Genomic DNA, 104,366 nt, shown 5'->3' with positions numbered 1-104,366 from the left:
TCCTTTTAATTTGCATTACTGAAATAAATGGACTTTTGCACGATATTCTAATTTTTCAAGTTTCACCTGTATAATGTCCGCCTGTTTAATAGCGAAAACTGTGGTGACAGAAACCACATCCTCTGGCAGTGTAGGGGGGGTGTCATAGATCCTTCATAAAACTCTGGTCTATGATGAATTTCCCCCCTTTAAGTTCTTAAGGCTCCATATCGGCTTCATTAACGGCACGGCGCCGCTCAGGAGCTGTAAGGAGTCAGGATACAACTTTGTGCATGAGCGCTGCGCTGATCTGCTTATGTTATTACAGGAAAGCTACTAGATTATACCGAGGATCAGGCGAAAGCCTTTTTCACACTTGCATTGTGACTTTCCAGTTTTGACATCCGGCAGAGGATCTCAAAACCGGAATTAAACGGATCCGTGCCGTTTAATACATCCGGATGCACCAGTTTCGGCTAGATCCGGTTGTATTTAATCTAAACTGAACAAACCGGATCTCAAAACCGGAAAGCCACGACACAAGTGTGAAACAGGCCTCAGATGGTGCATTTTGGGGACTGTCAAAAAGGGATAGGCAGCACTGTGGGTCAGACGCTGCTTATAGAAATAACATGGCTCTAAAGGGGTATTCCAGATGTTTGATATTGATGACCTATCCTCAGAATAGGTGATCGGTTTCAGATCGGTGGGTGATCAGCTGGTATGGGCAGGCAGTGAAAACTAAACCGTGGATGGAGCTGGAAGCAGACGGCTCCTTTCATTGTGCGGAGAGGCTGTGCCAGTGTACTGCGCCGCTCCCAATCACTTGAATAGGAGCGGAGCTGCAGTCCGCCAGCGCGGCCGTGACACAGTGGATGGTACCTTCTGCTTCCTCTGATATTGATTAAAGGGGTTCTCCGGGCTCTCCTATATTGATGACCTATCCTCAGTGCTGCTGTCTATAGCAAAGCGGTGGTGAGCAGGAAGAGAGACAGGAGACGACACGTGCGCACTGCGCGTGCAGTTTCCCCCCACCGATCCTGAGAATGATGTGGCTGCAGTGAAGGCATGGTGCTGCAACGCCTTGTAGTGTAATGAATAGGACTGTTCAGCAGTTCCCTGCACAGCGGGTGGCTGAAGCGTTGTTGTGAAGGGGCCACGGCTTTGCGGTATTTTCTTTCCCGGATCACCAAGGGTCCATAGGTCAGACCTCCACGATCAAAAACCAGCACTGATCAATGATAAAGCATGTCAGTCGGTGGTCGCTTAGCATATTTACAGGGGTTGTCCGGAGCTGAACCCGGACATATCCCCGTTTTTCACCCAGGCAGCCCCCCTGATATGAGCATTTCGTCTTCCAATGCTCTCCATTGCCCCAAGGGCTTTTTCTGGAATTCCGGTGACGTACTGGGCTCTCCATAGGGTTAAGCTAGGTGAAGGCTTCTGTCCAGCAGTGAGCCCGGTGACGTCACCGGCGCTTATGGGCATGCTTTAGCGGTGCCCTAGCTTGTAAAACGGTTAAGGCAACACCGCTAGGCGGAAGCAGCCCTTACCTTGTGCGATCTCACGCTCTAGGGGCCCGAGGGGTGAAAATGGGGACCGGTCAGGGTTCAGCTCTGAACCCGGAAAACCCCTTTTAAATGGCGAGATCATTGTACTCTGTATGGGAACGAACAATCATCAGTACGATCGTTCATCCCCCATATAGTTTGCATATTGTCAGCAGCACATCCCAGGTTTAACTGAGGGGATGTGGTGGCAAAAAAACAATGGTTTTAATTGCCCTCATAACAGGCGAATCAACAGTAAAAGAGCGCTCATTTGTCGGCACGTTGCTGGGCATGTGTACATGTGGCAGTGATCAGGCATCATTTGTACAACTGGCCTGTGTGAATGCGCCTCCAGCTAAAAAATTAAAGGGGATGTCCATGTCAGATATACATTTGATTAAATCTTCAGTCAGTTTAACCAGATCAAGTGAAGATCATGTCGCCCTGGATTATTTATATCACTAAATTTCTGGATGAAATATAAAACAAGCAGTTGGGCTACTTTCACACTTGCGTTTTTTCTTTTCCGGCATAGAGTTCCGTCCTAGGGGCTCTATACCAGAAAATAACTGATCAGGCATATCCCCATGCATTCTGAATGGAGAGTAATCTGTTCAGGATGCATCAGGATGTCTTCAGTTCTGTCTTTTTGACTGATCAGGATGGAGATAACTACTTTCACACTAGCGTTGTTTGAATCTGGCGTTCAATTCCGTCACCGGAACTGCCCGCCGGATCTAGAAAAACGTGTGAAAACTGATTACATTTGAATCCAGAGCAGGATTTTGATCACAATGAAAAAATGCATTGGAAAAAACGGATCCGCCATTTATGGACTTTAACTTTATTTTCATATTTTTCGGGTTTAACATGCAAAAGCCGGATCCGTTTTGATGGAACCCACGGCGCCGGATCCGGTATTCATGCAAGTCAATGGGAAAAAGGCCGGATCCGGCGTTCAGTCAAAGTGTAAAAATACAACATGTTACTCTTTTCTGAAAAGCCTAATCGGTTAAAAAGACTGAACTGAAGACATCCTGATGCATCCTGAACGGATTGCTCTCCATACAGAATGCATGGGGATAAAACCGATCAGTTCTTTTCCAGTATAGAGCCCCTAGGACGGAACTCTGCGCCGGAAAAGAAAAACGCTAGTGTGAAAGTACCCTTATACCGCAGCATGCTACAGTTTTATCTCCGGTCAAAAAAACTGAAGACTTGCCTGAATGCCGGATCTGGCATTTTTTTTCCATTGGAATGTATTAGCTGCCGGATCCATCCGTCATTCAAAGTACCGCAATGCCGGATCCGCATGCACAGACCGGTAAAAATGTATAAAAGATCAGTTTCTACGGATGACAAACAGGGAGACGGATCCGTCTACAAATGCTCTCTGTTTGCATGCAGATTGCCGGATCACTCTGCCGCAAGTGTGAAAGTAGTCTAAACGATGGGGATCAGTTATTAATTCATTGTTATCACTAAAAATATTGGCAGGAAATAAAATACAATAAATAATCCAGGGGGACATGATCTTCACTTGATCCCGCCTTAATTGGTAATTAGTAGTACTACCAATATGTGTGTATATACAAAAAATAAAATTATATTATATATAGAGATATAGTTAGATAGATATATGTATATCCGTGCAGATAATATATTATCAGTCTGCACGGATGTTAGGCTCCGGGGCTCCTAACGATCGTTCGCTCCCATACAGAGTACAATGATTGCCGATCGCCGTGCGTTACCGCTGCCCGCCGCTGGCTCTGGTAGTGGGGGCTGGGGCTCCTCCAGCTGCGGTTATTGTCTCGGGCGGAAGTGTCCCTGTCCCCCAGTATAGGGGATGGTTGGGGGAGGGACATCTGAGCGTCCCCTGATTGGTCGCTTCTACTCGTGCGGCTGCCCGCTGATTGGCTCACGGTCTCCGCACAGTTGAGATATATCCCAGGAGTCGTGTATACATCGCCAGTGCAGAGACCCCCGGACAAAGCCGGACCCCGCACCTCCCGCAAAAGCCGCACTGATAACGGAGGATCCCGGTGTCTCCTGCCGAGACGCGACAGCGCTGTACAGCCGGAAGCTTCGAAGGGGTCCCGGGCAGGATGAAGGGGCTATGGCCGCTCTGTCGGGGGCTCCGGCTGCTGAGGACACGTGGATCCACCCGGAGGCTCCACCAGAGCGGGATGTGCATGGCCGCCGACGAGCCGCAGGTAACGCCCGGGTGCGGGAGCTCCATTCAGCCGCTACATACCTCAGGTGTGCGAGGAGGGGGAGGTGTGCGCCTTCCGGCCACCGCATAGAAAGCGCTCTGTCTCATGCGATTTTTATTGACTTGTGCGGCTTTCACTTTACAGAAGTTTTTGGGGGTTGTCAGAGCTACACACCTGGTATCATAGACTGTCCTGTCAGAATGGGGGTCTATATGGAGGTCGCAGGGGGCCTTTTACAGAGCTGTCCATAGACAGAAGTATGTGGTCAGGTCCAGTCTAGCCCCCATCTATATACATTGTATCCCCTAGTTGTCAGGCAGACACTGGTTTGGTTGTCGGTAATCTCTCCACCCGGGACTGTTTGGCAGAGTGTGCAGGTTTCATGCTGGGTGGGCACAAATCTGCCATGGGGGTCTGTCATTATGTCCTAGGCCAGTGGTGGCAAACCTATGGCACTGGTGCCAGAGGTGGCACTCGGAGCCCTCTCTGTGGGCACCCACACTCTGGAAAAAGTCTATGGTGTACCAGGCTTTTCCTACCATTCATCAGCACAGGACACTATGAACGGCACAGGCAGCGCACTGAATGTAGGCAGGATATTATAGATAAATGATAAAGTACATGGAAGATATACTGTATTGGTATTCAGGTTAAATTGCCGTGTTGGCACTTTGCGACAAATAAGTGGCTTTTGGGTTGCAGTTTCGGCACTCAGTCTGTAAAAGGTTCACCATCACTGTCCTAGGCGGTGTGCTCCCCTCGCAGACCATCTAAGGCTCCGTTCACATTGGCATTATTCATTTCCCCCTGTTCTGTCACAGAAGCAGGACAATGAAAAATGACAGCGGTGGCAGATGTCGCTATACGGGCACCGCAGACCCATTGGCTATAATGAGAGGCGTCATGTCGCTGGATGGGATAGCGCTGCGCTATTTGCCCAGCATTACATGGCGGAATCTGCGACCGAGGCTGTGTTGACATTCCGAGCCTACGTCTGAGGTATGCACTGGGAGGGTCTCCCAGCCCGTGTCTCCACAGGCACACAGCGGGGTAGGTCACCTGTGCACTGGGAGGGTCTCCCAGCCCGTGTCTCCACAGGCACACAGCGGGGTAGGTCGCCCTTGGGCTCCCATGTCGCATACGCTTTTTTAACTGTGTCCCTCTGCATGGGGAAGGATAGCAGGCTATAGCATGAAAAGGAAAAAATAAGGAACTCCAACACATGCTGACCCAGTGTACATCAGGGAATACTCCCACCGTATACAAACAAGGTGTGAACGGAGCCTTAGATGCCCAGGTGTGCTGCTGATAATGTGGGCATTACCAGTGGTGTGTTGGATTTTAGTGTGTCCAGTTTTATAATGGATATATACTGTGTGTGTGTGTGTGTGTGTGTGTGTGTGTGTATCTATCCTTGATAAATTAGGCTACGTGCACATCTGCGGTGGAGGATCCGTTCAAAGCCTCTATCGCAGATTGCGGCACAAATATAAGGAGCATGCAGCGGTATTTCATCCGGTCAAATGCTGGTACCCGACAGACCCCATTATAGGGAATGGGATCCGGCGGTGTATGGTATATACTAGATCCAGCGTTTTCAAAAATTACTTAAAAAGATACAAAACATATAACAATAGTAACATAGTACATAAGGCCGAAAAAAGACATTTGTCCATCCAGTTCGGCCCGAATCAATGAATATGTGGCTGTGCATGGCTACATATATAAAAGAAAAATCAATGAAAATAATGCACAATAGATGCAAACATTATATATGATCTAAGCTGTCACTCGGATATAATAAAATCTGGGACTCTCGGCCAATATATTTTGATCAAAACACATCTGTGCCCGCCTACTAGCGCCAAGGTGATCTCAGTCAGACTGGGTAGTGACTAGGAGCAGTACACTACATGTGCAGGGTCTGCTCTCCTGAAAGTAGATGCCCAACGGCATAGGTAGGTTTAGAGTAGGACCTGCCTGATGAGACCACCTTGGTGCTGGCAGGCGGGCACAGATGTGTTTTGATCAAAATATATTGGCTAAGAGTCTCAGATTTTATCAGTGATGGCTTAGTCTATATATCATGTTTGCATCTATGCATTATTATCTGTGATGGATCCAGCATTTTCTTTCTAGGCTGGAACAGAATATCGGAATCTAGGGGCCAGGGTGCATCCAACCTAAGCCGCTGTCTGACCGATTCTGCCTTGAGCATTTGTAAACCATAGTAATCGATCACATGACTGAGACTGACGGCCGCTCCATAGGTCCTAGCTTTCCACTTCCTGCGCACATAGTATCCTAATGCACAAGGACCGAGATCCTTTTTACATTTGAATGAGCTATGATGTTTCTTAGCTGAGCTCTCTTCCTCGGGGGGTCGTCACCCCCGCAGAACTCGGCTCATGTAACCCATGCAACCCAGACAGCCTATCGCCTCTGCTCACTTTCATATTCTGTGCATGTTTGAGGTACCCGTGGGTGCCACCCCCCCCCCCTTCCATGTGGGTACTAGTGCCCCCTCTCAGTTCCTATATTTGTGCAGCACATAGATCACCTACTGAGTATGAGGAGAAGAGCTGAATTTTCATGAGCTGTATGTAAATCATAAGTCCTGCGTCTGTCTAGCTAATTCATGAACTGGGGACTACTTGATTTATAATGGCAGAGATCTGACAAGTGCATTAACATAGCTTAAAGGGGGTTCTCCAGGGTTAGAAGAAACTGGCTGCTTTTTTCCCAGCCCCCAACGAATCGCATAGTTCAGTGGGACACAGAGATGACGCAGATGTTGCCTTTGTTTAGTTTTTCAAATCCTCCAAATCGCCCAAAAAGTAGTTTTTATGATATGCTAATGAGCCATCACAAGTGCCCAGGGGTGGAGAGTTTGCTGCAGGTGCCCAGGTCAGGTTGGTGACAGACTCCCTTTAAAGTGTAACTGTCGGTCTTTTTTTATTTTTTTATTTCTGTAATGAATAGGTGCAGTGATACTGACCATTTTTGTAATATACTTCAATTACTGAAATTGTGCATTTCTATCAGAATTTTTGAGCCTTAGCAACGCTCCTCTCTTGTTTACATAACAGTGGAGACTTGCTAACACTGACTGTTATGTAAACAGAAGACAGAGGAGCGTCGCTAAGGTTCAAAATGAGCCACTTTACAGATATTTTTCTGATAGAAATGCACAATTTCAGTAATTGAAGTATATTACAAAAAATGGTCATTATCACTGCCCCTATTCATTACAGAAATATAAAAAGCCTGACAGTTACACTTTAAGCTCAGCAGATTCACATCAATGGATGATGGTGTGGGGCTGTTTTTTTTGAATAAAGCAGCCATGTTTTTCCAATCCTGGACAACCCTTTTAATTGTCTCCTCAGTGCAGATCTAACCTCCATGACCCCGAATTAGGCCGAATGCACACGGCCGTGAGCGGTCCGTGGTAACACGGCCTGGATTCCGGCTGCGAGCAGGAGCGCACGGCGTCACTGGTTGCTATGACGCCGTGCGCTTCATGCCGCCGCTGTACAACAGTAATACACTAGTACGAGTGTATTACTGTTGTACAGAGGCGTCATAGCAACCAGTGACGCCGTGCGCTCCTGCTCGCAGCCGGAATCCAGGCCGTGTTACCACGGACCGCTCACGGCCGTGTGCATTCGGCCTAATTCGGAGAGCCTGCCCTGTATTTTGTGTCTGGTGGAGACTTGGTCATAAAAGGCCAGGCTCCGGTGAACTATACAGGACGGCCTTAGTACTTTGCTGTTCTTTCTTTTGGGGGATCTCAGGGAATTGTCATTGTCCTCCTGAAACTGGACAGTCCCTTTAGGGTCCATTCACATGTCCGTAGCTCCGGGTCCGCATCCGTTCTGCAATTTTGTGAAACGGGTGTGACCATTCATTCAAATGGGGCCGCAAAAGATGCGGACAGTACACTGCGTGCTGTCCGCGTCCGTAGTTCCGTTCCGCGGCCATGCAAAAAATATAGAGCATGTCCTATTCTAGTCCACAATCGCAGACAAGAATAGGCATTTCTATCATAGGGCTGGCCATGTGCGCTATGATAGACACTTGCGGACGTGTGAAAGGACCCTTAACTATACGAGTGTATTAGACATTCTGATCGCCTATGCCATCGCTCGTCCCCATGCTGTACAGTGGTTTGCCGGCGGCAGATCCTGATCTTTCAGCATTCTGAAGGATCTGGATTGCCTGATGAACTAGTGTTTGCTTGTTGGTCGTGCAGTGGGCGGCAATATTACACTGCAAAATGACCGCTAATGAGCGTTACTAGGAACGTTCGTTAGCGATCATTGGGCAGAAATCTGCCCCTCTAATATACCCTTTACACCCACTGACTCTCTCCTGGGTGTGTCATGGTTCTCTTCTCTGCTGTCCTGTCATTACCTGGGATTCTACTAATCACCATGTGATCCTCTTCTGTAATTGGGTTCCAGTAAGTCGTCTCATTGTCCTGATGATCCTTCCTGTAGTGATTAAGAGATCACAGCAGATCAGGGATTGTAACTGCTCCCGAGCAAATGTCTGCTGCTAACGGGGCGTGCAAATGAAAAGATGAATCGCCCCCTCTTAGTTATGTAATTCTTTACCATATCCCAACAAGAGTGATGCCCGGTGTGCCCGTCTGCCTGTGTGGGAAACGTTGGGAAGGATGATGGGGGTGCTTTGGTTCTAGTTGGAAGGTGGATTTCAGCAGCAGAAAAAAAAAAACCAGGTCTGTTCTCCGCTGGTCAGACACATGTGGAAGCTGTTGGACATAAACATGGAGGGTCTCTCTCCAGGGGATTGTGCATGTTGCAATCCCAACATGTTGATCTGTTTCCACTGGTGTTTATGTCCCCAAACACATTGAGCTGTGTCTGGATCTTGGTGATATGTGCGTGATTGGATGACTTCTATGTAAGTCCTCATGCCCATGACTATCAGTTTTGCAGTTTGCAAATTATGGATCGCAAAACAAATGCTGGCCACGTGCATCCTGCTTTATTACGTTCAAAATGCCTGTTCTTGTCTGCAAAGGACGAGAATAGGACATGTTCTATCTTTTTTTGCCGAACAGGCAAACTGTGTGCCATCCGCTTTTTTTCGTGGCCCCATCGAAAAAAAATGGGTCAGAAATTACCAAAAATACGGTCTTGTGCATGGCGCCTAATGGGGTGTTCTGTGTTTAATTCACAGGTTTAGGGCTCATACACACGACCGTTGTTGTTTTGAGGTCTGTTTTTCACGGATCCTTTTTGTTTGTATCTGAGTTTTTTTTTCTCTCAGTTTTAAGTCCTCTTCCGTTCTGTTATTCCACAAAACATATCCGTATGGTTTCCGTATTTGATCAGTTTTTTTGCGGATCGGAAACGGTAACTTATTAATCATCGCACACATGAGCGATATGGGCTGGGCATAGCATTTCTACAGTGTGGTTCTGCGAAATACGGATGGCATACGGATATGTTCCGTGTGCGTTTTGTATTTTTTTTGCAGACCCATTGACTTGAATGGGGCCTCGGACCGTGATTTGCGGACAATAATAGGACATTCGCTACTTTTTTGCGGAACGGCCATGCGGACAAACCGAAGCACACGGAGTAACTTCTGTATTTTCTACAGCCTCATTGAAGTGAATGGTACCGCATATGGTCCGCAAAAAGAACGGAAGCGGAACGAAAATACATTTGTGTGCATGAGCCCTTAGGCTCATATCATATGAGAATGTTCAGGCCGTGAAACAATCTCTGCCTGACGGGCTGCCTTTCTCACACCGAACGCTGCTCCTCTGATACGAACTCTCAGCCTGACCGCAGATCTACTGGACTGTACTCGCATAGTGCCATGGGTTTATTACAGCAGGAGCTCACAGCATCCTAAGTCATGATGGTGCGGAGGGAAATGCAGCCATGGAGCATGTTTCCTGGACTGAACACGCTTGTGCAAGAAAAGCCGTAGTGTCTCTTTACGTGTCCCTAGACGCAGATTTCACCATGGTCTGACGTGCTGATGCTGAACGACATCTGATACGATTAGGCTCTTTCCCCACTGTTGCATAGTAATCATCCTGGATGTGTGCTTTTCGACCCGTAGGCATCTGGGTAAAAGAAAAAAGCATTCCATGAGGTATATGTTCTTCGCATGGAATAGTGCAATCTGCTGTGCCATTCCATACAGTGAAAAAAATGTGATCCCTAATGGATACCAGCTCCAGGAGGGGAGTGGGGACCTATGGGTCTGTTTTATATTACTATAGTTTTCGGACTAGAAGACACACCTAGGATTTGGAGGAGGAAAATTAGAAAAAAAATATATTTTTTTTTCCATCAGACCGAACCCCTGTCAGTCTCAAATCAGAAGTAAAAAAAAATGATAATAAACTTGCGTCACTTGCTCGGGACGGCACTGATGCTCACCGCTCCCTGGTCGTCTTCTGGCCTGCGCTGCACTATGACCTGACGTCATATTGTGTCCCTAAAACAGTACACAGTGCAGAGCGATTCCCTCACCGCTCTCTGTGCCTCCCGCGTGCTGATGAAGCATACGCGAAAGTCACGCTACAACCCTATTCTTTTCTACCGCTACAATGTGTTCCTTGGGCACCGCAACCAAGATCGCAGTGTAGCCGGACCCCTATGGTGTTGCTGGATCTGCTGTGCAACGGATTCCACCTGCATCCAGTGGACCCCAGTAACTTTACAGTGGGGTCTGTAGGGTTTAAACTTTTAGAAAGGAAGGCTACCGCTACATGGAGCCTCATTGTTCCTGTCAGATCTGCCGGCAAGTCTCTGATGGCGGTGTAAACCATCGATGTACTGTCTCTTTATCATCTTCTACAGCTCGATCCTCAGCCTTTGCGTCTCACAGGAGCACGACTTGTTTCCCATCTATTTATACCCTCTGTCTCTATATATACATACTGGATATAAACCCTCCAAGGCTGCGACCTCCTCCCATGACCTTTGCCTCAGAGCTGTTTTAGGGCCTGAGGGCCTGCTCTGGATACTGAGCATGGAGAACATGTGTGACCTTGGGGGCCACAAGCTTGTTTCCAGCCCCCTGTCCTGCCACAGACCTTCCTTGTTCCCACAAAGTCATGGTTCACAGGTGGAAGCGTTGCCATAATGTGGCTGTCTACAAATTACGTGACAAGCTAACTGCGCCTATTTCCTCTCAGACGCGTCCTGGTTCTTTCCATAGGACAAAAGTGCATGGCGTTTGTGGGTGTTGTCCCTGTCTATGCACATAGGCAGCATGTAGTAAAACTCCTTTGGTCCAGAAATTCTGCTAACTCAGCACTTGTGTTAAAGGGGTTGTCAGAAATCGGAAAAAACATTCCCCCACCCGCCTCCCAGAGAAACTGCGCCACACTTCTTTGTGGACTGTGTCTGGTATTACAGCTCCACCTGATGCACTTGAATGGGGTTGAACTGTAATACCCGGCACAACCTATGGACAGCGGAAGCACTGTGTGTTTCCTTTAACTCTTAAATGGCCAGGCCTGTTTGGGCCTTTAAAGGGCTTGTGTCAAGATAGAAACTCCTTCTCTATCCACTGGATAGGGGGATAACGATCTGATCACTGGAACACATACATGCCTGTCATGAAAAGAGATAGATATATATTTTTTTTTTATTATTTTTTTTTTTCCAGCTATGGAGCCATTAGAAATTACAACTTGTCCCATAAATAAAAAGCACTCATACAGCTATGTGAATGGAAAACTAAAAATGTCATGGCTCTGGGAAGCCAGAGAGTAAAAAAAACAGAAAATCGTTGCGGCAGGATTGGGGTTAAGGAAGATCATGGCTTCAGGGGTAATTTTTTTTTCGTGCATGAGCTCTTGCGTCAGGAACATTGGGAAGTACTGGTACACGAGATGTTGCGTTACAACTTCAGGTTCAGTCTGGTTTAAATTATAAGGGGAGAGGCAAATCTTATCACAAGGTATAGCTACGATACTTGTAGCCTATCTGATATATTACACCACCGTGAACGTGTCCTGTATAGATCGGTGGACATTATGTAATATTACTAGAACATGAAATACTGGAAAATCTACAGATAATTAAAGGACTATGGAAATCTTCTGTTCCTGGGACGTGTACATCAGCCAGTGCATATGCTGAAGGATTTCACAGTATAGAATATCGATTCAGAGGAACCTTGAAGCTTTCTTCTCAGTGAATGAGATCCTGCAGTTTAATGACGTGCGGAGAGTTGTGAATAATCTAGTGACGCAGGGACCATTTGATGTGAGGTTGTCTGCTGGATCCATCAACATTAAAGGAAACCAGTCATCAAGATAATCCACAGTGCACATTGCCGTATCTTTTCGTGGAGCCCTAGATACTGCCATTGTTCAAGTTTATTCCCCGCTCCTGCCAGATGCCAGTGGGGGCTTTCGAGTTAAGGAGGCTGGCTCTTGCATTCTCCAAGTCTTGGCCACTGCACCCAAATATTCTGGCCCTTAACATTTCAGAGAAATGGCAGTGTCCTCCTCTTACCTCTCCACATCTCATGCAGGTGCAGTCTATCTCCTCCAGGACATCTGCGCAGTGAAGCTTGGGTGTACAGCTCCTGGCTTCTGCACTTCTTCTTTGCACATGCGCCGGACAAGGGGGACAGTGCTTGGCTGGAAGGGTCGCACACATCCAGGATGAACAGGGGATTGGGAGTGCACTGCCCCCCTTGTCTGGCGGATGAGCAAAGAAGCCAAGACCTGTACACCCTGCTTCACTGTGCAGGCGCCCTAGAGGATGTAGGGTGCACCTGCCTGAGATGTGGAGATTCGAATGGATGATGATGTCTCAGCTCTGAAATGTCAAACAAGGGGCAGGAGGCAGGATTTGGGCATGGTGACCGTGACAGGAGGATGCAAGAGCCAGCTCCCTTGACTTGAAAGTGCTTCTGAGCGGGGAATAAGTCCAAACCCAGAACAATGGCACAATCTGGGACACCCTGATAATGTACATAGTAATTGTGGTATCTCTTGATGACGGGTTCCCTTAAAGTTACATGGAGAATACCTCTACGGTAATTATCTGTGTGGGAGCAGCAGATGGCGAACTATTCTTTTTGAGGAAATCAATCACAAAATGTCAATATTTGTCGATCCCAAGTTCTGTCTGCCAAAAATGTGAGGTTTCAGGTAGGAAAATCTTGTCCTTGTGTTCTCTATAACTGAATCACTGGTTGACAAGTTTTTTTCTGTCCAGCTTCTAGTGGGATCGTACATACCAATTTAGATGACTGACTGACCACATTGGTGCTGACCAATATCCTGTGTTTGGCCGACTTTAGAGACACACTACCTGGCTACCCCATACTAGTTGTTAGGCAGTGTATCACACTGAGTTTTAGGTTAAAGGCTATGGACATCTTTGCCAGGAAAAAAGACATTTCCGCATAATGTTAATGGTTACCATGTATAAAAAGTTTGACTGCAGTCTTCATTCATTTTTGGACTCGTATTCAGTTCCTACTCCTAGTTTCAGACTTTTCTCATGTGGATGTGTGCCTCCCAGTAAAACATGCTGAATGTAAGGTCTGTGTGTTCAGGATGATTTTCTTTCTATATATGGCCTGTGTGAGCTGCCCTCCTTGGATTCTTACTCCCCTCTCCACAATCTGATCTGTCCAGTACAACCTGCTGCTAGAAGGAAGGGAGAATGAAAAGAAACCTGACAGAAACAGGAACAGTCCTCTGATTTATGTTCTGTGTAATCAAGGGGACTTTGTGCAACCAACAGTGTCCCAGACCACCCCTTGATTGGTATTGAATTGACGGAAAAGGAGAAACGCAGGCTATATTTTTTTTCAAGGGGTTGTCTCGACCATAATTGCCTATTTGTGTTTTGACCAGTCAGGTCGTAGAGGGACAACTCTCAATTTACTAGAGCAGATAACTACTGCCAAAGAGATTCTTGTAAATCTGGTGGAGCTGACCTAGCATAATGCTGGATTTGAGTGGCTGGCGTCTAGTACGACATTTTAGTTTGGCCAGAAACAGCTTTCCCCAGCAGTGACCATAAATCTGACATTTTTTATTTAGATGGGCATCCTCTTCAGTATGTAATTTTGTTGTTTCTTTTTCAGTCAAGCTTCCAGCCATCGTTTGGCCTGCTCTTCGACATTGATGGAGTACTTGTCCGAGGAAAGACCCCGATCCCTGCTGCTAAAAAAGCTTTTCAGAAGTTGGTGAACAGCCAAGGCCAATTCTTGGTGCCCGTCGTATTTGTCACCAATGCTGGAAACTGCCTCCGTCAGACCAAAGCTGATCAGCTGTCAGACATACTGGGCGTGCCGGTAAGTGTGTTGTATTTCCTTCATTTGTGTCCCCGTCCCGTCCCCAGCATACGCGGCGACCAAAGCTCAGACGTATGCAGCTGTATACCATACTGCTGCATATGTCGTCCATAGGTTTGCAAAAATGTATGCTGTGCAACAGGGGCAAACTGGGAAGTTAAAGTGGCCCTGGGGAAAAAATAAATAAAACTAGTGGACCCCATATTGCAGACAGGTCTAAATTGACAGAATGCAGGGGGCAACACAAGTAGGTGAGGTCAGCAATACCAAGTTTTCAGCACTGCCCACCAATGCAAACATTGTAGAAACATTCCCGGCACCAGACCTCTGACAGGGAGCTGCAGCCCGCGCAATTAACCCCTCAGGTGCCGCGGATGGCAGCGCCCTGTCAGAGGTGCGTTCCCATCACCATGGAAACGCCTTGGGTTTAGAATATACCATCTGATCAGAGTTTTCTCCAATCCGATGGTATAGTTTAACTTCAAGCGTCCCCATCACCATGGGGAACGCCTCTGTTAGAATATACCATCGGATCTGAGTTTTCATGATTGTGAAAACTCAGATCTGAAAAAGCTAATAGTATTAAGTTTGGGTCCCCATTGAACTTCACCGTGTTCGCTCAACACTAGCGGTGACCAAGCAGTGGGCGTAGAGCAGTGACACAGCCACGGTGACAGAGCGGGGGGGGTGGTATAGTGACAGCGTGGGGAAGAAGAAATGACAGAGGTGGAGCAGTGAAAGGTTCTGTCACGTCTCCGGCTCGGGGGAGGAGCAGTGACAGAGCCGTTACAGAGCCAGGGGCATTGATGAACTCTCAACTCTGCCAGCATCCCTCAGAGGACCCCTTTCTGCAGGTGTTGTCAAACTGGGAAGGTGAGGGGTGTCCTTTCCATGCCACATCAGCAGCTAATTTGCATAAACCACCTAGAGGTACGGGTAGTAATGTGCTAAGAGCAAGAGTGTGCACTAAACTAATTGCTCTGATCACATTAAGGCCTCGTTCACACCAGGCAGTGCGTTCCGGCCTGATTCTGTTCAGAATGCACTGCACCGCATTGCAGCCGGCTAACTATATTGTGGGGCGGGGGGGGGGGGGCGTAGTGGTCTGTTGAAGTGATTGGCACCATAACCATGCCCAACGGCTGCAATGCAATCTGCTGCACAGGATCGCAAGGCACATTATGCCTGCGGTCCAGTCCAAACAAAATGCTGCAAGCCTGCGGCTGTGGCTATGGTGCCATTCACTTCAATGGATCGTCACGCCCCTCCTGCCCCACAACATGGTGAGCCGGCCGCGATGTGCATTCTAGACGGAATCCTCTGTGAACGAGGACTAAATTTGGAGTCATTTCACACCACAAAGATTGGAACCCACGCCAGCCACCTCCCTGCCTAAGGAAGCGTGACGGTGCATTGAAATATGGTTTTGATTTAAAATTATTTTTTGTATCGGGACAAGTAGATCGAGCCCCTGCTTTAGTCCTTCGACAAGTAGTTTATTTCCACACCCCTGTAATAAAATCTACAGACCACCAAACCCGAACTTCTGTGAAGAAGTTCGGGTCTGGGTACCAAACATGCCGATTTTTCTCACGCGCGTGCAAAACGTATTAAAACGTTTTGCACTCGCGCGGAAAAATCACACATTTTCCCGTGACACACCCGCATCCTATCCGGCCCTCACACGCGACGCCCGTGTGAAAGAGGCCTAAGGGTTACATAGCATCATAAATCAATACTATGCGCCCACCAGCAGTGTTGGGAGGACAGGACAGGAGAGTAGTCTAACCCTGGGTTCACACCTGAGCGTTTTACAGCGCGTTCAAACGCGCTGTAAAACGCTCAAGACATGAAATCCAATGCTTCCCTATGGGAATGGTTCACACCTGGGCGTTTTACAGCGCGTACGAACGCGCTGTAAAACGCCCGACGCTCAAACAAGTACTTGAGCTTCTTTGGGGCGTTTTGACGCGCGTTTGTGGCCATAGGACACTGCAGTCAATGACACAAACGCGCGTCAAACGCGCGTTTACTATTACAAAAAACGCGCATAAGAACGCGCGACAAAAACGCTCAGGTGTGAACCCAGGGTTATACTCGCGCTGCAAGTCTGCAGTGTGCAACTCGCTCGTCTGAAAGGGGTCTTGCGATTAAATTCGGAGGACTCCTGTAGCCCGCAGCCAGATGTAAAAGTACTGATGCTCCCAGCATTAATTACCACTGAGGGCATCAGATCATTATGCACCTGGCTAGTGGCAGTGAGAAGAGCTCAGGCGGCCCCCAGGGCACCAGCCCACCAGGAATTTTCCCTGTAGGGTCTATGGCCAGTCCTATGGCCTCTGCTGTGCAATATGATTTTTTAAGTTGACCACCATGTAGGAAAGTGCAATGTTTGCCTGTTAGATGCCGAAAGGAGTGTCTGGTGTTTCTGGAGCACGTGCCAAAGGTACAAGACAAATGCCAGACAGTCACATTCTGAATGGATTATTAAAGTGTAATGTAATCCGAATTTTTGACAACTATTGCATGGACTAGAGAGGAGCAAATTGATTGTATGCTGGATCTAATTGGAGAAACTGGAACCATGCAGATGGTGTATTCTTGGTCACAGTCCATCGGTTGGGTCCCTTCTGCTTTATATTCTGCATCATTCTAAATATGATAAAGTTGTATTCCTGATATCATTTATAATAAAGCTTTCCCTTTCTCTCCCATTTGACAGATTTCTCAGGATCAAGTGATGATGTCGCACAGTCCTCTGCGCATTTTCAGGCAGTATCACAATAAGTGTGTCTTGGTGTCTGGACAAGGACCTACTCTCGATATTGCAAAATAGTATCCTTTCTACATGAGAAGATGGTCTTAAGCTGGCCGTGTACATGCATATGAAACACATTGGCCAAACATGTCAATTTTTGCAGGACCGGCCGACCATCTGATGTGTATGGGGGAGCTCCCAACTCTCTTTCAACAGGAGACGTCGGGGAGAGAAGGGTCGGATTTCAACCTGTCCGATCCTTTTGTTCTCGTGCAGATAATCCGCCAGCCACAGATGTCTGGTAGCCACTTTCACCCCTCTCTCATTTAAAATGGATGAATGCTCTGCCGAACCAATTGTGCGTGTATGGGGTGGGATTGTATTGGGTTACAATAAAGTGTTAAAGCAAGGAGATTTTACAATTTTGATGCCCCCCACTTCCCACTAAAGTTTGTCTTGGGGTACGTTCACAGTTGCAGTTCAGATCTGGCAGGCTGTTCCAGGGGGATACGCTGAGTTTGTGCACTTTTGGAGAGCTGACGGCTATTGTTTGATGTGTCTTCTGGTAGTCTGTTCCGGCATAAATTCCAGCTTTTGGGCGGACAAATCCCATGCATGCAACGGTATTTGTCTCTCCTAATCCTAGCATTCATGCCGTAAAGTGGCCAGATCCCATTATAGTCAATAGGGATCCAGCGGTGTATGGTAGAATATGTCCGATCCAGTAAGCTCTGGTAGGCTGATTCCTTGCGGAACAGCCTGCTCTATTTGGCATCCGCTACTGTGAATGTACCCTTATCTGAGAAATGCCAATCCAGAGAAGCCTAAAACCTGTGTTCCCCAGCGGTCCGAAGCATTGACGTCATGAGCCGATGGATAGCATGTATGGGTAATACGCCCCCTCCTGGTTAGCCTGCAGAGTTTGTATGCTGTGATATAGTAGTGACATTGACATTTTGTACTGATGGTACAATGGGCCTCAGTTACGGGTTGGGACCCATGATGCTTTTAAAACTTATAGGGGTTGTTCAGCCACATACATTTTTAATGTAAGAAGTCCTACCTTACCAATCCCCTGCCGCTCCTGTTCCAGAGCTTCCCAGTTACCCTGTCGGTTTCTTTTCTTCCTGTTCCAGCAAAGATGTGTCGACGGGAACATTTGATAGTGGTAGAAGTGAAGTGTCAAGAGGTTTACCACTGTGGTCAGTGCTTGGCTGCAGCGGTCACAAATTCATGTTGGCATATCATAGCTGTAAAAGGAAAGACAGAGGCTCTGTGGGGACCCAGGAGGCATGGGAATGGGAATTGTGAGTTTAATATTCCCACTTTACAGCTTTCATCTGTGTACAGCCACCTCTGTGGACTTTAAAATGTCTGGTGCGTCCACTAGCCCAGCATCCTACCAGTTCAGAGTGTGTGTGCCTGGTTAATTGGAGTGAAAAAGCAGGAGGAGAGAGAAACTATGAGAGAAGATGGTAGAGATATAGTCTAAGTGAACCATAACCGAGCTGATGACCGTGTCCTGCTTCCCAAGGAGATCTGCTCTCACTGGCGTGCGGCCCAGGAGTGGTTCTTGACACTGGAAGTAGTCGCCCTCGTCAGTACTGCCAGCAGAAAGTCATCTTTATTGGAATGCAAGGACATCTGCAAGTCAGAGCTGGCAGGCAGCAGTTGTATGGAGCCGCGGCTTCGGCCAGGTCTGTGCGGAGAGCTTCCGATGCAGGAGAAGTGTGCCGTTAGTTAATTCAGATGTGAAGTCAGTGGAGAAGGATTTTCTCTGTGGTTCAGCGGAGCATTTTGTTAACCGCAGTGATTTTCCAGGCAAACACTACTTAGTAGTAGCTTCCCATTATTTTTAGCACCATACTACAGGAAATTGTGCCAGCAGGAAAACCCATAAGGCCCCCTGCACACGAATGTGTGCACCCCATGGTGGTGCTGCGGGCCACAATGCTACGAACACAGTCCGTGGGGCAGCCGCAGCGGATCGCAGACTCATTCACTTTAATGGGTCCGCGATCCGGCCGTTCCGCAAAAAGATAGAACAGAAGTTACGGGACGAAACTCCTCGGAAGCACTCCGTAGTGCTTCTGTAGGGTTCCATTCCGCATCTCAACTGAATGGGTTTGCATCCGTGATGCGGAATGCCCACGGAACGGCACCTGTGTATTGCGGATCCGCAAATGTGGTCCGCAATACGGCAACGGGAAGCACACGTTTGTGTGCAGGGGGCCTAACAGGGAAGGTATTGAGGCTAGCTACCGCCCGCTTGTTTAAAGGGGTTGGCCAGTATCTATTACATGTGTGCTGGGAACAGTACGTGTGCAGCTAGATATAAACCTGTTTAAACTATTCTCACTGGCATCTGATAGTTTTACTATGAATAATTCATCTTCACATGCAGGTCCGACACCTGCTTGCCAGTGCTGCACTCTGAAAGTGGCTGCTGGTGGAGGGTCCCAGCCATCAGCAGCCTCCATGCATTTACACTGCGCATGGACAGTACACTTGGGCGCCCCCCATCCCATGCCAATTTCTTAACCTAACCTCTTTACCACAATGAAAGCGCTCATTCCCCATGGCCCTTCCACTGCCCCCCCTCTTGCCCCTACCTGGTGCTGCTCGAGGCGATCGCCTCACCTGGTCTCCTTGGTGGTGCACCCCTGAGTATACTGCCACTGTAAATGAATGGAGGCTGCTGATGGACGGGACCATTTTTGGAGCCCAGCGCCAGAGAAGCAGGTGAGCGGACCTGCATGTAAACATGAATTATTCATATTAAACTATCAGATGTTGGTTCCAATAGTTTAAACATGTTTATCACTAGCCGCATGCATGTATTGTTCCCAGCACATGTGCCGCTAGTAATAGATACTGGCCAGCCCCTGCAACTCTCTCACCTGCAACTTGAAACACTGAGCCCGTACCTGTGAATAATCGGACACAGATGACCTGTCCGCTCTCCTGACCTGCCAGTTTTAATTAATACACCAGCATGAAATAGCCTTTTTGGAGCATCTTTTCTTAGAAATCTGCATTGTGCTGTTCCTTAGTTATTCCTACTGGACGTGTATACATAATTTGGCCAATCATTGCTGACTGTGTCCGACTGTAGAGGTCATACCCTACAAATGGGGAGTGGTAATGACCATTTGTCAATATATTTTACATTGCCGGGAGGAATAATAAGAGGCATGGCACAATGCAGACTTATAAAAACAGATGTTCCAGAATTATTTCATTAGGGATACAAGTATTTACTAGGATAGATGTTTCAGGACTTAGAGGCCTTAACTAAAATTCTCATGATGCCTGGTCTTCCCAGCCTAATGGAGAACAAATATATGTCATGTTCTGTTTTCCCTCCATCAGTTTTCCTTAATTGATCATTCAGTTTAGGATTTTCGAATCCTATCACAATAGACTCTGTGCTGGAGTCATACCCTTTCCTGGATATGGTGGATCATAGTAAAAGACCTAAAATTCTGGTGAGTGTTGTATATTTATTTTTTTGGGCCATTTTCATATAGTATATTTAGGGATGAGTGAATCAACTTCGGATGAAACATCCGAAGTAGATTTGCATAATACTTTGTTTAAATACTGGGGAGCGATTGCTCTGTACAGTATTTGCTCCGATGAGCCAAAGTTATTACTTCGAAGTCTTGCGAGACTTCGCATAATAACTTCATAAATTAATTTCTACTATAAAAAAACATTTCACGAACTTGTGTTTGGTTCCAAGGTACCACTTGGAACTGAACCAGAGTTCAGGAAAAACATTTTTTTATAGTAGAAATTTATTTATGAAGTTATTATACGAAGTCTCGCAAGACTTCGAAGTAATAACTTTGGCTCATCGGAGCAAATACTAATACTGTACAGAGCGCTTGCTCCCCAGTATTTAAACAAAGTATTATGCAAATCTACTTCGGATGTTTCATCCGTAGTCGATCCGTTCATCCCTAAGTATAATGATTAGGGCCCAGGGATGGAAACTTAATTGATTAGAAGCTCCCCAACATATGTCTGTCTATATAATATCTACTGTAGATGTGTTTTGGGGAAGGGATCCTCCTTATCTTAGCCCTGTGTTTATGTATTGACGCTCTTACAATGCCATTTTGTTCCCTGTGTCACTGTGACCTACTGATCGTGCCAGCTGGCGTCTCAGTCCTGTACATAATTTCAGTCTTCGTCAGGCTATCACCTTTACTTTAGCTGTGAAACCGGTTTTGTTTAATGTGCGGAAAAGTTTAAGAACTTGAATAAAATGGGATTTCTTTTCTTTTGTCATTGACAGCCATCTGCAGCCGTGAATCTTCCCAAAATAGAAGGTACACTGTTTTCTTCATTTTTATTTCCCTCCACATTAGCTGATCGTTCTTCCAGGGGTTATTCAGTGGTCTTCTGTTCAGGACCCTCATCTCTTGGCCTCGGTGGAAAGCAGTTCTAGAGAGCTAGTCAGCCAGTCCTGACCTGCATGTCACAAAATGTAATGCTTAATTTCCTCTGTGGTGGTGCCCACCACAGGAGAATACTGCTGGACACCTCTGAGAGCACTTTTCTCCTGGGCGAACAAGACATCGGCAAGAAGTCCACTTAAAGGGCATCTGTCAGCAGCTTTGTACCTATGACACTGGCTGACCTGTTACATGTGCGCTTGGCAGCTGAAGGCATCTGTGTTGGTCCCATGTTCATATGTGCCCGTTCCGCTACGAAAAATGATGTTTTAATATATGCAAAGAGCATCTAGGAGCAACGGGGGCGTTACCATTACACCTAGAGGCTCTGCTCTCTCTGCAGCTGCAGCGTCCTCCACTTTGATTGGCAGGGCCAGGCAATATAAACGTGATCATGCCTGTGTCTGTCAGTTAAAGTGGGGCGGGCTCGGCAGTTGGAGAGAGCTGAGCCTCTAGGTGTAACGGCAACACCCCTGTTGCTCCTAGATGCTAATTTGCATATATCAAAACATAATTTTTCTCAGCCATGCAGGCCCATATGTACATGGGACCAACAGCTTCAGCTGCGAAGCGCACATGCAACAGGTCGGCTAGTTTCATAGATACAAATCTGCTGACGGTGCCCTTTAATGTCTATGGTCGTCCTCTGGGCCTATGCTGTACAGGGCATCAGATCCTGTCTGGTGCAATCCGTGTTTGAAACCAGATCTACATAATACTCTTGTGTGTGCCGCTTGAGGTGAGCCCCATCTGTTAAGGCCCCTTTAAACTGGACAATGTAGCAGGCGATTGGAGGGAAGCGTTCCTTCCCAACAATTGCCTGCTCGTCAGTGAAGGAGACTTCAGCAATTACGTGCAGCGATCTCCACAGTATGGGGAGGAGTGATCACTATTGCCTTCGCTCCTCTCCATACAGAATCATTGTTTGCCGGCAGCAGAGTGTGATTAGATGGCACGATCTGCTGCTAGCATACAATTTTGGTGTCCGCATAAATTATCATATTACCCGTTTCGCTTGTTCATCGGATAATCGGCGGCACCTTTACATGGGCAGATAACTAGCATTCTTACAAACGCTTGTTAGTGATTATCTGGCCCGTTCTTGGTCGGTGTAAAGGGGCCTTTAGTTGCTGCCCTTTAATTGACTTTGCTAAAAGCCCTATTACACCGACAGATTGTTAACATGATCGCTAATGAGCGTTCCGACGAACACTTGTTAGTGAGCATCTGGCAGTGTAAGGCTATACGAGTGTATTACTGTAGTGCAGCGGTGGAATGAGGCGCACGGCGTCATAGCAACCAATGACACCGTGCGCTCCTGCTCTGAACAGGAATCCAGCCCGGCATACCACGGACCACTCTTGGCCGTGGAACACTGCCGTGTGCATTCGGCCTAATACTGCTGCCGATTACTCGTTCATCAGGTAATCTGGATCTTTGAACCCCTTAGTGACAAGCCTGTTTGGGCCTTACTGACCAAGCGTTTTTCTTCTTTTTTTTTTTTTTTTTTTTTTTTTTTTTTTTTTCCTTCATTGTTTTGTTCCAAGAGCTATAACTTTTTTTTTTTATTATACTGTCTATATAACTCCATTTTGGGGTACATATAACGTTATGATTAACTTTTAATAACTCTTTCTGGGATGGAGATGAGGAAAAAAAGCAATACTGCCACTGCATTTTTACATTAAATTTTACGGCGTTCATTGGTATAAATAACATAATATCTTTATTCTCTGGGTCATTACAATTAGTGAAATATATATATATATTAGTCCTTCTAAAAAAAAAATTGTTCATTATAAGTTCATTATTTTCTGTAATGTACTGATAAACATTAGACTTTCATATATTTTAGATTCATTACACACAACTGAAGTAGTTCAAGCCTTTTATTGTTTTAATATTGATGATTTTGGCATACAGCTCATGAAAACCCAAAATTCCTATCTCAAAAAATTAGCATATTTCATCCGACCAATAAAAGAAAAGTGTTTTTAATACAAAAAAAGTCAACCTTCGAATAATTATGTTCAGTTCTGCACTCAATACTTGGTCCGGAATCCTTTTGCAAAAATGACGGCTTCAATGCGGCGTGGCATGGAGGCAATCAGCCTGTGGCACTGCTGAGGTGTTATGGAGGCCCAGGATGCTTCCATAGCGGCCTTAAGCTCATCCAGAGTGTTGGGTCTTGCGTCTCTCAACTTTATCTTCCCAATATCCCACAGATTCTCTATGGGGTTCAGGTCAGGAGAGTTGGCAGGCCAATTGAGCACAGTAATACCATGGTCCGTAAACCATTTACCAGTGGTTTTGGCACTGTGAGCAGGTGCCAGGTCGTGCTGAAAAATGAAATCTTCATCTCCATAAAGCTTTTCAGCAGATGGAAGCATGAAGTGCTCCAAAATCTCCTGCTAGCTAGCTGCATTGACCCTGCCCTTGATAAAACACAGTGGACCAACACCAGCAGCTGACATGGCACCCCAGACCATCACTGACTGTGGGTACTTGACACTGGACTTCAGGCATTTTGGCATTTCCCTCTCCCCAGTCTTCCTCCAGACTCTGGCACCTTGATTTCCGAATGACATGCAACAGTCCAGTGCTGCTTCTCTGTAGCCCAGGTCAGGCGCTTCTGCCGCTGTTTCTGGTTCAAAAGTGGCTTGACCTGGGGAATGCGGCACCTGTAGCCCATTTCCTGCACACGCCTGTACACGGTGGCTCTGGATGTTTCTACTCCAGACTCAGTCCACTGCTTCCGCAGGTCCCCCAAGGTCTGGAATCGGTCCTTCTCCACAATCTTCCTCAGGGTCCGGTCACCTCTTCTCGTTGTGCAGCGTTTTCTGCCACACTTTTTCCTTCCCACAGACTTCCCACTGAGGTGCCTTGATACAGCACTCTGGGAACAGCCTATTCGTTCAGACATTTCTTTCTGTGTCTTACCCTCTTGCTTGAGGGTGTCAATGATGGCCTTCTGGACAGCAGTCAGGTCGGCAGTCTTACCCATGATTGCGGTTTTGAGTAATGAACCAGGCTGGGAGTTTGTAAAAGCCTCAGGAATCTTTTGCAGGTGTTTAGAGTTAATTAGTTGATTCAGATGATTAGGTTAATAGCTCGTTTAGAGAACCTTTTCATGATATGCTAATTTTTTTAGATAGGAATTTTGGGTTTTCATGAGCTGTATGCCAAAATCATCAATATTAAAACAATAAAAGGCTTGAACTACTTCAGTTGGTGTGTAATGAATCTAAAATATATGAAAGTCTAATGTTTATCAGTACATTACAGAAAATAATGAACTTTATCACAATATGCTAATTTTTTTAGAAGTTTGTGTGTGTGTATATATATATATATACATACAAGTGAACCTTTATTCACCCAGGTGCAACGTTTCGGCTCTGCTCTTGAGCCTTTTTCAAGTATGTATGTGTATATACAGACGTGGACAAAATTGTTGGTACCCTTTGGTCAATGAAAGAAAAAGTCACAATGGTCACAGAAATAACTTTAATCTGACAAAAGTAATAATAAATTAAAATTCTATAAATGTTAACCAATGAAAGTCAGACATTGTTTTTCAACCATGCTTCAACAGAATTATGTAAAAAAATAAACTCATGAAACAGGCATGGACAAAAATGATGGTACCCCTAGAAAACACAGAACATAATGTGACCAAAGGGACATGTTAATTCAAGGTGTGTCCACTAATTAGCATCACAGGTGTCTACAACCTTGTAATCAGCCATTGGGCCTATATATATGGCTCCAGGTAATCACTGTGTTGTTTGGTGATATGGTGTGTACCACACTCGACATGGACCAGAGGAAGCAAAGGAAAGAGCTGTCTCAAGAGATCAGAAAGAAAATTATAGACAAGCATGTTAAAGGTAAAGGCTATAAGACCATCTCCAAGCAACTAGATGTTCCTGTGAGTACAGTTGCACATATTATTCATAAGTTTAAGATCCATGGGACTGTAGCCAACCTCCCTGGACGTGGCCGCAGGAGGAAAATTGATGACAAATCTAAGAGACGGATAATCCGAATGGTAACAAAAGAGCCTAGAAAGACTTCTAAAGAGATTCAAGGTGAACTTCATGCTCAAGGAACATCAGTGTCAGATCGCACCATCCGTCGTTGTTTGAGCCAAAGTGGACTACATGGGAGACGACCAAGGAGGACACCATTGTTGAAAACGAATCATAAAAAAGCAAGACTGGAATATGCCAAACTACATGTTGACAAGCCACAAAGCTTCTGGGAGAATGTCCTGTGGACAGATGAGACAAAAATCGAAGTTTTTGCCAAGGCACATCAGCTGTATGTTCACAGACGAAAAAATGAAGCATATCAAGAAAAGAACACTGTCCCTACTGTGAAACATGGAGGAGGCTCTGTTATGTTCTGGGGCTGCTTTGCTGCGTCTGGCACAGGGTGTCTTGAATCTGTGCAGGGTACAATGAAATCTCAAGACTATCAAGGAATTCTAGAGAGAAATGTACTAGCCAGTGTCAGAAAGCTTGGTCTCAGTCGCAGGTCATGGGTCTTGCAACAGGACAATGACCCAAAACACACCGCTAAAAACACCCAAGAATGGCTAAGAGGAAAAAATTGGACTATTCTAAAGTGGCCTTCTATGAGCCCTGACCTCAATCCTATTGAGCATCTTTGGAAGGAGCTGAAACATGCAGTCTGGAAAAGGCACCCTTCAAACCGGACACAACTGGAGCAGTTTGCTCATGAGGAGTGGGCCAAAATACCTGCTGAGAGGTGCAGATGTCTCATTGACAGTTACAGGAAGCGTTTGATTGCAGTGATTGCCTCAAAAGGTTGCGCAACAAAATATTAAGTTAGGGGTACCATCATTTTTGTCCATGCCTGTTTCATGAGTTTATTTTTTTACATAATTCTGTTGAAGCATGGTTGAAAAACAATGTCTGACTTTCATTGGTTAACATTTATAGAATTTTAATTTATTATTACTTTTGTCAGATTAAAGTTATTTCTGTGACCATTGTGACTTTTTCTTTCATTGACCAAAGGGTACCAACAATTTTGTCCACGTCTGTGTATATATATATATATATATATATATATATATATATATATATATATATATATATATATATATATATATATATATATTTTTTTGCAATAAACCCTTTTTAAGAATAAATATTTTTGCATTGCCACTCCCCAGGACCCATAACTTTTTTTTTTTTTTTTTTTTTTTGAGTTGTGAGGTCTTGATTTTTTTTGTGGGACGTATTTTTTTTGTTGGTATAGTTTGAGTAAATGCCGCTTTTTGATCGCTTGTTAAGTTTTTTTTTTTTTTTTTTTTTTTTTTTTTCATGGAAACTAAGAATAAATTTGTAATTATGTACGGCGTTCACCGTAGTGGATAATTTATGTAGTTCGGGTCGTTAAGGACGCGGCAATACCAAACATATGGGGGAGAATTTTTATTTATTTTTTTGATTTTTTTTTTTTTTCCATTGAAAAGCGTATTTTCAATGGGGAAAAAAACGTTTATTTTATTTTTATGGAATTTTATAAATGTTTCTTTTTTTACCACTTAATAGTCCCACAAGGGGACTATAACAGACAATATTTTGATTGCTTTTAAAATGCAATGCATTATCCCTCTATAGTGCATTGCATTTTAATGGCAATGCTACTCTAACATTGACCAGCAGGCTGCGCCATAGAGGCGCAGCCTGCTGGAAATTACTACAGACGGGACCCGAGCCCACAACAGATGCCAGGCAGCCTTTAAACACATCAGCACCCCATCGATTGCATTTGCGGGGTGCCTATGATGTGAGAGCTGGGTCCCCGCTGCACGCGGGGCCCGTGCAGGGCTTAGACTGGAACGCCGTAAAGAAACGGTGGCCCAGCCTAAGGCCCCTTAGTGACGGACGTAAAAACACCTATGGGTGGTCACTAAGGGGTTAACATGTTACAAAAACCTGGTTTGCCGGCGACAGATCAAGCCATGTAATAGGCGCTCTGCTACCTGCAAACAATGAGACGGTATAGGAACAAGCAATGTTAGCGATCACTCATCCCTATACTGAGGAGGAGACTGCTGCATGTAATAGCAGATGTCTCCTCCTCTAGTGAGCAGACTATTGCCGGAAGGGAACGCTTCCCTCCCGACAATCGTCTACCCGTGTAATAGGGCCTTAAGACAACAATGGGGGAAAAAAAGGAGGGGGACTCCCAGACTCCCTTCCATTTGTTTTTTTAACATAACATTTTTTTTTTCATGTGCAATCACAAACTTTTATACTCTTTCCACCTTCAGGCTTTCTTTTGTAGACCACCTTTTTATTCATAAATCCTTCTTGTAATAAACTGTCTTCTACTTTTAGCTGTGATCCTCTTTGGAGAACCTGTTCGATGGGAAACCAACCTTCAGATCATCATGGATGTTCTGCTGACTGACGGTCACCCTGCGAATCCCCATCAGCCTGCCAATTATCCACATATCCCAATTCTGGCCTGTAACATGGACCTGATGTGGATGGCTGAGGCCCACTCGCCCAGGTAAGTGCTGTGCAATCGCTTGTTAGGAATATTGCATCCAAGGTGTCAATTTAAAAAGGGTTCCTTCGTCCACACCTCCCCCACTTTTTTTTTCTCTAGTTATGATGTAAATAACCTGACTCATATGGTGTTAAGATTTTGGAACTTTCTAATATAGCGGGGCAAATTTACTACTCCTATAGATGGCTTACTACTTAGACAAGTAGTCTGGCTGCGCCGAATTTATCACAGTGCACAGCTAGAGACTTTGGGAGAGATTTACCATTCGGATTGCACAAGAAAAAAGGCGTTAAACTTCCAAACGTCTGTTCGTGACCTTTTTATAGGAGACTTTAAAAAATGGTCTCAATTGGCTTTTTTACGCCATCCTCTCCACATTTCCAAGAGGGTGTGACCCACCACCGCCACAAGAAATGTATCTTAATTGACACCAGATTTCTGTTTAGTCGCACAGACTGCCGGAGGACGCTCCAAATTTATGACGAGGCCTCTAGCAGCAGAAGGGTTATCAAGACATTCACCGTTGATTGTGATTGAGAGAGTTGTGAACATGCAGTGCTGTTTACTCCCTGCTTGTGTTCTACCACCCATTGGGGGTTGCAGGACCTCAAAAAATTGGGGGCCCCCACTTATTGGACAGTTATGGAATATTAAGTCAGTTTGCAATTAATGTCGTTGTTGCAAACTGCGCAGACCTGCGCAGACTGACTCTAACCAATCAGTGCTGCCATGTTCAGACTGTGCAGGTACACCCCCCCCCCCCCCCCCATCTGGTTACCTCCCCTCTGTACCCTTACTGCAGACTGCTAGCAATTCATTCATAACTTCTAGTACAAATAATAAAGGAATGGCACAACATACAGACATAAGAATAGATGCTCCAGAATAGTTATTACATGGGGAATGCATGAAGCTATTAAACCAGGAATGTCCGGAGTGGTGACAGGTCCTTATTAACATACCAGTAAAAATGAAGACTTTGTATCAGTGGAGTGTTTTTTATAGAGGAACTAAGTGATGCCGATACAAAGTCTTCCTTTTCATTGATATTTAGTAACTTTTTGTAAGGTGGGGGAAGGGGGGTTGGATTTCCATTCAGGGCTGAGCTCTTCCCTCTTGTGTTAAAGGGGACTTGTCCGCACTCTGTCTTAGAATATCCCTGTTTTCTCTTGTTCTGGAGCATCTTTTCTAATACCTCTCGGTTGTTCCGTTTCTCCTAGTAATGTATTAATAAATTGATAACTGGGTGTTACCAGTAGGGGGTGTACCCCTGCACAGTCTGACATTGTCCAGTCAGCGCTGCCAGTATCGGGCTGTGTAGGGACGCACTCCTTTGACAAGGGGTATGGGTAACAATGGTGGCAATTTCTTAGTTAACAGAGAAACGGCAGTATACAGAGCTATGAGAAGGGCTGCTTCAGAGTTCCGCCACGAGGACGCATAGATTTACTAAAACGGACATGGCAGGGAGGTGACGGGTGCTCTGTTGACTATGAACATAAAAAATGTACTCTGCAACCTATGCCGATCGGTCACTATTCTGTTCATTTTCTCCAGCTTTTATTTTGATGCTGACTTTCCACACGGTTTCTTGCAGGTTCGGCCATGGCATCTTCATGGTTTGTTTAGAGAACATCTATAAGAAGATTACAGGGAAGGAGCTGAAATACGAAGCCTTGATGGGAAAACCCAGTGAGGTGACCTATCACTATGCAGAATACCTCATCCGGACCAAAGCAGCGGAGATGCAGTGGAAGAACCCCGTCCAAACGCTTTATGCAATAGGGTAATTGACTATTGAAATGGTATCGTGCCTCAGAACATCACCGTTTAGTCTATACCATGGGTGGGCAAATAGTCAATCGCCATTTACCGGTCTGTCACCGTGACCAGTAGATCGTGATAACTGACCGCTTTACTAGTCGTGATTTCTTATAGCCGCCACTGCTTTCTGCAAGATGCCACTGGCCTTTTTATGGGGACCTGGAGTGAATGGAGCTGCAGGAGATTTGTACTAGAAGGACAACCATTCATGTTCCCCAGTTCATTGGAGCGGCGGTCGATGCCAGACATGGCAAAGTGCTGTCCTTGGCAGAAGTCCCATGGGCTTTGAATAGTGTGGGGATGTGCATGCTTTCAAACGGGATCGCCATTGTAATGAATGGTGAGGTCCCAGCAGTCAGAACCCCATCAGTTAGATGCTTGGGAGGTTGTGGGGTCACCTTAGTGGGGGCTTGCTTGGTATACTGTTGCGGTGGGCACAGTGTGTGTGTTTTTTTTTATTTATTTTTTTTACTTGTGACACGATGAATTGTTTTGAGAACAGCCTATAATTTCCCTGTTTTCCATCCCGCAGGGACAATTTAATGACTGATATTTATGGTGGTAACCTCTACAACCGCTACCTTCAGAATAGGAACTCCAGAAAAGGCTCCAAGGCATTGGTGCAAGCTGGCTCTGGAGCGCGAGTAACCACGGTGTCTCAGGAGGAGGAAGCGGCGTGGGAAAGTGAGCTCTCCTATCCCAGCGCGACTCAGTGCAAGTCCGTTCTCGTGTGCACTGGGATCTACAATCCTCATGCCGAAGTGCCTGCCGACCCTTCACAGTCTGTTACTGAAACCGTATTTCACGGCCATCGGGATTTCAGGATCGATCCAGCCTTGATTGAACCTGGGCACATTGTTCCTGATGTGAATGCCGCCGTCGACCTGATCTTCCAACTAGAAACCTTTGTGCCAAACAGTGATAAGAGGACTTTATAAAGATTTCTATATAGTTTTAAATAGATATATATACACTTACTATCAGGATATAACCCAGTTAACCTCAAAGTTCTGATGTTTGTCATTGTTGCTGCACTTTACCATTTCTCTGACTCTCGACTCTCGTACTTTTAAATCTATTATCCCTAAATCTTTTTAAAATAATATATAGACACATTTTAAGTATTTATATTGTTTTATGTAATAGGAATATTGCACAAAACAAGCAAATTACCAGGTAGCTACATGAAAAACAAAAGTGACCCCTTCATTTGTGTCATGTAAATGATTAGTGTTGTTTTATCTCCTATATACTCTGACTTAGGGCTGGTTACATGGAAGAAATATCCGCTTGGCTCGTTGGCTGTGCTGGTTGTTCCTGGCATGTATTGCCTGCCCGTGTGTGTATCTCTGCTTTGGAGGTACCTGGGGTAAAATTTTGGAATTGTATCCTGTCTCTCCCTAAATCCCTGCTTCTGTAAGGAGGGCAGATTAGGAATATGACTTACAACATCTTGCTGTAAATTTTCACCCCTTTTTATTCGGTTACCAATGGGGAATTTCAGAAAATAGAATTCTGTAATACGGTGTAGGTATATATGCCAAAGGTGGTTTATTGTTTTATTGCCCTTATACATCGAACAAATAAATGGAGCAACATTGTAGTCTTGATTTGAAATACTGTACGATGGAGTATACAGCTTCTATGCGGAACTGTGTCTCTCCTTTTATCGACTACACTCTTTGCTGGAGTCTGAATCCTGCATGTCCTTTTACACAGGGCAATTATCAGGAACGAACCAAGCGTTCTTGATAATTGCCTAATTGCCAGTGGGGATGAAGCTGTGTTTTCATGCAGCAGTCATCTCTCCGTGATTGCTTGATCCCATCCAGAGGAGATGACTCAAGGCTTCTGGGCAGCAGATCCCTGTTTGCACAGGGCAATCTGCTGTCCAGGAGCCGTGATTTTTGGGAGCCAGAGAAAATATAGAACATGTCCTATTCTTGTCTGTTTTGCAGACGAGAACAGGCATTTCTATCAAATATCTGATCACCCAAGAATTTACTCATTCATCAGGTGATTGGAGGCACCTTCAGGGGCCATTCACAGGCAGTGGCGTACATACAGGGGTCGCAGTTGCGACCGGGTCTGGCACTACAGGGGGCTCGGCCACCCCCCCCCCTGTCCCCTGCAGTCAGTGTTCCCTCTAAGCTGCGCAGGTGGGCGGCCAGCAAATATTGTGGCCCTGCTCACAATTTTATGATCCCCGCTCAGCCACATTGTGCCACTCAAGCTTCTGGCAGTCAGTGCAGTGTCAGAAACGTGGCATGCAGACTCGTGGCCGCGCCGGCAGCTTGAGCTTAACTTCTCTCCCTCCGTCATGCGCCTCCTGCCCCGTCTGCCGGCTCCTCCCACTTTATGAATGAAGCCGGAAGGAGGCGCATGACGGAGGGAGAGATGTTAAGCTCAAGCTGCCGGCGCGGCGGCGAGTTTGCATGCCACCCTAGTTAGTAAGTACAGCAGAGCTTGGGCTACTTTTAAAAAGATTAAGCTTTACATAAATATACTTTACAGCTGTGTGCGGGGCCGGAGTATTAGAGTAGAGCCACTGCACCGGCGCCGCCTCTAGGGTCCCCGCCTCCTCCCTCCCCACTGATACATTACTAGACGGCACTTATGGGGGATCTGTGGATGACACATATATAGCATAATATGCTATATGTGTCATCCACAGATATCCCATAACTGTGTCCTCCACAGATGGCAGTACAGCAGGATTGCCATCCAAAATTGGCCTGTCCCGCACAAAGTGGTACTGTTGGGAGGCATGTTGGGTGAATGGTAGGGGAGTGGTGGAGGCATGGATTGTGTGTACGCCACTGTTCACAGGACCTTATCTATTTTGCAGTCCGTGGCTGGTATCGGTCCTTTGCAGATCCGCCATTTGCAGGCCACAAAATGGATACGGTTGTGTGAATGCCCCTTTAAGGTGCCACTCATCACCTGATGAATGAGAAAACTCTCGGGTGATCAGATATTTGGTAGAAATTCCTGTTCTTGTCTGCAAAATTGAAATATACTGGTTTGCATTTTTTGCTAAAAATACGGTCCTGTGAATGCCCCCCCCCCCCTTACATAGGCCATTATTATCCTAGAATTCTCCTCTCGATAATTGCCCCATCAGAGGTCCATATAAAAGATCTTAACTCGCCCCTACCGCCTGCTATTTGGCAGATGGAATGAAGTATTGTATGGCTGCATCATCAGACTACATGGAGATTCATAAACCTGCCTATGAGCGGTCTACACAAGACCTGTATGATTCTGTAATGGACTATTTGCAAGTTGCTTCATTTTTAGTGTTGGATGCATTGGTAAAGTAGCAAAAAAGGCACAAGGCAGACATACCCTCAGGAGCGCTAGGAACAACGTAGCACATGGACTCGCCGCTTACTTGTACAAATATTTCAAGCCTATATACTCTGCATAGTAAGTATGCCAGGCGGGATAGTCCGACACGCAACTGAGGCCTAAGGATGTTTTATGCACAAACACCAGTTGCCTACAAATACTACAGTCCATAGTCACCTGTGTAGAATAAACCAAGGTGCTGAATGTTTTTACGGTTTAGAAACGGCTGCTTCTGCTTGACAGCAGAATTTTAGGACTTGTCTTTGCAGCTAATGTTTCAGTGCAATATATAAAAGATCTGTTTTTCTAGGGCATTTCCACTATTTTTAAATGGGGCATTTTAAAGGATACTGAAACTCTTGTAATTTTTCTACGGTATTTTAACAGCGTAATGGGCGACACGTGCCCCAGGTTGTGACTTGAATTTGTTTTGTTGCCAGCCTTTGTTTTCTGCATGGATTTTGCATCTTATTCTTAATTTATGAGCCTGTTACACATTATTCTTTCCATACGGTTGTAATAAAATGGTCTGTCTGACAACACAATTAGTATGTGTATATTTTATTTTGTGTCCCAAGCCTGGAGACAGATCCTCTGTCAGGGCTGTGCAGTACTTAACACTGTAATTATCCATTGTGCAATCACGGTAGATCACCCTGCTTTATTGGGGGGGGGGACTATCCAAAATTGCAGGTAAATGAACGTGGATTTAGAACAGTCATTTTCATGTATTCCCCTGTTAATATTACCATCAATGTAATACAATTGTACAGTGCTATAATTGTGGTGTGTAATAAAACTCAGACGGCTAAAGCTACATGATAGAAACCCGCTGTTGAATAAATGGCCAATTTTTTTATCCTATGATATTGTTGGCTGTCAGCATTATAAACTTATCATGCATAAAAATCATCAGATTTTTGCGGCTCAGATGCGGACCCAATCACTTCAATAGGGCCACAAAAGATGCGGACCGCACTCAGTGTGCTGTCCGCATCTGTTGCTCCGTTCCGTGGCCCCGCAAAAAAAAAAAATATAACCTGTCCTATTCTTGTCCGCGCTTTGCGGGCAAGAATAGGCAGTTATATTAAAGGCTGTCCATGCCGTTCCGCAAATTGCGCCATCCGTGTTTTGCGGACCGCAAAACACACCACTGTCATGTGCATGTAGCCTATGTCATACAAACATTTAAAAGGATTGTCTTGGGGTGTTCCTCACCATATATGTACTGTACAGACATATGGATGCCATAAAGGGTTTCCTTTACTCAAGACCAGTGTTCCTCAACTCCAGTCCTCGGGGCCCACCTACGGGTCATGTTTTTAGGATTTCCTTATTATTGAGCAGGTGAGCTATTCTCAAATCCTGACTGGTAGGTGGGCCCCGAGGACTGGAGTTGGGGAACTTTGCTCAAGACCACCCCTCTCCCCATAGGTCTGGCGGCCCATGCCTTCCCCGTCTCAGTTACACTTGGTGCACCCCAGCCTTGCAATGCAAGTTTTGGGTACTGGAGCAGAGTCTAATTGTCTGTGGCATCAGGATGCTGCTTCATCAAAAGGGTTTTACGAGATTTTCTTCCTGATGGCATATCCTCAGGATACGTCATCAGTATCTGGTCTGACACCCAGAACCCCCACCAATCAGCTGTTTAAGAAGGCACCAGCGCTCTGCGCTTCTAGGTAGAAATGGTCTAATTTTTTTTTTTCTATTATTTAGCTATCACGTATACTGCTATGCTGGAAAGTGAAGTCCGAATATGTGAGATAATGTTATATTTTCTTGCTGTATTAGATGGTTTCATCTTAGACAGTTTGTCCTTGTTAGGGGTTGGGGATTTGGGGAGAAGGGAAATTTTTGGTGCCCGCTTCAAGCCCACGGGTATATACAACAAAATCAATCATCTACCCCCCAATGGCTAACCCGTTGAAAATGGTATCCTGGAATATAAAAGGGTTGAGATCCCCGGGTAAACGCATGATGATTTTAAGACGTCTTAAAAGATTAGGGGCAGATATAGCTTTATTACAGGAGACACATTTGACATCTCAGGATTTCCACCGCATGAAAAAGCTGTGGGTAGGGGAAGTTTCTGGTTCAGAGGCAATGGGGAAGAAAGCAGGAGTCCTCACCTTGCTGAAGAGGGGCCTGCCATATAAGGTACTAATGCATGACCAGGATGACAGGGGTCGAATATCTCATCTCCATCTTACCTCGGTGAAGGGGGACTTAAAGTATAATCTTTTTTTTTTTTGGGAGTATTGGATTGTGGTGATTAATACGGTATCTCCTTGGTGGCCCTATTTCAACCTTCCACTGTGTATTCAATTACCCCTTAATTCCACAGTTTTGTTCCCTGTACTGCCTACTTTTACCTGTGCTTAAAATCAGGTTGCTATGCAGGGTCCCTCTGTGTTGGAGGACGCAGAAGCACAGCGTGCAAGGTCATATTCCTGACAGCCAGGGACTGTAGGTAAATGATTAAAGCCAGGTCCTCCCCAGCAGCTGATAACAGTGCCTGGGCTGTGTGCACTTCTCCCTGTCCCTGCACTTGGCAGACGCTCCCTCACTCAGCAGAGTTGGAGCAGCGCAGACCAGGGAAGGGAGATCTGCCATCTGCTCAGTGTATAAATGAAAGCAACATGTGGTAAGAGGACCCCTTTGTGCTGCAGGAGATTAACCCTTTAGGGGGGAGGGCTCTGGTTACTGACACTTTTGGGGGGCTATTGTTACTGGCTAGTGAGGGCAGGCGGGATTAGCCTCAGGGTGAGGGCAGTGGCGGCCATCTGAACTGAATAGTGAGATTGCAGTTTTATGCAGACTGGTTGCTAAGGGCTGAATCTTATTAAATATGGGGTAAGTCGGTCTAATAGTAACTGATTCTGGAATATCATTCTATTAGTAACTACATATATGAAAATTGAGGTCAGTTATCCTTTAAGTGTTTACAATGTATTTGGGCCGAATGAAACTGATGCCTTGAGGCAACGTATAACTAGGGATCCTGTGGCGCTACAAATAGTGGGGGGGAGATATGAACACTGTTAGTCAAGTGGAGGAAAGAAAGAGGGAACCAAACCCACCAGGCAAGAACCTAAACCTAGCGCGACTATTAATGGATGCTAACCTTGTAGATATTTGGCGTCTGATTCATCCCAGGGGAAAAGTCATGGCATATATGTATAACAAAAAGCGTACAACCAAAGTAAAACTCACATAATTGAGCGATGAGTTGAGGTTACCATATTCAACCTTTCAAAGTAATCCTGACACAATGGCATCAAGCAGAATTATGACACATGGCTTCCCCACTGGGAACAGCTGATGCAATCTAAATGGGAGGCCCACATGTTTAAATTTGGGAATAAGGCTGGCTAGATTGGCTGCAGGGCAAAGAGGTCAGACACATATCCATGGTCTCTTAGATAGCACAGGCAGAACTTGTACGCACCCCAAGGAGATAAATGGGATTCTACAGGACTTTTATACCAAACTATACGGCACTTCGAGTTGCCAGACTAGAGGAGTCCAGGAGTGGTTGGGAGATCCATTCTCAATTCCTACTGAGGAAGTCCTGCATACGGTCAAAAACCTCACTATGAGGAAAGTGCCGGGCCCGGATGGGTTCACAGGGGAGTTTTACCGTATTCTAGCACAAGACATAGCCCCTATTCTCTCATGCATTTTCACTAGTTATATGCAAGGGAAGAGTATCCCTACATATATGAACACAGCCCATATCATGGTATTACCAAAGCCAGGCAAGGACCCCACTTTAGCCTCCTTATATCGTCCGATATCACTAATAAGTGTTGACCTGAAAATAGCATCCAAGATCCTGGCAGACAGATTGGCAGCTGTTTTGCCTAAACTAATCTCCCCCAGCCAGGTGGTGTTTGTTCAGGGCAGAGCGGGGGTTACCAATATTCGTGAAGTGTTGGGAGTTCTGGAGGAGATAAAAAAAAACTGTAATATCTGTGATGTACAACATTCATGTGTTGGCTTCTCTAGAAGAAATTCATTAAGTGTCATGTGTACAGATCTTATGTATAAATCTTGTATATGACTTTTACAATAATCCTGTATTTTGCCTATTGGATAATAATTGATATATGCATGAATTATGTGTACAACTTTTATACATGACCGCATACTATTGCATATGATTACTCAATAAAAATTTATATTTTAAAATAAAAATGTCCTGGAAAACCCTTTTAACGCTTCATTCACACGTCCGCAATTTCGTTCCGCATTTTGCAGAACAGAATTGCGGGCCCATTCATTTCTATGGGGCCGCACAATGTGTGGCCCGGATCTGGAAATGCAGACCCGCACCTCCGGGTCCGCATTTCCGGTCCCCAAAAAAATAGAACATGTCCTATTCTTGTCCGCAATTGCGGACAAGAATAGGCATATTCTATTAGTGCCGGCAATGTACGGTCCGCAAAATGCGGAACGCACATTGCCAGTGTTTTGTGGATCCGCAAAACACACTACGGATGTGTGAATGGACCCGGAAAGGGTTTTCCAAGACTTTCATAGTGATTATCTATCCTCTGGATAGGTAATCAGTATCTGACTGGTGGGGGTCCAAAACCCAGGACCCCTGCCGATCAGCTGTTCAAAAAGGCACAAACACGCAGATTACCAAGCACAACACTCTACATTGTACAGTACCTGTGCTTGGTATCGCACTCGGCCCCATTCACTCCTGAGCTGCACCTAGGCCACGTGACACATGAACGAGCGCTTCTGCCTTCTCAAACAGCTGATCGGCGGGGCTCCGGAGTGTCGGATCCCCATCGATCAGATACAGATGACCAATCCAGAGGAAAGGTCATTAGTATCAAAGTCTCAGAAAACCCCTTTAAAGTTCATGGAGTTCTGCTTTCCGAGAGAGAGCAGCCCTCCATGGAGTTCCCAAGAGATCAGCTGTTCCAGGAAGTCTCCCCCTTTTTCCAGTAGTGTCCTGGACATTTCAGAAGAGTTGGGCTACTGTGGTTTTTTCTGTGATAAGTTCTTTAAACACAATGGAAATGTCACCTGTAATATCCATACATTATACACAGGGATCTCCTATAGCAGTGTTTCTCAGCCTTTTCAGGACAAGCACCCACTAGTGACAACTGGGTACCCCCAAGGAAGTGATAAATGTTATGACAAAATAAGGCTATTCTCACACCTCTAAGCAGTTCCTTCAGATTTGATGGAAAGAATAGTGCAGCATGCAGAAGCACAGCGCTGCTACTGTCGGCCCTTGCGCCATCAAGCATGCCCTAACACATGGGTGCAGGGCAACCCTTCACCCATGTGCTGTGCAGACCTGTCAGCGGAGCAAGAACAGACAGGAGCAGTGCTGTGTGCCAGTCCTGTGCTCACTGCAGCAGATCTTGTAGCACACACAATCCATACGCCTCATATATGGCTATTGTGTGCGGATTCTGTATGCGCTGCAGTGAGAAGCAATACAGAGGGTCCTGAACATGAGACCTGCTTTTTACAATTTTTTTGTAATATTTTATTTTGTAGCAAAACAAAAAGTAAACAGTTTAGGTAAACTTTTAAGGGGCTATCCAATAGCAGGCTGCGATGGGAACTAGCATCGTGGGTGACACTCAGGAGGCTTCTTCCCGTCGCGGCCCGCTAATGGCTGAAGCAATCCCCTCCCCCCCCCCATCGCTGGATGTTTTTGATCCGCACGACGGGGAGATGCAGGTGCCGGGAAGTGGGGCAAGTATAACCTGCTGTGTGAGGGGCCTAATAGGAATTGCCCTTTAAGTATAGAAAGAGTAGAGATTTAAAAGTGTAAATTATACAGGTGAAACTCGAAAAATTTGAATATACAGTCTAGTCAGCTAATTAATCCATACCCCCTGAGCAAAGGGGACCTCAAAATTGTGACTTTGGGGTTTCATAAGCTGTAAGCCATTATCATCCAAATTATAACAAATAAAGGCTTGAAATATCTCGCTTTGCATGTAATGAGTCTCTCTCATATGTTAGTTTCACCTTTTAAGTTTCATTACTGAAATTAATGAATAACTTTGCGCGATATTCTCATTTTTAGGCTACATGCACACTAACGTTGTTTGTTTCTGTGTCCGTTCCATTTTTTTTGCGGATAGGATGTGGACCCATTGAAATTAATGTGCTGTCCGCATCAGTGTGTCTGTTCCGTAGCCCCGCAAAAAAAAAAAATAGAACATGTCCTATTCTTGTCTGTTTTAGACATTGTTACAATGGATCCGAAAAAAAAAAAAAACGGATGTCATGGATTCTCCGAAGCACTGTGCTACACGACATCTTTAACATCAGAATCAAACACGCACACGTTTAAAATTATTTATTTCAAATTCATTTGCTGGTGATAAATATATTTATATCTATTTAAGAAAAGAAAAGTAAAAAAAAAAATCATTTGAAATGTTATTTCGTGTTTAAGGATTTGAAACATTGCACATTATTCCCAGTCTTGAAATGTTCTAAGGGTCAAACAACCAAAGATTATAAAAATTCTGGAATGACTAAGTAATAATTAGGCCAGTTTTCTGTCCAGCTAGAAAGAATAAAATATCAATAAAATAGATTGCTTTTTCTTTTTTTTTCAAGTTTTAAAAAGTTTAGAAAAACATCTGCAAAAAATGCAGGTGGTGCTACATGTAGATTGTGTGGCCATCTGCCAAGCTGTAGAGTTAGAGAATCATCTAGGGTTCTTCTGACCTTTCAGAGCAGCCCATAGACTACAAGGCATCTGATGTGATTACTATACAAGGTTACAGTGTACTGGTCTTTGGACCCACAGATTCTGTATAATTCACCATCGTGGAATCCAGTTCCACAACATTTTCCGCGGTTGCTCCTCTCATTGTCATCTGCATAAATTAAAAGGTAGTAGAACGTTCAAGAAAAAAAAAAGGAAGTTAAATAAATTTTTTGAAGAATTGAATCTATGGCAGAGTTATGCAGCCAGTGGTGCCAGTCTAATGCTGAACTTGTGCCCCCATAATGCAACAGGAGGTGGCACTCCCTAACAACTGGCATACCCACACGCTGCTGATGTATGGTCATACTAATTGCAGGCAATTTCACTGAATTAACTACCTAATAGATATCAGAAGAAAAAATAAAACTGTCATCAACAAGCACAATTCCAGGAGTCTCCAGCCAAGTCTTTGCTGTCAAGTTTTATGCTGTCCGTGGACTTTTCGCTGAATACTGGCCCGCCATGCATCATCATCAGTTCGGTGGCCATCTTCACAAAAGCTTCTTCCACGTTACTGGAATCCTTGGCGGAGGTTTCAAAAGTGGTGATGATGTCATAATGTTTGGCCAGAGTTTCGGCTTCTTCAAGCTGGACTTCTCGAGAAGCGTGCATGTCCGACTTGTTGCCTATGGGGAGAGGGGCAGACAGATAATGAGTGTTTTATACCATGTCCAATGATGTATTTATTAGTCATACAGTGCCTTGAAAAAGTATTCATACCCCTCAAACTTTTCTACATTTTTTTTTTTTTTCACATTACACCCACAAACTTAAATGTATTTTTATTGGGATTACATGTGATAGGCCAGGGATGCCCAACCTGCGGCCTTCCAGCTGTTGCAAAACTACAACTCCCAACATTCCCCTGATAACTGTAGGCTGTCCAGGCATGCTGGGAGTTGTAGTTTTGCAACCGTGGAGGGCTACAGGTTGGGCATCAGTGTTACAGACCAACACAAAGTAGCAAATATGTGTGAAGTGAGAAGAAAAGACGATGACTACTCTTTACCGGTAATTGGATTTTCCTTTAGCCTCCACAACGGCATTACCTGGAGGGTACCCAGCCTTCTTAGGGACAGGAAACAACTGTGAGATCAGCCAATAAAAGGCTCCCTATTACCTTCTCTAGGCCTCAGAAGTAGATGCCATAATTTAATAAGGTTCACACATAACATAAGAAAAAAATAACTTGATCCAGTTACATGAAACAGAAAATAAACTGTATAAGGAATAACTGGGTGGGAATGCCTCATGCCATTGTGGAGGCTAAAGGAAAATCTAATTACCGGTAAGAGTAATTATCTTTTCCCTAAGCCTCCACTACGGCACCACCTGGAGGAATAACAGAGTAACAATCAGGGGGGGGGGGGACAACCGCAGACAAAACCTTCCTGCCAAATGATAAAAGTCTTTGCTGGCTAAGGCTACTTTCACACTCTGGTTTTGGCTTTCCGTTTGTGAGATCCGTCATGGGCTCTCACAAGCGGTCCAAAACGGATCAGTTTTGCCCTAATGCATTCTGAATGGAAAAGGATCCGCTCAGAATGCATCAGTTTGCCTCCATTCAAGTCACCATTCCGCTCTGGAGGCGGACACCTGTCCACCATGTGCTGCGGAGCAAGACTGATCTGTCCTGGCACACAATGTAAGTCAATGGGGATGGATCAGTTTTCTCTGACACAATAGAAAACGGATCCGCCCCCCCATTGACTTTTAGTGGTGTTCATGACAGATCTGTCATGGCTATAGAAGACATAATACAACCAGATCCGTTCATGACGGATGCATGAGGTTGTATTATTGTAACGTAAGCGTTTTTGCAGATCCATGACGGATTAGCAAAAAACGCTAATGTAAGAGTAGCCTAAGACATCTAACTTATAGTGTCTAAAGAAAGTACAGGGGCTCTACCAGGTGGCCGCCTGACAAATGTCCTCAAGAGAAGCAGAGGCGCTTTCTAGCCAAGACGCTGCCAATGCTCTGGTGGAATGAGCCTTTAACTTAGCAGGAGGAGAAATCCCCTTTTTTTCATAAGAACAATACAAGACTTAATCCACCAAGCAATGGAAACCTTGGTATGCCGCCTTCGCCTGATTAAGTCCAAGATACTGAATCAACAGTTGGTTTGACTTCCTCAGGTTCTTAGTCGACTCTAGGTACTGAAGCACACATCTCCTGACGTCCAGGTTCTGAAGCAACCTCTCTTTTTCCTAAACTGCCTGGGAACAAAAAGAAGGGAGATTTCTTGTTGACAATAGAATCTAGAAACAACCTTAGGGAGGAACTCAGGAGAAGGTCTCAAAACAATACTATCCTCAAAAATTGTCAAGTAAGGTGGCATGATAGAAAAAGCCTGAATGTCCCCTATTCTCCTAGCCGTTTTAATGGCCAACAAAAAAAAAATGTTTCAAGTGTCAACATTCTCAGAAAAGACAAGATTCAAGTCCCAAGGAGGAACACAAGATCTAAATTTTGGGTGTATTCTACATGTCCCTTAAAAAAAAAAAAATAATAATCTTCTGAATTCCGCTTCCGGAGCCAGCATAAGCAGCCACGCTTACTAGAACTCTGTGTAGTTCAGTTCTACCCATCAATTGCTCCTTACCACACCAGGCTTGTTATCGAACAGGACCTGGGCTCATCAACGAAATACCTCGGTGCAGAGTCATATGGACCGGTTTATTGTCACCATGGGGAGTAAAACACATCAAAAAGGACAGCAAACAAAAGGTAGTGGAAGCAGCCCCTTCAGCAAACATGGCGGATCATGCGCCGCTACCAGCTCCTGAAGATGTCCCACCACTACCACCTGAGGAAAACTCCTTAAATGAGGATGACCAAAACGAAGATTTAAAAGTAAACTACAAAAGGTTGGCACTTGAAGTAGCAGCCAGATTACTCCCCGACTTGCAAGAATCACTCTCAATGACAGTCTCTGCGTCATTGGGTCACTTACATCAAGAAATATCAGAACACGGCAGACGCCTGGACACTGCAGGAGGAAGGATAAGTACCCTGGAAGATGAATATACACGCTTAAAAACAGATTACACAAAACTACTCCAGGATCACAAACAGATGGGAGATAAAATAGACGACCTGGAAAACCACTCCCGGCAGAATAATCTGAGGTTGGTTGGAGTGCCCAAGTCCGTACCTGTACAAGAACTTTTAAACATTTGCAAGCAAGAATTGCCCAAAGCCATCGGATTACCCGCCATCTGCAAGGTCGAGAGAGCACACAGGGTCAGTCCATTATCACCGGCAATCCGCTGTAACCAAACAGACCCGCAATTACATCCAGCACTTGTACAAAGGCCCAGACAGGTCATAGTGCGCCATCTAGACTTTTCAGACAAGTCCTCCATAATTCGGGCCTACAAGAAGCCCAACAAACCTATTGAGCTGCGAGACAGCCGTATACTACTTTTTGAAGATTTTTCCGCAGAAGTCACCCGACGAAGGCGGAAATTCTCAACCATTTGCTCCAAACTCTACCATGCGCAGATCAAGTTCGCACTAATGTACCCAGCAATCCTGCGGATATACTACCCCGATGGCTCTGCGGATACCCATCACAATCCACAAGATGCGAAAGTTGAATTGCAGATGATCCTCTCCAGACAATCGGGCCTGTCACCGCAAAAAAAGCCGAAGGCGCAGATATTCTCCATCGTGTGATTCAGTGACTGACCCACCAAAAACCAGATTGACCCTAAAGAGCAGAAAAAGAGGTCCCGACTCAGAGCACAGCCGAGCTAAGGACAACATCGTTGCCATTAGGGCTGCAACTAACGATTATTTGAATAATCGATTAGTTGCCGATTAATTTCTACGATTAATTGATTAATCGGGAAAAACGACAAAATTACAAAACAGAGGTTTATATGATCTTACTTGAAAAATTATGTTCAAAGGCCATATTAAAACAAATTGTGGACGACACTGTTATGGGGGATCTGTGGACGACACTGTTATGGGGGATCTGTGGACGACACTGTTATGGGGGATCTGTGGACGACACTGTTATGGGGGATCTGTGGACGACACTGTTATGGGGGATCTGTGGACGACACTGTTATGGGGGATCTGTGGACGACACTGTTATGGGGGATCTGTGGACGACACTGTTATGGGGGATCTGTGGACGACACTGTTATGGGGGATCTGTGGACGACACTGTTATGGGGGATCTGTGGACGACACTGTTATGGGGGATCTGTGGACGACACTGTTATGGGGGATCTGTGGACGACACTGTTATGGGGGATCTGTGGACGACACTGTTATGGGGGATCTGTGGACGACACTGTTATGGGGGATCTGTGGACGACACTGTTATGGGGATCTGTGGACGCACTGTTATGGGGGATCTGTGGACTACACTGTTTATGGGGGATCTGTGGACGACACTGTTATGGGGGATCTGTGGACGACACTGTTATGGGGGATCTGTGGACGACACTGTTATGGGGGGATCTGTGGACGACCTGTTATGGGGGATCTGTGGACGACACTGTTATGGGGGATCTGTGGACGACACGTTATGGGGGATCTGTGGACGCACACTGTTATGGGGGGATTCTGTGGACGACACTGTTATGGGGGATCTGTGGACGACACTGTTATGGGGGATCTGTGGACGACACTGTTATGGGGGATCTGTGGACGACACTGTTATGGGGGATCTGTGGACGACACTGTTATGGGGGATCTGTGGACGACACTGTTATGGGGGGATCTGTGGACGACACTGTTATGGGGGATCTGTGGACGACACTGTTATGGGGATCTGTGGACGACACTGTTATGGGGGATCTGTGGACGACACTGTTATGGGGGGATCTGTGGACGACACTGTTATGGGGGATCTGTGGACGCACTGTTATGGGGGATCTGTGGACGACACTGTTATGGGGGATCTGTGGACGACACCTGTTATGGGGGATCTGTGGACGACACTGTTATGGGGGATCTGTGGACGACACTGTTATGGGGGATCTGTGGACGACACTGTTATGGGGGATCTGTGGACGACACTGTTATGGGGGATCTGTGGACGACACTGTTATGGGGGATCTGTGGACGACACTGTTATGGGGGATCTGTGGACGACACTGTTATGGGGGATCTGTGGACGACACTGTTATGGGGGGATCTGTGGACGACACTGTTATGGGGGATCTGTGGACGGACACTGTTATGGGGGATCTGTGGACGACACTGTTATGGGGGATCTGTGGACGACACTGTTATGGGGGATCTGTGGACGACACTGTTATGGGGGATCTGTGGACGACACTGTTATGGGGGATCTGTGGACGACACTGTTATGGGGGATCTGTGGACGACACTGTTATGGGGGATCTGTGGACGACACTGTTATGGGGGATCTGTGGACGACACTGTTATGGGGGATCTGTGGACGACACTGTTATGGGGGATCTGTGGACGACACTGTTATGGGGGATCTGTGGACGACACTGTTATGGGGGATCTGTGGACGACACTGTTATGGGGGATCTGTGGACGACACTGTTATGGGGGATCTGTGGACGACACTGTTATGGGGGATCTGTGGACGACACTGTTATGGGGGATCTGTGGACGACACTGTTATGGGGGATCTGTGGACGACACTGTTATGGGGGATCTGTGGACGACACTGTTATGGGGGATCTGTGGACGACACTGTTATGGGGGATCTGTGGACGACACTGTTATGGGGGATCTGTGGACGACACTGTTATGGGGGATCTGTGGACGACACTGTTATGGGGGATCTGTGGACGACACTGTTATGGGGGATCTGTGGACGACACTGTTATGGGGGATCTGTGGACGACACTGTTATGGGGGATCTGTGGACGACACTGTTATGGGGGATCTGTGGACGACACTGTTATGGGGGATCTGTGGACGACACTGTTATGGGGGATCTGTGGACGACACTGTTATGGGGGATCTGTGGACGACACTGTTATGGGGGATCTGTGGACGACACTGTTATGGGGGATCTGTGGACGACACTGTTATGGGGGATCTGTGGACGACACTGTTATGGGGGATCTGTGGACGACACTGTTATGGGGGATCTGTGGACGACACTGTTATGGGGGATCTGTGGACGACACTGTTATGGGGGATCTGTGGACGACACTGTTATGGGGGATCTGTGGACGACACTGTTATGGGGGATCTGTGGACGACACTGTTATGGGGGATCTGTGGACGACACTGTTATGGGGGATCTGTGGACGACACTGTTATGGGGGATCTGTGGACGACACTGTTATGGGGGATCTGTGGACGACACTGTTATGGGGGATCTGTGGACGACACTGTTATGGGGGATCTGTGGACGACACTGTTATGGGGGATCTGTGGACGACACTGTTATGGGGGATCTGTGGACGACACTGTTATGGGGGATCTGTGGACGACACTGTTATGGGGGATCTGTGGACGACACTGTTATGGGGGATCTGTGGACGACACTGTTATGGGGGATCTGTGGACGACACTGTTATGGGGGATCTGTGGACGACACTGTTATGGGGGATCTGTGGACGACACTGTTATGGGGGATCTGTGGACGACACTGTTATGGGGGATCTGTGGACGACACTGTTATGGGGGATCTGTGGACGACACTGTTATGGGGGATCTGTGGACGACACTGTTATGGGGGATCTGTGGACGACACTGTTATGGGGGATCTGTGGACGACACTGTTATGGGGGATCTGTGGACGACACTGTTATGGGGGATCTGTGGACGACACTGTTATGGGGGATCTGTGGACGACACTGTTATGGGGGATCTGTGGACGACACTGTTATGGGGGATCTGTGGACGACACTGTTATGGGGATCTGTGGACGACACTGTTATGGGGGATCTGTGGACGACACTGTTATGGGGGATATGTGGGTGGCGCTGTTATGGAGAGGGGGATATGTGCACTGTTATGGGCATAACAGTGCACAGATCCCTTTCCTCATAACAGTGCACAGATCCCCCTCCCCATAGCAGTGCCATACACAGACCCCCCTCCTCCCCATAGAAGTGCTATACACAGACCCCCCCTCCCCATAGCAGTGCCATAGACAGATCCTCCCCCCTCCCCATAGCAGTGCTATACACAGACCCCCCTCCCCATAACAGCCCCGGCCCCGATGCTTATAAAAGTCGGACTAATCACTGCATCTTTATTTTACCTTTTTACAATGACTCTCCTGTAACAGCCAGGCAGAGCGGACGGCGGCGCAACGTCACTCACTCACGTGACGCACATGCTCCGCCCACCTCATGAATGAAGGAGGCGGAGCAGGCGTGTCACGTGAGTGAGTGACGTTACGCCGCCGTCCGCTCTGCCTGGCTGTTACAGGAGCGTCATTGTAAAAGGTAAAATAAAGATGCAGCGACCGCCCGCCCGCATAGCAACGAATCGGCGATAATTCGACAAATGGATTCGTCGACAACGAATCCAGTTATCGAATATAATCGATTACATCGATTAATCGTTGCAGCCCTAGTTGCCATTACCAGTGGAGTATACAGGGACTAGGATTATTTGGGGATGACAGACAACATATTATATCTGCAATAGTTGGGGATCCTTATCTGATGTTATAAACCTGAGGGGGAGACAGGGTTAATCCAAAAAGGTGGCTATTATCAGACACTAGTGAAATACCACATCCTTATTGCCTAGCTTCTTACCAGCATAATTAAAAAAAGAGCACCAAAAGCGGTTAGCTCCATTTTTTTTTTGTTAAGCGTGCCCCAATGGATGATCTGAGATCATGCTGGGAAGAAGTGAAGTAAAAAATAACTGTCACTCAAGTCACTTTATGATGTTATTCGTTTTCTGTTATATTTTATGGTTAAGTTGGGATGGGTATGTAAGATACCTCTTTATATCTTACTATGCAATACTGTTTTACAAGCTCGTGAATAATAAGTTACCTGTAATTATCTCTACTCTAACTATGACAAAAATTATCACATGGAATGTTAAGGGTCTGCGGCCCCTCCACAAGCGTTTAATGGTGCTAAAACACCTTAAATGCTTAAAGGCAAATATAGCACTGCTTCAGGAAACGCGCTTGACCAGGGCAGACTTTTTCCGTATGCAGCGACTATGGGTTGGTCGCGTGCTGGGATCGCCCTCTAGGGGGAGTTATATTACTTCTTCATAAAAATTTTGTCCAAAAGGTGACGTCTTCCTTGAAGGATTAGGAGGGAAGATTATTGCATGTACATCTCTGCTCCCCATCTGAATCATTGAGTTATCTATAATATACACTCACCTAAAGAATTAGGAACACCCGTTCTATTTCTCATTAATGCGATTATCTAGTCAACCAATCACATGGCAGTTGCTTCAATGCATGTAGGGTTGTGGTCCTGGTCAAGACAATCTCCTGAACTCCAAACTGAATGTCAGAATGGGAAAGAAAGGTGGGCTACAACAGCAGAAGACCCCACCGGATACCACTCATCTCCACTACAAATAGGAAAAAGAAGCTACAATTTGCACGAGCTCACCAAAATTGGACTGTTGAAGACTGGACTGATGAGTCTCGATTTCTGTTGAGACATTCAAATGGTAGAGTCCGAATTTGGCGTAAACAGAATGAGAACATGTATCCATCATGCCTTGTTACCACTGTGCAGGCTGGTGGTGGTGGTGTAATGGTGTGGGGGATGTTTTCTGGGCACACTTTAGGCCCCTTAGTGCCAATTGGCCATCGTTTAAATGCCACGGGCTACCTGAGTATTGTTTCTGACCATGTCCATCCCTTCATGACCACCATGTACCCATCCTCTGATGGCTACTTCCAGCAGGATAATGCACCATGTCACAAAGCTCGAATCATTTCAAATTGGTTTCTTGAACATGACAATGAGTTCACTGTACTAAAATGGCCCCCACAGTCACCAGATCTCAACCCAATAGAGCATCTTTGGGATGTGGTGGAACGGGAGCTTCGTGCCCTGGATGTGCATCCCTCAAATCTCCATCAACTGCAAGATGCTATCCTATCAATATGGGCCAACATTTCTAAAGAATGCTATCAGCACCTTGTGGAATCAATGCCACGTAGAATTAAGGCAGTTCTGAAGGCAAAAGGGGGTCCAACACCGTATTAGTGTGGTGTGCCTAATAATTCTTTAGTTGAGTGTATACGGCCCAAATAATACCAATTCTGTTTTTTGAGGATTTGAGAAACAGACTACTTAAGGATCCCATACCTTTCCAAATAGTTGGAGGTGATATGAACACTGTGTTGGTCCATGAGGAAGATCGCCGTAGTACCCTGGGTGACCAGATAATTCCCAGATAATTCCCCCTCTGAGGCAGGTCTACAGAATGCTTGACGACAATTCCACCCAGAAAGGAGAGAATTCACTCATTTCTCATCAGCACATGACTCTTGGTCACGTATACACTACTTCTTAGTGACAGAAAACGCTCGCTATAGACATAGGGGAGTTAGTCATCTCTGATCACTCTCCAGTAACTATGGACTTCATTTGGAGATTCCCATCAGATTTGGCTTCAAATGAGAATTTTTCAGAAATGCTGAAACATTGGTGGAGGGAATACTGGGATACCAACCAATGCACCCTCCTGTGAGCTACATCTGGCCTGGAGAGCGGGCAAGGCAGTGTTACAGGGAAAATATTGGCCTCCACAAGGGGTTTAAACACAAAAAACACAACACTTCAGAAACTAAAAGAATTAACCAACACTCTCAGAGATTCCTATACAGACTATTAACTGTGCCCATTTGCTCAGTCAAAAATCAAATAAATAAAAAATGGAGCGAGACCAAGGGGGAATATGACAGGTGGCACAGACACAGAGAGGAGTTGGAGGGGACACGGAGGGAAGCTCGACTATTTAAATTTGGGAACAAATCGGGTAACTCCTTGAGTCTCTAGCAAAGGGGATGAAATCCCCTTCACTGTTCTCATTAAAAATGCACACATTGCATACTCTGCCATCATCCGAAAAAAAACCTAAAGGAATTATTATAAAAGCCTCCATGCAACCCCGAAAGAGGGGTTTGAATCGGGGAAATTTTGGCTAGAAAGTCTCTCAATGCCCCCAAGTTACACTTCCAGATCTGACATTCCTGAACCAACCTATCACAGAGGAAGAAGTGCAGAGGGTAATTCGCCAATCAGGAAATGGAAAGGCCCCAGGACCAGACGGTTATAAGAATGAGTTCTACAAACTATTATCCCCAACAATCTCTCCAATCCTTACATCTCTATACAATCAAGTACTACAGGGTTAACCAATACCCCCAGACTCCCAAAACCAGGTAAAGACTGCACGTTAGCATCATCTTATCGCCCGATCTCCCTCATTGACCACGATCTCAAATATCTCTCAAAGATACTAGCGGACAGATTATCGACTTTCCTACCTACACTTATCACATCTCATCAGGTTGGCTTTATACAAAAGTAGGTCAGCGGTTTATAACACACGCAAGGTTTTGGCAGTGTTGGATGAGATCAAGCTACGCCCCTCCTTCACTCATCCCCAGGTCTCCTTGCCATGGATGCAGAAAAAGCGTTTGATAACGTGAACTGGGGATAACTGAACAAGGTATTGGACACCATGGGCTTTAAAGGCCAATTTAGAACATAAATCACAGCCCTATACATCTCCCCTTTGGCTAGGATTTCCACGCCTGGACAGTGGACACCTTTCACAAGCATTCAATTTGCAGAAAGGCACTAGACAAGGGTGTCCTATTTTACCATTATTATTTAATCTAGCCCTGGAACCACTTTCTAAAGCAATAACTCTATCCAAACACATCGAAGGTATTGCCATTGGCAATCAGGTACTCAAACACGCTTTATTTGCCGATGATCTGTTGCCGTTTCTAGAACAGCCTCATAGAGACCTCCCAACTCTATTTAGGCTCCTCTCTAGGTTTTAAAGTAAACATAACCAAGTGCAAACTACTGGACCTGTCAATGTCTCAATCATTTAATTAAAAAAAAATTAACGACATACCGGTCACCACAGCAACCCACAGCATCAAATATTTAGAAATTCAAATAGGAAGGACTCCAGAATCCCTATATACTCTAAAAATTATCCCCATTGTTTAAAAAGATACTTTCAGAACTTAAGTCCTGGTCTTAACCTGCCTGCTTCGTTCCTGGGAAGATGTCACCTACTGAAAATAATGGACTTTAGTAAACTGCTATATCCCATGCAAACCATACCAATCTTACGGAGATATTCAACTACTTCTAAAGGCCTTTCGATAATTTATTTGGCAGTCCAGACTGTGCAGAATATCTTTAACTACATTGACCAGACACAAGAGCAAAGGTGGCATTGGGCTTCCTGATATCAGAAATTATAACCTGGCAAGTCTAAGGAGACACGGCCTGGACTGGATAAATAAATCCTCACAATACTCAGTGTTACCAATTGAAGAGGAAATGGCTAGTCCCTGGAGCTTAAATGCTATTCTACATACCAAATACACAGACCTACCTAGCCAGGTTAAACATTGTGTACTGCTGCGGGATACAATAGCAGCATAGAAGGCGGTTAGGAAGCTATACAATTTACCATTCTTCATATCTAAAAGAATGGCGATTTGGAAGCACCCAGAATTCCGAGCAACTTCAATAAATAAACAGTTCCAGAAGTGGTCAGAAAGGGGCATCGGGGAGGTTGGGCACGTTTGGAACCCGACAGACAGAGAAGAGAAACTGTACCTTTCAGGAAATACAAACCCAATATCAATTACCTACAGATTTTTTGGCATGCCACATCTAAAAACAGTGTGGAAGACATGCTGATCGGATCTCTTTCCATTCAGAATGCATGAGGACTAAAACGGAAATGTTTTTTTTTCCCGGTATTGAGATCCTCTGCCGGGTCTCAATACTTGAAAACAACAATGCAAGTAGGGGTGGGCGATATGGCCTAAAATCTATATTGCAATATAATTTGAAGCATGTGCGATATGCGATATATTATTTTCTTCTGTATGTATACAAAAAATACAAATTACAAAACTTGGCCCAGAGCCAGTGCATCAGCCCCATGGCATTTGCCATCATCATCATACATGATTGTCCCTCAGAGCCAGTGTCATCAGCCCCAAGCCCCATGGCATTTGACAGACATGTCCCTCAGAGCCAGTGCCATCAGCCCCATGGCATTTGCCATCATCATCATACATGTCCCCCTGTGGCCCAGAGCCAGTGCCATCAGCCCCATGGCATTTGCCAATTACCATCATCATACATGTCCCCCAGAGCAAGTGCCATCAGCCCCAAGCCCCATGGCATTTGCATCATCTGCCATCAGACATGTCCCCCAGAGCCAGTGCCATCAGATCAACCCCATGGCCATCCTTTGCAAATAGATCCCCTCCACCCCGATCCACCAGTTCCCAGAAGAATCTCTATACTTACCTTTCCTGCAGGGTGCTCGGAAGTCCGCAGGTGTTACGCCTTCTTCCCAGCATGCATTAGGCGGGACCTGACGTCACACACAGCGTCAGCCAGGCCATGGCCACTCCAGTATAGCGCGGTGCGGACTGCAGAGTCGGGAGCCGGAGCCACGGAATGGTGAGAAGCTTCTTCAATTCACTACCGCTCCGTGGTCATATCGCGGTCCGGCGATATATGCACTATGGACAAAATCTGTATCGTTGCACAGATTCATATCGTGCATATCGCATATATCGCCCACCCCTAAATGCAAGTGTGAAACAGTCCTTAGCTCTGTTGTTTAAGTCTAAAGACTTGTTTATGTCTGGAAAAAAAAATGCTTATTCATTCCCATAGACTTGCACAGACTACAATGGTAACTTTAAAAAATTGTTTCTGTTTAGGCTGTGCTTCTCCACCCCTCCCACTATAAGCTTCTAGTCTAGCTAGAAACTGTATATAAGGAGAGCAGAGTCCCTAGTTGTCTGCAGATAGGGACTAGAGTCAGGAATCAGCAACCTCCGGCACTCCAACGGTTATAAAAAAAAAAAAAAACTCACAGAATGCTCCATTCACTTCTATGGGTGTTAGAAGAACAGCTGAGTATGTTGCATGCTGGGAGTTGTAGTTTCACAGCAGCTGGAGTGCTGAAGGTTGCTGATCCCCGAACTAGATGAATGACTGAGCCACAGACCCTGGGCCCCAGCCTTCTGAGAGAGAGGGACAGCTAGCTCATGCCTTTCCGCCCCATGCCTGTATCGTTTTGTACTTTAGTTCCTCCAGTAAAGAACCATATGGATTTACTGCAGGCTCTGACTTTCAGGACTTATTTCCCATTGGGGTGCACCACTCCTTACCATCCCTTCCAGAGAGCAGCAACACGTGGTAGCATCTCAATAGTATCTGAGGGGCCCAGAGCAGCGATGGGGTTACCCCAAACCCAGCCACTGCACCAGAACCAGCTGATCCTTTAAACAAGCTCCTTTTTATTTCTTACTGTTGAGGACCCTGAAGAAGCCCACGTCCTCTCTGGGATTTACCAACTTCAAGCAGCTTTGACTTTTATCTGTATTAATTTTGTTCTTATTTTGGGTTGAACAAGTTAACATTGCATTAAAATACCCTGTGCCTTTTTAGCAATAGTGAATGGCATGATGACATTTCATGCATCAGTTATACCTTTAACTCTCAGTAGAGGACAATCTATAAAAAATATGTAAGAACACACATTAGAACTAGTAGGGGAGCAGTTTGAGAAGCTGCAATGGTTGAAGTATTTCTAATCATGTTCTTAGAGAGGATGACACATGAGGCCTAAAATGTATTCAATAGCACTGAAATATACAAAGTCTAATATAGCAGTAGGTCCGTGCACGTTATTATTAGATTGGCATTGTTTTACCACCTGCCCTGGGTTTAGTACATCATGTAGTGAAACAAACCTGCCAACAGCTCAGTCCTTACAAGTGTTTCTTGCCATGTATGTAGGATATTGTGATGGTTTGTTGTAGCTTTAACTGAAGGACACTTCTAAGGCTACTTTCACACTAGCGTTCGGGCGGATCCGTTCTGAACGGATCCGCCCATAATAATGCAGACGGAGGCTCCGTTCAGAACGGATCCGTCTGCATTATATTAGCTAAAAAAAGCTAAGTGTGAAAATAGCCTGGGACGGATCCGTCCAGACTTTCAATGTAAAGTCAATGGGGGACGGATCCGCTTGAAGATTGAGCCACATTGTGGCATCTTCAAACGGATCCGTCCCCATTGACTTACATTGTAAGTCTGGACGGATCCGCACGCCTCCGCACGGCCAGGCGGACCCCCGAACGCTGCAAGCAGCGTTCAGCTGTCCCCCTGTCCGTGCGGAGGCGAGCGGAGCGGAGGCTGAACGCCGCCAGACTGATGCAGTCTGAGCAGATCCGCCTCCATTCAGACTGCATCAGGGCTGGACGGCTGCGTTCGGGTCCGCTCGTGAGCTCCTTCAAACGGAGCTCACGAACGGAAACCCGAACGCTAGTGTGAAAGCAGCCTTACATCACCACACAAACTAACAAGTACAGCTCCTCTGTGCAAATACCTAAGCAAATCATTCAGCTCAATATAGAAAAGAAAAACAAAAAGATGAAGATTTTATTAGTTCTTCAGTTTACCTAGTGAGAGGACCATGTTTAAGATATTATACATCTGCTAGTCCTGGTTTTTCACAGCTCTCAACAGCCTACATTACAGCAGTTCTGCTCAACCATGTCCTGGGGTCCAAGCCCAAGGTGACCCAAGTGTCTGTTAGGTAGCCACAGGGCACAAAGCAGTTGTGTAATCTTGGCCCAAAATCAAAAAGGACCATAGGGAATCAGGCATGGGGCAGAGGAGTTGTAATTATATAAAGACAGCTATGCAGATGTTCCTGCTAAACAACCCAATCCTTTCCAACATGACAGACCACAAAGATAAGGAGCCGAAATTACAGGACTGGGATCTGAAGCCTTTAATCCCTTAAATTAACCATCTGTTGACAACCTATAGTAGTTCAACAAAGCCGCGCCTTCCAGTTCGGTTGAGCTGTAACAATCCTTGAGTGGGTGCAGTTCTTGAGACCTACTGGTCCTGTAATAATCACGATCTTCTTACAATCAATGTTAAGGTAGCCATGGCAAACCACCGATGCCAGTGTATTCAGGAATTCCATATTTGGGGGGGGGGGGGGCGCTCTTCCCTGAGTGTGGGTTAGGCTACATTCACATGACCGTATCTGTTTTGCGGTCCGCAAATTTGGACAGATGTGGTCCATGCGCATCCTGCACTTTCAACGGCCCCTTTGAAAAAAAAAATGCCTATTCTTGTCCTCAAAATGAACAAGAATAGGATGTGTTCTATAATTTGCGGCAATTATAACATCCATATACTGTCTGTGTTTTTTTGCGGCTCCATAGAAATGATTTAGTCTGCTTGCGATCTGCAAAAAAATGTGTGTCTCAGTGAGATTTTGTGTGAATTTGCAATATTTTATTTGCGGGGGAATCTTTAAATAAAATAAAAAAAGGTTGCTGAAACAGGCGCATTATGAATAGCGCCCTTGTTCAGATCACCACATTTCTTCATATACTTAGACCAGACAAATGGCATACATACATTGATATATTGAGCCATACAGCTCCAAATCCTCTGCTTCCCTTCAAATAACAGGTGAAAAAACTGGCTGCCTGCAGCCACCACTAGGGGGAGCTCAGTGCAGAGGAATATGTACAAATTGCACTAAACTCGATGGAAACTGTAAAATCTCTTTGCACCGAGCTCCCCATAGTGGTGGCTGCAGATCATTTCTATGGATTTAACATCTGGTAGAAGAAGAAGGAGGAGGAGTAGTATAGCGAACGGCCCCCCATCACCACAGGCCTCCATGTAGTTGCAATGTCTACCTCCAAGTACGCCACTGATCGGGCCCTTGCTGAAGCTAGTGGGTACATCAAAACTGGCTAGGGGACCCAAACATGGGTTCAAAAGCAAAGAAGTCTTCACAGTTCGGAGAAGTCAGCACCTAAAAGGGGCTAGTGCACACTGCCAAAAGGAAGACTGGGGGTACAGATACACCCACACTAGTTGTTCCCGGAAAGAAAAACTCTTAGACAATCACTTTAAGTTGCATAAACAGACATAAGAAGAAAGATCAGTCTGACCTACAGACCTGTCCAGAAGCACCGTCTTCTGAGTTATGGCAGTTGGAGAACTGGTTGTACACAGAACAGGTGTAGGCTAGGCGAAGTTCACACTTCAGTTATTCCGATCAGTTACTGTGAGCCAAAACGAGGTGCGGGTCAAAAACACAGAGGAGGTACAAATCAAATCATTACACCCGATCTCTGAGTAGGCATCACCACTGGTTTTGGCTCACAATAAGGCTACATTCAGGTATCATGGCCGACCCTATGAAATGCCTATCTCTTTTTGTGGAGCTGCAGAACAGAACTACGCATTTTTTTGCTGCCTCACTGAAATGAATGGGTGTAGAATGGTTGCGGACCCAGAAACACATTGTCTGAATGCCCCCTAACCTACATTGTCTGAATGCCCCCTAACCGATCAAATAACTGAAGTGTGACTTCAGCCCCTGTTGCTGTCAATCACGTATGTCACATACCATGGGGGGGGGGGGGGGGGGTGGAATTTATCACGAGGGGAATATTTGAAGTCAGTTTTGCTTGAGTTGGTGTCGTACTTTATACCACATTAAGGGTACGGCTACATGGAGACACTAGTTTCACTTCTATGGGATCACCACTACTCAGTGATCCTGGCCACAGACCAGTGTCTCCATGGAGCCGTACCCTTACGAAATGTCGCATGTTGTTTGATAAATTTGTCTTATCCTTAAACCTATCACTAGGTCTAGAAAAGCTCCTCCAGTTTTCTTACTCCACCCTCCTACTGGAGTGAGATTACAAAAAAAAAATTGCAACCTTCTAAACCTGAGAGCTGAGCCTCTAGGTGTAACGACAACGCCCCCGTTGCTCCTAGAGGCTCATTTGCATATATTAAAACATCACATCTCTCAGCAATGCGGGCACATATGAACATGGGAACAACACAGATGCCTTCAGCTGCCAAGTGCACATGTAACAGATCAGCCAGTGTCATAGGTGCAAATCTGCTGACAGATGCCCTGCTGAAGTCTCAGTGATGAATCTGGAAACACAGCTAACCATTCCCACCCACATTTCAACACTGGAGTGAGTTGCAGTGAAAGCATGATAACTCAGGGCCCATGACTTTGTTCGGCAGCAGGATAACTTACTTATTACTATTACTTCTTATTATTTCTTTTTTTTATCTTGAGTATAAATGTCCTGGCCCCACCTCCTTTTGGCATGTTCTTCCCTGCCCTTGTCACACCCCCTATTTAGAAAGGGGCGAGGGCGCCACTTGCGACAAAACACAAAATAAGTCTTCCCCATGTTTCAGTCTGTAAGACTGTGGTATATCAGAGAAAACAACGTTTTACAAAGAACAGTTTATTTGCACAAAGGGAGAAACCTGTTAGTCCAGTGGAGCCAGGCCGGGAGACACCAGAGCGGAGCCGCCTGCAGACATATGTCCCCGTGGCCAGCTTTTAAAAAAAATGTTTTCTTTCAAATGCGGCAGTGTTTCAAGGTAAAACATTGGGGGAGATTTATTCAAACTGGTGAAAAGTAAAACTGGCTTAGTTGCCTATAGCAACCAGACTCCACCTTTCATCTTTCAGAGCTCCTCTGGAAAATGAAAGGATCAAGCTGATTGGTTGCTATGGGCAACTAAGCCACTTTTCCTTTGCACCAGTTTTGATAAATCTCCCCCATAGGTTCCTTCATTACTAAGAACTATCACTATCTCCCATTGATGTCATATCTAGCGATAGGTCACCACTGTCTGAGAGGGGAATGCACTTTAAATTCTTGTCGGTGTCTACCGGCCAGAACACGGACACATTTCAGATTGCTCATCTGGAAGAGGTCTGCCTCGTTAGCTTCTTAAAAATCTAATGTCTAACCTTTCTTCTCAGGTAGTTATATCTCAAACAGTCAGTACTTTCTATGTGGGAAGCAATAAGGCCGGGTTCACATCACCGTTTAGTTTTCGGCTTTTTTTTTCCAAAGAACAGAAAAATCTTGTATTTTAAGCATCCGTTATGCACAGTTATGCTAATTTTGCATCTATTTTACCCATTTCTGGCTGAGATTTATTATTTCAGATTGAAAAAAAATACTTTGCGGAACGCTTTATTTCTGTCTAAAATAACAAATCTTAGATGGAAATGGCTAAAGTGTGCATAACTGATGCTTAACTGCTTAGGGACCCATGACCTACCGGTACGTAATCTATAGTACCGATCACTACCACCCGGCGGGCGGTGATCTGAACGAGGTGCCTGCTCAAATCATTGAGCAGGCACCTCGGCTAAATGCCCGGGGGGTCCCGTGACCCCCCGTGTCGGCGATCGCCGCAAACCGGAGGTCAATAATTCAGACCTGCGGTTTGCGGCTTTTTATTGTGCGGGCGGCGTGCCATGGGGTTGTGAGGGGGACCCGATGGCAGGGAAGGCAGCGCGATGCCTTCCGGTGAAGAGCCTGTGAGATCCAGCCCCCTGGATCTCACAGGCCCCGGAAGCTGTATGAGTAATAAACACAGCCAATGCATTCCAATACAGAAGTATTGGAATGCATTGTAAAGGAATATACCCCCCAAAAGTTCAAGTTCCAAAGTGGGACAAAAAAAAAAAAAAAAAAAAAAAAGTGAAAAAAAAAAAAAAGTTGAAAAAATAAAATAAAGTTTTCCCCCTAAAAAATTTAGTTTTGAGTAAAAATAAACAAACAAAAACTTCATTTTCCCCAAATAAAAGTAAAAAACAAAAAATTGGTAAAAAAATTGAAAAAAAAGAAAGCAGTATACATATTAGGTATTGCAGCGTCTGTATCGACCGGCTCTATAAACATATCACATGACCTAACCCCTCAGATGAACACCGTAAATAAAAAACTGTGCTAAATAAACAATTTTTTGTCACCTTACATCACAAAAAGTACAACAGCAAGCGATCAAAAAGGCGTTTGCCCACCAAAATAGTACCAATCTAACCGTCACCTTATCCCGCTAAATATGAGCCCCTACCTGAGACAATCGCCCAAAAAATAAGAAAACTATGGCTCAGAATATGGAGACACTAAAACATAATTTTTTTGTTTTAAAAAAGCTGTTATTGTGTAAAACTTACATAAATAAAAAAAAGTATACATATTTGGTATCGCCACGTTCGTATCGATCGGCTCTATAAAAATATATCACATGACCTAACCCCTCAGATGGACACCGTAAAAAATAAAAAACTGTGCTAAATAAGACTATGGAAACACAAACATTTTTTTGGCTTCAAAAATGAAATCATTGTGTAAAACTTACATAAATAAATAAAAAAAAGTATACATATTAGGTATCGCCGCATCCGTGACAACCTGGTCTATAAAAATATCACATGATCTAACCTGTCAGATGAATGTTGTAAATAACAAAAAATAAAAACGGTGCCAAAACAGCTATTTCTTGTTATCTTGCCTCACAAAAAGTGTAATATAGAGCAACCAAAAATCATACGTACCCTAAACTAGTACCAACAATACTGCCACCCTATCCCGTAGATTCTAAAATGGGGCCACTTTTTTGGAGTTTCTACTCTAGGGGGGCTTCAAATGGGACATGGTGTTAACCCTTGCTTTGTTACTGGGAAAAAATTATTAAAATTGAAAATTTGGCCAAAAATTGAAATTCTGAAATTTCATCTCCATTTGCCAATAACTCTTGTGGAACACCTAAAGGGTTAACGACGTAAAAATCCGTTTTGAATACCTTGAGGGGTGTAGTTTCTTAGATGGGGTCACTTTTATGGAGTTTCTACTCTAGGGGTGCATCAGGGGGCTTCAAATGGAACATGGTGTAAATAAACCAGTCCAGCAAAATCTGCCTTCCAAAAACCGTATGGCATTCCTTTCTGCGCCCTGCCATGTGCCCGTACAGTAGTTTACAACCACATATGGGGTGTTTCTGTAAACTACAGAATCAGGGCCATAAATATTGAGTTTTGTTTAGCTGTTAACCCTTGCTTTGTAAAAGTAAAAAAAAAATAAAAAAAAAAAAAATATTAAAATGGAAAATCTACCAAAAAGTGACATTTTTCAATTGTATCTCTATGTTCCATTAATTCTTGTGGAACACCTAAAGGGTTAACAAAGCTTGTAAAATCAGTTTTGAATACTTTGAGGGGTGTAGTTTCTAGAATGGGGTTATTTTTGGGTGGTTTCTATTATGTAAGCCTCGCAAAGTGACTTCAGACCTGAACTGGTCCCTAAAAATTGGGTTTTTGAAAATGTCTGAAAAAAATTCAAGATTTGCTTCTAAACTTCTAAGCCTTGTAACATCCCCAAAAAATAAAATATCATTCCCAAAATGATCCAAACATGAAGTAGACATATGGGGAATGTAAAGTAATAACTATTTTTGGAGGTATTACTATGTATTATAGAAGTAGAGAAATTGAAACTTCGAAATTTGCAATTTTTCTACATATTTTTGGTAAATTTTGTATTTTTTTTATATATAAAAATGATTTTTTTTTACTTCATTTTACCAGTGTCATGAAGTACAATATGTGATGAAAAAACAATCTCAGAATGGCCTGGATAAGTCGAAGCATTTTTAAGTTATCAGCACTTAAAGTGACATTGGTCAGATTTGCAAAAAATGGTCAAGTCCATAAGGTGAAATAGGGCCGAGTCCTTAAGGGGTTAAAATACAGGATCAGAATTCAGGTTTCATTTTCTAAACTGCACCACAATCTGATTAGTTGCTACATTTTCTGTTCATGCTTAAGGATGCGATATAAGTAATCTTTCAACGCAAACGCGTTTTTCCTTTTTCTCTATGGCCGTCGCCTCGTCCATATGACAACCAAATATTTGTCCCACGGAGGAGGGGGCTTGGTTGCACTCAGTTATACAATGGCTGTACACACGGCGTTGTACTCAGTTATCTAATATACGTTTGTACGAGTGATGACTCTTGGTAAATAGCGTACCGATAAGCAGCTGCACAATGTTGGAGCCAGCGTACTTCCGGACATCCTCTATCCAGCGAGGAACAGATTCAAAGGACTTCCTCTTGGTGATGTCGTAAGCGATGATGGCCCCATTGGCGCTTCTGTAATAACTCTGCGTTATGGTCCGAAAGCGTTCCTGTCCAGCAGTGTCCCAGATCTGCAGCTGGTCGACAAGAAAAGGAAATCGTATTAGAAATGCGCCAGGCCACGTGTTATCTAATACGCCAGACCTCCGAGCAGGGGTGAAAAACCTTTTGTCAGACAGAATCTAAATGTGCAATATTTTTTTATTGGGAATTTCTCAAGTTAAGGGTGCAATCACACGACTTTTTTATTGTTCCGCAACCAGTCTGCATTTTTTGCGGATAGGATGCAACCCCTTAATTTCAAAGGGTCTGCAAAAAATAAACAACGTGGCGTCTTCTTGTCCATTTTGCAGACAAGGATAGGCATTGTTACAATGGATCCGCAAAAAATAAAATAAAAAATATGCAACACGAATGTCACACTGACGTCATGCGTATTTTTGTATTATTTTTTGCAAAGTACATATGGTCGTGTAAGTGCACCCTAAGTGCTAAAGTACCAATACAGCTGTGACTAGAGATAGTTAATTGCTGCAAATTCTCGACTGCAAAAACATGGTTTTACCACAATTCTACATCAATCTGTCATCCCCATGCAGATTCAGCCCAAATATGAAAAATAAATTGATACAAGAAAACATGCTACAGCCATAATACTTCATAACAGACTATAAGAGGACCCCTTAAAGGGAGTCTGTCACCACATTTTAGCATGTTAGACCGTTAAAATAGGGTTATGTGATCCAGCCAGAACATAAAAACGGTACCTTTGTGGTAGAAAACAGACTTTTCTTTTTGCCGAAAATGAAGTTATAAGATTATGTTCTGAGCCCTCTCAAGTGCCCAGGGCGGTCTCTCAATCCTCGGAGCCCCAGGCAGGCACCTCCTAAACGGCTGATAACCCCGCCCTCCATGCGCCTCTGCCCGCCCGTTTACTCCCCTCCCCTGTCCTTTTCCACTGCGGCTGTGCGGTCCAAATCGTAGCGGGCGCATGCGCAATGCGATGCCCGCTCCTGGCAGGGCATCGCAATACCTACTGCGCATGCGCCCGCTACGATTTGGACCGCACAGCCGCAGTGGAAAAGGACAGGGGAGGGGAGTAAACGGGCGGGCAGAGGCGCATGGAGGGCGGGGTTATCAGCCGTTTAGGAGGTGCCTGCCTGGGGCTCCGAGGATTGAGAGACCGCCCTGGGCACTTGAGAGGGCTCAGAACATAATCTTATAACTTCATTTTCGGCAAAAAGAAAAGTCCGTTTTCTACCACAAAGGTACCGTTTTTATGTTCTGGCTGGATCACATAACCCTATTTTAACGGTCTAACATGCTAAAATGTGGTGACAGACTCCCTTTAAAGGGAACCTGTCACCGGGATTTTGGGCATAGAGCTGAGGACATGGGTTGCTAGATGGCCGCTAGCACATCCGCAATACGCAGTCCCCATAGCTCTGTGTGCTTTTATTGTGTAAAAAAAAAACGATTTGATACATATGCAAATTAACCTGAGATGAGTCCTGTACACGAGAGGAGTCAGGGACAGGACGTTTTTTTTACACAATAAAAGCACACAGAGCTATGGAGACTGGATATTGCTGATGTGCTAGCGGCCATCTAGCAACCCATATCCTCAGCTCTATACACAAAATCCCGGTGACAGGTTCCCTTTAAAGGGAGTCTGTCAGCAGTCTTGAGTCTGATAAACTGCTGAGGGCACCAGGTAGGGACTGGGGAAAAGCAGTACAAGACATACCTACTGGTGAGTTTTTATAATCAGGAGTCGTGTGAATATGAGCTTTTATTCTAGGAGTTCCCAGGAGGTGGGGCTTAACAGTGAACCGCTTCACAGCCCCTCCCCTCTGCTGACAGCTGCAGCATCCCACCAGGAAACCACTGCAGCTATGTTAGGAGAGCACTACACAGAGAAGCTTCCAGTGCACTTGAGGAGCAGAGCCTGGCATGGTCAATACTGCTGATGCCAGTGTAATGTTTCATAATGCAGGAGAGGAGCTGTCAGTGTAGATGTGCTCTGGATGTCAGTGGTCCTACACAACCTCCACCCCTCCACCCGAAATCAAGGCATCCAATTCTAGTAGCTACCTCTCCCATGACTGAATGTCCACTGCTCCTCATGTTGGTACTACACTTATGGATTACAACAAACAGCAAATGCTTCGGTGCAGCCTGAACGTTGCAATCAGTTTAGGTGGAGACTATGACAAGCAGAAGCACTGTGCACGGTTGAAAACATCCGGTGTCGGGGGGGAGCAGCCAATGGCAGGCGGGGATGGGGACGAGCCTCCCTAGCACCACGATTCAACAATTCTAAGGCTATATTTCACAACAATCTGCAGATCTACATTATTTGAATAAAACTTCCGCATGTAAAAATGTTTGCTCCACCTGTGATGTGGACACTCAGTTCCTGGCACAGCGCACAGGTTACAGGAAATGCTGATGAAAGCCATGCAAATAATACATAAAAACTGTTGTGCAACTTGCAGTGGGTTTAGTGTTCAAATCTTATTCCTTCAAGGGTTCAGTGGAGTTTCCTCTGCATCTGGAGCAGGTGGAGCACAACTGGCCAGTTCTAGAGACTTTGCTGCAGGGAAACTCCGACCGGTACGGGGAATGCCTTCTCATTGTATGTGCGACCTGACACCTTACCCACATTATGAACCGGAAAATATGTAGCTGGCGAGTACAAGTCTAAGGATGGCCAAATGAAAAAAAAAAATGTATGCCTTCTCCAAAAGTTTTGAAAAAAGTTTCTTGTAAAAGTGGCGCAGCTAAAAGGAGCCACAAAGTTTCTTTTAAAAGCCTGCTGCTGATGTGCTACATGCAGATTTACCATGGATTTCATCTGATGCATTACAGAGGACTGCAGCATCACGGTGTGGGTTTAAAATCTGCACCGCCACAGAACGTGGAAATGCAGACTGTTAGTGGATGCGGACAAGCCGCAAATGATAGAACATGTCCTATTTTTGTCCGTTTTGTGGAGGAGGGTGGGAATTTTTAAAATGGGGTCCTTGGAAAGTGTGGGATGCACACAGACCGCATCCCTATTTTGCGGATCAGCAAAACAGACATTTGTGAATGTTCCCTTCGGGAAAGTTCACAAAGTGTCTGAAAGCTACTGCACCCTCAACACTACTTGGTGTCCAAGGGTAGTCCACTTGGGTGTATGACTGTCTCAGATTTTTCAATGGATCACCGCCATCTTGAAACCCTTGCAGATCCTGGATCCCTAAGGACAAAGTTGAAGATAAGATGGGACCTGGAACAGCGTAGGACAATCATTTTTTTTATTTATTTTTTTACAAAAAGAGATTTATTCTACTCACAAGGATGAGTAAAGAGGCAGCACCTTACGTCGTACCATCTGATGCTTTGTGAACTCTCCCTAAGGACTTCCAGTATTTGTGATCGTAGACTGGACAGTCGTCGAGCAGTGAGTTGTTTTTTTTGCAATTTACTCGGGAAGATCTACTGACTCCCACTTCCCTTCTTCCACCTGCTTCTCTGGTTTATGTTGACTATATTGTGTCGGTAACGGATTTTATGCCTTTTTTTATCTGCACATTTATTTTACATCTTTTATCTGTAAACACCGGTTGGTCAATTACCACATCCCAAAACTAAGCCTTAAAATGTGAGGATTCCCACTGGTTGAGGAATCCACAGGTGCCTTCTAGCAGAAATATTTTATTTACAGTTGACCTGTAAAAAAAAAAAATATATATATTAAAAAAAAAATTTGATAGGTCATAGTGACCTATCAAAGGTTGCATCTGTGGGGGTCTGAGTGCGGAGACCCTCACCAATCACTAAAATAAGGAGAAAGTGCTCACATTGAGTGCTCTCTCTCTCAGGGGTCTCAGCATTCAGAGCCCTACCGATTAAAAGATCCATAGGACACATAGTAGACCAGGGATGGCCAACCTTAGGCTCTCCAGCTGTTGCAAAACTACAACTCCCAGCATGCCCAGACTACCTACAGCTATCAGCCTACAGCAGGGCATGGTGGGAGTTGTAGTTTTACAACAGCTGGAGGGCTGCAGGTTGGCCAAGCCTGTAGTAGACAATAAGAACTCTCTCAGCTATTCGGTCCACAGCACTGACGAAGGACTCTTGCAGCCGTCCAGTGGCTACAATAACATATAAACCTTCTAGTCTCCATGGGAGATCCTACTGAATGAGCTAAAAATCAGACCCACAACCCCTTAATAATCCTCCTCTGTGCACTCAAAACTGCTAACCAGATATAAGATTCATAAAACAAGGATACCAGGTCCATCAGCAGCAGCTTGTTGACTGTTTCTAGTTAGCAGTCAGATACTTTTTACACTTGAAGTTACAATGTAAGGCCTGATGCACACAACCGCGGTGTGTTTTGCGGTCCGCAAATCGCGGATATGCAAAACACGGATGGCGTCCGTGCGCATTCCGCAATTTGCGGACTGGCACGGACAGCCTTCAATATAAATGCCTATTCTTGTCCGCAAAGCGCGGGCAAGAATAGGACATGTTATATTTTTTTTTTGCGGGGCCATGGAACAGAGCACATGGAGTGCTGTCCACATCTTTTGCGGCCCCATTGAAGTGAATGGGTCTGCATCCGAGCCGCCAAAACGGCGGCTCGGATGCGGACCAAAACAACGGCTGTGTGCATGAGATCTAATGAAGGTATATCACAAGGAGGCCACCTATAGTGACAATGTTAATTGATGATGGAGCTTCACTTTAATGGATCGGTTTAGGCTACTTTCACACTAGCGTTTTAGTTTTCCGGTATTGAGATCAGTCATAGGGGCTCAATACCGTAAAAAAACGCTTATGTTTTGTCCCCATTCATTAATGGGGACAAAACTGAACTGAACAGAATGGATTTCTCCAAAATGCATTCCGTTCCATTTAGTTGCATTCCCAGACCGGAGAGCGAACCGCAACATGTTGTAGTTTGCTTTCCGTCATGGGCTGCAGAGCAAGACGATCCAGCATGACCCCCAATGCAAGTCAACGGGGACGGATCAGTTTTCTCTGCCACAATAGAAAACGGATGCGTCCTTAATTGACTTTCAGTGGAGTTCATGACCGATCCGTCTTAGCTATGTTAAAGATAATACAACCGGATCAGTTCATAACGGATGCAGATGGTTGTATTATCAGTAAGGGTATTTTCAAACTTGCGTTTTTCTTTTCCGGCACTGAGTTCCGTCCTAGGGGCTCAATACCGGAAAATAACTGATCAGGTATATCCCCATGCATTCTGAATGGAGAGTAATCCGTTCAGGATGAATCAGGATGTCTTCAGTTCAGTCTTTTTGACTGATCAGGACGGAGATAATAGGAATTAGGATACTTTCACACTAGCGTTGTTTGAATCCAGCATGCAAATCCGTCGCCGGAACTGCCCGCCGGATCCGGAAAAACGGATTACATTTGAATCCTGATCAGGATTTTGATCACAATGAAAAAATGCATTGGAAAAAACGGATCCGCCATTTATGGACTCAAATTTTTCGGGTTTAACGGAACACACGGCGCCGGATACGGTATTAATGCAAGTCAATGAGAAAAAGGCAGGATCTGGTGTTCAGTCAAAGTGTTCCGGATTTTTGGCCGGAGGTAAAAATACAACATGCTACAGTTTTCTGAAAAGCCTGATCAGTTAAAAAGACTGAACTGAAGACATCCTGAACGGATTGCTCTCCATTCAGAATTCATGGGGATAAAACTGATCAGTTCTTTTCCGGATTTGAGCCCCTAGGACGGAACTCAGCGCCGGAAAAGAAAAACGCTAGTGTGAAAGTACCCTAAGACTTACTGGTAATTCACTTTCCAGAGATTCCCTCATGACAGCACCACAGAAGGTTGTTCCCCTTTGACCTTCTTGGGACAGGAAACAGAGGTTAAAAAGGTCCCTCCCACTGCCACCCACCGGTGTTCTTCCAGATTACTACACCAGGATGGATGCAACCGATTTAATAAAATCTGAAAATCTTATATGCAATATTTACATAGTAGTTAATAAGGGAGGGAAAAAGACAGAATTTGTGAATCCGGTCATAACTCTGAAATGTCTCCATCTGCCTCCTCTAGTCTTACCTCTGTTTATAGACTTAAGTTTTTAATTAGAGGAAGAAAATCAACTTATTAGACATTGGCCATAAAAAGGAAGCCTTTTACTTGTAAGCCTATATGGTAGGTCACACTGTGTAAAGCTACTCGCTTTAAAACCCAGATAAGATATTGTAACATCATCTATAACCACTGCACCGAGTAAACATTTACTGTAGACCCCCCCAACGCAGTTCATTCCCGAGAGTATAATCGTTAAATTTAACTCCGGAAAGTCTACAAAGTATATGTAAGAAAACTGAGCCCAGCCGACGGAACAGGCACACGGCAGGATAGACATCAATGATGAGGTAACCAAACTGCACCAATAACTTCATACCGGTGTAAGACAAGCTTGGGATCCCGGACCAGGAGAGCAGAGGATGGTTTCAATCCATCAACCTCTGGGTTATGGGCCAAGCACGCTTCCGCTGCGCCCCTCTGCTCGACGAAACCAGGCCAGCCGGGAACCCACCTTCCCACATAACTTCAAGGTCAGAGGCAGTCTTAAGGGTTTCACAAGATCTTTACTTTGCAGTAGCCAGAAGACACAGGGACTGAGGAGTGGCAACAGGTTACAGCACCCGTGCAGCGTACATAGCCGCAGCTTATATGTGTGAGCAAGTGAGAACAAAGACAGAAGAATGCACCGTCTCTATTGCCGTTTTGTAGCTCCCTGGGGCACCGCGCAGCGAGGGGGAGTCTCCTCCCGTAGGCGACAGATATGCCCCTGAGGTTATGGGCATTACGTGCAATGAAGGCAGGGTCCCTAATGTTCACAACGCCAGCACCCCAGGTACAAATAGATAGAATAGCATAGAGAACAGTTTAGTTGGGCACAAGTTGACATTTACTGAAAATGTATTGTTCCGAGGTAGATACCAACTTATTGCCATAGAAGGGATAGCTGTAATCCATACAATAAGAAATCCCAGTCAGGATGGTGCTACCTCCCATTGTAAGGCCTCATGCACACGGCCGTTGTTTGGGTCGCATCCAAGCCTCCGTTTTGGCAGCTCGGATGCGGACCCATTCACTTCAATGGGGCCGCAAAAGATGCGGACAGCACTCTGTGTGCTGTCCGCATCCGTTGCTCCGTTCCGCGGCCCCGCAAAAAAAACTATAACATGTCCTATTCTTGTCCGCAAAACGGACACAAATAGGCAGTTATATCAATGGCCGCCACGGGCGGCTTCTGTTTTTTGCGGATCCGCGGTTTGCGGACCGCAAAAAACAGCACGGTCGTGTGCATTAGGCTTTAACAGATCTGGGTAGGATCTCTAACTTCAGGCTGACCCATACTATCTCCAGGTGTAGAGTATACTATACCCTTGGCAAATGGCTCCCATACAGCATTGCGCAACTGTAGATCGTAAATAGACACTGTAGGCTACTCCAGTCACACTGGGTCCTTCCTGAGGTCTTCACCTTAGGACCCCTTTAGTTTTAACTTAACTTCCTGCGTCCTACCTTGTTAATTTTATGTGTCAGGACAGCAAGAGGAAAATGAGAAGAGGCGGCACGCCGGGTGCAGGAGCCATGAGGCGGCACGCCTGACAATTAGTTTGCATGGATTACTTACCAATCTGGAGTATGTGCTGCCAAAGCAAGCACATCTATTGTCATCCAGCCTCTGCCAATACTTGCATACGCAGCGTTGGTAAGACAAGGCGCTTTCCCAGCTGCTGACTGTTTCAGGCGCACTGAGGCGTGATCCTGCTGAACTCCATTAAGGAACAGCAGATCTAAGCTCCATAACCCCATAGTTGTCCATAGTGAGGTAACCACCAGGTGCATTACTCACTTCATGGGGATTAGGAGCAAGCCAGGGGACCTCAAGCTTAGAAGCTACTGGCACGGCCATTTATAGGGATGGAAGGATGAGGATGAACCCACCGATTGACCCAGGCCGTCAGAGAACCCACCTATTGGCTCCGACTCCCAGAGAGGTGTTAGCAAGGCTATTCGAGACCTGGAAGCAGAGGCCGGTCACCCCCCGATCCTAGACCCAGCCTTAGGCCCTAAAAGTTTTTTTTAGAATCTCTTCAACCCTAGAGCAGGAAACCTCTCTGCGTCTATCCTCTGCAGGGACAGGAAGAACACTGGTGGGTGGAGGTGGGAGGGACCTTTTAACCTCTGTTTCCTTTTCCAAGAAGCTCCTGTGGTGCTGTCAGGAGGGAAGAGCTGGAAAAAAACATTCAAAATACCAGAATGCCGGATCCGTCCTTCCGGTCTGAGCATGCGCAGACCGAAAAAAATAAATACCAGATCCGTTTTTTCCGGATGACACCGGAAAGACGGATCCGGCATTTCAATGCATTTGTAAGACGGATCAGGATCCTGATCAGTCTTACAAATGCCATCATATAAAGGAATTCAAGAGGGGCCTAGATGTATTTCTGGAGTGTAATAATATTACAGGCTATAGCTACTAGAGAGAGAGATCGTTGATCCAGGGAGTTATGCCGATTGCCTGATTGGAGTCGGGAAGGAATTTTTTATTCCCCTAAAGTGAGGAAAATTGGCTTCTACCTCAGTTTTTTTTTTTTGCCTTCCTCTGGATCAACTTGCAGGATGACAGGCTGAACTGGATGGACAAATGTCTTTTTTCGGCCTTATGTACTATGTTACTATCAGTTGGCATATGTTTTGCCGGATACAGCAGGCAGTTCTGGCAACGGAACTGCTTGCCGGTTCACTCTGCCGCAAGTGTGAAAGTAGCCCAACGGAAGGATTTTTACTGAACCCTGCCAGATCCAGTAAAAACACTAGTGTGAAAGTAGCCTTAGCCTACTTTTATGTGATCTCATTTCCTCAGGCAAAACAATACAATAATGATCCAAATTGCTATAGTGTTCACCTGTAAACAGAACGATAACCCTAGAGCACCTGTCATGAAGCCCAGTCATCTGAAAAACTGCGATGTCACAGCAGGAAGTCATCTCCATGTGCAGGTCACATCACACCCTGCTGAGCAGAAACAAAGGACGCCGACTCAGAAACACAGCTGCAAAGCTCAAACCAACCAAAAGTGCCAGACAAAGGTAAAATTAGTACATAGGAAAGTACCTAAACTATAATCATGGGCCTACGGGTAACAAAAGAAGGACATTTACGCCTAGAATTCTGAACAACACAAAAATCCTAGAATTCCCTGGAAAAATTCTTAGTAAATAACGATACCGGAAAGGATATCAGCAATATAAAGCAGGATCCACTTCTCCCAGATTCAGAACACACCAAAAATCCACAACAAATAGACCATGTCATGATTTACCACGAGTCGTCATCCAGTTGGTAAAGGGGCAACCAATGGGACTCCCATCGATCACTAGAATGGTAATTTTAAGCCCCCACTTCAGTCCTCCTCACCGCAGTAAAGAAGAGCTTGAATCATACTTGCCAACTCTCCCAATATGTCCTGGAAACTTCCAGAAAAGGGCGAGACCCCTCCAAGAGTCTGACAAATCTCCTGGGCATAGTATGGAGAGCGGCTTTCTGCTGTAAAACTGCCCCCCCCCAATACTGTGACTATATGTAACCCTGGAATACTGAATTATGAGAAACATTGAGGTGGCGGGGTGACCGGTGGCGGAGTGCCTCATGGAAGGGGGCAGGGCACCATACAAAAGGGAGCATGATTTTGTTTTCAAGTTTTCAGGGTTTGATAAAAGGGGCATGTCAAGGGTTGAAAAAAAGTTTTGTCGATGTGCTACGCTGCCCATGCCACACCCATTGATCTCCCAGGTCCATCTCATTAAATGTTAGCCCACACAGTTTGAATGGAGCTGCAGTTGAGTAGGTGCTGTGCCACTTAAAATCCGGTGGGATGGAGATAGCCTAGCACTGTACTTGGGACCACAATTCTAGTGACCATGGGAGTCCCAGTGGTGGAACCTACAGGGATCATACATGTATCACCTATGCTGTTAATGTCAACAGTGTGAATACCCCTTTAACAACTTCATTGAAGGGATGTCAAGCAGCTTTCCTAGATTCCTAAAAGATAAAGCTACCTAGCTAAACAGTAGTTTAACCCCCCCTCTTGTGAAGACCTTTACTGGAGAAGGTTTGGACTGGAGGGGCATACATGGCATCCACCCCCCTCATTCCCATTTCTTACAAAATACGACAGCAAGACTGGTACTGCCCCGTTTTTGTGATGGTTTACGTGGAACCCTTTTATGCATTTAATACTGCAGCCAATAACTTCAATTGGTGCTGTATACAAATGTATAAAGTGAGCTCCCCCTTGTGGCAGCTGGAGGCAACCAGAATTTTACTACTTAGTTCAATGGCTCTATGAAGGGGCGCAGTACATTTAGAGACGTGTACAGAGCACCAAGCTCTGTAAAGCTAGATTATGAAATTAAGACTACACACCAACATTGGATGCTCAGTTGCAATGCTCACGAACGTGAATGTGGTTGGGATGCAACACCACAAGTTGTCAGAAATCAGGCAGCTTTAGAATTGTGTAATGTTCAACGAACTTGTTCAGCGTACAAGGTTCGGGTTATCTAAGAACTCGGTTACGAATTCCACTTTGACCATAACTTGAAACCACAAGTTCGCTCAACACTAGATTTCTGGCGACTTGCGGGTTGCAAGGATATCACGTTCGCTTAGGTTGTAATGCAGCATCACCATACTTGTCCCGCCAAAGTACAAGTCTAACCTTAAGGACCCTTTTTTAACTGCCACTATTGTTTTTGGGAAGAGTTGACCCAAAACAACACCAGCAATCTTGCAAATGGTGGACTCATTTTAACATCTGGGGGTTATGGGGGTTGGTTCTTCAGCCAAAACCTGAGTATACCAGATAGGTCAGGTAATGACAGTTACATGCCTGCAAATCTAGGAAAGTGTAGATGTGCACAAAAGGTTCTCAGTGTTCAGAATCGAAGAGGTATTTCCAAACAGCCTGAAATTTCACAACTTCCTTAACAAAAGCTGTATTATCTAAAATAATGCACGACATGCTGTATCCTCGACCAGGGCAGAAATGTGCAGTCTCTATTGACTACAAACACCCCCTGTGTAGTCAGATCCTGCAGTTGTACTGCCGTCTATCTGCTCCCTTTACTGCTGACAACGAGTTTTAGGAATACAGGGTTTGTTTGTAGTCTGTTACCATGGAGACACATTTCAATGAATACTCTTTGCACGTTTCATAATTTTTATTGGATAAATAAATTAATAACTCGTAATGGATCAGCTGTACATAGGGGCATACCGACCCAAATGGACTTCCATATCGGGCCGCTAAAAATTCTATCCTGTTAATTTTTTTTTTTCTGGTATGTATAGCGGATATATCCCTGAAGAGCTAGATTTTGCACACTTCAGAAAGACAGATCTGCTTTCTACACAGTAAGGCCGAATGCACACGGCCGTGAGCGGTCCGTGGAACCGCGGCCTGGATTCCTGCTGAGAGCAGGAGCGCACAGCGTCATTGGTTGCCATGACGCCGTGCGCTCCCTGCCGCCGCAATACAGTAATACACTGGTATAGATCATACCAGTGTATTACTGTATTGCGGCGGCAGCAGGGAGCGCACGGCGTCATAGCAACCAATGACGCTGTGCGCTCCTGCTCTCAGCAGGAATCCAGGCCGCGGTTCCACGGACCGCTCACGGCCGTGTGCATTCGGCCTAAGGCTACTTTTACACCTCCGGTGTTAAACTCCGACATGGCTGTTCCGACAGACAAGCTGAAAATCGAACGGACACAAACCGCAGCATACTAAATAGGGCCAATGGACATTCTGTCCACATCCAGCATGGCCAGATCTGGAGAATTCCGGCAGGCTGTTCTCTGCCGGAAGAGCCAAATGAATTTTACCTCCTTTTCTTCTCACTAATAGAGCTTTGGTGGTATTTCATTGCTGCTGACATTTTTACTTTTTTTGTTATTAATCGAAATTTAACGATTTTTTGCACAAAAATGACATTTTTCACTTTCAGTTGTAAAATTTTGCACAAAAAAAAACGACATCCATATATAAATTTTTCGCTAAATTTATTGTTCTACATGTCGTTGATAATAAAAAAAAATGGTTTGGGTGAAAGTTATAGCGTGTACCATAACTATGGTACAAAAATGTGAATTTCCGCTTTTTGAAGCAGCTCTGACTTTCTGAGCACCTGTCATGTTTCCTGAGGTTCTACAATGCCCAGACAGTAGAAAAAACCCACAAATGACCCCATTTCGGAAAGTAGACACCCTAAGGGCATAGTGAGTTCATAGAATTTTTTTTTTTGTCACAAGTTAGCGGAAAATGATGATTTTTTTTTTTCTTTTTTTTTTTTCTTACAAAGTCTCATATTCCACTAACTTGTGACAAAAAATAAAAACTTCCATGAACTCACTATGCCCATCACAAAATACCTTGGGGTGTCTTCTTTCCAAAATGGGGTCACTTGTGGCGTAGTTATACTGCCCTGGCATTCTAGGGGCCCATATGTGTGAGAAGAAGTTTGCAATCAAAATCTGTAAAAAATGACCGGTGAAATCCGAAAGGTGCACTTTGGAATGTGGGTCCATTTGCCCACCTAGGCTGCAAAAAAGTGTGACACATCTGGTATCGCCGTACTCAGGAGAAGTTGGGGAATGTGTTTTAGGGTGTCATTTTACATATAACCATGCCGGGTGAGAGAAATATCTAGGCAAACGACAACTTTTCAATTTTTTTTATACAAAGTTGGCATTTGACCAAGATATTTCTCTCACCCAGCATGGGTATATGTAAAATGACACCCCAAAACACATTCCCCAACTTCTCCTGAGTACGGCGATACCACATGTGTGACACTTTTTTGCAGCCAAGGTGGGCAAAGGGGCACATATTCCAAAGTGCACCTTTCGGATTTCGCAGGCCATTTTTTACACATTTTGATTGCAAAGTACTTCTTAGGCTACATTCACACGTCAGTATTTTTCTATAATCCGAATTTCGGTCCGTTTTTTGCGGATCCGTTGTTCCTGAAAATGTTTCCGTATGTCATCCGTTTTTTGCGGATCCGCAAAAAACGGAAACATGTATTCATTTCAATAATCAAATAAAGTTGTTTGGATTTCTTTGAAAAAAAATTGAAAAAAAAAATAAAAATTAGCTATGTGTTTCCAGGAACGGATTCCGCAAAAAACGGAAGACATACGGAATGACATCCGAATGTCTTCCGTTTTTTGCGGATCCATTGACTTTGTATTGTACCAGGATCCGAATTTTGCGGAAAAGAATAGGACATGTTTTATATTTAAACGGACATGCGGAACGGAACAACGGAAACGGACAGCACACATTGTGCTGTCCGATTTTTTCCAGGACCCATTGAAAATGAATGGGTCCAGATCTGGTCCTGATCTGTTCCGCAAAAAACTGAACAGATCAGGAAAGAAAAAACGGACGTGTGAATGGACCCTACTACATATGGGCCCCTAAATTGCCAGGGCAGTATAACTACCCCACAAGTGACCCCATGAGCTGTGCGCTGCGATTGGCCAGCACTGCAGCAAGGGACACGCCTCCTACAAAAAATCAGTCCAATACAACAGACGGAGCGCAGACACCGGAGCCTATACCGGGCGAACGGAGCGGCGCCTAGGCATACTAGTAAGTGCAGGGGGACCCGTGGGCGCCCACAGGTATAGTTAGGTTTTAGTTTATATACGAGTGAAAGGTCCTCTTTAAGTTTCAAAACTGATAGCACTATAACAGATCACTTTATCAAAATCTGTCCAGCTTGCCTTATATACTGACTGCTGACATCAGCCTGAGTGCGTCCGGACAGCTCTGGACATGTCGATTGGAATATCTCCAATATCATGCATTAATATTATAACTGCATAGGCTTTGCATGTATAACTTAACCCTTTAAGGACCTTCACCGTACATGTACAGCGGAAGTCCGGTCCCCAAACATGGCGTCCGCTCGAACGTGCAACGGGCGCCATAGCCTCCGGGTTTCTGCTATTTTAAATAGCAGAGACCTGCGGCACATGTATGCGATCAGCCATAAGGCTGATCGCATACATTTTCCCTTTCAGATGCCGTGGTCAAATGTAACCACGGCATCTGCGCAGTCAGGAAGCGGAAGTCGCGCACTTTCGCTCCGGTAACAGCGTTCCCCGGCTGAGATTGGGGAACCTGTTACATTGATCTAATAGGCTGAAGCCTCAAGCAGGCTTGGGTGCCTATTAGATGACTATATCAATACAGGCCACTAGGTGGCAGCATTGTATTGGTATAGTGCCAGGCATGCTTAACCTGCGGCCCTCCAGCTGTTGTAAAACTACAACTCCCACAATACCCTGCTGTAGGCTGATAGTTGTTCGGGCATGCTGGGAGTTGTAGTTTTGCAACAGCTGGAGGGCCGCAGGTTGAGCATGACTGGTATAGTGCAAATGACATATATAGACATCAATGAACACAACAGGCAATCTAATGATTGCCAGTTATTGTCACCCAAGGTGGCGTAAAAAAAAAAGTAAAAAAAAAGAAGTTTTTGCAAATATAAATAACCAAAAAAAACTAAAAGTTCCTTAAAATAAAAACACTTAAAAAAATAAACATCATGGGCATCGCCGTGTGCTAAAATGCCCATACTATTAAAATATAACAATATTAATGGCACTCGGCAAATGACATAACGGGAAAAAAATAAAAACAGCCAATTTGCCATTTTTTGTCACTTCAACTACCCAATAATTTTTTTTATAAAATAAGATCAAAAAGTCGCACACACTTCAAATTGGTATCACTGAAACAAAATAAAAATGATCGTCCTGCAAAAAATGAGCCCTCACACAGCCCCGTACACATAGCTACAAGAAAGTTATAGGGGTCAGAATATGGTTATAAAAAAAATAAAAAAATTCCCCTCAAAAGGTTTTAATATTTTTTTTCCAGTATTAAAACGCAAGAAAAATTATACAAGTGTGGTATCGTTGTAACCGTACTGACCTGGAGAATGAAGATAACAGGTCAATTTTACCGCATAATGTACAGTGTAAAAAAAAAAAAAAAAAAGTTATCAGAATTGCGTTTTTTTTATAATCCTAACCTCATTGTTGCGCAGTGTTATTGTCCGCATTACGAACAAGGACAGTACTGTTCTATCAGGGGCCAGCTGTTCCGTTCCGCAAAATACAGAATGCACATGGACGTCATGCGTATTTTTTGCGGACCGCAAAATACATACGGTCGTGTGCAGGAGGCCTAAAGGGCATGCAGCACTTCCATATAAAGCCCTTTGGCACGGCGCAGCGACTTCCACTATACATCAGTCTCCTGATACAGTAAGAACATCTGTCCTGGGGAGATGGAACATGTATGATCCCCCTAATAATAAGTCGCCATAGTGGTAAGAGCTGAGTCACCATCTCAGTACAATGCTGGCCTCTGATCGGCTGCTACTAGCGATCGTGACATGGATCTGTCGATCTAAGCGGCCGATAATTGCATGGAAAACACTCAATGATCAGGTCCATTGTTTGCATCGTTACAATGGATCGCTTCGTTTACAGGACAGTGCAGGAGGAGAGGCAAAGTAAACAACTGGGACTTGTAGTTCTACAGCCTGACATCTGCTGCTCCGTTATTCCTTACCTTAATCCGTTTCCCTTGAATGTCCAGAGTCTTCATAGTGAAGTCCACACCGATCGTGTTCCCCTGTCTCTCCTCGAACACCCCGGATTTGAACCGCTGTACCACGCACGTCTTTCCCACCCCGGCATCTCCGATCAGTACGATCTTGAAGAGGAAATCATAGGCATCGTCCGAGTCTAGTGGAGCGGACATGCCGGGGTCCCGGGAAGCGAGACCTCACTTCAGCAGCCCGTGACGTGGTGAGAACTAGCCGCGGATCTGACAACGCGGAACTGCAAGAGCTTTCTGAAGAATGAGGACCCAAGGGCTGCCCATTGGCTGAGCCCTAGTCTCGTTACACTGCAAGGGATACACCACTTTCACATAGCTGCCCGCAGTGATGCCTGTCTGAATCCATATGGGACAGATACACCACTTGCACATAGCTGTCTCAATGAACGCCTGACTGGAAAAAAAAGTCGGCTGAAACACCAGTTGCTCATGGCTTCTAGCTGTAATGCCTGTCTTAAAGAGGCCCTGTCACCTCCCCTGACATGTCTGCATTCCCAGTGTAATAACAGTACTGGAGCATCTAATGTTATGTCTCAGTGCTGGTTAGTCTTCCCTGAGAAGGGGAGATGTGTGGCGAAACCAACCTCGCCATTGGGTTTTGGAGGGGCCTGGTTGCCAACCTCTTGCCCCAGGATTATGGCCCATACTAACTTTGAAGGAGAAGACAGACCGGCCGCACAGCTTAAATCTGTGGAACTGTTTTGGGCAGGAAAGCCATGCTTGCGGCCGGCCAAATGGAATTCGAGAACCTCTGCTCGTATCTGGGTGATTTTTGGATATGTTGTTCACCCAGATCAGAGCTATCCATGGATGTATACATTATGGGGATATGTCGGGTTTTGGGGTGTTTTCTGTTTTCTGTCTGTGAGTGATTAAAGGGCTTCTGTCACCCCATTAAACCGTTTTTTTTTTCTTTACTAATAATCCCTACACTGCGATCTCATCATAAATAAGCTAATTAATGATTTTCGTTCAGTAGAATTTGTTAAAAATCGATTTTTGAAATATGTAAATTACCTTGCTACCAGCAAGTAGGGCGGCTACTTGCTGGTAGCAGCCGCATCCTCTGATGGTAATGACGCCCCCTCTGCTTGTTGATTGACAGATCCCGTCCGCTGGCCCTTTCTCTGCTGGCCCTGCCTGCTTTGATTCAATATCTGGCGCCTGCGCCGCGGCCGTACCTCTCTTCAATCTGCGCAGGCGCACTGAGAGGCGGCCACTCGCTTGGCCGCTCGCTCCTCAATGCGCCTGCGCCGGGTGTAGATGTGACGTCATCGGCGCAGGCGCATTGAGGATGGAGCGGCCGAGCGAGTGGCCGCCTCTCAGTGCGCCTGCGCAGATTGAAGAGAGGTACGGCCGCGGCGCAGGCGCCAGATATTGAATCAAAACAGGCAGGGCCAGCAGAGAAAGGGCCAGCGGACGGGATCTGTCAATCAACAAGCAGAGGGGGCGTCATTACCATCGGAGGATGCGGCTGCTACCAGCAAGTAGCCGCCCTACTTGCTGGTAGCAAGGTAATTTACATATTTCAAAAATCGATTTTTAACAAATTCTACTGAACGAAAATCATTAATTAGCTTATGTATGATGAGATCGCAGTGTAGGGATTATTAGTAAAGAAGAAAAAAAATAACGGTTTAATGGGGTGACAGAAGCCCTTTAAGTTAGCCCATTACGTTTGGTCATTGTATTTTGTTGATTGCGTCTCAGACAATGCCAGTGTGTTAGTTAATTGCGTCTCAGACAATGCCAGTGTGTTAGTTAATTGCGTCACAGACAATGCTCATTGTATTTTGTTGATTGCGTTACAGACAGAGGGAAGGGGATTTTGTGTACAATTGCTGGGAAGGTTTCAATACTGTAAATGCATGTGATTGGCTAAAATATAAACTGTCACAGTCTTTTACACGGGCCCCAGGGGGAGTGTCCCTTGCTAGGAGACCTGCATAAAAGGCTGAAAAATAACCCATTAAAGAGTTCCTGTTTATACCCTTTACCAAGTTGAGGCTGGTGTTTGGGTAACTGATCGACACTGGGGGATTGCTATACGCTGAAGATTTGCTATACTCCCCTGGCATAACTACTAGCTCTTGTAAGAGCTGTTCTTGCTCTCTGGATGTAGGAGAGGTTCACCCACTGGAGCCTGGAGCCTTGTCGTAGGTCCAGGGTGGGTAGGAGACGGTGAGACCTCAACCAAGCTTCGGCGGTTCGTGGGGTCTGCAGCGCTTACGGTGTCAAGTGGAGTGCTTGGAGTCCTCGGGAAGCACTAGGAGCATCTATCAATGGAGGTATCCAGTCGGGGTGCTAGGAGATCCGTTGCAATAACTTTTACTAAATTATTTTCTAAAAGCATAGTTGGTTGCAGTGGGATGAAATAAAAAACATACACACATATGTACATATATTGCCACCGTCTAGGGCCACAGAAAAGGATAATTATGTGTGGATCTTACCCCGTCCTGTAGACACACGACCAGCAACAGTGGGTGGCGTCAGTGCCCTGGTATAACAGTGGGGCACTGGAGACCAGTACTTCTGTGGGTATGGCGGTATGGACACTCCTGTTGTGCCCTATTCTAGAGCTCTCCCTGTGTAGGGGATTCAGGGGCTATCCAAATTTGCCTGCCTAACCAACACAGAACACCCGCCACAACAGGGGCGACCACATACGGAACCTGTCCCTATAATGGGGCTTGGTACCTGTAAAAGCACAGCAGATAATAGTATCCCGGATTCCATTATTATGTCAAAATGCATGGTCAGCAGAAGGTAGTATCCCTAAATCCATTATGACGTCACAATGTATGGTCAGCAGATAATAATATCCGGGATTCTATTATGATGTCACAATGTATGTTCAGCAGATGGTAGTATCCCAGATTCCATTATTATGTCACAATGTATGGTCAGCAGATAATAGTATCGAGGATTCCATTATGATGTCACATTGTATGGTCAGCAGATAATAGTATCCAGGATTCCATTAATGTCACAATGTATGGTCAGCAGATAATAGTATGCAGCATTCAATTGTGCTCAATTCCACTAGGTATAATAAAACATAACTTTTACTAAATTATTTTCTAAAAGCATAGTTGGTTGCAGTGGGACGAAATAAAACAAATACACACATATATACATATATTGCCACCGTCTAGGGCCGCGGAAAAGGATAATTATGGGTGGATCTTACCCCGTCCTGTAGACACACGACCAGCAACAGTGGGTGGCGTCAGTGCCCTGGTAGAACAGTGGGGCACTGGTGACCAGTACTTCTGTGGGTATGGCGGTATGGACACTCCTATTGTGCCTTATTCTAGAGCCCTCCCTGTGTAGGGGATTCACTGGCTATCCAAATTTGTCTGCCTAACCAACACAGAGCATCCGCCCCAACAGGGGCGACCACATACGGAACCTGTCCCTATAATGGGGCTTGGTCCCTGTAAAAGCCCTTACTAAATAGCCCAGCAGATAAAAGCATCCCAGATTCCATTATGATGTCACAATGTATGGTCAGCAGAAGGTAGTATCCCGAAATCCATTATGACGTCACAATGTATGGTCAGCAGATGGTAATATTGCGTATTCCATTATGATGTCACAATGTATGGTCCGCAGATGGTAGTATCCCAAATTCCATTATGACGTCACAATGTATGGTCAGCAGATAATAGTATCTCGGATTCCATTATGATGTCACAATGTATGGTCGTATATAACAGTATCCTGGATTCCATATTGACGTCACAATGTATGGTCAGCAGATGGTAGTATCATGGATTCCATTATGACGTCACAATGTATGGTCAGCAGATGGCAGTATCCCGGATTCTATTATGATGTCACAATGTATGGTCAGCAGATGATAGTATCACGGATTCCATTATGATGTCACGATGTATGGTCAGCAAATGGCAGTATTCCGGATTCCATTATGATGTCACAATGTACGGTCAGCTGTCACAGAAGGTGTACAGGAAACAAGACAATGCAAACTGAATATATGACTCACTGGATCCAAAACTAAGGAACAAAAAGGGAGACCCCTGCATCAGACCTGGCTCTCTCCCTTACTGCTCAGCCTATGCGATAATCCCAATGGTGGATGATCGCATATCCTCGTACCTCGACTATATAACACCTGAACACCCTACAATAGTGAAGGGACACGACCACCGGCTCCCTACACTAGACACTGAGGGAGCCAGGGTCACCTGGGATCCAGCAAACAGAAAATCACAAATGAATGTACAACACTTAACTTGTAGAAGAACTGGGAAATAGGATCAGCATGCACACACACTCCAGGAAGCTGTATAAACCGCACACTAATGCATTATGGGGAGGAATTTAAAGGGATGCAATCAGTCCAACTACATGACAGCTGAGAGAGGCTAACGAGATGAGGAACTGAAAACCAAAAACAAAGAAAACTCAAGGAGGAGGTTCTGAAAGGCTTCTGTCAGAGCTTCTCAGCTGTCTGGTTGTGACAGTACCCCTCCCTCTACAAGTGGACTCCAAACACTCAGAGCCCACCTTCTCAGGATGGGACCTATGGAAAGCCCTGATGAGACAAGTGGCCTTAATGTCCGTCAGTGGGACCCACATCCTCTCCTCAGGACCATAACCCTCCCAATGAACGAGGTACTGGAGAGAACCGTGGACAAGACGAGAATCCACAATCCTAGAGACCTGAAATTCAAGATTCCCATCAACCATAATCGGAGGAGGAGGCAAAGGCGAGGGTACAATGGGTTGAACATAAGGTTTCAATAAGGACTTATGAAAAACATTATGGATCTTCCAAGTCTGAGGAAGATCAAGACGGTAGGCAACAGGATTGATGACAGACAGGATTTTGTAAGGCCCAATAAACCTAGGACCCAACTTCCAGGAGGGAACCTTCAATTTGATATTCTTGGTAGACAACCACACCAGATAACCAACATTCAGGTCCGGACCTGGTACACGTCTCTTATCTGCCACACGCTTATATCTCTCACTCATGCTCTTTAGATTATCCTGAATCTTTTGCCAAATAGATGACAAAGACGAGGAGAATCTGTCCTCATCAGGTAAACCAGAAGACCCCTCTCCCGAGAAAGTCCCAAACTGCGGATGAAACCCATATGCACCAAAAAATGGTGACTTTTCAGAGGACTCCTGACGACGGTTATTTAAAGCAAACTCAGCAAGGGACAAAAAAGAACACCAATCCTCCTGATTCTCCGCCACAAAGCAGCGTAGATATGTCTCCAGATTCTGATTGACGCGCTCTGTCTGGCCATTCGACTGCGGGTGGAAAGCAGAAGAGAATGACAACCGAACCCCCAAGCGAGAACAGAAAGCCTTCCAGAATCTGGAAACAAACTGCGTGCCCCTATCAGAGACTATGTCTGAAGGAATACCATGCAATTTGACAATGTGATCAATAAATGCCTGCGCCAGTGTCTTAGCATTGGGCAAACCAGGAAAAGGGATGAAATGCACCATTTTGCTAAAACGGTCCACCACCACCAGAATCACAGTCTTCCCCGAGGAACGAGGCAGGTCCGTTATGAAGTCCATGGAAAGATGTGTCCAAGAACGGGAAGGAATGGGTAAGGGAAGGAGAGGACCTGATGGCCGTGAATGAGGGACTTTGGCACGAGCGCAAGTCTCGCAGGCTGCCACAAAACCCTCAACCGACTTACGAAGCGCAGGCCACCAGAATCTCCGAGCGATGAGATCCACTGTGGCTCTTGCCCCCGGGTGCCCAGCAAGGACCGTATCGTGGTGTTCCTTAAAAATCTTGTGTCTTAAAGCGAGAGGCACAAACAACCTCCCAGGAGGACAAAGATCAGGAGCCTCTGACTGGGCTGCCTGCACCTCTGCCTCCAATTCAGGAAAAAGAGCAGAGACCACCACACCTTCAGCCAAAATGGGACCCTGGTCTTCAAAATTCCCACCTCCCGGAAAACAACGTGACAGGGCATCTGCCTTCACATTCTTAACCCCAGGGCGGAACGTGACAACAAAATTAAACCTTGAAAAGAACAAAGACCATCTGGCCTGTCTCGGGTTCAGACGCTTGGCTGACTCCAAGTAGGCCAGATTTTTATGGTCAGTAAACACGGTAATAGGGTGTCTGGCTCCCTCTAACCAATGGCGTCATTCCTCAAAAGCCAACTTGATGGCCAACAATTCCCTATCTCGCACATCGTAATTTCTCTCTGCAGAGGAGAGTTTCTTCGAGAAAAAGGCACACGGTCGCCATTTGGCAGGAGAGGAACCCTGAGACAAGACCGCACCCACACCCACCTCAGAAGCATCAACCTCAACTATGAAGGGTAGAGAAATATCAGGTTGTACCAAGATGGGAGCGGAAGCAAAACTCTCCTTGATATTAGAAAAGGCCTTACGCGCCTCTACCGACCAGGAAGAAAAATCTACCCCCTTTCTGGTCATATCAGTGAGTGGTTTAACAATAGAGGAATAATTCAAAATAAACTTCCTGTAATAATTGGCAAAGCCTAAAAAACGCAACAGCGCCTTCTGATTCTCAGGAAGCTCCCACTCAAGCACAGCGCGGACCTTCTCGGGGTCTATGCGAAAACCAGAAGCGGAGAGAAGAAACCCCAGAAATTGAATTTCTGGAACCGCAAACACACATTTTTCCAGTTTCGTGTATAATATATTCTCCCGCAGGATGAGCAAGACCTGACGTAAGTGTTCCTTATGAGTTTTGAAATCAGGAGAAAAAATCAAAATGTCATCCAAATACACTAATACAAATTTTCCCATTAAATGATAAAAAATGCTGTTCATGAAATGCTGAAAAACGGCTGGGGCATTCATCAAACCAAAAGGCATAACCAAATTCTCAAAATGGCCCTCAGGGGTATTGAAGGCCGTCTTCCATTCGTCCCCTTCTCTGACCCTGACCAGGTTGTATGCCTCTCTTAGATCTAACTTGGAAAAGACTTTAGCTCCAACAATCTGGTTAAACAGGTCCGGGATCAGAGGAAGCGGATAAGGGTCACGAATAGTGATACTGTTCAGCTCCCTGAAATCCAGACAAGGTCTTTAAGAACCATCTTTTTTCTTAACAAAGAAAAAACCAGCGGCAACAGGTGACTTAGAGGGTCGTATGTGTCCTTTTCTCAGACTCTCAGAGATATAAGCACGCATAGCGACCCTTTCAGGTTGGGAGAGGTTGTATAAACGAGATTTAGGCAGCTTGGCACCTGGGATGAGATTAATAGGGCAATCGTACTCCCTGTGCGGGGGCAAATCCTGAACTCCACTCTCAGAGAAGACATCCGAAAATTCAGAGAGAAAAGGTGGTACAGTCGTAGTAGAAACCTCAGAAACAGATGTCGTGAGGCAATTCTCTCTGCAAAAGTCACTCCAACCATTTATTTGCCTCGCTTGCCAATCAATAGTGGGGTTATGTTTAGTGAGCCAGGGTAGCCCCAACTCAAGAGGAGTAGGTAATCCGCTAAGGACGAAACATGACACATCCTCAACATGAGCATCACTCACAATTAAACGAATATTGTGAACTATGCCCTTAAATGATTTCTGAGAAAGTGGAGCGGAATCAATAGCAAAAACAGGAATATCCTTTCCCAAAGTGCACACCTGGAAACCATGAGTTATCGCAAAATGATTATCAATGAGATTGACAGCTGCTCCACTATCTACAAAAATCTCACAAAAAATGTTCTTGCTCTCTAGCGCCACCCTGGCAGGCAGGACAAAACGGGAACTACAAGCAAACGGAAAACCTTCAATTTCCGCCTCAACCCTGACAATAGTAACAGATGGAACATTTTTTAAAGATTTTTTCCTTTTTGTTTCTTTATTACTCCCAGAAAACTGCCTGAATATCCTAGAGGGACAAACATTTGCCAAATGATTTATACCTCCACAACAAAAACAAACCTTCCCATGCGGGCTGAATCTTCTATTGTCAGAGGCAATCAACCCCAGCTACATGGGCTCCTGCTCAGAAGGGGCTGACAGCGACTGAGACCCCTGCGCACAGAATGAGACCGCTGCACTGTCCTGGGACTGAGTATGACAGGAAGGAGAGATCTCTCCTCTCTCTCTAAGATGCCTGTCAATACGAACGGCCTGAGACATAGCAGAGTCCAAGGAGATAGGCCTCTCATGAAAGGCAAATGCATCTTTCAATCCCTCTGAAAGACCATGGCAAAATTGACTTCGGAGTGCAGCAACATTCCAACCAGTATCAGCTGCCCATCTCCGAAATTCTGAGCAGTATATCTCTGCGGATTGTTTACCCTGGCATAACAGACGTAGTCTAGACTCAGCCAAAGCAACACGATCCGGATCATCATATATCTGACCCAGGGCTAAAAAGAATTCATCCACTGAAAGGAGGGGCCGTGCCCTCACCGGCAGCGAAAAAGCCCACGACTGAGCATTACCCCTGAGCAGCGATATAATGATCCCCACCCTCCGTTCCTCATCACCAGAGGAATGGGGAAGAAGGCGAAAATGGAGTTTGCAAGCCTCTCTAAAACACACAAAATTCTTACCCCCCCCGGAGAACGTATCCGGGAGCGAGATCTTAGGCTCAGCACAAACTCCATGAACGCAAGCTGAACCGGTCACTAGAAACTGAGAAAGAGTCTTACGGAGATCAGCTACCTCCAATGAAAGACCCTGGAAGCGTTCAGTCAAAAGTGAAACCGGATCCATGCTTGAGACGGTTTTGGCGGTTTATAATGTCACGGAAGGTGTACAGGAAACAAGACAATGCAAAATGAATATATGACTCACTGGATCCAAAACTAAGGAACAAAAAGGGAGACCCCTGCATCAGACCTGGCTCTCTCCCTTACTGCTCAGCCTATGCGATAATCCCAATGGTGGATGATCGCATATCCTCGTACCTCAACTATATAACACCTGAACACCCTACAATAGTGAAGGGACACGACCACCGGCTCCCTACACTAGACACGGAGGGAGTCAGGGTCACCTGGGATCCAGCAAACAGAAAATCACAAATTAATGTACAACACTTAACTTGTAGAAGAACTGGGAAATAGGATCAGCATGCACACACACTCCAGGAAGCTGTATAAACCGCACACTAATGCATTATGGGGAGGAATTTAAAGGGATGCAATCAGTCCAACTACATGACAGCTGAGAGAGGCTAACGAGATGAGGAACTGAAAACCAAAAACAAAGAAAACTCAAGGAGGAGGTTCTGAAAGGCTTCTGTCAGAGCTTCTCAGCTGTCTGGTTGTGACATCAGCAGATAATAGTATTTAGGATTCCATTATGACGTCACAATGTATGTTCAGCAGATGGTAGTATCACGTATTCAATTATGATGTCACAATGTATGGTCAGCAGATGATAGTATCCCGGATTCCATTATGATGTCACAATATATGGTCAGCAGATGATAGTGTCCCGGATTCCATTATGATGTCACAATGTATGGTCAGCAGATGGTAGTATCCCGGATTCCATTATGATGTCACAATGTATGGTCAGCAGATAATAGTATCCCTGATTCCATTATGATATCACAATATATGGTCAGCAGATGGTAGTATCCTGGATTCCATTATGATGTCACAATGTATGGTCAGCAGATGATAGTGTCCCGGATTCCATTATGATATCACAATGTATGGTCAGCAGATAATAGTATCCCTGATTCCATTATGATGTCACAATGTATGGTCAGCAGATTGTAGTATTTCGGATTCAATTATGACGTCACAATGTATGGTCAGCAGATGGTAGTATTTCGGATTCCATTATGATGTCACAATGTATGGTCAGCAGATGGTAGTATTTCGGATTCCATTATGATGTCACAATGTATGGTCAGCAGATGGTAGTATTTCGGATTCCATTATGACGTCACAATGTATGGTCAGCAGATTATATTATCCAGGATACCATTATGATGTCACAATGCATGGTCAGCAGAAAGTAGTATCCCGAAATCCATTATGACGTCACAATGTATGGTCAGCAGATGGTAGTATTGCGTATTCCATTATCATGTCACAATGTATGGTCAGCAGATGGTAGTATCCCAGATTCCATTATGATGTCATAATGTATGGCCAGCAGATGGTAGTATCCCAGATTCCATTATGATGTCACAATGCATGGTCAGCAAATTGTAGTATCCGGGATTCAATTATGACATCACAATGTATGGTCAGCAGATAATAGTATCCCGGATTCCATTATGATGTCACAATGCATGGTCAGCAGATTGTAGTATCCGGGATTCAATTATGACATCACAATGTATGGTCAGCAGATTATAGTATCCCGGATTCCATTATGATGTCACAATGTATGGTCAGTAGAGTTGAGCGGACACCTGGATGTTCGGGTTCGACGGGTTCAGCCGAAGTTCGGAAAAAAGTTCGAGTTCGGGATGCGAACTTGACCCCGAACCCTATTGAAGTCAATGGGGACCCGAACTTTGGAGCACTAAAATGGCTGTAAAAATGCCAGGGAAAGGGCTAAAGGCCTGCAAATGGCGTCAAAATGTGGTTAAGAGCATGGCAAGTGCTCTGCAAACAAATGGGGTTAGGGAAATGACTTTAAATAACATAAAATACGTAAATAATAATCTTGATCTAGGAGGACCAGGTCCATATGGAGTAGGAGGTTGAGGAGGCGGTGGATGTGGCAGTGTCGGTGTAATAAGCGGTGGTGGATGAGGAGGTAGCCTACACTGGTTTTTGGTTTTAAATTTTATTTTTAAAATTAGGGTACACTCTAAAACATTGGGAAATATAACCTGTGATAACCCCCTCCAGTCGTGCTAAACACACATTCAGACAATACACTGGCTGCAGAGCCGGCCAGCACCTCCAAGGGGTAAAGGGCAAACTCAGGCCATGTGCCCAATTTGGAGACCCAGAAGTTGCAGGGGCTGACCCCTGTTAGTCAGTTCGTGTAGGCGTGTGCACACTTACTGCCCCACCATCTCGCATGTCCCCGTGATGTTCACGATCCAATTTGATATCTGCTCTATCAACTTTTAATGTTCTTTTATGCGCCTACCATGGTGATTACGGGTGGTGGGGAATCACGGTTCTAGGCCGGAGAGGGAGCGTGAGAAAAGAGACCAAATTTAAGGGAGGATCCATTATTTTTCAAATTTAAAATTAGAGTTGAAATATGGGAGAAATTATTAAGGCATAAAAGTGTGACAACTTTTTAAAGTTTAAGCATTGAATGTAAGGATGTGGTGTGCATTAATTACTGAATAATTTCTAAAATTTTATTCCCTGTCACCTATGCATAGCAGGTGTTTATTCACATCTAAAATTGTATAATGTCAACCCAAGAATGTAACAGAAAAATTATTGAAATTTATAAAGCTGTCAACTAGGTAGAGGAGGGTATATTACACCCAAAAATTGGTGAATTTCACAAAAATTTTTTACTGACAATTTTTTTTTCCGGTCTACTAGGTATAGGATTAGCTCACGGGACCGCCGTCTCCTGGGATAGACGGGCGCTATAGGCACATAAAACACAGTCCAGTCCAAGCAAGTATGGTGCAACTGGCCTCAGCCAGTTTTATTGACTTTAGCAGAAAAGTAATATTAAACAAAACAGTTCAAAACAAATGAAATACCTGGCCGTCTGGCCACTACATCTAAACAGGCAGTAGTCCCTAACTACATGAAACTGAGCCTTGTGCCCATCTCCATCAACACTGTTTCCCACTCACACAGCAGGGTTCTTCCCAGGAGCAGAGAGAGCAGCTAGTGAGCGGTTTGCCCTTTTATAGCACATCCAGGTTCCAAGGTGATTAGCCACAGTTACCCTGAATACCCGGAGTGGCTAATTGGAGCAGGGACCCACCCAACTCTCCCTGCTCCAAGCAGCCAGGCCCTTCTAACCAGGTTTTTTATTTTAACAAAACCCTTGCAAAGAGAAAACCTAGTTTTCCTTGCTGTCAATTCCCTGGCTGCTTTTTAGAACGTATAGGACAGGAACCTAGGTGAAATGAAGACTCCTACCACTTTCCCCCTGGTCCTGTCACATATCCTCCCCCCTGTTTCGACCTTGGGGTAGGAACACTCTGTGCCCTTAAACAGTACATCTTGGACAGGGCATCGGCGTTTCCAAGCTGACGCCCGGGCCTATGTTCAACTGTAAAACTATAATCTTGAAGAGACATGAACCATCGGGTCACTCGCCTGTTTTTCTCACAGTTTTGGCACATCCATTTAAGGGGGGCATGGTCAGTTACCAGTTTGAAGGTTCTCCCTACCAAATAATACCTGAGAGCTTCTACGGCCCACCTAATTGCCAAACACTCCTTTTCTATAATGGAGTATTTATTTTCATGTTCATTTAACTTTTTACTCAGGTACACTACTGGATGCTCTTCCCCAGCCCTTACTTGCGACAACACAGCCCCTATACCAGTGATGGCGAACCTATGGCACGGGTGCCAGAGGCGGCACTCAGAGCCCTGGAGTGCCGCACCCTGGAAAAAGTCTATGGTGTACCAATATGTCGTAGACTTTTCCTGCCATTCAGCAGCACAGGGCGCACTATGAACAGCACAGGCAGCGCACTGAATGTAGGCAGGCTATTGTAGATAAATGATAAAGTACATGGAAGATATTCTACATTGGACTGTAGTATTCAAGGTAAATTGCTGTGTTGGCACTTTGCGATAAATAAGTGGGTTTATGCTGCAGTTTGGGCACTCGGTCTGTAAAAGGTTCGCCATCACTGCCCTATACCAACATCCGAGGCATCTGTTTGCACAATGAACTCCTTTTTAAAATCTGGTGTGACTAACACTGGGTGGGCACATAGAGCCTGCTTCAGGTTTTGAAAGGCTTGTTTCGCCTCCGTGGTCCATTTGACCATGGTTGAATCCTTCCCTTTTGTAAGGTCTGTTATAGTGCTCGCAATGCTGGCAACATTTTCAATAAGACGCCTATAATAATCAGTTAAACCTAGGAATGCTCTGACTTGTTTTTTGTTCAAAGGCCTTGGCCAGCTCTGGATGGCTTCCAATTTATTTATTTGAGGTTTTATAACTCCTCACCCAATCGTGTACCCCAAGTACTTTGCCTCTTCTTGCCCAATGGCACATTTTTTCGGATTCGCTGTAAAACCCGCTTCCCTAATAGAATTCAGGACGGCTTTTACCCTGGGTAGATGACTTTCCCAATCCGTGCTATGGATTATCTCATTGTCTTAATAGGTACCTGCGTATCTTCGATGTGGTCTTAAAATGTTGTCCATCATCCTGTGGCCGGGGCCCCATGCAAACCAAAGGGAAGGACTACATACTGAAAATGGCCATCAGGGACAATAAAAGCAGTTTTTTCTTTGGCCCCCTCAGTCAACGGTACTTGCCAGTAACCTTTTGTAAGATCTAATCAGCTCATCCACTCGAGGCATTGGGTAAGCATCAAACTTTGAGACAGTGTTCAGTTTCCTGAAGTCATTACAGAAACGTATGGTGCCATCAGGTTTGGGAACCAAGACTATAGGACTAGACCAGTCACTATGGGACTCCTCTATAACCCCTAACTGAAGCATTGTTTGGACTTCTTGGAACACAGCTTTACGTCTAGCCTCAGGTATTCTATAAGGCTTTTGGTTGACGCTGACCCCTGGTTCGGTTACAATATCATGTTTAATTATATCTGTTCGACCAGGTGGCTCAGAAAAGACATCTTTATTTTTCTGTACAAACTCCTTTGCTTCTTGGGTTTGAGATCCCGACAAAGTGCAATTTTTACCTCTGGTATCTCAACGCTACATCCCTTTTTTCCACTTCTGTAAGCTGCTAACAACTCTCGGTCCTTCCAGGGTTTGATTAGGTTCACATGATAAATTTGGTAGGGGTTACGTCTACCTGGTTGGTGAACCCGGTAATTCACCTCTCCGACCTTCTCAACTATTTCATAAGATCCTTGCCATTTGGCCAAAAATTTACTTTCTACTGTGGGGACAAGGATTAATACCCTATCCCCAGGGTTGAAGTTTCTTACTTTAGCCAACCTGTTGTAAACCCGTGACTGACTCTCCTGTGCCTGCAGCAAGTGTTCTTTTACAATGGGCATTACTTTTTCAATCCTTTCCTGCATTTGGGACAAGTGTTCAATCACACTTTTGTAGGGTGTAGCCTCACTCTCCCAGGTCTCTTTGGCAATATCCAAAAGACCCCGAGGGTGCTGACCATACACTAGCTCGAAGGGAGAAAATCCGGTAGATGCTTGAGGCACCTCCCGTACAGAAAACATAAGATATGGTAAAAGACAATCCCAGTCTTTCCCATCCTGTGCCACCACTTTTCTGAGCATCCCTTTTAAGGTTTTGTTGAACCTTTCGACTAGTCCATCCGTTTGGTGGTGATAAACTGAGGTACGCAAGTGAGTTATTTTCAACAGTTTACACAACTCTTTTGTAACGTTTGACATAAAGGGCGTCCCCTGGTCAGTGAGTACTTCTTTAGGTATGCCCACTCTAGTAAACATCTGGAACAACTCCTTGGCTATCACTTTTTCAGAGGTTTTCCTTAGAGGTATTGCTTCAGGATAGCGGGTAGCATAATCAAGGACAACCAAAAAGTATTGGTGACCTCTGGCAGACTTAACAAGAGGTCCCACCAAATCCATTGCAATCCTCTCAGAGGGAGTTTCAATAATCGGGAGTGGCACTAACGGACTCCTAAAGGTCGCTACCGGGTTGTGTAATTGACACTCTGGGCATGAATCACAGTATTATTTTATCTCTTTATGTACCCCGGGCCAATAAAACCTCTGCAAAATCCGGTCTTTGGTTTTTTCATAAGCCAAGTGCCCTCCTAGTACATGTAAATGGGCTAGATCCATCACCTTTTGGCGATGCGATTTTGGGACAACAAGTTGCTCCACAACTTGTCCATTTTGCTCATCAACTCTACATAAGAGTTCATTCTCTATAGAAAAATGGGGAAATATTTTCTCTACCCCAGTTTCTTGAGGCACCCCATTGACTACTTTCACACTTTGCCATGCGTGGGTTAATGTAGGGTCCCTGAGTTGAGCTGTCCCAAAGTTATTATTGGAGACTGGCAAGTCAGGGAGACCAATTTCCGGGACATCATCAGTAGAGATGTCCCGAACTATTTGCCGGCGAATAGTTCCCGGTGAACATAGCTTGTTCGCGTTTACCGCGGCAGGTGAACATATGCGATGTTCGGTCCGCCCCCTATTCGTCATCATTGTGTAAACTTTGACCCTGTACCTCACAGTCAGCAGACACATTCCAGCCAATCAGCAGCAGACCCTCCCTCCCAGACTCTCCCACCTCCTGGACAGCATCCATTTTAGATTCATTCGGAAGCTGCATTCTTAGTGAGAAGAGGGACAGTGTAGCTGCTGCTGATTTAATAAGGAAATCGATAGCTAGGTCAGTGTATTCAGTGTCCACTACAGTCCTGAAAGACTTATCTGATCTCTGCTGTAAGGACAGCACCCCAAAAAGCCCTTTTTAGGGCTAGAACATCAGTCTGCTTTTTTTTTTTTTTTTCCTGTGTAATCTAATTGCAGTGTCAGGCTCACAGCGTATACTGTGCCCACTTGCCCAGTGCCACCACTCATATCTGGTGTCACAGTAGCTTGCATAAAAAAAACTAAAAAAAAAAACTTTTTTGAATGTAATATAATAGCAGTCCATTTAAAGAAAAACAAAAATTTTGACTGAATAAATAGCAGTCAGTTGCACACGTGTTTGTGTGTCTAAGGCCCAGTGCAGTGCAAAGTGTCACTTCAGCGCAACTCATATCTTGTGTCACAGTAGCTTGCTCGCATAGTACAACTTAACTAATCTAAAAAAAAAATGACAGGCAGAGGCAGGCCACCCCGCAGGGGCCGTCGTGGTCGTGGTGCTGTGATTCCCTTTGGCCCTAGACTAATGCCCAGTGTTCAGAGGCCACGTACCCTGAACTCGAAAAGTTCTGAGGACATAGTTGACTGGCTAACACAGGACACCCAATCTTCTACAGCTTCCGCTCTGAACCTTGACGCACCATCCTCCTCCAGCTCAGCTTCCGGCACCTCTCAAGTTACCACTCGCCCGCCTGACGCCACCACCAACACTAGCACCACAGCCGCTTAACTTGATCTGTCAGAGAAGTTATTTACACATCAGTTGGAAGAAATGAGTGATGCACAACCATTATTGCCAGGGGATGTAGATAACAGGGATATGTCTCAGTCAGGTAGCATTACACACATGGACGTACGGTGTGATGATGATGATGTTGTACCCGCTGCTGCTTCCTTTGCTGAGTTGTCAGATACAAGTGAAGCAGTTGATGATGACGATGTGTCCGTGGATGTCACGTGGGTGCCTGCTCGAAGAGAAGAAGAACAGGGGGAAAGTTCAGATGGGGAGACAGAGAGGAGGAGGAGACGAGTTGGAAGCAGGGGGAGGTCATCGCAAGGAGCTAGTGGCACAGTCAGACAGCATGTATCGGGACCCGTGGTCAGCCAGACAGCACGCCAATCAACACCAGAATGCCGTCATTGCAAAGCTCAGCAGTGTGGCATTTTTTTGGTGTGTCTGCCTCTGATAACAGCGATGCCATTTGAAACCTGTGCCAAAAGAAACTGAGTCGTGGGAAGTCCAACACCCACCTAGGTACAACTGCTTTGCAAAGGCACATGATCTCACATCACAAACGCCTATGGGATCAACACATGAGTAAAAGCAGCACACAAACTCAAAGCCACCATCCTCCTCCTGGTCCAGCATCTTCAGCCACGTCAACCACTGCTGTCCTCCTTGCCCCCTCTCAACCACCCGCCACTCCGCCTCTCGCCTTGAGCAGTTCCTGCTCATCTGCCCACAGTCAGGTGTCTGTCAAGGACAGGTTTGAGCGTAAGAAGCCAATGTCACAAAGTCACCCCCTTGCCCGGCGTCTGACAGCTGGCTTGTCTGAACTCTTAACCCGCCAGCTTTTACCATACAAGCTGGTGGAGTCTGAGGCCTTCAAAAAATTTGTAGCTATTGGGACACCGCAGTGGAAGGTACCCAGCCGAAATTTCTTTTCACAAAAGGCAATCCCCAACCTGTACTCTATTGTGGAAAATGAAGTCATGGCATGTCTGGCACACAATGTTGGGACAAGGGTCCATCTGACCACTGATACCTGGTCTGCAAAGCACGGTCAGGGCAGGTATATCACGTACACTGCGCATTGGGTAAACCTGCTGACAGCTACCAAGCTAGGTTTGTCACCTCCTCAAAAGGACGCATGAGCCTACAGGCATTGCGCATGAGCGTCCAGTAACGTGGCAAAAAAAATACCCAGCTCTGCAGAGGCTGTCCTAGCACCCCGGTCATACAAATACTCGTTGATGGCTTTTCTTCTTGTTAGAGCAGGCGGTCGAACATTAGGAGTGTTGAATTCCAACGTGTCGGGCTGTCGCAAATCAAGTGCCTCACTGGCATGTTGTTTCGACGCTGAATATCGGAAAAGTGCACCATGGCCGTGTAGGAACGCCTGAAATGGCCACACACCTTCCTAGCCTGCTTGAGGACGTCCTGTAAGCCTGGGTACTTATGCACAAAGCGTTGCACGATCAGATTCAACACATGTGCCATGCACGGCACATGTTTCAACTTGCCCAAATTCAATGCCGCCAACAAATTGCTTCCGTTGTCACACACCACTTTGCCGATCACCAGTTGGTGCGGGGTCAGCTACTGATCCATCTGTGCATTCAGGGCGGACAGGAATGCTGGTCCGGTGTGACTCTCTGCTTTCAGGCAAGTCAACCCCAAGATGGCATGACAGTCGTATCCGGGATGTGGAATAGCCCCTGGGTAGCTGGGGGTGTGCAGTTGATGTGGAGCAAGACGCAGCAACAGAAGAGGACTCAGCCGAGGAGGTTAGCGAAGAGGATGGAGTAGGAGGAGTAGAGGAGATGGCAGCAGGCCTGCCTGCAAGTCGTGGCGGTGTCACCAACTCCTCTGCAGAGCCACACATTCCATGCTTGGCAGCCAATGTGCAGTGTATGTGATATACCTGCTCTGACCATGCTTTGCAGACCAGGTATCAGTGGTCAGATGGACCCTTGCCCCAACACTGTGTGACAGACATGCCATGACTTCCTTTTCCACAATAGAGTATAGGTTGGGGATTGCCTTTTGTGAAAAAAAAATTCTGTCTGGTACCTTTCACTGCGGTGTCCCAATAGCTACAATTTTTTTTAAGGCCTCAGACTCCACCAGCTTGTATGGTAAAAGCTGGCGGGCTAAGAGTTCCGACAAGCCAGCTGTCAGACGCCGGACAAGGGGGTGACTCTGTGACATTGGCTTATTATGCTCAAACATTTCCTTGACAGACACCTGACTGTGGGCAGATGAGCAGGAACTGCTGAAGATGAGAGGCGGAGTGGCGGGTGGTTGAGAGGGGGCAAGGAGGACAGCAGTGGTTGATGTCGGTGAAGATGCTGGACCAGGAGGAGGATGGTGGCTTTGAGTTTGTGTGCTGCTTGTACTCATCATGTGTTGATCCCATAGGCGTTTGTGATGTGAGATCATGTGCCTTCGCAAAAGCAGTTGTACCTAGGTGGGTGTTGGACTTCCCACGACTTAGTTTCTTTTGGCACAGGATGCAAATGGCATCACTGTTATCAGAGGCAGACACACACAAAAAATGCCACACTGCTGAGCTTTGCAATGACGGCATTCTGGTGGTGGCAACAGCATGCGTGGATTGGCGTGCTGTCTGGCTGACCCCGGGTGCCGATACATGCTGTCTGACTGTGCCACTAGCTCCTTGCGATGACCTCCCCCTGCTTTCAACTCGTCTCCTCCTCCTCTCTGTCTCCCCATCTGAACTTTCCCCCTGTTCTTCTTCTCTTCGAGCGGGCACCCACGTGACATCCACGGACACATCGCCATCATGAACCGCTTCACTTGTATCTGACAACTCAGCAAAGGAAGCAGCAGCGGGTACAACATCATCATCATCACACTGTACGTCCATGTGTGTAATGCTGCCTGACTGAGACATATCCCTGTTATCTACATCCCCTGGCAATAATGGTTGTGCATCACTCATTTCTTCCAACTGATGTGTAAATAACTTCTCTGACAGATCAAGTGAAGCGGCTGTGGTGCTAGTGTTGGTGGTGTCGGCAGGCGGGTGAGTGGTAACTTGAGAGGTGCCGGAAGCTGAGCTGGAGGAGGATGGTGCGTCAAGGTTCAGAGCGGAAGCTGTAGAAGATTGGGTGTCCTCTGTTAGCCAGTCAACTATGTCCTCAGAATTTTTCGAGTTCAGAAAATGTGGCCTCTGAACACTGGGCATTATTCTAGGGCCAAAGGAAATCACAGCACCATGACCACGACGGCCCCTGCGGGGTGGCCTGCCTCTGCCTGTCATTTTTTTTTAGATTAGTGGTACTATGCGTGCAAGGTACTGTGCCACCCTAATAGATCTGTGTTAGGATGAATAGGACAAGGGATGAAAAGATCCCAGGTTCTAGGCCCCTAAGGGGGCTAATAGTTATTTAAAAAAAAGTAAAAAAAAAAAAAAACATTAAAAGTTTAAATCAGCCCCCTTTCCCAATTTTACATATACAGGGAGAGCAGAATTATTAGGCAAGTTGTATTTTTGAGGATTAATTTTATTATTGAACAACAACCATGTTCTCAATGAACCCAAAAAACTCATTAATATCAAAGCTGAATATTTTTGGAAGTAGTTTTTAGTTTGTTTTTAGTTTCAGCTATTTTAGGGGGATATCTGTGTGTGCAGGTGACTATTACTGTACATAATTATTAGGCAACTTAACAAAAAACAAATATATACCCATTTCAATTATTTATTTTTACCAGTGAAACCAATATAACATCTCAACATTCACAAATATACATTTCTGACATTCAAAAACAAAACAAAAACAAATCAGTGACCAATATAGCCACCTTTCTTTGCAACGACACTCAAAAGCCTGCCATCCATGGATTCTGTCAGTGTTTTGATCTGTTCACCATCAACATTGCGTGCAGCAGCAACCACAGCCTCCCAGACACTGTTCAGAGAGGTGTACTGTTTTCCCTCCTTGTAAATCTCACATTTGATGATGGACCACAGGTTCTCAATGGGGTTCAGATCAGGTGAACAAGGAGGCCATGTCATTAGATTTTCTTCTTTTATACCCTTTCTTGCCAGCCACATTGTGGAGTACTTGGACGCGTGTGATGGAGCATTGTCCTGCATGAAAATCATGTTTTTCTTACCTTGCAGACTTCTTCCTGTACCACTGCTTGAAGAAGGTGTCTTCCAGAAACTGGCAGTAGGACTGGGAGTTGAGCTTGACTCCATCCTCAACCCAAAAAGGCCCCACAAGCTCATCTTTGATGATACCAGCCCAAACCAGTACTCCACCTCCACCTTGCTGGCGTCTGAGTCGGACTGGAGCTCTCTGCCCTTTACAAATCCAGCCATCTGGCCGATCAAGACTCACTCTCATTTCATCAGTCCATAAAACCTTAGAAAAATCAGTCTTGAGATATTTCTTGGTCCAGTCTTGACGTTTCAGCTTGTGTGTCTTGTTCAGTGGTGGTCGCCTTTCTTACCTTGGCCATGTCTCTGAGTATTGCACACCTTGTGCTTTTGGGCACTCCAGTGATGTTGCAGCTCTGAAATATGGCCAAACTGGTGGCAAGTGGCATCTTGGCAGCTGCACGCTTGACTTTTCTCAGTTCATGGGCAGTTATTTTGCGCCTTGGTTTTCCACACGCTTCTTGCGACCCTGTTGACTATTTTGAATGAAACGCTTGATTGTTCGATGATCACGCTTCAGAAGCTTTGCAATTTTAAGAGTGCTGCATCCCTCTGCAAGATATCTCACTATTTTTGACTTTTCTGAGCCTGTCAAGTCCTTCTTTTGACCCATTTTGCCAAAGGAAAGGAAGTTGCCTAATAATTATGCACACCTGATATAGGGTGTTGATGTCATTAGACCACACCCCTTCTCATTACAGAGATGCACATCACCTAATATGCTTAATTGGTAGTAGGCTTTCGAGCCTATACAGCTTGGAGTAAGACAACATGCATAAAGAGGATGATGTGGTCAAAATACTCATTTGCCTAATAATTCCTGCACGTAGTGTACAAATATATTAACAATAAAAAATATATATATATCAGGTATCGCTGCATGTGAAAATATCTGAACTATCAAAATATATTTGAAAATTTCCTGTGTGGTAAACGCTATAAAAAATGAAAAACACACAATTCACAATTTTTTTGTTACCTTCCCCCCCAAAAAAACTGTGACCCCTTCACAGTAGTTATGGCCACCTTGTGGCCCTTCACAGTAGTTAAGCCCATTTTTTTGCCCCTTCACAGTAGTTATGCCCACTTTTGTGCCCCTTCACAGTATTTATGCCTACCTTTTTGCCCCTCCACAGAATGAGGGGCGGTCAGCAGTGGTGTAGTATGGGGTAGGCCGGGGGAACGTTGCCCCGGGCGCTAAATTGCAGGGGGGTGCCAGGCAGCAGGCATCTCATGGCCTGAAGCCTATGAGGCAGTAGAACGGTGCAGGAGATCGCGATTACCTCTCTGTTGCGCAAGTACCCTAAAGCAGGCCATACTGGGGGCACTATGGAGGTGGGGGGCATTATCAGTATATATTATACAGAGGGGGCCAGTATATATATTAATTTTACAGAAGGACCATGATATATTATAATTATACAGAGGGGCCATTAATAATGACTCCTCTGTATAATTATTATATGTAATGGCCCCTCCGTATTATTATAATATATAATGGCCCCTGTGTAATATTAGGATATAAAATGGCCCCTTCTGTATTATTAGTATATATAATGGCCGCCTCTGTATTATTAGTATATATAATAGACCCCTCTGTATTATTATAATATATAATGGTCCTCTCCTTATTTTTAGTATATATAATAGCCCCCTCTGTATTATTAGTATATATAATGCCCCTCTGTATTATTAGCATATAATAGCCCCCTCTGTATTATTAGTATATATAATAGCCCCCTCTATATTATTAGTATAAATATATAATGGCCGCCTCTGTGTTATTAGTATATATAATGGCCGCCTCTGTGTTATAAGTATATATAATGCCCCCTCTGTATTATTAGCATATAATAGCCCCCTCTGTATTATTAGTATATATAATAGCCCCCTCTATATTATTAGTATATATATATATAATGTCCGCCTCTGTGTTATTAGTATATATAATGGCCCCCTCTGTATTATTAGTATATATATATATATATATATATATATATATATATATAAAATGGCCGCCTCTGTATTATTAGTATATATAATAGACCCCTCTGTATTATTATAATATATAATGGCCCCCTCCTTATTATTAGTATATATAATAGCCCCCTCTGTATTATTAGTATATATATATATATATATATATATATAATGGCCGCCTCTGTATTATTAGTATATATAATAGACCCCTCTGTATTATTATAATATATAATGGCCCCCTCCTTATTATTAGTATATATAATAGCCCCCTCTGTATTATTAGTATATATAATTGCCCTTCTTTATTATTAGTATATATAATAGACCCCTCTGTATTATTATAATATATAATTGCCCTTCTTTATTATTAGTATATATAATGGCACCTCTGTATTATTAGTATATATATATATATATATATATATATATATATATAAAAAATGGCCCCCTCTGTATTATTTGTATATATAATGGCCCCTCTGTATTATTATAATATATAATGGCCCCCTGTGTATAATGATAGTAGAGGATAGCAGAGGAGGATAGTAAAGTGAGGAATCTAAAAATGTTTTCTGTGCAACTTTGTAGAGACGAGACGTGGCTGAAAGAAGGTGTCATGGCGGTCTTATCTCCGAATGAAGACGCTGAGGAAAGTCTGCATCAAAGGAGATGTCACTGGATGGATGAGGTATGTGGTGATGTATTCTACTGTATATAATAATGTCCATGCACATATTTGTTTCACGGTAGGGTTGGGGGGGTGGATTGAGAATATGGCCCACCCTGCCACATCCTGGCCCCAGACTTCAGGTCACACTGTGTGCGTGTTCTGAATTCTGGGGCCTCATACCCATCTACTGCATTATCTGTACTCAGACAGTTATCACTGTGTTATCTGTAGTGTTACATAGGACTACAGGTGACATCTACTACATTATCGGTAAAAAGAGGGGCGCAATACATGGCTTGCCCTGGGTGCTGGTAACTTAGGCTACGCCACTGGTGGTCAGAGTAAATGGCCTTGTGGGGTAACATAAATAGGGAAGTTTGCCAGTTGTAAATAAATTTAAACAAAAAAATAAAATGCTGATTGAAAAGAGTAGTCATTGGACACCTACTAAGTGCATAGGATAGAGCACCAGACCAACCCTCATTACAAACTACTCACGGGTAGAAGGACAGAGGCGGATACAAGTGAAGAGTAAAATTATAATGATAAATCAGACTGCTGAAGGTTGCAGGGGAAAAGGGGTAATTAAATGAATTCTCCATCCATCCACTATCATAATGAGCTTCTGGGATTCTGCCCATTTCCTTAGGCACCAAGACAGCTTGCCCCACCCCTGAGGGACAAAGCTCCACCTAGTGTGTTTACATGGTTGTGCATTTACTGCCTGGTATTCACAGGTATAATCAGGTTGAAGAAGAGATGCAGGAGAGGTGTAGAGAATGGGTTTGATAATAGACTGCTGCACAGAGATGGACTCCTGCACATGGGAGAAATAGTTTTTATTTTGTTCTCTTGCTTTTACAAATCTGTAAATTATTCAAATCCATTTCCTTTTCAAATATGTTATGTTCACAGTGTCAAGGTAAGGCTTATTGTCTACAATGTCATATCTCAGGAGAGAGAAACTAAGGTATGAGAATAATATAAAATATGGAAGGCTCATAGAATGCTGGTAACACTCACGTATAAGCTAACTAACCCTCATTTGTAAAACGATTTCTATACTTAATGATACAAATGAATAAATATCACTTAATCTACTGTTCTGCCGTCATAATGTACACTGTTCAAAATGTAATGTTTGTGCCGCACCATCACTGCTACTAACTTCCTTTTGTCTCTTCCATGTAGATTACAAGGGACATTGCAACCGGACAACCAGCGCCATAAATATGACAACTACTGTACATAAGATGTGAACCGGAAAGAGAGCTCATGTAAGATATAGGTTTAGAGGTTGGAGAAGCGTGCATAAGCTGTGTGAGTTCTGAAAGTCTGTGTAAGTTATAGACCAGGACCTTGTCACCAATAAGATCAGGCTTGTTCTTCTGCAAAGAGGTGGGGAAGACTTGAGGCTGTGACTGAGGAGCTGGTGGAAGAGAGGTTGGGAGTTGTGAAAGGAGGCCTGTCTGGAGCTGAGGAGTGGGTCATCTTCAAAGAATGAGCGGATAGAGATATGGCTGCTTTGCCGAATGGGCTCTGGAGACTTTGTCATGGAGCAGATGGTGAGCTAACAAAGTGACCAGCAAGGGGTGACCAAGGTAGCATGTGAAAGGAGTGGGCCTGTCAGTGTGCCTTGTGGGTCTTCACTGAAATGGTGACAGCTAAAGTGCCTCACCAGCCTGAATGGTTAGGTTTGGGAAGTCTACTAGGGCTGTGGGAATAGGCAGCCTGGTCTGAGAACCATTGGTGGTTTGAATGGTATTGTGCCCAAACCTTGGGGAAGCTGTAGTTAGGGCTGATTGTGGGACTGAGAATGTTCTCTGTCCTGGCGAGGCAAGCGACAGTATCTTCTTGTTGCCTCTGAGATTTGTGTAGCACAGTTCTGAACTACACTGAGAAGGCGCTCTAAGGAATCAGGACTAAAGTGAGAAGGCTCCTTACTGTTGGAGTGAGTGAATATTTGGATTGGACCGGAAGTGCCTACTGGATAGTATTTTTTTTTACATTGCATCCTTTTTATTAAAGATTTTTGAAGTTTATACAATAAAACAAAATACTCCCCCTCATAACCAGCAGCAAATCAAAAAGTGCACAAGTCATTAAAAGTCCAGTGTTTCGATGAGTTCTTCGAGTCCATTTACAGATGTAGCTGTTGGACTTGAGTGTGATATCACAACAAAAAAGCCATTCAGAAAGGGAACGCAAAGTCTCCTGCCTTTGTTTACTTATAGGGGTTGTCCCATGAAAAAGTTTTCAAACCAGCACCTGGATCTGAATACTTTTGTAATTGCATGTAATTAATAATTTAGCATAGCCACTGAGTTATTCTATAAAATATCTGTATAGCAGCACCTGCTGTGTATTCTTTTCTTATTTCTTTGTCCGGCTCAGTTTCATCCTTCAACTACCTCCCGAAATGTGCTCCAGAGAGCTGCAGCAGAATGGACACACCGCTAGAGCTGCAGCAAAAAGGACACTCCCCTTGAACTGCCAGCTTGATATTCAGCTTGATATTCCAAACTATATATAAAAAAAATAAGCCCTCTGGCCACTGACCCTGTCGCTTCCCACAGAAACCATAACCTATGCATTATATTAGATCCAAAAGGTATCTCATCAGTTCTCTGGATGCTAGCCCAGAAGTGTTGATCCAGAGAACCCATCAATTTTTACATTTTTTAGCGAGTACTCTTCTTCTCTTGTAGACCAGCTTTTCTGAATAGCCAGTATATTTTGGCCACATTATCCCCTCTTGTAGGACTGCTCTCATTCAGCCAATGCAAGGTAATTAGTTTCCGGGCCACAAATGCATCCGGGCAACATCTATTTGGTTGTTGTTAGGTCCTCCACTTAGCCCAGTATAGAAAAGACTGGTGTCATTGCAACATTAACAGAATGCACTGAATTACTTATATCCATTACAATCATATTTAATCCCAATATGAAATAGAAATTTAGGAGTTTTTTAAACTCTCTGCAATAAATAAATAAGTGAAATCCTATGCGCTTCACTAAGTCATAATTGCAGAACCCACCAGTATTCTTGCCATTGCTTCTCCTCCAGACAGCCCAAATCCACCTCATTATTATCCACTTTATTTCTCTTTGCTCCGTTCAGTGTGATCTCCCAACACCAGATACAAAGGTAAAAAATAAACGCCTATATATTAGATATTGCCCTTAAAAAAAAACAAGAACATATACTTAAGACAAAAACACCCAAAAAGTCCCTAATTATAAACAATATAAATACCAAATCATTTAAAATATCTTATTAATAAAAACTAGTATTCATTAAACAATAATCTACAGATTTACAGGTATATAATAATCTTACTCGCTCGTTTCACATATAAAGCAATTCTTAATAAAAATAAAATAATAATAAAAGATATGCTAATTTTATTAAGAATAGTTTTATTTGGGGACCAAGCGAGTAAGATTATGATGTATAGTTTGATTATTGTGCATTGAAATTTTATATATGTTTATGAATACTATTTTTTATTAATAAAATATTTAAAATTTTTGGGTATTTATATTATTTGTGACTAAGAACCAGATACAAAAGTGACTGCTATAACAGATAAATAATAGCGCTACTATATTCCGCAGCGCGTTACAGACAGTAGCATCCGACTGTCCCCAGTGGGGCTCACAATCTAAGGTCCCTATCAGTATGTCTTTGGAGTGTGGGAAGAAACTGGAGGAAACACACAAACTCCATGCAGATGTTGTCCTTGGTCAGATTTGAACCTAGGACCCCAGCACTGCAAGGCTCCAGTGCTAATCACCGAGCCACCGTGCTGCCCAATTGAGTGCGCTTTATTATCAGATCTGCTGCTAATTTACTGTTTTCTTTTTTACTATGAGACACTCTTATAGCAAGAAAACATCTTACTAAACAGTAACTATAGGCCCACCAGTGTCAGACCTCCCTAACTGCTTCCTTAAAGTGGTTGTGCCACAAAATATATTCAATATTTTTCAAACCAGCACTTGAATAGGAATACTTTTGTAACTGGATGTAATTAAAATTTTTGTGTAACCAATGAGCTAATTATTAAAATGTATCTGTAGAGCGCCACCTGCTGTCTGTCTCTTTCCTTATTTCTCCATCCACCTCACTGAGGTGGTCGAACATGCTCAGTTTAAATCTTCAACAGGAACTATCTGTAGTTTCTGTTAGAAGCTGTGGCTGTTACAGAGAAAGGATACGAACCCTAAGAAAGGACACACACCCTAAGCTGCAAACCTAAATCTAGGAGAATAATTGGGGCAATGAATGGGGAGATCTGTGGTTCCATGTGAGGTACATGGCTGGTTGTAGCTTTGTTAGAAAGGGATTATACTGTATGATGTCTGATTTCATTTTTCCATCAGTCATGACACAACCCCTTTAATGATCCAGAATAGCGCTCATACAGCTCTTTTCTGGATCAAGGAGGGAGCTGTCTGATCTGTGTGATCAGTCTAGGCTGGAGAGGAAAGAGAGCAATCATGGAAAGGACTGTCAGAAACACAGTCCTCTCCATCCCGAAGTGTGACATCATCATGGTCCTCAAGCTGCAGTTAGTCAGAGCTCCTTCCTTCCCTGCAGCTTGAGGACCATGATGATGTCAAACGTGTGAGAATCCAGACC

The 104,366-nt window shown here is 44.9% G+C and overlaps 2 protein-coding genes across 2 annotated transcripts; one reads left to right on the top strand and one right to left on the bottom strand.

The window, feature by feature from the left end:
* Positions 1-3,464: 3,464 nt before the first annotated feature.
* On the top strand, positions 3,465-33,964 carry LOC122943221 (haloacid dehalogenase-like hydrolase domain-containing 5). The gene is made up of 8 exons (XM_044300798.1): positions 3,465-3,745; positions 13,856-14,065; positions 16,788-16,900; positions 20,218-20,311; positions 21,127-21,160; positions 27,664-27,838; positions 29,436-29,624; positions 30,195-33,964. Exons 1-8 carry the CDS (start codon positions 3,638-3,640, stop codon positions 30,598-30,600), a joined length of 1,329 nt encoding a protein of 442 aa, XP_044156733.1. The 5' UTR covers positions 3,465-3,637; the 3' UTR covers positions 30,601-33,964.
* A 5,377-nt stretch (positions 33,965-39,341) lies between these two features.
* On the bottom strand, positions 39,342-76,979 carry RAB43 (RAB43, member RAS oncogene family). The gene is made up of 3 exons (XM_044300855.1): positions 76,698-76,979; positions 60,864-61,047; positions 39,342-40,402 (listed from the first exon to the last, which is right to left on the bottom strand). Exons 1-3 carry the CDS (start codon positions 76,887-76,889, stop codon positions 40,149-40,151), a joined length of 630 nt encoding a protein of 209 aa, XP_044156790.1. The 5' UTR covers positions 76,890-76,979; the 3' UTR covers positions 39,342-40,148.
* Between the last annotated feature and the right edge of the window lie 27,387 nt (positions 76,980-104,366).

The sequence above is a fragment of the Bufo gargarizans genome, chromosome 7 (assembly GCF_014858855.1).
Source record: "Bufo gargarizans isolate SCDJY-AF-19 chromosome 7, ASM1485885v1, whole genome shotgun sequence".
Classification (NCBI taxonomy): Eukaryota; Metazoa; Chordata; class Amphibia; order Anura; family Bufonidae; genus Bufo; species Bufo gargarizans.
This window is presented reverse-complemented; position numbering and strand designations above follow the sequence as displayed.

Coding starts and splice junctions, on each gene's coding strand:
- LOC122943221 (XM_044300798.1), top strand. CDS start 3,638: ATGAAGGGGCTATGGCCGCTCTGTCGGGGGCTCCGGCTGCTGAGGACA. Junction 3,746..13,855: donor TGGCCGCCGACGAGCCGCAG/GTAACGCCCGGG, acceptor TTTCTTTTTCAG/TCAAGCTTCCAGCCATCGTT. Junction 16,901..20,217: donor ACTCTCGATATTGCAAAATA/GTATCCTTTCTA, acceptor TTGATCATTCAG/TTTAGGATTTTCGAATCCTA.
- RAB43 (XM_044300855.1), bottom strand. CDS start 76,889: ATGTCCGCTCCACTAGACTCGGACGATGCCTATGATTTCCTCTTCAAG. Junction 61,048..76,697: donor TTCAAGGGAAACGGATTAAG/GTAAGGAATAAC, acceptor CTTGTCGACCAG/CTGCAGATCTGGGACACTGC. Junction 40,403..60,863: donor CATTGTGCAGCTGCTTATCG/GTACGCTATTTA, acceptor CTCTCCCCATAG/GCAACAAGTCGGACATGCAC.